Source organism: Schistocerca piceifrons, chromosome 1 (genome assembly GCF_021461385.2).
Source record: "Schistocerca piceifrons isolate TAMUIC-IGC-003096 chromosome 1, iqSchPice1.1, whole genome shotgun sequence".
In the NCBI taxonomy this organism is placed as follows: domain Eukaryota; kingdom Metazoa; phylum Arthropoda; class Insecta; order Orthoptera; family Acrididae; genus Schistocerca; species Schistocerca piceifrons.
Window position 1 is genome coordinate 1,156,360,631 of NC_060138.1, and position 144,179 is coordinate 1,156,504,809.

Sequence of the window (144,179 nt, forward strand, 5' to 3'; positions counted from 1 at the left end):
TAATCAAACTGTGTGCCACTACTATTAAACATAGAGATAAATCCTTCGCTACGCAACCGCCTTTGGCTCACGCAGCCTACAGCTTCCACAGCCTCTCAACAACTGCCTCTGGTTGCGACTCTCTTCGCCACTGGGCATTGTCACCCTCCAAAGAACAACCACTTACAGATACTACACACCAGTACCCTCACAAGTTTATGTTCTGAAAACAGGTCGATTGCTCCAATACCTTCAGGATAGCATGCAGTTCTGCAGAATATACAGAATGGTACGGGGAAGGCGAATCCTGAAGACAGTCCGGGAAGACGACTGGACAACCACCGCAGTCTCTTTGTTGGACGCCATCGCTACACACAACTGTTAACCATGACGCGTATCTAACATGTTAAAAAATAGCGACTGGATTGTAAAATTGCGAGCGCGGTCTTTCTTAAAATTCGTCAATTCTAAAATAACCCTGGGCCTGTATAACAGCCAAGGTGAATATCTGCTCCAACCTTGATGTAAATTCAACCACACCCATTCATTAATCGTGTTACAGCACACCAGTCTCTTGGCACCTCATGACGAAGATGTCTTCAGCGGGTGTGAGAAATGGAGAGCGTGCTGGCGAGAGCTTCAGCTGAACAACTTCTGTATTGAGGTAAGTCAGAAAAGCACGAGTAATATGAGGTGTTGTGTTATCTTGTTGAAAGATAGCAGCACGAAGACCTTGAAGTTAGGTGTCTGCCGCCAGAGTCAACACGTCAGAAATCTAAAATCTGATGTACAGATTGTCAGCTGTGCGTATTGTCAGTATTGAACATATTAGGCGAAAAATGTAATTTTATAACGTTAGGCACAATCATAAGATATCAAAAACAGAAAAGATAAACACATTTCCACTTGATAAACACTAACAAAAAGCAAAAACGAAACCACTAACAAAAAGCAAAAACGAAACCCTCAGAAGATTTTGCCACGAACGCTACAGTTTGTTCTCACCGTCATGTTCCATAACTCGTTTTTTGTGAACGAACTGGTTGCTCGTGCTCCATACCGAACTGTCCAAGCCTGTGGGAAATTTTCCCATTCCTCGACAGCGGCCTCTGTGATGCGCTGTGAGGACTCTGGTGGGACAGGATGTTTGTAAACCCCTCGTATAGCATGGGCCTTGCTTTCTCAGCTCAGCTGAAGTCTCGAGAATAGGGAGGGCATTCCATTCAAGCTCCACTAGGAAGGTTTTCACAAGATGGTGACGATTGTCGTCCATCAGCGTGAATCCCGCTCCAATAAGTTAAGCAAATGGAGCCACAATGCATGCAAGGATGTCGTCCCGATAGTTCCCACCAGTCTTCCTCCCATGTACTGACAAGGGAGGTGTCCTGCGGCCATACATGGTTCCACCCCAAAACTGAGCGGCCTTGGTAAGGGAGGCAGTCTGTGATACAGTTAACAGTTAGGATGTTCACACTGTGCTCACTGCCTCAGTGCAGTACTGTCAGCGTGGAATCTGTACTGCTTTCTTCAGAAAAGAGCGTTGTCTCCCATTGCTGCTTAGTCCACAGACTGGTTTAGTGCCCATGCGACACGAGCCTCTGTCCGAACTCTATTTAGAGGGGGGGGGGGGCATTGACGGTTCTTCTGGCGCGTAATCTCTGCTCACGGAGCCCGTTTCGTATCGTTAGTGGTGACACCTGTATCGTTGTAGATGTTTGAAACTGCCGCCGTAGACGTGTAGCATCGTGTTGAGTGTTTCTGCTTGCTGTTATACGCGATATCGGTCCCGAGCACTTGTTTTCCATTCTCAGCTACTTCTGTGACGAATCACAGCTGATCCTACAAACTTGCTCAAGACACATCACTTTGACTCACAACGACATTCGCTGCGACGTCCATCTATCTCATTCCCTCTTCCGTTAGAGCGATTATAATGAACCTCTGATCGCACGTTATCATTGTCCCAAACTGTTCTGAAACAACACAACTGTTGTAATGACACACAGCACATCTACTATAACGGTTACTTATTGATACATAACCAACACGGATTCAGAAAATATCGTTCTTGTGCAACACAGCTAGCTCTTTATTCCCATGAAGTAATGAGTGCTATCGACAAGGGATCTCGGATCCATTCTATATTCCCAGTTTTCCAGAACGCCTTTCATACCGTTCCTCACAAGCGACTATTAATCAAATTGCGTGCATATGGAGTATCGTCTCGGTTGTGTCACTGGATTCGCGATTTCCTCTCAGAGAGGTCACAATTCGTAGTGGTAGACGGTAAATCATCGAGTAGAACAGAAGTGATATCTGGCGTTCCGCAAAGTAGTGTCACAGGCCCTCTGCTGTTCCTCATCTATATAATGATCTAGGTGATAATCTGAGCAGCCCCCTCAGATTGTTTGTAGATGACGCTGTAATTTACCGTCTAGTAAAATCATCAGACGATCAATTCCAATTACAAAACGATCTACAGAGAATTTCTGTATGGTGCGAAAAGTGGCAATTGGCACTAAACAGAGAAAAGTGCGAGGTCATTCACATGGATACTAAAAGAAATCCGATAAATTTAGGGTATACGATAAATCGCACAAGTCTAAGGGCTGTCAATTCGACTAAATACCTAGGAATTACAATTACGAGCAACTTAAATTGGAAAGACCACATAGCTAGTATTGTAGGGAAGGTGAAACAAAGACTGCGCTTTGTTGGCAGAACACTTAGAAGATGCGACAAACCCACTAAAGAGACAGCCTACATTACACTTGTCCGTCCTCTGCTGGAATATTGCTGCGCGATGTGGGATCCTTACCAGGTAGGATTGACGGAGGACATCGAAAAAGTGCAAAGAAGGGCAGCTCGTTTCGTGTTGTCGCGCAATAGGGGTGAGAGTGCCACTGATATGATGCGCGAGCTGGGGTGGCAGTCACTGAAACAAAGGCGGTTTTCTTGGCGGCGAGATCTATTTACGAAATTTCCATCACCAACTTTCTCTTTCGAGTGCGAAAATATTTTATTGGCACCCACCTAGGTAGGGAGAAACGATCATCATAATAAAATAAGAGAAATCAGAGCTCTAACTGAAAGATTTAGGTGTTTTTTTCCACGCGCCATTCGAGAGTGGAATGGTAGAGAAGTAATATGAAATGGTTCGATGAACCCTATGCCAGGCACTTAAGTGTGAATTGCGGAGTAACCATGTAGATGTAGAGCTGACACGGCTGCCGTGGATTGCACGTACTGCTAGCATTACATAATACAAAAAGCATTGTATTGATATCTAACACTATCTCTGACTCGTATAGTTCAATATTGAAGTTTCGACGGTAATTTATTTTGACCACTGTAGTTAGTACAAATCCATATACATTCTAACTGCATGTTATGTAATAGAATATAAGTAATATTTCATGATCTGCTAAGTAAAAAAAATAAGAGCCTCATATTTTCATAATTTTGGAAAAATATCAGTGTGCAGTATGACAGTATTATGAAAAGAAGAGACTACTTCTCACAATATAGAGGAGTTGAGTCACAGGCTGGTGCAACAAAAGACAGGTAAACATGTGAGCTTTCGGCCAAAAGGCCTTCTACAGTAAAATAGCCACACAGATCTACGCAGGCAGAACTCAGAGATATTTGACCACTCTCTCTGGCCACTGCGCCCTCATTGGTAATGTGTGCGCGGGTTGTGCTTGCGAGAATGTGAGTGTGTGTTTGTGTGTGTGTGTGTGTGTGTGTGTGTGTGTGTGTGTGTGTGTGTATGTTGTCCACTTTAGAAGAAGGCCCTTTGGGAAAAGTTCACATGTATAGCTGTCTTTTTGCTGTGCCTGTTTGCGACATACCATCTTCTCTATATGGCGAGGAACAATCTACACTTTTCATAATACTGTCATTACTTCGTAATGGATTTTACATTGCGTACAGTGTGATCTAGTTGGCTTAGTATATCAAGTACTCCGAATATCTGAACGTACCGAGTGTTCCGACTGTTTGAGTGTATCGTGTCCTCCGGTTCGTGGGGAAAATACAGCTATTGACTAGTTCCAGTACAATTACCATGAATAAAATGTCATCACACAAGCAAGAACTGCCTCTCTAGATAGGAATCGGAGAAAGGTAAACTATATACGCACCAGTTGCAGAGCGCACTAGGCGACAGCCTACGCAATGCAGCGGGTTGTTTCGACCGTGTGTGACGACGTCGTCCTCAGCAGCTGTGGACACAACACGCCCTCGCAGGCGCCACCCCAGGAGGTACCTGGCCGCTGGTAAGCCGACGCGCCGCCTTTGATGTCGACCGTAGGGGGCCGGTATTTGCATCGGCCGACACGGCCTAATTGGCTAGTCAGTGCCGCCACCAGCCACCCAAATCAGAGTCCGCCGGTGTCGGTGAGCTTGTGTCGGCTCCCTTTGGCGCTCGCCTCTAGACACTCTCCGTAGTGCCGCATTATTCGCCCTTTCATGTCCTATCTACCGCCGGAAATCGTTGTTGTCTTCTTACTTCCGCCTCCTAGGCAAATAATCTCATTTCTCATATTTATGTGAAGCATCAACAAAAGCAAAACAACGATAATGGAATGTAGTCAAATTGAGTCGGGTGATGCCGAGGGAATTAGATTAGGAAATGAGACACTTAAAGTAGTGAAGGAGTACTGCTGTTTGGGGAGCAAAATAACTGATGATGGTCGAAGTAGAGAGGATATAAAATGTAGACTGGCAATGGAAAGGAAAGCGTTTCTGAAGAAGAGAAATTTGTTAAAATCGAGTATTGATTTAAATGTCAGGAAGTCGTTTCTGAAAGTATTTGTATGGAGTGTAGCCACGTATGGAAGTGAAACATGGACGATAAAAAGTTTTTAACACGAAGAGAATAGAAGCTTTCGAAATGTGGTGCTACAGAAGAATGCTGAAAATTAGTTGGGTAGGTCACATAACTAATGAGGAAGTACTGAATAGGATTGGGGAGAAGAGAAGTTTGTGGCACAACTTGACTAGAAGAAGGGATCGGATGGTAGGACATGTTCTGAGGCATCAAGGGATCACCAGTTTAGTATTGGAGGGCAGCGTGGAGGGTAAAAATCGTAGAGGGAGACCAAGAGATGAATACACTAAGCAGATTCAGAAGGATGTAGGTTGCAGTAGGTACTGGGAGATGAAGAAGCTTGCACAGGGCAGAGTAGCATGGAGAGCTGCATCAAACCAGTCTCAGGACTGAAGACAACAACAACAACAACATGTGAAGCATAACAGAATTCTTCAGCAGAAAATTAATTACATCTCATGTCTCATTATTCCATACAAGAATGCATTCTTTCAAAACGACCTTTGGTACAGTGTGTCTATTCGTTTAATATTTTTGTTTCGAGATCCCCACTAGATTCGACGAAAGCCCTGACTCGATAAATGACGAACAGAAGATGTGTAGTGTACATTCATTTATTGAACTTGCCCCATTAATTCGTGGGTAAGCTTCTGGCTGACAAATATTGCTGTTCCTGAACCCTCTCCTTCGTCTGATTTGCTCCCATCCGTGTAAACATCCAGAGAGTAGTACTTTAGTACTTATTTTTTACCTTTCCAGGTATTCTTGAGTATTCTGCTGTGTATGTCCAGCTTCTATACTCTATGACGCTGTCTGTAGTCTGCCTGGCGTCTTTGGATATGACTAGAGAATTTGGCTGTTGCACATACCTTGTGGGAGTGTAGCCAGCTAAAATACATTGTATGTGGTCTTAGAAGCTTTCACCATCTTCAGTTTGATTAAGTGTTCTGCACTATTAATTTATAAGCTGTTGTATTGTCCTTCTAATGCCTGTATCAATACCGGTGAGCCGTACGAGTTAATATCATTTCTTCATAAACAGTTCTTAGTGCTTCAGTGTGCCATCCCTAGTCCAGTCTCTCTGATCTTGAGAGAGCGTTACATAAAGCAGTACGTCTGTCTACAGTGCGATGAGTATGTTTGTTGAATATAAACTTACTACTGGTTCTGACTCGCACATACTTTAAATGTTATACATGTTGAAGCTCTTTGTTATTAAGGTAAATGTTCGTTTTCTACGATCAACAGAATCATATTTTGTACAACTGTTCAAATGACTCTGAGCACTATGGGACTTAACATCTGAGGTCATCAGTCCCCTAGAACTTAGAACTACTTAAACCTAACTAACCTAAGGACATCATACACATCCATGGCCGAGGCAGGATTCGAACCTGCGACCGTATCGGTCGCGCGGTTCCAGACCGAAGCGCCTAGAACCGCTCGGCCGCACCGGCCGGCTGTACAGCCGTGCTATAAATGTCATTCTAACTGGCGTCTTTTTGGGATCCTTATGTGCTATACATCACGTAATTCCCACTGCTTGGAATCATTATCATCTTCCATTCTTAAATCTGTTGCAATAAAGCGAAAGGCTTCTTTGTAGTATTCATTGTCTCCATCTTTTTATTTACTGGTATAAAGTAGTCTAAAATGTTTTTCAGTGTAATTTTACTAACGTAGGACTGCAGCGCCAAGGTGACTAAGTTTTTGACTGTGATTTTACTTTATTGAACATTGAATCATGTTATATGAGCTTGTTAATCAACCAAGGATATTTATTACACAGCGTGTTACGGGTATAGGAACAAATATTGTGATAACTGGTACCTTAATAAGTACCGCATTCAGAGTGTTAGTTGTTTTTTCGCTGTGTCTACCAGTATTCCCATAAACACATCACATAATTTACTACCTGACATTTTCTGCTCAGTCGTAACCACACCACGGAGTGGACAGTGCCTGTCAGTATAGACTTCTCATTTAGCATCCACGCATCCACCCTTTAATATCTATGATGTCCAGAAAAATAAAGATTATTGGCTTATTTCTACAACACGTACTTGAAGGTACTAATCAACCTAAAAACGTATTGCTCTTAACTGATATAATTACTTCTCTGCAAATGACGTAGATACTGATGTAATGTTGTTCAGTATACTGTTCTCAGTCATCAATAAAAATATCTGCACACACACTGTGATTACGTACAATATAAAGGATGTCTCAAATCTTCTGGGTCAAATTGAAACAGATGATACTGGGTCCACAACTGAGTATATTGAGATAGTGAGCCAATGGCCGGAAATGGATATTTATTATGTTAGCTACATACACAACGTACACTGAATGACCCCTGGTGCCTGTTGTTTCAGGAGACAGACAGCTTGGACCATATCGAGCCGGTCTTCATCCTTGCTGCGGGACTTTCATAACACCAACTTCTTTACCTTCTCTCAGAGGTAAAAGTTCAGAGGTATGAGATTCGGCTATCACGCTGGCCCTGGGACAGGACCGCGATGAGGGCACCTGTTATTCAGTTGCTCGAGGACATTGACCTCGAAGTGGGCTGATGCACCACCGTGTTGAAACGAATTCCTTTCTTAGACAACAATGGGTACAGTGTCCAGGAACTGCAGCAGCACATCTTGCAGGAACCACAGCTAATATGGAGAGACAGCAAATAAGGTCCTGTTAGATGATGTTGGACAATGGCCCGCCAATAAGTTGACAGACAATCAATGGTGGTGGCTACCGATGTGGCTGGCGTAGGGGTTTGTCCTCAATTCAGACACTGTTTCGGCTGTTGAAAACACCATCACGGATGAATGAGGCCTTGTCTATGAGCAGTAACAATTGTTCGAAGATAGGCACTGCGGCGAATAATCTATTCACAGAAGTGAATGCTGGGCACTAATTGCGTTGTTCCCTTGGTCCCAGTGCTTGCACACGTTATATATGATAGGCCGTATAATACATAATCCACCAGTACTCTCCCACATTTCCGAATACGGGTTTCAGAGGCTAGTTGTCTGGTGCTTATTGCTGGATTGTCGGCTGCACGATCCAACACTATTTCCTCGAAGTCTGGCTGTCGGATACGTCTTCGGCGGGAACATGGCCCGGTATCTGTGGCGTCGACAACCTGGCCTGTTGGCCGAGCGGTTCTAGGTGCTTCAGTCCGGAGCCGCGCTGCTGCTACGGTCGCAGGTTCGAATGTTGCATCGGGCATGGATGTGTGTGATGTCCTTAGGTTAGTTAGGTTTAAGTAATTCTAAGTTCTATGGGACTGATGACCTCAGATGTTAAATCCCATAGTGCTTAGAGCCATTTGAACCATTTCAACCTGGCCTGTCATAAGTTGGTATCCACAGAGATAAACTTCTTGCTATTAGGATGACAACTGTTGGTTAAGATCTCTCTGTAGATTTGTGCTACTTCACAGCCTGCGGTAGTGTACATTAAATGCATGACGGTCAACTCTCGTGACAAGCAACTACGTGACTACGAGTCGTGCGCTGTGCACAATAACACACCTCACCATGGACACATCACAAGGTGTCTGATGCAATGTATAATTGAGATCAGGGAGAGTGGTCTACTTGCAGCACAGGTTAATGTGCCGATAAGATGCATTAAGTCGTCACATCACTCACGTGCTGTTTGGTGGTCAGGGACGTTCGCAGTTTAGTAACCACCTCCCGTTCCAGCGGACAACAAGCTCCCACGATCTTTGCGAGAGTGCGGTAGAACTGCGTATGCCGTTGCAATACATGCACTGAGACTAAGGGTCCTCGGTCTGAACAATTACTGTGACCTACGTTGTTTTATGCGGTGTACGCAGTGCATGTCCATAACACAATAAATATGCAGTTTCAACCATTGGGTTCCTATCTCAATATAATCGGTTGTGGACACACTGAACCCGATTCGACTTGACCCAAAAGTTTTCAAACATCCTGTATAATTGTGATAATATGCCTGATCTCCCCAGCAATGGTCAATCTGGAATATTTCAAGTCGACAGAACGGATTTCGGGATCAGCAATAAAGAAATCTTTCCGAAATTTGACTGAACTACTCCTCGGGCATGTACACAAGCAGAAATGAACTACTTTTTATTTCAGTTTATTCATTATCTATTGCTAAAAACCGACCAAAACGCAAGACAAAAAACTCACATATTTGTTTCAAACGTCTTCCATTTTCAGAATGGTAGAGCACTTGCCCGCGAAAGGTAAAGGTCCCGAGTTCGAGTCTCGGTCCGGCACACAGATTTAATCTGCCAGGAAGTTTCGTCTTCCATTTTATTATTTTTTCCAAATTTCAAGAAACCTTGCTAACACTGAGTGTGCGATATCCTGTAGATTAAGGAAAACGTTTGTTTCTTTGATTTCAGATAATATTTGCAGACTACAAAACTTCCGTCATGGAGACACCTCATTTTGGGCATTGCAAGTTTAGCTCCCCAGATGGGGGGCTTAATGATAACGTTGTTGTCTTCAGTCCTGAGACTGGTTTGATGCAGCTCTCCATGCTACTCTATCCTGTGCAAGCTTCTTCATCTCCTAGTACTTACTGCAACCTACATCCTTCTGAATTTGCTTAGTGTATTCATCTCTTGGTCTCCCTCTACGATTTTTACCCTCCACGCTGCCCTCCAATGCTAAACTGGTGATCCCTTGATGCCTCAGAACATGTCCTACCAACCGGTCCCTTCTTCTTGTCAAGATGTGCCACAAACTCATTTTCTCCCCAATTCTATTCAATACCTCCTCATTAGTTATGTGATCTACCCATCGAATCTTCAGCATTCTTCTGCAGCACCACATTTCGAAAGCTTCTATTCTCTTCTTGTCCGAACTTTTTATCTTCCATGTTTCACTTCCATACATGGCTACACTCCATACAAATAGTTTCAGAAACGACTTCCTGACGCTTAAGTCTACACTTGATGTTAAGAAATATCTCTTCTTCAGAAACGATTTCCTTGCCATTGCCAGTCTACATTTTATGTCCTCTCTACTTCGACCATCATCAGTTATTTTGCTCCCCAAATAGCAGAACTCCTTTACTACTTTAAGTGTCTCATTTCCTAATCTAATTCCCTCAGCATCACCCGACTTAATTCGACTACATTGCATTATCCTAGTTTTGTTTTTGTTGATAATCATCTTATATCCTCCCTTCAAGACACTGTTTCCTTTACTGCTTGCTCAATATACAGATTGAATAACATCGGGGAGAGGCTACAACCCTGTTTCACTCCCTTCCCAACCATTGCTTCCCTTTCATTCCCCTCGACTCTTATAACTGCCATCTGGTTTCTGTACAAATTGTAAATAGCCTTTCGCTCCCTGTATTTTACCCCTGCCACCTTTATAATTTGAAAGAGAGTATTCCAGTCAACATTGTCAAAAGCTTTTTCTAAGTCTACAATTGCTAGAAATGTAGGTTTGCCTTTCCTTAATCTATTTTCTAAGATATGTCGTAGGGTCAGTATTGCCTCACGTGTTCCAACATTTCTGCGGAATCCAAACTGATCTTCGCCGAGGTCGGCTTCTACCAGTTTTTCCATTCGTCTGTAAAGAATTCGCGTTAGTATTTTGCAGCCGTGACTTATTATACTGATAGTTCGGTAATTTTCACATCTGTCAGCAACTGCTTTCTTTGGGATTGGAATTATTATATTCTTCTTGAAGTCTGAATGACAACGTAATTTCTTAAAATAATCAGAAGAGGTTGTCCAAGAATCAGTACATGTGCTGAAAGGTTTACGTTGATTTCACCATTAGTTTTTCCAAAAGCAAATCATAAAATCGCTTATTTTATAGACTGACTGGGTAGAATAGACACAGCACCACGAAACAAATGGCTGCGTTGGAGGGGTTCCGTGAGTGAGTAGTATGGACTACGTATTAATGGCGTCAATTGGTGACTGGCTAGTATGGGCTACTGATTAATGGCGTTACATTGTGTTTAGCAGTGAATTGTGTTTTTACACAACACAAAACGACTGTCGTCACTGAGTATGGCAGTGACATGGGGAGAGGTCCTATTCTCACAGTGTTCTTGAGAACCACAGCCATTTTACTCTTGGCGTTATGGTGTAGAAGCCATTGGGCACAGGTGACGGCATATAACCATATGCTATAATCGCAGGTTTGTCATACAAAATACGTTTCTCCCTTACGCATACTAATGCCCCAAGGTCGTCTTCTGTCAGTTTCCCTATCATATTAGATCTCCTATTTTCTTTTATTTATTTTTTTGTAAAATTGTGGGAATATTTTTTCCATTTAATACAAGGTGGAGCGCTTTTGTCTTTGCTATTTCTCCCGCGGATCTCAATAATTCTCAGGGAATGTCATACACTACAGATTCCTTGTTTTAGTGCTCTGTCAAATTATTCGTGTAGTATCACACCTCACTTCTCAAGTTTATCTACTTCCTTTAAACTTTGCATAATAATCCCGCTGTACACTCCTTCCACCATTCAGTCTTGCCTTCCTTGCTGCTATTGGGCTGTTGATTTTCAGACATGTACTGCTCTTTTCTGTAAGGTTTTTTTTTATTTATCTTATATTCGGAGTCTACACTGATGAGCTAAAATATGATGTCCACTTGCGTAATAGCAGCAGTACAGACACTGGTAGGTTTCTGATAGTACACGGCACCAGATGTAACGCAATTATTGCAAATTAAGGCCGGAGGTTTGTATGCGTGGAGCTGACACATGATAACTAACCAGGCGTATTCCATCGAGTTCAGATTAGGCCAATTTTCTAGGCAAGAGTTCACCATCAATATCTCCAAATCACTGTAGATCGATTCTGGCCTTGTCAGATGGCTATTTATCCTCCTGAAAGATGCCACTGCCATCAGGGAAGACATCAAGCTTGAAGGTGAGAGATGGTGGTGTTAATGTCCACATAGCCCGCAAACGTCATGGTGTCTTCGATTACTATTACATACTACTGGCCATTAAATTGCTACACCAAGAAGAAATGCAGATGATAAACGGGTATTCATTGGACAAATATATTATACTAGAACTGACATGTGATTACATTTTCACGCAATTTGGGTGCATAGATCCTGAGAAATCAGTACGCAGAACAGCTACCTCTGGCCGTAATAACGGCTTTGATACGCCTGGGCATTGAGTCAAACAGAGCTTGGATGGCGTGTACAGGTACAGCTGCCCATGCAGCTTCAACACGATACCACAGTTCATCAAGAGTAGCGACTGGCATATTTTCACGAGCCAGTTGCTCGGCCACCATTGACTAGTCGTTTTCAATTGGTGAGAGATCTGGAGAATGTGCTGGCCAGGACAGCAGTAGAACATTTTCTGTATCCAGAAAGACCTGTACACGACCTGCAACATGCGGTCGTGCATTGTCGTGCTGAAATATAGGGTTTCGCAGGGATCGAAGGAAGGGTATAGCCATGGGTAGTAACAAAGCTAAAATGTAACGTCCACTGCTCAAAGTGGCATCAATGTGAACAAGAGGTGAGCGAGACGTGTAACGAATGGCACCCCATACCATCACGCAGGGTGATACGCCAGTATGGCGATGACGAATACACGCTTCCAATGTGCGTTCACCACGATGTCGCCAAACACAGATGCGACCATCATGATACTGTAAACAGAACCTGCATTAATCCGAAAAAATAACTTTTTGTCATTCGTGCACCCAGGTTCGTCGTTGAGTATACCATCGCAGGCGCTCCTGTCTGTGATGCAGCGTAAAGGGTAACCGCAGACATGGTCTCCGAGCTGATAGTCCATGCTGCTGCAAACGTCGTCGAACTGTTCGTGCAGATGGTTGTTGTCTTGCAGACGTCCCCATCTGTTGACTCAGGGATCGAGACGTGGCTGCACGATCCATTACAGCCGTGCGGATAAGATGCCTGTCATCTCGACTGCTAGTGATACGAGGCCATTGGGATCCAGCACGGCGTTCCGTGTTACCCTCCTGAACCCACTGATTCGATATTCTGCTAACGGTCATTGGATCTAGACCAACGCGAGAAGCAATGTCGCGATACGGTAAACCGCAATCGCGATAGGCTACAATCCGACCTTTATCAAAGTCTGAAACGTGATGGTACGCATTTCTCCTCCTTACACGAGGCATCACAACAACGTTTCACCAGGCAACGGCGGTCAACTGCTGTTTGTGTATCAGAAATCATTTGGAAGCTTTCCTCATGTCAGCACGTTGTATGTGTCGCCACCGGCGCCAACCTTGTGTGAATGCTCTGAAAAGCTCATCATTTGCATATCACAGGATCTTCTTCCTGTCGGTTAAATTTCGCGTCTGTAGCACATCATCTTCGTGGTGTAGCAATTGTAATGGCCAGTAGTGTAGATACGAACATTGCTCATGTCTATAATTCTATGAGCGCGACTTCTGTTTGACGAAAAAGTTTCAGTGCGAATGCACAACCAACGTCCGAACTGCTACGGGGATCAGAAAGGTGCGAGTAGGAGTTTAATGGGCTGTGGTCGTCGCTGTGTGGCGACAGGGAAGTTGGGAATTGGGATTTGACAGAAAGCGTGTCCGGATGGCCGAGGCTGTAGGTAACAGTTCTATAGAATCGGTGCATCTTGGTTCTAGTTCCGGTCCGGCAGAAATTATCAACTCTCGCCATTGCACTGCCGTTATGCCTTGTGTGGCAGGAAGCAATTATTTCCTTCTTCTCTCTTTCCCACCCCATTTCCTTTTCCATTACTTTCGCCCCAGTTGTTCATGTTTTATTACAAGTCCCATCGAATCCCAGGTGAACTTCCCCAATAACGTAGTTCGGCCGCTACCGGTCTGTCTCTATGGCGTGGTGCATTTCGAGCAGTTGCTCGCCTGAAACATATCGTATCTGGACACGATCATCGAACTGAGAATAGCACATACCTTGATTCATCTGACCACGCAACACATTTCCCTTTATCCACGGTCAAATCTCTAAGATCCCGTATCCGGACACGATTATCGACGTTGTGTAACATATAAGATAATTCATAGGACCAGGCTGCACGTTTCCATTGATTCATAGTCCAGTCTCCCAGTCTCGATGATTCGCTACAATCGCAACTGACATTGTCGTTGGGTCAACACGTAAACACTTAGGAGCCCCAAATTCAGCAATATGCACTGAACGGCGTGTTTCGAAACACTTTTGCCGGCGCCCGAATTGTACCCTCGTCTGATTTGCCAAACATGGGCCTGTATTGTGCTTCACAGAGCGGGAGAGCCTCCTACATCCACGCTCTGACGAGGCTTGGACTTTCAACACCTTGATGCATACTCAAGATTTCACCGTCGTGGATACACTTCCCACTTTCCACATGACAGTAGCACGCGAACGGCCTACCATTTGCACCGCTGTGAGGTGCCAGTTCCAGACGGCGGGCCATAACAATTTGCCATTCCTCAAAGTCTCTAGTTTCATTACAATTGCCAATATGAGCACCGTATGGTCTCTATAATGACTCATCAACTGTCTCTACTCCACTTTTAGTACCATGTCATGTGCCAACAACGGCATCAGCTGGCATTCAGACAGCGAGCTGTTGCCAAAATGTTGTGACTCAGAACTGCATTTGTCTCATAGACACACACGATCAACAGCTTGCATCTTTCCTCTAGACACCCCTGTATCATCATTTTGTCATTCATTTTTCCTCCCTACATTTACTGCATTTTTACTTCCTGCTTCCCTCAATTTATCCAAACGGATCTCCTGGGTCTTGTCTTCTTGCCTATTTGACCTATCTGCAGCGTTCACTGTTTTATCTTCCAAAGCTACCCGTTCCTCAACTACAGTATTCCCTTCCGTATTTCAACCAATTCAGTTTATCAAGAACTCGCATCCTTAAATGAATAATTTTCTGCAATATCTTCACTTTGAATCTACAATCCACAAACAATAATTGAGTGGCCCGGTGGAAAAGGAGCACATACCACCTGCGCAATGATTTTGTGAATTTGGTTCATGAAGACAGCCGATGCTATCCAGTATCGTAGGCGGGAGCTTCTAGCATAGTAATATGTACCCGTTCCTTTAAACAGAGCATATTATATTTGATGTTATTCAAGACTGACGCATTCCTAATGGGAAAGTGGCCCATGCCAATCGTATCTCTGTGTCTCACGAGTCGATTCGTCGCATAGGCTGACTTGGCTTCGGAAAACCAATCAGAGAGCGTTTCTCAAATGTTGTTAATATGTTTCCAAGATGGGCACAACAGGTGTTACTATTAATGTTACTCATGAAGAAAACGCAACAGTACATACGAAAAGACAATTCGTAAAGGAAATGAGTGAAACGATAATGAAAGTAAGAGGTTAAGAAATAATGGAAAAAATATAAAAATCCCGAAAAAATAAGATTGTGCCTGAGAAAGTGTTTCGGAGTGTCAGTGATCCATGCTGTAAAAATAGTTTCTGCAAATACTCAACATTGAGTGAAGAACAGAAGGAGGCGATATTTATTGAATTTTATCGGTTTGGAGATTATAATATGCAAAATGCTTATTTATCTGGATTAGTGCGGCTTAATAAGTGCAAAAAAGTGTATGCAAGGCAGAGGAAGGTTCCAACAGTACGCCAGAGGAAGGTTTCTATCAGGTATTTTTTCGTGACACTCCAGTTACTGAGGTTAAAGTGTTTAGCATTGCATTTTCAGCTCTTCATGCCATTTCTGTTAAGTGTTTGAGGACTGTCCGTAGCAATGAAGAATGTGGCACTGAGATTCAGGAATCTACAACACATATGTCTGTACATACTTCTAGACAGGATAGAAGAGGTAAGCATTCTAACAGTCCTCATGCCGTTGATAACGACAGAAAAAATAAGGTTAGAAATCACATCGAACTGTTTCCAGGATACACATCAGATTATAGTAGAACGCAGCATCCAAACAAGTCCTACATAACCTCTGTTCAATCGATTGCTGGAATATATCGTTTGTACTGTGAAGATATTAAAAATACATATGGAGTCCCAGTGAAACATGTGTATGAAACCATTTTCAACGCGGAATGTAATAATGGTTTTAAATTGCCGTCGAGTGATTCTGCTAAGGCACGTAATAACACTGAATCCACAGACATCAAACTACACCATGAGAAAGCTGAAGCTGTATATAGTGTACTGAAAAGTGACTCAAATGAGTCAAAACAGGATGGTAGTGATAAAGTCGTTTTGTGCATCGACTTAACATCAAGCATTGCCAACACCATATATTTCGACGGAAACAGTTTTTTATAAGAGACAATCCTGGACATACAATTTCTGTGTTCATCGCTCTAGTGATGAGAAGGCAGTGATGTGTTTCTGGTCCGAGAATGTTACATCTAGAGGGGCTGGTGAAGTAACTAGCTTCGTTTCAAAGGCCTTAGACATGGTGAAGGAAGAACGCCATCGAAGGCTCATTTATACTGATTCGTGTGTTGGACAAAATAAAAACTATTTTATCCTAGGTTTGTGGTTGTACCTCCTAGATAAAAAATGTTTTGATGTAGTTGAGCACAAATTTCACATCCCTGGTCACACGTCACTGCCATCTCACAGGGATTTTGGAGTTACTGAGAAGCTGAAAAAAAGACACAGGCTGTGTTCACTCCAGCAAAATGGGTTGAAGTTATAAGAAAGAACAAACAAAAGAACCCATTCATTGTGGTTGAAATGAAGAAAGACGATTTCGTGTCTTTGTCGTCTATAATGAACACTATCGTCAAACGTAACGTTGCTGTTGGCGATAAGCCTGTAGAAATCAGAAACGCAGTGGTGTTTGGATTAGTGAGCGGTGAACATTCTGTATATATCAAATACTCACACAAACTGAGAAACGTGTGATTTTGTTTACAGAAGTTTCGTGGACGATTTTCGAAGCATACAGACTGCGTAAGTTTCTAACGTTTCCAAATGGGCGTCAAATTAAGACAGCAAAGTTCAAGGACCTTCAGTGCTTATTGCAATTTGTGCCTCCAATATATTTAAGTTTTTATCAGCTATTGATTAGTGATGGTGGTGACGATACAATGCAACAGGAAAACAATGATGAGGAGTTTGACTGTTAATGACGTGCTATATAATGTATCTACATGTCAAAGATTTCATTTTCTGCACTTTAAATTGTAATAAAGTGGCCTAATATTTAATAGAATATGCAAAACACAGTCTAGTTGCAATATCAACTGTTGGTATCAGAGGAGGAGTTTACGTTACTATACAAAATCATATTTTCTTAATTCCCATTTCCTGATACAACATACTCGGGTGACGTGTGCCCCTTTTTCACTGGGTCCCTCAATTAATAGTCAAGCTTCATATGTGCTCCTGAATTTTTTTCCAACTATAAATCTCTGAGTTATAATTAGATTTTCTATCTGAAACATTTCGGTGTTTCCAGATATCTTCGATGTCTACAGGCTTCTTACACGATTTTTAACTTCTTGTTAGCAACAATTAAATAATTCCCTGTGAGAATTTCTAACAGGCAGCCCCTCCATTCATTTGTAATGTCTGCTTTACGTTTGAAACTCATATGTAGAATGTTTCTTGTTATTAATATTATTTGTGATAATCTACTCCTAGCAGTTTACTTGCCTTTGTTGCTCTGGACGACTATAGATAGGAAGAGGGTTGCTACAGGCATCTCGTAGGATTCATAAGGAACAAAGGCTGCAAATAATCTGTAATTGTTACACTAAAGGTTTCTGAATATCTCTGGACAATATTTCTTTCCTAATTAAAGTTAATTACAAACACCTGAATGAGTGCTGAAGGTAGAGGCTGGAATCCTACAGTAATACCCTAGGCAAAGACCTAATTGAGGTCTGCGGCTTGCCAAAATGGCTTTCGTTCACAAGCTGTGGAATATTTCTTCACTGACTGAAATTTCGTAACAAAATCATGAATGAGAAGCGATAGAGCAGAATATGTAAAGAAACACCCTGATGTTCAATGAATGAGAATCTTTTTTCCAATATGACGCGAGTACAGATGATCATTAGTTGTGGTTCCTGCTTTATCTGCAAGGAACGAAGCAATTCACAACTCTGAGACATGGACAAAATAGGAAGAATGAGTTTCATTCAGAACGTTAATGACGTATGGAGAGTCTCTGTGTGAAGAACGAATGGAACTCGTGTTTCGGCTCTGAATCACGCTAGAAAGCAGAACGAGAGAATGAGGAATACTGAATGAATGAAGACTGAAAAGAAGAGAGACTGCGGATTAATGAAGGTCAAACGCCTTGCATTGGACGGCAACCTGTTGCAGGGGAACGTAGTGAGCGAAGCTGCAAGACTGCAGAGATGGCCAGTACAACTTAACCATCACTTTGTTCTGCGCGTAAAGGTCACTATCTAATACCTTAACAGACGAAAAACTGAAAGCCGTTGACGTTTAATTAAGAAAAGAAGTTGTTGCAGTGTAATTAATTCTGACGAGTAGAGTTTTCAAGGTGACAGAAAATGTTTTGAAAGCGATAATTGTGTTACACGACGAAAAGAATAAGACTGAATAGTAATGCAACATCTTCTCAATTTCCAGTCGCAATTAAATTCCAAGGGCAGTGTTACCATTTGAGTGCTATTAAGAATCAATATCATGCATGATATTTGCATCATCTTAACTTCCGTCTTCAGTGACATACGTAGAGATGCAGGCATCAAAAGACCATATTTATCTGTAATTTTTTTTATTTCATTAACGAAAACAAACTTATGGGAGTCGGCTCTCAATTTAAAAAAAGTCAATTTAATGTATCTCAAAATTATAAAGAAACGGGAGACAGAAGCATGTGTAAAGTTGTACCTGCGTGTTGCTATAAGTTTTAAGGGCATAAAGCAGACGATTTATCTAAGAACAAAGACATTTTTAACAGGAGTTGTTATTTTCTCTTTTTATTTACCTCAAAAATGTTGTAGAAATAGTGTTAAGACTGTCTCATTGAAATTAATATCCAAATTTTAATAATTAAGTTAGAAATAATGAAGTTATTGTTTAATAAGTTACTCTTGTAAGGTTTTTTAGACAATTCTGAAAAAAAGACAAAGTCTTAAAGAAAATTAGATTTTATAACAGTTTTCATTTCCTTACAGATACAGTGTTAGAAGAGATCCCTGTCCCCTTTCCCTACTGAGCTCAAATTTCGTATTACTCATTCTTTTCATGGAACAGAGACAAAACAGGGCACAGCACAAAGGAAATACAGAACACGAAAAAACAGAAATAGCCACGCTAATGTTTATACAGGTGCCATAGAACAGTGTATTGGAAAGAATTTATAAACACCATAATTTTCGAATTGCTGTTGTTCCATTCATTTCATTTTCATTTCAACTTCACTCAAAATTAATTAGCTTGCAATTTTGTTGCTATTGTATTTCGCTTCTGGTTGTCATGATTTGTAGAGTGAAAACTTTAAAGTTAACATGTAGTCAGTGATGTACACAGAGAGCCGTTCTTCAGCATACACACAGCTCTAAGTGAAGAGAGCAGAAATTAAACTTCCTGCGAGTACATTGAGCTGCGCAAACTTTAGTTAATACTTTAAGCAAGAAAAACATTAAGATTGCGTGAGTTCGTTATTAGTGAAACATACGTACGGTTTCCGGTACCTAGATGTTATGAGAAGCCTATTGGTCTGAAGTACATTATGATGTCGGTGTTGCAGGTATTTCTATCAAAAAACGACAGATACGATAAGGGAGATAAAATAAAAATATTTCACTGTTTCCAAATATATTCACATTTGCACTTCATTCTTCGACACGATGGAACTTCTGCCTCTTTTCTTTACTTTCCCTTCTCTATTTTCCTTTTTCCGCTTCACTTACTTTTTGAGTAATTTGTATCACTGCCAATGTATAAGTGAAATAGTGGCAGTGATATAATAATACATTACGTATATCGATGTATTGATACACAACATTTTACGTGTAAACATACACAGTTTCACAATATAATGTTAAAACATCTTCACATAAAACGCTAACTGTCAGTTCCGGTATAAGACAGGGAATAAATGTTTAATATGTCGACGGCAAAAAACAAACATATAGTTATTCACACACATTTTTCCCTCCGGAAATTAACTACCCTTAAATCTTCATTTGCGTGTAGTATACAATGTATTATCCTTTGGTAAACACATTTAGTTAACATCACATACCACACCCAACTTTCATTTTCGTTATATGTTTCCTTAAGAGAGCTGGTGCAGTGCTTCAGACACTTTACTTTCAAGATCGCTATGTTGTAAAGTGGTGATGAATGTGATTACTTGTAATCGGCACAACAACATATGTGTACACATCCGTTATTCGAAAATTGACATACCGACTTCTATTATAGCTCCCGATACCAAAATGACATACACTGTACGGCACCACTTACTGTACTTAAAGAGAATAATATGCAATGTAAACATACACCCGAAAGTGACAACAGAGAATTGCAGAAACCGGTAATCTATATGAATAAATGATTTTAACGATCTTATCGTTGCAAATTTTTTCACCGTTCATAACAATATAGACCTTTATTTTCCTTTTCGGCTTCACACTGTATTTCGGATCGCAGCTTTTGGGAACACGCTGCATACTGTGTGTCACATGTACCTGAGAATTTCCGAGTTTGTCTTCGCTACTGTTTCCGTCATTTTATTGTTCTCCTGATTATGAACTGGTATTGTATAGAGTATCGTTCTTCTTAACTCGGAAATGCAAGCGACGCCTTTTTTTTCCCTTTACCCCCTGGAAACGTCATCCTCTGTGAATGTCGCTATGCTGTTATGGTGCTCTCCGTTTGCAGCGTTATTCTTGCACTGGGTTTCACTTTCATGTCTACTTTTTGCAGCTGACTTTAATTAGCGCTACTGCTGGGAAGTCGTCTCAACAGATTTTAATGAGCTCTAATTAGTCTGAAATATTACATATGTCTAGCGTCCGACCGACGTTTTAACAAAGAATCTACGCGCCGCAGTACTCTTTGTTTGAACGCTGAATACATGTGCGTGACAAAACATTGATTATACAGTTCAGCTGTTGCTATACGCGGCCCATTAGTTGTTGTGCAAGCAGGTCGTTTAAAAGTCGTACTACCGTAACATCAGCCGTGACTCAATTTACTTCGTGTCCAGTATTTTCAAGAAATTGGTAAAAATCGGTACAAAGTTACCCTGATTGACCAGACGCAAATTTAACAGTCTAGAAAAGCTTACCGTTCAAAATGCGCTTTTGGGAGATGTACTAACCATTCTAGCATCCGAACATGTCAGGCAGAAGACGATGCCAAGCTACGAGATGCTACCTTTGCGTATAGAGTTGGAGTCATGTACAAGCTGACGATAATGGTGACGTACCAGTTGTGCAAAAAGCATTTTGTACACTACATGGTATCACAAAAAAATAAATTAAAATGCATACAGAGCAACCTAAAAGTGAACGATTTTGCATCGCAAGACAAGAGGGGTAAATATACGTATCTTGCCTGCCGCATCAACAAGATGTTTTACATACATTCACATAAGCCATTATTTCTTAAATTATGCAAGAAATACAAGTTTCCCTGAAGATTTGAATGTAAAGTAAATGTTTCTGATGTTCAAAGAACTTTGCTCCACATCTGAAGTTACCTACGAGACCTACAGATGCATCATGAACACGAATTTTAACGTGTCCTTAGATAACAACGTTGAAGAGCTTCAAGTATTTGGCGATTGTGCCAGAGGGCAAAACAAAATGGTTCAAATGGCTCTGAGAACTATAGGACTTATCTTCTGAGGTCATCAATCCACTAGAACTACTTAAACCTAACTAACCTAAGGACATCACACACATCCATGCCCGAGGCAGGATTCGAACCTGCGATCGTAGCGGTCGCGCGGCTCCAGACTGTAGTGCCTAGAACCGCTCGGCCACTCCGGCTGGCGCAAAACAAAAATTTGACAATTTTTCGCTTCAAGCGGTATACCGTTCATAATAATGCCCATGGCTAGACAGACATCAAGATCACATTTGGAGAACGAGGTCATTCGTACATAGTATGTGAAAAGAATGTTTGTGTGTGGAATTTGAAACAAAAAATGGAAACCCTAGAGAACTTCATAAGTACGACTGAAATTTCAAGAATGAAACCAACACCTTTGTTTGTGGGAAGGATCTGTCAGCAGATGGTGTGCGATTGGAAAGCCTTTTTAAGTATGATATGTGTACTGAAGCGACCGTTCAAAACCTGTCCATAAAGGGAATTGAGTCCTCACCCATTCACTCTCGTCTGATGAATTGGAGAGACACGTGTAATGGACAAATGGTATCTAGCATCATAAGAAACACTGACAAAGTTGCAGCAAAACAGAAAATGCAGAATATGAGCTACCTTCATTGCCCTACACAGGTAATTTTAAGTACACAAATTGTCATTCACCAAATTTTCTTTGAAATTTATTACGTGTAAAAACGTGTAACAAAAGTCTCTATTATCTTCCGGTCACCGACATGTTTCCAGAGCAACGTACAGGGATTTAATGAGTCTTATGAATTTCTGTGTCCAGGCAGCAATAAAGTTTTTCCATGGTTTGTCACATGACTGATAACTTGCAAGCTAAATGTGAGCTTCCAAGGTTATAAAAAAAAATATTACAATAGATAATAATAACATGACAAATCCTGTTTATGGTCTTAGAAATGATAGTACTGTTAGGAGTGATATTAAAATCACTTGAAATGATGAAATGAGAGTACAGAAGAAAACAGAGAGTAGAAGACTCATATGCATATTTCTCGTCCGGTCTCGCTGAGTGATCACCCCGTCTGATTATCCCGGGTTCGATTCCCGGCCGGGCCGAAGATTTTCATCGCCTCAGGTGGGTACTCTCGGACATTAGTGGCATACGATCATTTCATTTCATTCTGTTTCTGGTGAGTTTTTTCCCATAGAAATTAGTAAGAGTGAATTTAATGATTTAGTTTCACGTTGCTGACGTTATACAGTTTGCAAATACCTCTTCTTTTGCTCAGTATACACAAAACCTCACTATTTCTCTCTTTCTGAAAACATTTTGTATGAAAAATACCTACTGCATTTTCTGGGCTTCATTGAAGAAGTTACTTACCTGGTGCTTTCTCTGGACCCGTTGAGAATTTACTACCAACAGCATCACAGGTAGTGATTACAGTATTATGCATAAAAGGAAGTGGCTTACAAGGGAACCTCCCCATCGCACCCCCCTCAGATTTAGTTATAAGTTGGCACAGTGGATAGGCCTTGAAAAACTGAACACAGATCAATAGAGAAAACAGGAAGAAGTTGTGTGGAACTATGAAAAAATTATTAAAATATACAAACCGAATAGTCCATGCGAATATATGTAACATCAAAACACTGGGAGTCAAGGAGCGCCGTGGTCCCGTGGTTAGCGAGAGTGGCTGCGGAACGAGAGGGCGTACGTTCGAGTCTTCCCTCGAGTGAAAAGTTTAATTTTTTATTTTCAGTTTATGTGACATACTCTTATGTTTTTATCACTTTTTTGGGAGTGATTATCGCAGCCACAAGAAAACCTAAATCGGGCAACGTAGAAGAATCTTTTTACCCATTCGCTAAGTGTACAAGTTAGGTGGGTCGACAACATATTCCTGTCATGTGACGCACATGCCGTCACCAGTGTCGTATAGAATATGTCAGATGTGTTTTCCTGTGGAGGAATTGGTTGACCTATGACCTTGCGATCAAATGTTTTCGGTTCCCATTGGAGAGGCACGTCCTTTCGTCTACTAATCGCACGGTTTTGCGGTGCGGTCGTAAAAAACAGACACTAAACTTATTACAGTGAACAGAGACGTCAATGAACGAACGGACAGATCATAACTTTGCGAAAATAAAGTAAAATTTTCAGTCGAAGGAAGACTTCAACCAAGGACCTCTCGTTCCGCAGCTACTCACGCTAACCACGTGTCCACGACGCTCCCGAGCTCAGATTATCCATGATGTTGCTTATGTTGCGCATGTACTACTCAGTTTGTATATTTTACTAATTTTTGCCATAGTTCCACACAACTTCTTCCTGTTTTCTCTATTGATCTGTGTTCAGTTTTTCAAGGCCTATCCACTGTACCAACTTATAACTAAATCTGAGGGGGGTGCGGTAGGGAGGTTCCCTTGTTAGAATGGCACTGTTGGGAACACAAAATTTCGCACAATGATGATGACATCAACCGCAATCACCCTTTGAAATTGTATTCCTGTCCACTTGCAGTTTTATCTCTGCAAAGCATTTTGTTGAATGTGCCAATTGGAAACTGAGTGACGGCATTAGTTGCGTCAGCAGTGTGCTATGTACTTTCTGGGTCAAAAAATCGGTTTATATGTCTCAGACCGCATGAGATTCGTTTTTCTGAAGTCGCTTCTTGTACTGTCTTAAACCCATCAACTGAAACCGATATTACTATTTGGTTAGCGAACGATTGTTCTGGCCTTTGCAGACCCTCATTCGACCCAGCGTATACCTCTAGCAAAGACTACCTCTGTTCTGAGAAATCGTTTCCCATCGTGAACACAGTTTATGAAACCATTTGATGACGGTTGGAGCGTAGGAAACTTTGAGACTATCCATACACAAGTCTTAGGCTGGCATCCAGAACGTATGTTAGCGTTCAATTTATCTATACACCCAAAACGTTTGCCACGACAGAAAATAAAGCCTTATATAAATTAGATCGTACACGCCATAATTTTTCTGCACACTAACCCATGAGTAAAAGTTATTCAGATGAAACAGATTCCAACGTTTGAGGAATTAAAAACGGAAATTCTTGGTGTAAGTTTTTCTTATTACTTTGGTAAGTAGGTCCTCATTAGCGACTAGAGAAATTTCTCACCAAAGCAATTTCCCGCGCAATGTAAATCTTTGGCAGTCAGTAGTTTGATGGTGTTAATTTTCGTGGCTACATTTGGCACCAGTTACGTGTTAGAAAAGAAAGTCACGCACGTATGCAGTGACGTGATGACGTCTTCCTAGCAAAATACGTTGTAATGGTGACAGCCGCTCACATTGTGTCAAGGCAAGCTTTATTTTCATTGGTGTGAGAAATCCGTCAATGGCACAGCCGTACCCATCGGCTCTCATTCCACCTCCAGGTGTTTCCTTTTAATCGTTTCTATTCTGGTAATGTTGTTAGTGTATGTAGCACCATTCGACTGTACCTTTAACCAAGTAGATTGTTAGCATTGAAATCATAGTCTGTATTTCTCAGATAAGAAGTTAAAGACATTGGGGAAGACTGAAATTTTAAAGACTCTGCGTCGTTGGGCTATAAATTTTGTTTCCTCTCTTTGGATTGTGTACAGCTCTCAGCATCAAGCTCTTGATGGACATTTTGGATAGCTCTGTATATTTCGGTTTTATACAGAGTATGTGATGTAAAGTCTGAATAGTATCATGAAAGTGTTCGAATGTGTCTTTTTATCAGTTGCATAGTTTATGTTTACGATGACATAACTCTGAACCGTCTTTGTTACTTAATGTTCATGGTGGAACAGCAGGCTCTGAAGAAATCTTTATTTGTGGCTTCTATTACATAATGTAATTTTATTGTTCTTTTCAGTGGTGATAGATGCAGTTTGATTCTGCGGAAAGAAGGGAGAAAGGTGTATCTTTCCCGTTGTAAGCGCTGAAACTTTGATTCAATAGTGGCTATCTGTATGGAAACTGCGCCCAGTCGATTTATAATGTTATTCAGTTTTTAACTATCCAGCTTTCGAATTACTGCAGGCTTTATGGGAATTCTGTATTGTGTACCTTATATTGCTGGTCACTTTGATTGTGGTACTTGTGGAACTAACAATATTTAGATAGGTTCTACGGAACTGTGTATAGATATATTTCGTTTTTATTTCCTTATATTCTCATGTCACGCAATCCAGAAGCCTGTGAATATAACACTTTAAAAAATTCATTATTTGGCTTCGTGGAAATAAATCTCTAAGATTTGAGTGCAATATAATAAAGTGTACAAACATCACATCTTTCGAAAAACAAAACCTATATGTGAAAGTGAAATGTCACATCTCTTGTCTTGTTACTCTTAGCGTTTCAGATTAATGTTTGTAAGCTGTGTATTAAAAGATGTAAGTGTGGGTAGTGGTAAGAGTAGGTATTTTTGATTTTAAGAAATATGTTTAAAAGATTGTAGCAACATTACATCAATTACAGATGCAATACCTAATTTAACGTCTTGGTTACATTACGTAAAATTTCATTGTCGTGTAATTATTATTAGAGGAATAAGAAAAGACTTCCCAAAAAATAATGTTTGGTATGCTTATCCCATGCTGTGGGTTAAGAGTATGTAGTCTTGCGACAAGAGTACACAGTGGTCACTTTTACCCCTAACTGACGAAGTTGAAAAGTATTACACATAAACAGATGGAACTCTTCCTTTCTCGGCGAATTCAAAAAGTAAATGTCGTAGTGATCTGAAATACCAAAAAAACGTGTATCAAGGAGAATGTAGTGCTGCACTATTACTTGCTCTTCCTGCAATGAAAAATTTCTGTTATTCGGCCGATGAGCTCTCTGCCTTCGCCGGTTTTTAAGACGTTAGGCAGCCTCTGAAAACCCGACAGCGTTGGCTGCTTGCCATATTGAGTTCCCATTTCCAAAGGCGCCGGTACTTTATGGTACAACGGCTTTGTAAAGGGGTATCAAGTTGATGTTCTCAGTCCGTTCCGGAAAGAAAAGAAGCCGCTAAGGAAGGAGTGATAATATGAGAAATGTGTTTCAGAGGTAGGTATGTTTGAAAACACCACTACCCAACGACAGAAAAACTATGGAAAGGAAAATTCAGTTTAACTTCCATAAAATGAATAAAGAGGCACCTTAAGGTGAATAAACACCAACGAAAATGCTTGTATATGTTAAGAAGAACTGCATACGTTGAAGTACGGTTATGGGGCAAAATTTGGAAAATAGTTTCTTGGTAGAGTAAGAGTGCGCCCTCAAAACTTCTACCCCATAAGACCTGTGTACTTTTAGCCCATTCCGCTGTTTTCTTTTTCTACAGTCTACAGATAATACAAACAACTCAAGTCCTGAAGATCAAGGAGGGTATTGGAAGCTTACAGCCGCCAGATCCGGTACCAAGTTTATGTAATTTTCAAATAGATTTAGGCTCATCTGATGACTCAGCCAAAACTACAAAAAAATTTACATTGAAAATGTACAAAGGTGACCTCCCGTATTTTCTGCAGCTGTTAGTGTGCGACGAGATCGCAGAATAGAACTGAGGAGACTGGCTAACGCGTGCTTTATGGACCTTAAAAATTGGTGTATACTCTTGTCCCACGCGTACTTTTACCCCAAACTGCCCTACATCTAACTGGTGCTTTTCTGCTCTGGTACACAATGGACACATTTAAAGTGCCCTGCTCACGAACTTCTGGATTATATGACGTTTAATCAGATAGCAATGTAATATTTTACTACTGAGCATAATTAGGTACACCTTATCTAAATACCATTATTTCCATAAGCATCACACTCCCGGCGGCTAGGTACACAAGGTATGCAATATCATCATCATCAGTTATCTGCTATATTAGCAGATCCTTTGCCTCTCCATTTTCTGCGATCCGTTGCTTCCTTCTTAAGGCTGATGTATGTTGTACCGTCCATCATGTCATCCAGTATCTGGAATCTCTTCCTTCCTCGCTTCCTTTTCCCTTCTACATAACCTTCTAAAACTGTTTTTATCAGTCCGTCATTCTTTCTTAATATATGCCCAATCCAATTTCGTTTTCTTCTCTTTATTACATCTAGTAACTGCCTTTTCTCTCCCACTCTTCTCAGTACCTCTTCATTTTTTACTCTGTCCATCCAACTTATTCTTTCCATCTTCCGCCATGTCCAGATCTCAAAAGCCTCCAGCCTTTCTCTGTCTTTTTTCCTCATAGTCCATGTTTCACCGCCATATAGAAGAACACTCCATACAAAACATTTTATGAGTCTCTTTCTGAGTTCTCTGTCCAGACCGCTGCAGAAGATTCTCCTTTTCTTATAAAACGCCTCTTTTGCCATTGCTATCCTTGTTTTAATTTCTGTGGTGCACTTCCAGTCGGTGTCTATCCTGCTTCCACGATACTTAAAATTTTGCACCTGTTCTGGTGTTTCTCCATTCAGCACAATTTTTATTTCCTTATTTCCTCCTATTGCCAATACTTTTGTTTTATTTGTGTTAATTTTCATTCCATATTTTTCCGTTAGTTGCAATGGTGTCCACCAAATCCTGTAATTCTTTTTCCCCTGTGGCTAGAAGGACCATGTCATCAGCAAATCTCAAGCACCCTACTGTTCTTCCTCCAATTTCTACTCCTTTGTCATCTAATGAGCATTGGTCAATCATATTTTCCAAGTACAGGTTGAAAAGAGTAGTTGATAAACAGCATCCTTGTCTTACTCCTTTCCCTAGTCTGATCCAGTTTGTACTTTCTCCTCTCGCTTTAACTGAAACTTTTTGATTAAGGTACAATGAGTTTATAAGTCTTCTGGTTTTCCAGTCCACTCTCTTTTCCCTCATAATAGTCGCCAGCTTGTCCCAAACCACATTGTCAAATGCCTTTTCTAAATCGATGAAGCACATACACTCCTGGAAATTGAAATAAGAACACCGTGAATTCATTGTCCCAGGAAGGGGAAACTTTATTGACACATTCCTGGGGTCAGATAAATCACATGATCACACTAACAGAACCACAGGCATATAGACACAGGCAACAGAGCATGCACAATGTCGGCACTAGTACAGTGTATATCCACCTTTCGCAGCAATGCAGGCTGCTATTCTCCCATGGAGACGATCGTAGAGATGCTGGACGTAGTCCTGTGGAACGGCTTGCCATGCCATTTCCACCTGGCGCCTCAGTTGGACCAGCGTTCGTGCTGGACGTGCAGACCGCGTGAGACGACGCTTCATCCAGTCCCAAACATGCTCAATGGGGGACAGATCCGGAGATCTTGCTGGCCAGGGTAGTTGACTTACACCTTCTAGAGCACGTTGGGTGGCACGGGATACATGCAGACGTGCATTGTCCTGTTGGAACAGCAAGTTCGCTGGCCGGTCTAGGAATGGTAGAACGATGGGTTCGATGACGTTTTGGATGTACCGTGCACTATTCAGTGTCCCCTCGACGATCACCAGTGGTGTACGGCCAGTGTAGGAGATCGCTCCCCACACCATGATGCCGGGTGTTGGCCCTGTGTGCCTCGGTCGTATGCAGTCCTGATTGTGGCGCTCACCTGCACGGCGCCAAACACGCATACGACCATCATTGGCACCAAGGCAGAAGCGACTCTCATCGCTGAAGACGACACGTCTCCATTCGTCCCTCCATTCACGCCTGTCGCGACACCACTGGAGGCGGGCTGCACGATGTTGGGGCGTGAGCGGAAGACGGCCTAACGGTGTGCGGGATCGTAGCCCAGCTTCATGGAGACGGTTGCGAATGGTCCTCGCCTTTACCCCAGGAGCAACAGTGTCCCTAATTTGCTGGGAAGTGGCGGTGCGGTCCCCTACGGCACTGCGTAGGATCCTACGGTCTTGGCGTGCATCCGTGCGTCGCTGCGGTCCGGTCCCAGGTCGACGGGCACGTGCACCTTCCGCCGATCACTGGCGACAACATCGATGTACTGTGGAGACCTCACGCCCCACGTGTTGAGCAATTCGGCGGTACGTCCACCCGGCCTCCCGCATGCCCACTATACGCCCTCCCTCAAAGTCCGTCAACTGCACATACGGTTCACGTCCACGCTGTCGCGGCATGCTACCAGTGTTAAAGACTGCGATGGAGCTCCGTATGCCACGGCAAACTGGCTGACACTGACGGCGGCGGTGCACAAATGCTGCGCAGCTAGCGCCATTCGACGGCCAACACCGCGGTTCCTGGTGTGTCCGCTGTGCCGTGCGTGTGATCATTGCTTGTACAGCCCTCTCGCAGTGTCCGGAGCAAGTATGGTGGGTCTGACACACCGGTGTCAATGTGTTCTTTTTTCCATTTCCAGGAGTGTATATTGGTCTCTTCGTTTTTCAATAAACCTTTCTCCCAAGATTCGTAGGAACCCTATTGCACCTCTGGTGCCCGTATTCCATCTAAAGCCAAACTGCTCCTCGCCGAGATTCTCCTCTATTACTTTTTCATTAATTATTCTTAACATCACTTTTGCTGCATGTGAAATGAGGCTGATTGTCCTGTGCTCGCTACATTTCTTGGTTCCTTGTTTTTTCGGTAATGGAGTCATTACTGTTGTTAAAAAGTCCTCAGGCCATTCACCACTGTCATATATTTTATTACGTAACCTCAATATTTCTCTTATTCCATTGTGGTTCAAGCATTTTAGTATTTCTCCCGGTATTGTATCTGTACCTACTGCTTTGCCATTTTTCATTGCAGCAATGGCAGACTTTACTTCTTCCATTATGATGGTCGGTCCTTTCTCTTCATCACTTACACTGTTGTGTGATTCAAGTTCCAGAGTTTCTGGTTTGCTATTTGTGTCATATAGCTCTTTTATATATTCTTCCCATCTCTGGAGGACATCGTCACGTATGCAATATAAAGTTCTTGTAAATATTTATTAATTAGTGAGGGGTCTAAAGTGGGCCGAAAACTTCTTAATAATGCAGTGAAAAATGGTTCAAATGGCTCTGAGCACTATACGACTTAACTTCTGAGGTCATCAGTCGCTAAGAACTTAGAACTAATTAAACCTAACTAACCTAAGGACATCACACACATCCATGCCCCATACAGGATTCGTTTCTGCGACCGTAGCGGTCGCTCGGCTCCAGACTGTAGAGCCTAGAACCGCTCTGCCACTGCGGCCGGCTGCAGTGAAAAGTTTGAACTCAACATAAAGCGACTGGTCGTAGTTTCCACACAACTCACCTTCTATAATGCTAAAAATATTTGCAACAATGAAAATTTCTGAATGTGATTCCAATGACTCATTGTTGGTGTCACATTGTAATGATGAGGTGGTATTCTCCTAAAACGACGATGAAAATTCAGCATTGCAATCTCCAGAGCTGTCAGCACTGGTCATTATAACAGCTCAGTGTAGTGGTAGTGTTAGCGCCTACCACGCAGGGGGCCCGGGTTCGATTCCCGGCAGGGGACTGGGCGTTGTGTGTCTTTCATCATCACTGATTCGCAAGTCGCCGAAGTGGCGTCAACTAAAAATGACTTGCATTGCGGCAGCCGAACTCCCACAAAGGGGGAAAGGATGTGTAAGAACAATGTTTCGTTGACTGTTTCCTTAACTCAATTAGTAGCTTACCTGCAACACATATTCGTGGGAAATCTCAAACACGAGTTACAGCTCTTCCAGGTGCCGTATGTCCTAACACATTGTAACATATCAAACATAGTCTTGCCTTCAACAACAGTGATACAACAACCGCAATCAAAGGATGATGAAAGTTTACCCTGATTAGTTAGAAACATCAGCTCTGTTTCTATGGACGGGAAAAAACTGTCAATGAAGAGGTATTTCTATTCCAGTTAAAACTTCTGGAAACAATATTTTCGAAACAAACTTAAGAAACTAGGAGACAAGACATAACTTTCCTGCAGGAATAAGGAGCTGTTGATGAATGTACACACGGAAAAATGAGGCACATTTCAAAATCTCCAGGTGTGGGAGTTAGAGGAAATATTGCCCTTAAGCTACGAAAAATTGTAGTGGTGAACCGTTGGACAAAACAGAGAGAGGGCAAATGTATCAAAGATAAAAAAAGATGAAGAGAGACGGAATAGCGGAATACGACGAAAGATCATTTCTAGAGGATAATGGTATTGTATGAGTTATGAAACGGTTTGATAACGGAGCTTTTCACCTATCCAGTTAATCAATCTGAGCACAGCACTATGGGGTACGAAGTAAATGACTGATGACCATAGATGTTAAGTCCCATAGTGCTCAGAGCCATACGAAGTAAAGAGAAAGAGTCACAGCTTCGTGAAACAGTACATTAACTTTAAGTAATATCTTTGCTTGATGCGCTCCTTAAAGGTACTGTACAGAAGACAAACTAGGCCGAAACATACTTCAGTATAAGATATTATTCCAGCTTCTAGGTCTTTCGATTGTGAACGCTTGGCTCCGGTATCAAAGGACTTACTCCTTGTAAGGTATTGAAGAGAAGGTAAGAGAAGATTACGGTTTAACGTCTCGTCGACTCCGAGGCCATTAGTCACAGTGCACGAGCTCGGAATTTTTAATGGATGGAGAAGGAAATCGGCCGTGTCCTTTCAAACTAACTATCGCGACATTTAACTGGAGCTACCAACCAGTTTCAGCACTACATTACTCCATCTTCAGGCCCTCTGACTGACGTGTATGAAGAATCCCACCTCTGATTCAGTCAGATTAGGGGCCAGCGTTCAGTGACTGGTATCCTTATCTAAACCTTCCCGGCAGATTAAATCTGTGAGCCGGACCGAGAGTCAAACTCAGGACCTTTGCCTTTCGCGGTCAAGCGCTCTGGAAGGTAGGAGACGAGGTACTGGCAGAAATGTAGCTGTGAGGACGGGGCGTGAGTCGTGCTTGGGTAGCTCAGATGGTAGAGCACTTGCCCACGAAAGGTAAAGGTCCCGAGTTCGAGTCTCGGTCCGCCACACAGTTTTAATAACACACCGATCCCTTCGATAATCACTTTCTCGTCAAGTGATTATTGAAGGGATAGCAGTGCTACAAATCTAGCAATACCTGTCACTGAATTCTGGCCCCTATTTTGATCGGACCAGACATGGGATTCTTCAAATACGACGGTCAGGGGGCCTGAGGACGGCGTAATGTAGTGCTGAAACTGGTTGCTCAGTAACATAACAGCTGGAAATTTAGACAGCTGAAGGTGTCTTGATTCGACATTTGTGTTGGACAACCGAAGTAGGGCAACCATCTCTGTAAAAATGGACTTAAGAGAACACAGGATTGCCGGACACTGATTTCGACCGTCGTATTCTCGAACGCGACACCATGTGCTAAACACGGTTCCGCGTTGCTCGATGGTATTGAAAGTTTAGTCTTCTATATCTTAAGTGTCCAACTGCACCTGGCCAATACCAAGAAAACATATAAAATTATAATGAGAAAAAAAGGCCACAAGACTTTACGTTCGTTGAAGAGAGAATTGATACTCTTGCACTGCCGCTTTCTTGTGGAAAAACTGACGGAATTGGGACACTGACTTGTTTTCATAAGAAAGACAAACGTAAGAAACCAAATTATATTGGCATGGTTTCAAATACGAGGGGCATTTAAAAAGTAATGCAACATATTTTGTTTCTTAGCCAATTTCGGAGGGAAAAAATGCGGAATTTGTTGCGCTACATCGTGGAATATTCTAGCTTCAGCCTGTATAGTTTCATTAAATTCTGATAGGTGGCAGCGCTGTACGCAGCCTTCCAAATGGCTTCTGCAGCGTAGCTATGTACCGGACAGAGACCTGTCATTTTATTTTGGCGGAAACCAGAGCATCGCTGCTATTTACACGCGCTATCAGAACGTCTTCGGGGACCAGGCAGTGAACAATAGCACGATGAATCAATGGGCCAGGCGTCTGTCATGATCCACCAAGGTCGCACAAATGAGTCCGATCACCCGGCCGCACACAGCTGTGACTCCGGCAATGTTGAAACGTCTGGACAGTCACTTTCGAGGCGATCGACAGGTCACAATCAAATACTTCGTTGCTCAACTGGATGACACTCGCCCACCAGTTCGGGTACTAAAACGTGTGTGCCCATTGGCTTCCTCGCCGAATAACAGAAGATCAAAAAGAGCAATGAAGGAGAACCTGTGCGGAATTCCTCGAGTTTTACGAGGTTGACCCTCAGGAAACTGAGGAAACGTCTAAGAGAGTGTCTCCATTCCTTCCAAGCAAATTATGTAGGTGTAGACCAGATATGGCTCAAATCAAAGATACAGTATCGACAGCAATAGATAGATTCATACAGGATAAGTTAATAAGAGACGGGACTGATCCACCATGGTACACAAAACACGCATGCCAATTTCAGAAAAACGCAAAATCCTCAAGACCGGCTAAGTTTCACGGAAGCTCGAAGTTCAGTGAAGACGTCAATGCGAGATGCTTTTAATAGTTTCCACAATGAAATATTGTCTCAAAATGTTACCGATGATGGTGCCATAAAGCGGAGTTACTAAATACAGTTTTTCGTAATTCCTTCACGAAAGAAGACGAATTAAATATTCCACAATTCGGAACGAGAACAGCTGTTAGCATGAGTGACATAAAAGTAGATATCTTAGGTGTTGCGAAAAAACGCAAATCACTTAAGAAAGGCAAGTCTTCCAGTCCAGCTGGTTTACCAATCAGGTACGTTTCAGAGTATGCAGACACAATAGCGCTTTTCTTAGCAATCATATAAAACCACACACTTGACGAAGGGTCTGTTCCTAAAAACTGGAAAGTAGCACAGGTCACACCAATATTCAAGAAAGGTAATCGGAATAACCCATTGTATTACCGACCCATGTCACTGACCTCTATTTGTTGTAGGATTTTGGAGCATATACCGTACTCGAACATTATGAATCACCTTGAAGAAAATGACTTGCTGATACATAACCAACACGGATTCAGAAAATATCGTTCTTGTGCAACACAGCTAGCTCTTTATTCCCATGAAGTAATGAGTGCCGTCGACAAGGGATCTCAGATCGATTCCATATTCCTAGATTTCCAGAAGGCTTTTGACACCGTTCCTCACAAGCGACTATTAATCAGATTACGTGCATATGGAGTATCGTCTCAGTTGTGTGACTGGATTCGTGATTTCCTCTCAGAGAGGTCACAGTTCGTAGTGATAGACGGTAAATCATCGAGTAGAACAGAAGTGATATCTGGCGTTCCGCAAGGTACTGTCATAGGTCCTCTGCTGTTCCTGATTTACATGATTTACATAAATGATCTAGGTGATAATCGGAGAAGCCCATTTAGACTGCTTGCAGATGACGCTGTAATTTTCCGTCTAGTAAAATCATCAGACGATGAACTGCAATTATGGAATGACCTAGAGAGTAGTTCTGTATGGTGCAAAAAGTGGCAATGGCACTAAATAAAGAAAAGTGCGAGGTCATCCACATGGGCACTAAAATAAATCCGAAAAATTTTAGGTATACGATAAATCGTACGAATCTAAGGGCTGTCAATTCGACTAAATACCTAGGAATTACAATTACGAGCAACTTAAATTGGAAAGACCACATAGATAATATTGTGGGGAAGGCGAAACAAAGACTGCGCTTTGCTGGCAGAACACTTAGAAGATGCGACAAACACATTAAAGAGACAGCCTACATTGCACTTGCCGTCCTCTGCTGGAATATTGCTGCGCGGTATGGGGTCCTTACCAGGTAGGACTGATGGAGGACATCGAAAAAGTGCAAAGAAGGGCAGCTCGTTTCGTGTTATCGCGCAATAGGGTTGAGGGTATCACTGATATGATACGCGACTTGGGGTAGCAGACACTGAACCAAAGGCGGTTTTCTTTGCGTCGAGATCTATTTACGAAATTTCAATCACCAACTTTCTCTTCCGAATACGAAAATATTTGGTTAACACCAACATACGTAGGTGGAAACGATCATCATAATAAAATAAGGGAAATCAGAGCTCGAACGGAAGATTTAGGTGTTCCTTTTTCCCACGCGCCATTCGAGAGTGGAATGGTAGAGAAGTAGAATGAAAATGGTTCGATGAACCCTCTGCCAGGCACTTAAGTGTAAATTGCAGAGTAACGATGTAGATGTAGATGTTTAGTGTGTTCATCACCACAAGAAGTCCGCCCCGGTAGCTGAGTGGTCAGCGTGACAGACTGTTACTCCTAAGGGCCCGGGTTCGATTCCCGGCTGGGTCGGAGATTTTCTCCGCTCAGGGACTGGGTGTTGTGTTGTCCTAATCATCATCATTTCATGCCCATCGACGCGCAGGTCGCCGAAGTGCCGTCAAATCGAAAGACTTGCACCAGGCGAACGGTCTACCCGACGGGAGGCCCTAGCCACACGACATTTCCATTTCCATACCACAAGAATGCAAAAGAATGTATGCAAGACTGCGCACCAGAGCGAAGCTCACAAAATTTTATTGGACTGTTCTTTCTCATCTATTCAACATGCCGGATGTCGCACCCTCCGACTTTCATCTGTTTGGACCAAGGAAGTATACGCTCCTGGAGAAACAGTACTTGGTTGTCAGGGAGGTTATTGGTGCAGCAAGAGATTGTCTGCGACGTCGGCCATTAGAGAGCAACTATGCTGACATACAGGCCCTCCCAGTTAGGTACGTATGGCCCTCGCATTGGACGAAAATTATGTTGAGATATAGGGTTTTGTAGCTGTAATAGTATGGTTATTGGAATCTTGACTAAATCCCACCTGCTTTCAGGAAAAATTTCGTCTCATTACTTATCGAACGCCCCCTCCTATAAAGTGTTAGAGCCGTGGCGTGACTCTCGGGCGCAAGACGCTATCGATTACTCCTCTGGTTGAGGTTGGCACTATGTGCGATCGCGAGCGCCTCCTGTCGGAGCGGGTCCTAACGAGGGAGTGAGTGCAGTACGGGAGTCTGGGGCGGACAGCAGCGGAGAACGGACATTGCGGCCGCATTCTGAGGCACAAGAGAAGATTTGTTGTGCACGGCCGAGAAGGGAGCGTTGAGCAAGGCGGCAGTCAGCATCGCTTTCCGGGGGACACAGAGTTGCGGCAGTCCAGCGAGCAGACACCAGCTCCGGGAGCAGTGCTCCGGTTTTTGGACGTGACGTGGGTCGTATTTTGGCGCAGTATAGTTTGCTTGGTACGCATCTGCTGCTCCCTTTATGCCCCCCTGTGTTGTTCTGTCCGTATGTGCTATGAAAAAGTTACGCTCCGGCTGGAACAGTGGCTTGTGCTTTACGTTCATGCACCCTGACACATTTGTTTTGCTGCAGGCAGCTGTAATTTCAGAGATTTTTTTTTTTTTTTTTTTTTTTTTTGTCGTGATTGTCTTAGCCCGGTGGTGCCTAGTATCCGAGAACAAGACAGCTAACGTGTGACCTGTTGTTTTGGGTTTTGGAGTCCTGTGTGGGCAACCTAGTTATCACGCACCCGAATGTATTGCTGCCGGGTGAGGTTAGTCCTAATCTTGTGGAACTGAGCTTTCAGTGACTGGCTCGTCCGCAAATTAATTAATTTAACCTTTGTGGTGTGTTGTTTTTTTGCTTTCAATGGTGAATTTCTTGTCATTCATTTGTGTATGTTTCGCCGTTAATGATAACTGTGAGTAAGATAGCAAGGTCTTGAAGGGCTTGCGTATTGTGACTGTATTTTTGGCAACTGTTTAATTTGATTTCTTTTTTATCGGTCTGGTTTACTAATTTCCGCCTGTGGTTCGGAACTTGGTTTGAAGGTAAATCCGTTGGTAAATCTTTACTAGACCTAACTGTTAACTGATCTTGCGTTGAACTAATGCCATTATTAAATGGTTTCTTGTGTGCTATAAATTATGTTACCATAGACAAGGAGACAGGGCACATTCTGTGGTCGAGGGGTAGGCACGGTTGCTGCTTTGCGAGTGGCGTCTTGTCGCTCGCTATCATCTCCCGCGTTAGTACGGGCGGCGTAAGAGTTGTTTGCTCGCGGTTGTATGGCCGCTAGTCAGCTGTGCCTGCTCGCGCTTCAGGGTGTGCCGTGTTTCGTAAGGCGTACGCCGACCTTCAGTCACTGTTACTCCCGTGTTTCTGTCGGTCGCTTACCGAAACGTTAGTCTGTTTTAGCACGGTGGCCACTGGGCCGTGACGATGTCGGTTGATGACCAGCGTTGGGGCGGTCGTCCGCTCTGAGTGGCTTCGGTCGCTTGGACTTGGCAGTTACCTTCTGGTTAAACAGATAAAACTTGTTTATTTGCTGTAAATTCCTAAGTAGTTTGTGAGAAAAGTTGTAACTCAGCTTTTCATGATTTTACACAATTCAAGCATTTTGGTAAGGTATTTTCCTATCTATGTTTTATTTAAATGAGAATTCTTTATTGGGGTTATTCACCTGTTGAAGCTTAACATAAAATTTGTAACTTAGCTTTCATGATTTTACTTAATTTAAGCATTCTTGTAAAGCAGTCCTTTATCTACGTTTTATTGATTGGTAATTCTTTATTGGGGTTATTCACTAGTTGAAGGTTAACATATGTTTATAACCAAGTTTATGTCCTTGCTTAATTGAGATTTGTTAAGAGCCTTTATTGCTGGAAGATCATTAAAGCTTGGGTGCTTGTGATTGTGAATACTGTTGTCTGTCTATGTTGTGGGCTACCCTTTCATTTCCACAGCCAAGCTGTCCTAGCTACCAGTGCAGTGTTGATAATGTAATTATTTTTTGTTCTTAAAGTCTGTTTAAAGTTGTTTCAGAAATTGATGGAAAATATCAAGTAATAACTCTAATTTATTTTGAAGGGCTAAGAAAGTTCAAAAGTTACTGATAATTTCATACTGCAAAATTTCAAAAACATCCATGTTGAACTACATTTTGCTCAACGTGACTTTCAATAAATAATAGTCACTTAAAAACTGCATTTTATCTTTAAAACACAGGCAGTATTCATAAAAAACTAGTTTTCTCCCGTTTCATAAGTATTCAGGTCCACAGAGGATTAACTGAAGAACTGTTCAGTCTTTAATCGTTCAATATAAAGTCTCGGATTCCATTAAAATTACTGGGTTATTGTGGACAAATAAACAAGAAGGATCGATCTAGCTGAAACACTAGAGTCAGAACCACAAAAATTTAATCTCAGGTAGACACTGCACCCTACACCGAATGGTGGTTTTATAAATAAGACAATGTAAACAACATAGTTCTGTACTTACATACAGATCAGTTAATATCCTACACAGTATTCTACCCCTTACGATCAGAACTGAGGACTCAAAGAAACTGGTGCACCTGCCTAATATCGTGTAGGGCCGACGCGAACACGGAGAAGTGTCGCAACACGACGTGGCATGCACTGGAATAACGTCTACAGTAGTGCTGGAAGGAACTGACACCTTGAATCTTGCAGGGCTCTCCATAAATCCGTGAGAGTACGAGGGGTGGAGGTCTCTTCTGAACAGCACGTTGCAAGGCATCTCTGATATGCTCAATAATGTTCATGCCTGGGTAATCTGGTGGCCAGCGAAAGTGTTTAATCTCAGAAGAGTGTCCCTGGAGCCACTATGCAGCAATTCTGGACGTGTGGGGTGTCGAATTGTCCTGCTGGAGTTTCCCAAGTCCGTCGGAATGCACAATGGACATGAAAGGAGTGACCACACAGGATGCTTACGGACATGTTAGCTGTCAGACTCGTATCTAGACGTATCAATGGTCCCATATCACACCAACTGCACCCGTCCCACACCTTCACAGTGCCTCCACCAGCTTCAGCAGTTCTCTGCTGACCTGCTGGCTCCATGGATTCATGAGGTTGTCTCTATACCCGTACACGTCCATCCGCTCGATACAATTTGAAGCGAGATTCGTCCGACCAGGCAACTTGTTCCCAGTCATCAACATTCCAATGTCGGTTTTGACGGGCCCAGACGAGGTGTAAAGCTTTGTATCGTGCAACTATCAAGGGCACACCAGTGGGTATCTTTTACCGGCAACAGTGATGTCGAAGATTTGTTGTTTTAACGGATTCCTGATATTCATGGTTCACATGTTAAATGGTCGTAAGGGAAAATCCCCACTTCATCGCAACCTTGGAGGCTGTGTCCCATCGCTCGTGGGCAGACTATAACACCACGTTAAAACTCACTTAAATCTTGATAACCTGCCATTGTAGGAGCAGTAACTGATCTAACCACTGTGCCAGACACTTGTTGTCTTATATAGGCGTTGCCGACCGCTGAGCCGTATTCTGCCTGTTCATATATCTCTGTATTTGAATACGCATGCCTATACCTGTCTGTTTGGCGCTTCAGTGTATTTCATCTGACCCCTTTGTTAGCAGCTAGTCACTTTCTTTCGCTACCACAGTTACCATCACCTGTATCCATAAACCGCACTCCCATCACTCGATTTTTCCCATCAAGAGCAGTCGGAATGCAGTATTTCCTACAAATCCTCCTCCATCTCCACCATGATCGGCACTTGTATAGCTACCTGTGTAACAATCATAGAAGGTCAACGTCAAAGTCTACAGGTAATAAAATCAACTTTGAACTAAAATAGTGTACTAAACAGCACGTCCTAACTACTGTTTTTATAAACAATCAACATTTGTAGTGGAAGCTAGGCAATAAATGCTGCCAGACTGACCGCAAACGATAAATAAATTGATAAGAAACTACACGTTCACTAGAACTCACAACAGAATGTAACAGTGGAGTAACTTGCTTTCAAAAATGCGTGGTTGGGTCCCATTACTACTGTAATCCATACTCTTATACCTGATACAGCATACAAAGTATAAGGAAACCAATGTGAACATGAAATTCTCTAAATTCTCCACATTATTTAAATTGAACTTTGAAAAAGCATATCCAAAATGATGCATGTCTGCATCAACATCTCACAAAAACAGATGGTCAACAGCAGGTATCAAAAAGTCCTCTAAAACACTTAAACACCTCTATTCCATGAAAAAGATTAACAATGATCTAGAAATCTTAAATTTCTGTGATAGATGCAAAAAGATCTATAGGAAAGTACTGACTGCTGCAAAAAAGTCATTTAATGCCAAAATAATATACAATGCAGGCAATAAAAGCAAAGCAGTCTGGGGCGTTTTAAAAAAGGAAACAGGGAGAAGCAAACAAAAAAAAAAAATAAAACTTTGTGCTAATAGAGGGGGATAAGATAATAAATGATCCACAATACTTAACAAACTATGTAAACGAGCATTTTTTAAGTATTGCAGAGAAGTTGCAGCAAAAATTCCCCAAAACATATATAATACCTGTAAATAATTTTGCACTAAATACAATGATGTTACTTCCAACCACAGAGAATGAAGTCAATTAAACTGTTAGAGAAGTAAAAAGTAAAAAGTCAGTAGGCTTAGATGAAGTGCCAATGTGTGTACTGAAACAACGCATAGGGATTGTACGAGGCCCCTAAAGAAATATTATAAATGAATCCTTCACATCAGCGACATTTTCAGAGCAGGAAAGAGTTGTAACTTTTGCTTAAGAAAGGTAATGCAGAAGATACAGAAAATTACCAGCCCATTTCCCTGCTGTCATCATTCTAAAAAAGAATAGAAGCAATTATGAAAGAGAGATTAATGAATTACTTGAATAAATACAATCTTTTAAGCGAATCACAGTTTGGTTTACGATGTGGCAAAAATACAGAGTCAGCCACAGTAGAATTCACAAAAGTTGTACTTGATGCTCTTGTTAAAGCGAGGTGTATCACAGGAATATTTTTGGATCTTTCTAAGGCCTTTCATACAGTCGACCACAAGTTTCTATTAAATAGAAGCATTAGGAATAAGAGGGGTAGCTAATAACTGCTTTCGATCATACCTAGCAGATAGGGTACAAAGAGTAGAGATAACACATGCTTCAAATACATCTAAACATTTCGTAAAACACTTATCAGAACCAAAATACATTAATGTAGGGGTTCCAGAAGGTAGCATATTAGGTCTAGTACTATTCCTGATATATATCGATGACTTTCGCGGTAGTGTCACTCTTGGTGAAAAAATTCTCTTCGCTGGTGACAGCAATATGATAGTCACTGAGAAAACAAGAGAACTCCTTGCAGGGAAAGCAAATGAAATTCTCAAGGGAGTTCATGATTGGTCAATAAGCAATAAACTGACATTGAACATAGAGAAAACTAATGCAATGAATTGCAGTTTGAAGAGGAAAAATGACAGTGTAAAATTAAATGAAGATGGCACCTTTACAGACAATGCAACAAATGCAAAATGTCTAGGAATGAATGTTGATTCTCAGTTGAAGTGGTATGAACACAGAAAAGGTACTTGCAAACAGAATGTCATTGGCATGTTATGCCCTTAGAATCCTGTCATCTGTGTGTAACATGCAGTGTCTTTTAGTTACATCCTATTCATATGTACACTCAATTCTTCGCTATGGCATTTTCAAACTCCAGAAAAGAGCCATAAGAATAATAACCAAAAATACTAGTCGAGCTCATTGTAAAGATCTGTTCAGAATACTGGGGATTTTAACTGCTCCATGTGAATACATTTACCAGTCAGTTGTACACATCAAAAATAACATTGGTAGTTATTGGACAAACAGCTCTGTCCATGACCAAGTAACAAGAGCTAGACTCAACTTACATTTACCAAGAAAAAATAAACATAAAACTCAGAGCAGCATTTTCTACCAAGGAATGAAACTATACAATAAAGTACCAAGAGAAATTAAGAAACTGCAAAAATAGACTTATTTAAAAAGGCAGATAAAAAGTACCTCCTGTTATGCAATACATTTTGTACATTGAATGATTACTTAGATAAAATAGAGTAGGGGTTTGATAAAAGAATGTTCTACAAATAAATAATAATAATGATTATAAAACATCCAACATTCCACATTACATCTTCACATTATATTTTTTTCCTTCTTTTAGCCTTTCTAGAAATATTTACCCCCAAGCTATGCATAGCACGGCACTAACACCTCTTCCTATTTCTGAACTCAACATCTCACTCATTGTAAAGGGAGGCTGACTCAGTTTTTCGGGATAGCAAATGGGAAGTTGTGGTACAGAAAATGGCATAGAGATCACCAGTGTGTGTGTGTGTGTGTGTGTGTGTGTGTGTGTGTGTAGTGAGTGAAGTATTGTGAATCAATGTGTGTATAGTGCGTGCAGTGACTGATGGTGAGATATGAGTGAACAGTGTTTCATTACATTATTTAATAAGTTATTTGTAAAGAAGTATTGTACGTCAGGAGTAAATCTAATGATTGTCTCTAACTAAAAGTCTGTAAATGTATGTGTACACGAATTAGTTTATTTTAAATTGTTCTAAATTTCTAAATACTTTGACATATCCTACATCCTTGTAAAAAGAGATCTACAGATGAACAAAGCTACTGTTACTACTACTACTACTACTACATTAGCGGCAATTGCCTCAACCAGATGAGAACCGTCGATTCCTCTCAGGCTGTTATTACAATATTGGAAATATTTTTTCCATTCAGATACATCAACTACACCGCTCGTCTTTTTGAAACGGCGTTTCGCATGATATACGTCCTTCAGATACCAAATCAGGCAACATACAAAAAACATGTTACTCAACGCTTAGTTTGGAGGCTAAAACTTGGTGCCTACAGTGTGTTCTGTGTTGGATATACAGTACTTTTACCTCACGTAAGTCACTTTTATTCTGTACAAAGGAGCGTGCTGACAGTCTCACCGACAATTTGTCTGTGGCGTACTGCTAGCTGGAGCTTAACTAGCTTCCGGGCTCACCAAGCCAGGAGTATAAAAGTGCCTAATTTAGCTTCCATCTCGCCGTAATACCCCCAACAGGGCGAATTATATTTTGCATTACCTAGTCACTTTACTATGCACGAACATCTATGTCTACGTACATATTTCGTAAGCCACACCATGGTGCTTGACAGAGGGCAATTTAGTACCACTAATAGGCATTGCCCTTCCTGTTTCATTCACAAATAGAGCCTTAATTTCTGTTATCTTCGTGGTCTTTATGCAAAATGTACGTTGGCGACAGTAGAATCGTTCTGCCGTCAGCTTCAACCGGCGGGTCTATAAATGTTCTCAACAGCGTTCGCAAAAAGAACGTCGTCTTCCCTCCAAGGATTCCAGTTTGAGTTCACGAAACATCTCCGCAACACTCGCGTTTTGATCGAATCTACCGCTAACAAAACTAGCGGCACGCCTCAGAATTCCATTGATATCTTTCTTTAATCTGACACGGTGAGCATCCCAACTACTCGAGCAGTACTCAGTAATGGGTGGCACTAGTGTTCTATACGCGTTCACCTTTGTAGGTGAGCGACACTTCTGTAAAATTTTTCCAGTTGACAGAAGTCGACAGTTCGCCTTTACTACTACCGTCCTTAACGTTCTCGTTCCACTCCAAATCGCTTCCCAACGCTATGGCTAGATATTTAATCGATATTGCTATGTCAAGCAACACACTACCATTGCTGCAATAGAACATTACGGAATTGTTTTTCCGATTCATCTCGGTTAATTTACATTTTTCTTCAGTTAAAAAAGCTGACAACTACCACACCAACATAGTAAATGATTGCTTCCATAGTACCAATGTATATGTAACTTTAAAATTGTAGTGTGCAATTTTGTTTTTAGCCTCCGGGTGGAGCACTATTTATGTAGAATGCTATGTTTTTAGGGCCGCACTGGATGCTGAGTGGTGATAGGTTTGTTACATTACTCAGTCTGACAAATTTTAAAATATTAATTACTCACATAAAATATACAAAAATTGTACTTCAGTACAGAATTTGCAATCAACATCAAATAAAGGAGTTATTTGTAGCAGCTATAGGAATATAACTGGAGTTTAATATAGTTGTTAATATTTCAACACAACAGGCCTGTCATCGTTTAAATTGCCGAACCGGGACAAAATTTTGGAAACTCTGAACATCTAGGTCTAAACTTATTATTTTTCTGGACACATACAGCTTGTCTACGGTAAGATGGCCGACCGGGGGCGGGGCAGGGAGGGAGGGGGGTGGGGCTGAATGCGTGGAGATCTTCTAAGCCTACTTCACGCTGCTGTTTCCTGGTCAGGTGCAAGTGGCAAAGGTTGGAAGGCGTTTTATTTTAATTTTTGACTTGAGCATATCTGCTCTTAATTCTGACCATTGCTCCCTCGCAGCGTAATCTTACGGCTTCCCAAAATTTCACTTTGATGAAGACATTCATAGACGTGTTGAAAACCAGGTCATTGTAGCAAACAACTATCTGCAAGTGGTTGGCTGTATAGTCTGATACTTAGGAGTCTTTCTTAAATTACTGGAATTTAAGTAACATTTATTAAAATCTATTCATTTCCAGCCAATCTAATTGCTCCACATACCAGACAGGTCTGGGTTTACAGCGGAAAGTTATTTAAAAAACTTCCCCAGTATGCCCAGGATGCCCTCATAACTACGACTAATCTGCAGAAGCCTGAACGTATGACAGGTGCACCGCTGTTGCCATTTTCAAACCTCATTCGGAAATCATTAACATCGGTCTGTCATTCACTAAGAAGGATACATTATTATCTTCCTTTCTTCGATAATTATGTCGAGGTAGGTTTTCTTGGCCTTAGCTGTTACTTTCAGATAAAGGGAACAATTAAAGGCAGAAGTCTAGTGAGAGTGTGGTAGAACAGAGTTGGGAAAAAAATATTCCTGGTGATTGTTGCTTTGCACATATACCTCAACCAATCACGCATTGGCATTTTGTATACCTCGTTGCCTTTGCCGCTCTGTTTACGACTATCGTGCTTACCACAGAAAAATCATCAACCAGACGTACGTTTTCTGAAGTTGTTATTTATGTACACTACCAGTTTCGGCATCTCGTTAGTGCCGTCCTCAGGCCTCTATGCACTCTACGTATAGAGAATCATATACATCGAAGCATACATAAGCAGAACCCTCAGTACTTCAGTTCCGTGAATCTTTGTGGAGTGTGCACTTCGGAGACTTGACGACATCACAAAAAATGCACGGAATCCAGGTTGATGACTCCGGTTATTCATGCATCGATGTATCTTATTCCCTGCACATACAATGTGTAGAGGCCTGAAGATGGAGTTAATGAGATGCCAAAGTGGTCGTGTAAATAAAATAACAACTCATGAAATCGTTCAGCTGTTTGGTGTCCTTTCTTTGGTAAATATCTGACCGGCCGCTGTTCCGTATAAGCAGTGGATCAGCAGAGATTATCGTGTCTATCAGCTGCCGTTTGTGCTCCGTAGTTGAAGGCTGGAGACACGTGCTGCCACCCATGCTGTTTCTTCTTTTATTGACTATACTGTAGCGCTTTTAATTACTAAATGGTGTGTTGTATTGTGCTGTTGGAGTGCTGGCGTTAAATGACTGCTCACATCAGTCAGTGGGCAGCGAATTTTGAGTGTCTGTGGCTAGAGCCCAGAGCTGGATCAGATCTCCAGCATCAGTAGCAAAAATTCTTCCTGACGTTCGTCACTTTGATCCACAACAAAAGTCGTGTGCAAACTCTCCGTGGATGTTGAAGTGCTTCACCTAATATCTTGCAGCAAAGTGTACCTCCACCCCCCCCCCCCCCCAACCCAGCCCCTACTCAAATATTACTCACTCCTAGAATTCTGTAAAACTTTCCCTGACTTCCAGAATGAGATTTACACTCTGCAGTGGAGTGTAAGCTGATATGAAACTTCCTGGAAGATTAAAACTGTGTGCCGGACCGAGACTCGAACTCGGGACCTTGTCATTCTGGAAACATCCCCCAGGCTGTAGCTAAGCTAGTCTCCACAACATCCTTTCTTTCAGGAGTGCTAGTTCTGCAAGGTTCGTAGGAGAGCTTCTGTGAAATTTGGAAGGTGGGAGACGAGGTATTGGCAGAAGTAAAGCTGTGAGGACTGGGCGTGAGTCGTGCTTGGGTAGCTCAGATGGTACAACACTTGCCCGCGAAACGTAAAAGTCCCGAGTGGGAATCTCGGTCCGGCACACAGTTTTAATCTCCCAGGAAGTTTCTTGTCCTGACTTCATGATATTTATGACTGGCTTAATTTGGAGTATTCGCCTCAGCAATACAATTATTTGTTATTAATTTTCGTTGCTGTTTCCTAACGTCCTCTTTCTTTCCCATACTAAAATCTGCATTCACATATATGAAAGCAGTTTAGTCACAAATATCGTGTATCTTAGGAGGCTCTGCAAATAACAGTAACTTGCTGAGTTGTCTTTTGCAGCGTCTCAGGATCAACTATACGCAGGATCATTCTAGGAAGATTAAGACTAGATGCTGGAACAGGACTGCAAACTTCGACGTTTTTCTTTCATATGCTACAACTTTAGGAGATGAGTTATCCAGGCTTTACTTCCTAATAACATCCAAAATTCAGCTATGCAGAGAGGTACTCGCAGAAGTAAAGCTGTAAAGAGCGAGCGAGGGATCCAGAATCGCGCTTAGATATCTCATCCGGTAGAGCACTTGTCTGTGACAGACAAAAGTCACAATTGCGAGTCCCAATCTGAGGTACAAGTTTCATATGAGTAGTACTCTGCTGCAGAGTGAAAAGTAAGTCTGGAACACACTAGGTGCCACAATATCCATCCAAACGTTGCAGTAATACTACTGAAGTGCCACTGCTTGAAGAAACACACCTGCCAAGGAACTTGGGGTCCTCTAGGTCAGAAATATTACAATCTAAAGCCTCTCAGTGATCCAAAGGCAGGGTTTTGTGACTAAGGACATCAAAGAGGTAGTTCAACATACGAAGACAGCATCAACCAAATATAGTTTTCCTGTCTTATCAAGTATACACGATTATGGTTCGATATATGTATATAACATCGTAAATGCCTCAGTGTCCCTAGATTTCTGTTAATGACAGTTAACCAGAAAACATTTATACTCACATCAAAAAAAGTTTTGCATCACCCAGGTTCCCATAACTCCTGAAGATAGACGTTGACTGTAGATATTTTATCACACACACGGTCCCTTTGACTGTACAGATATGTCACGAAACCTGTCCAAAGGTGTAAACCACCATGTATGAGCAGCGCCTATTAGACGGAGAGGGTCCGACAGCCGATCAGTTCCAGTCATTCCACCAGGAAGGAAGTACACTTCTCGTGTTGTCGGTAGTTCAACAATGTCCAAATGGTCAGTACCGCAGTTCGATTGCCCCGCATTGTTATCTTGTGCCAGGAAAGGCTCTCAACAACGGAAGTGTCCAAGCGTCTCGGAGTGAACCAATGCGATGTTGTTCGGAGATGGTGCAGATACAGATAGACAGGAACTGTCGATGACATGCCTCGCTCAGAGAGACACGAACTGTCGATGCCATGCCTCCCTCAGGCCGCCCAAGGGGTACTACTGCAGTGAATGACCGCTACCTGCGGATTACGGCTCGGAGGAACCCTGACAACAACGCTACCATGTTGAATAATGCTTTTCGTGTAGCCACAGTGCGTCGTATTACGACTCAAAGTGCGCGAAATAGGCTGAATTATGCGTAACTTCACTCCCGACTTCTATAGCGAGGCCCACCTTTGCAACCAAGACACATGCAGCGCGGTACAGAAGGGCCCAACAACATGCCGAATGGACCGCCCAGGATTGGCATCACGTTCTCTTCACTGATGATTGTCGCATATGCCTTCAGCCCGGTCAGCCTGAACTCCTTAGACACACTGTCCGGCGAATGCAGCAAGGTGGAGGTTCCGTGCTGTTTGGGGGTGGAATTATATGGTTCCAACGTACCCTGCTGTTGGTCATGGAAGGCGCCGTAACGGCTGATAGATACATGAATGCCATCTCCCGACCGATAGTGCAACCATATCGGCAGCATATTGGCGAGGAATTCACCTTCATGAACGTCAACTGTAAATTTTGGAAATTTGTGGTATGATCTTATGGGACCAAACTGCTGAGATCATCGGTCCCTAAGCATACACACTACTTAATCTATCTTACACTAAGGACAACACACACACCCATGCGCGAGGGAGGACTCGAACCTCCGGCGGAAGTTCGCGCCCCCATCGTGCACATCTTGTGAATGACTTCCTTCAGGATAGCATCACTCGACTATAGTGGCCAGCATGTTCTCCAGACATGAACCTTATCGAACATGCCTGGGATAGATTGAAAAGGGCTGTTTACGGATCACGTGACCCACCAACCACTCTGAGGGATCTACGCCGAATTGCCATTGAAGAGTGGGACAATTTGGGCCAACAGTGCCTTGATGAACTTGTGGATAGTATTCCACTACGAATACAGGCATGCATCAATGCAAGAGCACGTGCTACTGGGTATTACAGGTAGCGGTGTGTACAGCAATCTGGACCATCAGTCGTGAAGGTCTCGCTGTATGGTGGAACAACACGCGATGTGTGATTTTCATGAGCAATAAAAAGGGCGGAAATGATGTTTATGTTGAACTCTATTAGGTTCCGGAACTCTTGGAACCGAGGTGATGCAATTCTTTTTTTACGTGTGTAATTCCAGAGTTTAGTCTTTTACATATTCCACTTTAGAGTATGCACAAACACACTACCAGAAAAGATAGTACAACCTTTTACAGATTGCAACAGTGCATATGGAGTCCTTAAAATTATTACGTTTGCATATCAATAACACAAGCTGTTCTGAGTTACGAGGCAAGACCCACGCTGCTCAAATGTTTCAAATGGCTCTAAGTACTATGGGACTAAACATCCAAGGTCATCAGTCCCTAGACGTAAGAACTACTTAAACCGAACTAACCTAAGGACATCACACACATCCATGCCCGAGGCAGGATTCGAACCTGCGACCGTAGCAGCATCGCGGTTCTGGAATGAAACGTCTAGAACTGCTCGTCCACAGCGGACGACTGACTGGTGCTGAAACACGCATTTTGGTATGTGGTGTAACCGCCACTGTCGGCAACGCAGGCGCTAACTCCATCATACTGTCGATCGTGCACGTGTTGAATACTGTCCTGGCTTACGTTACGCCAGGCCTGCTCGACCTGTTCACGAAGTTCTGAAAGAGGTTTTGGTTGACGAGTCACATGAGTCATTTCTCGTCCCATGCTATCTCATGTGTGCTCCATTGGAGACGGTTCAGAGGTCATGCTGACCAGGGAAGTTGTTGCACATCTTGAAGAGTACGTTCAGTTTCATGGGCACTGTGTGGTCGAGCGTTGTTCTGTTGGAACAACATCTCACCTTCTTGTCATAACGACGGCAAAAGGCCGATTCTAACAACATTCCGCACGTACCGATCGCTGGTTAGAGTTCCCTCCAGAAACACCATCGATAAACGAGAGTTTTAGCTTATCACACACCAGATCATTAGGCCTGCGACGGCAAGAATGTCTACGAGACAGTTCTCACCAGGTATACGACGAACGTGAAACCGACCATCACTTGCGTTTAGGCAGATTCTGCTTTCATCGTTGACTACCATGGTGCATCATTCCATTTCCAAGTGATCCTCTGATGGCACCAGTCGAGAAACGCACGTCGATACTACAGGCTAGAGATGTGTGTGCCCGTAGTCCCATTGCTAACAAGCAGTTCGCAAGGTCTCGTGCTGACGCATCTGGACTCAGAAGTCCTTTTATCTGTGCTGTGACAGATGTACGATCTGCCACTACTGTCCTTACATTATGATGATCCTGGCGGGCATCTGTGGTGCGTAAACGTCCAGAACGTCACCTACAGGTGTGAAAATGGTCATATGACCACAGATACCTGCATCGTTGCACAAATGACGCAGCACGTCCAACATGTGTGAGAATTCTCTAAAAGGACCATCCCCCACTTCGAAGGCCACAATTTGACCCCTCGAAACATCACTCAGTTGGCTGTAGGAAGCATCTTTGCGGCTTGGTTGCCCGTTTCTTCATAGGTAGACACTACACTAAGCATTCCCTATTAAAATGTGCACACAAATGTCGCTCTGGTAGGTATGGCACTAAGCTAGAAATGGCAGTACGCTATCTATAGGAAGACGGCGTTGAAACCATTATCGCCTGGCGGGATTAGCCGAGCGGTCTAAGGCGCTGCAGTCATGGGCTGTGCGGCTGATCCCGGCGGAGGTTCGAGTCCTCCCTCATTCATGGGTGTGTGTGTTTGTCCTTAGGATAATTTAGGTTAAGTAGTGTGTAAGCTTAGAGACTGATGACGTTAGCAGTTAAGCCCCATAAGATTTCACACACATTTGAACATTTTTTTGAAACAATTAAGCCCCATAAGATTTCACACACATTTGAACATTTTTTTTGAAACCATTATCTGTACATCTACTAATCTGCAGGTTGAAAGATGAAAGTGAGTGTAAGAAATGTAACGATATCGTCAAAGTCTAAGAGCATCTCTTCTTTGGTGGAGTTGTTCTTATCTATGGAAAAGACAATAGAATAAGCAGTTTTTCTTTTGTGATTATATTTTTACTGTGAGATACTCTCACTAGACGTTGAATGGCATTGCAAGAGCGACCAGCATTTTGACCAGTTCTCAGAGATACGTACGAATTTGGAAAGACTGAACGACAAGAAACTTAGGTGTACTTTAAAGGCTTGTATGGAGTCAATAAACATTTTTATATGATGTCCCTCTCTGGTATTACACACAGTCTAGAATTTTATTTCTTGAGAATACTGAACATGCCCTTAGGTTGAGGCTATGATTTGATTGTCACATAGCATTACGTGTATTGTGTTATCTTGCGCCGCTATTTCAGGTTATATCATTGATTTCACTGGACATGTGGGGCTGGAAGGGAAGTCATGCGTTTCTTTCGCTACCAAGGTGAGCTAGCAATGTGGTTTCTAGTTCCTGTTTGTCGGCAGGAGGTCATGGGTTCGCCTTAGGAGGTACGAGCATCCCCGGGAAGTTGGGCTGTGGCTTGCTTCATGTTTTTATTGGTCGAGCCACCGCCTGCCAATGCTGAGGGCAGAGGACGCCGTGTCGCCACTGCGCTCCCCAGAGAGTAATTCATGATGAAGTTTTTGTCTTTTCTGTACTTATATCACAAGAGGGAACACCGTTGTGCAACCTATCCGTATCAGTTGTTGTTGGATCGAAATTTTGGTGTCTACAGTCGAATGAGTCACCCCTGGCACCGTGCTTGGTGCGAAGAGGCTGAACAATCAAGGAGACGCTACTGCAGACGAGTACCAACTGCGTTCCCCTGTTGTTCCAAAGATAATTGATATTCTCGTTAGTCATATTGGCAACAACACTGAGTCTCCCCTTTCACAGATAATTTCAAAAATGGCTCTGAGCACTATGGGACTTAACTTCTGAGGTCATCAGTCCCCTAGAACTTAGAACTACTTAAACCTAACTAACGTAATGACATCACACACAGCCATGCCCGAGGCAGGATCGAATCTCGGACCGCAGCGGTCGTGCGGTTCCAGACCATAGCGCCTAGAACAGCTCGGCCATCCCGGCCGGCACAGAGAGTTTGTTTGAAAGTGAGCAGCCGTGTATTTTGAACTAAGATTCTGGATGATTCGTCTGCCAGCAGTAGTTTGATGCTGACTGGCAAACGCCAGCTGATTTTTGGGAAATGTAAGTGCAGCAGTTGCGATAGTGTGATCAATACATTAAGTAGCTTGCTATTTACTTACGTTCCCACGAACATTTTTTGTTTAAATACTTGTCATTTATGGCCTCCTTTTGTCTCGTTAACTTTGAATTCGCGATGTTGCCTGGATGAGGAGATCTTGCTGTACTTTCTCTGTACAGTTTCCATACATTTTGTTACCTCCCCCCCCCCCACAATGTAAGTAATATCTTGCAATTTTGTTTGAGCTTTAGGAGAGCTTTCACCTTCGTTAATTTTATGTAAATTTTTTCTGTCACTAAGAGCAAATAAATAACTGTTACACTCAGTTTTGACTTAGGTTTCAAGATCCCTTGTTGTCCAACACACAGTTAGGTGACCCATAAATTGCGACTGTAACCCATTGAATTCCCGATCTGTTTATCTCACTATAACTTAGTTTTCCTAGTTCACAGAAGCTAAATTCAGTCATCAGTTACTTAAAATTTCACAGACGGGAACGAGCTTTGCAGTCACTTGTGTTGTTTTTGATTACACATTGATGTGGTAGCCAGAAAGACTGCTTTAAATTACTGTATGGTCTATAATTTGGCTATGTTTTGTTTCAGAATACTATGGCTAACGAACTTTTAGACAGAGCTCACAACTTTCAAGACGGATGTTCTGACGGGCAGGAAATCAGGTAATGCAGAGACTGTTAAACTTTTAACGTTCATCAAACGAAAAATCACAGACGGCTCTTCAGTTTTTTATAATATTCCATTAACTTCGCATGTTTCCAAATGTTCCCCTGCGGTTGAAAATTATTGAACGGTATTCACTTTCTGTTATCTGCTTAAACTGATATTTATGAAGCCATTAGGAAACTTGATGTCAGTGCAATATGAGACTTCAATAACACACAAATCCCTAAAGAAGACTCAAGAGCGGCGGATGAACTCAAAACGGTGGATGAGCCCTAATATGTCCTGTACTATTTAACTCAAAATTGGTATTGATGTTTACGTAGCACAAATCACAGATTTATGTTTACTTGAAAAATTAATCACAAACGTCACTTTCAGAACCCAAAAATAGCAACATTCAATGTATGTGGCCAATGTGCTGGTTTTTTAATTAACCAAATAAAGAAGATGATGCTGTAAATTTGAGTCGTGGGTCTTAGGTAAGGAACAAGAGAATAGAATTTACTCACAAGGAATGTAATTTCTCAGCATGCTGAAAGAATCCAGAAGATAAAAAATACTATAGAAATAAAGTGAATATGTTTCGATTAGACAACAAAATATGGGAATTCAGCCACAACCAAACTGTGTATGTTCCTGAAACAAAGTTTGTTTACAGGTGAGTTTCTGCGGTTTTATAGATCCGGTAATACGCCGTGAGAATATAAAGATTAACACGTGTAGATTTAAAGTAAAATCTGAGAGAACAGAACAAATCGGCTGCACGCACAAATGTCTATTAGAAGGCTGCCTCTGCGCAAACGATTATCGAAGGATAGATAAATATCATTACCAACAGATGACTAACGCTTACAGTCTGGAAGATATAAATAAGACTGTTGCCTTATAATAAAATATTACAAACGTCTTTTCACGATCTGAGTAACCAGGGAATACACAACAATGAATTGAGGTCAAAACGTTTGAAACACACTTCTCTTCACTTGAGACAATGCCCAGTCTCGTAACTCAGAATATCGCCCGTCATCTGTCCGTCTACTACACTCCAACGTGCACAGAAAGTGAGAAAACCGAGATTAAATGATCTGAATATGAGATGATTCCTGTGGTAGTTGGAATCACAACTTAAATTTGAACTCCTCCCCTGCATAATGTTCCTGGTTGCCGGTAAATTGTGTTACAAGATGGGAGGGGAGATGCGAGAAAGTAAGCAACATTGAGTTATTTTGCAAATGTATTCTTAGAAAGTGAAATCTGTTTCCTCCGTGGTTCCTGCAGAGGAAGTTCTCAGCGAATATGCAATGCAAATTCTCTGCCAGAGTCTTGTTGTTCAGACTCTTCTGGCTTTAATGGATTCGGTGCGAACTGCTCCTAAAATTATTTCGCGGACATTTTCGTTTTGGCTTTGTCCCGCTTTCTTTTAAGTGCAAGTCTGTAGGTATTCTCTGGGTTGATAAGAGTTTTAAATGACTTTCAAAGAAAAACAGTGTGGTAGCAGATATCCCAATACCATGGACTCCGTATAATTATCTGAAGCACACTGGGTTTACAACAAGGAGATATGTACGTTCCTGTTTAACAAGTTTCAGAAAGACTTCATAGAGTACACAGGCAAAGGGTGAGTAAGCAGGAGATGGGCTATCTTTTTTCGCCTTGGTTCTGACCTTTAGCTGCTACTGCAGTGGGAAAGCTGTTAACGGTTTCGTCGCTAACTCCACTCTCATACATTCTGCGCACGAACGTGAATAGTCCTTCTGTTGTCACTTCCCACAATAATTTTTGAAATTCCAATGGAGTGTTATCTATCCCTTCTGCCTTAATTGATCTCAAGTCTTCCAGAGTTCTTTTAAATTCTGACTCCAGTACTGGATCTCATATTTATCCCATGCAGACTCCACTTTTTTCTTCTGACACTTCATCAGAAAACTCCTCCCCCTCACACAGGCGTTCAATGTACTCTTTCCACCTACCTGCTCCCTTCTCTACGTTTAACAGTGGAATTCCCACTGCACTTTTAATGATACCACCACTGTTTTTAATTTCACCGAATGCATGTATGCTGAGACAGTCCTTCCGACCTCATTTCTTTTTAGATTTCTTCACATTTTTCCCGCTGCCATTTTGCCTTGGCTGCCCCTGTCATTTCATTTCCAAGGGACCTACGTACCTGTATTCCCACCTTTCCCTGAACAATGAATATTTTATTTCGCTGACCAGTTGGGGTGTTCCTTCTCTTACAGAAGGTTCTTCGCAGTTACCTACCTGGATTTACGGTTTTGCAATTGAAATGTGAAAACACGACCTCTTAATGTGGCCGGGAAGGAAAACGAGGAAGGGATAGACCAATGGGGATTTTTAACAGTTCATTCACTAGCACAACATACAATTTACTTTGTACAGATGAATTTAATTAAGCAATAATTTATTTGAATATTGAACAATAATCAGTGATGGTAGAAAATGTCGCACGCAATCACTGTTTGCCAGTCCACCCCTGGTAGCTGAAAGGTCAGCGTGACGGATTGTCAATCCTCTGGGCCCGGGTTCGATTCCCGGCTGGGTCGGGGAATTTTCTCCCCCCAGGGACTGGGTGTTGTGCTGTTCTAATCATCATCCTATAAACCTCATCGACTGCAGGTCGCCAAAGTAGCGTCAAATTGAAAGACCAGCACTCGGTGAACGGTCTGCTCAGCAGGGGGCCCTAGCCATGATTAAAAAACAAATAAAGTGTTTGCCAGACCACAAGATGTAAGACTAATGATACGAAGCTATAAAACTGAACCGGCCACACAACAGGCCACTGGAAAAATATTCTTAAACTAAAATACAAAGTGACCTAAGAGGCAGGATAAAATATTTAAAACTCCGTAAAACAGACCTGTAGCAAGGCTTACAGGGCTCCACAATAATATTCAATACATTATATGATTTAATAATTTAATAATAAATGAGTAAATAAAATACATTAAATAAAAATGACCGGTGAGTTCGCAACCACTAGCAAAATGTTTAAATAACTTAAAAAAGCAAAAAGATGATAAAAGGAGAGCCCACTTTAATTAACAAATAGAATGACTCAGTCCGGATCCTAAATTTCAAACAGCAGAATTAAAGGCCACGGGCGCGCTTGGGAGAAATAACACTGCAGAAGTCGGACAGCCCGAGTTTTCGCTGCCCGAGGCTTGCGCACAGAATAGCATAAACAGGCGGCTGCGCAAGGCGACTGGGCCCAGAATGAGAGAGCCTGACAAGGATCGGTAAACAGCATCGACGGCAGAGCACAAGCAGTCTTAATAAAACTCCCGGCAGCACAAATAAATTTCAGCAAGTTCAAGCTCAAGTCATAGCCAAGACTGTAATAAATGATGATTACGTCCCCAGTAGCTACTGCAATTTCTTACAGAGCGATACTTTAAATGTAACAGTGTTCTAACAAGTTAGAAGAAAATTTAAAAGACCACTGACAGTTGGCTTAAGAAATTTCAGAATTAAATAGTTACACCAAATCCTCCTGGAACAAATGATTAAGCCAGCCCCAAGCTAATGGTCGTAGATGATGTGGCTCGTGGGAACGCACAGAGTGCAAGCCAAGTTTAGAAAATACAATGTGTCCTAAAACAAATTAAAATTCCATATAAAGCACTTAAGATAGAGAAACGATATACATTACCTGAAGCAGAATATCAGTATATTAGCCTCAATGAATAAGTTGCAGAGGAGCCAAGTCCAGAAAGACGGTTAATGTTCTACGAAACGATAACCACAAATTAAACATAACATTTGCCCAAAATTTTCAAAGTCACACAGTTCTTAACCCTGACCCTGATAACACTGGTGCGTCACGAAAGCCCACTTTCACTCCAGGAACAGACAACCTGTGATAATATTAGACATCGACCAACACCGTGCGCCAGAACGAATATCAGCTGATATTTATGTGCCTCAAGGATGGCTAGAATTAATAATAGGCAGGTAGAAGCACATAAAAAAATGAATCCTACCCTGCCAACAAATTCCCTCCACAACAAGCTTCCCCGTGGAGGGGAACACTAACATTAATCCATATTAAAGGCGCCACGGACACTTAAAATTCACAGATCAATCGACCAGTAAGATGTAATGTACAAAGATCTAATTAAAATATTTAACAGACCTTTTTAACACATAGATTCTTACTCTTCTTTTTGGTCATCAGTTTTCTGACTGGTCTGATGCGGCCCGCCACGAATTCCTGTCCTGTGCTAACCCCTTCATCTCAGTCCTCAATTATTTGCTGGATGTATTCTAATCTCTTTCCTCTACAGCTTTTGCCCTCTACAGCTCCCTCTAGTACCATGGAAGTCATTCCCTTATGTCTTCACAGCTGTTCTGTCATCCTGTCCCTTCCCCTTATCAGTGTTTTCCACATATTCCTCTCCTCTCCGGTTCCGAGCAGAACCTCCTCATTCCTTACCTTATCAGTCCACATGATTTTCAACATTTGCCTGTAGCACCACGTCTGAAATGCTTCGATTCTCTTCGGTTCCGGCTTTCCCACAGTCCAAGTTCCACTACCATACTATGCTGTACTCCAGACGTACATTCTCAGAAATTTTTTCCGCAAATTAAAGCCTATATTTGATATTAGTAGACTTCTCTTGGCCGGAAATGCCCTTTTTGCCATTGCTAGACTGCTTTTGATATCCTCCTTGCTCCGTCCGTCATTGGTTATTTTACTGCCTAGGTAGCAGAATTCCTTAACGTCATATGCTTCGTGACCATCAATCCTGATGTTAAGTTTCTCACTGTTCTCATTTCTACTACTTCTCATTACCTTCGTCTTTCTTCCATTTACTCTCAATCCATACTCTGTACTCATTAGACTGTTCATTCCCTTCAGGAGATCATGTAATTTTTCTTCACTTTCACTCCAGACAGCAGTGCCATCCGGGAATCGTATCATTGATATCCTTTCATCTTGAATTTTAATTCCTATCCCGAACCTTTATTTTATTTCCATCTTGCTCATACTATTCATCCTGCGAATTCCATGGATGCGCAAACTTCAGTGCCAATAAACAGAACCGGGGCATTCAGAAATTCCGGTAAACACGTCTCTGACAGTTCGGCGGGTTTTTAGTAAACCATTCCCGCGGTTCCTCGGCACTGTAAGCCAAACGCAGGTCAGCATGAGCCCTGCATATCTCTCCCAGTTCACACCAGCACAGAGACAGGTCTCATTTCCGCTAGGTTGCTCCACTGTTCGTCCCCTCATGACGTTAACTGTCATGGTGTCTTTGTGGACCCAGAAAACTCGACCTCAGGCCACGCCGGAGGGAGCTGCTCTGGCTCGACAATATCTTTGAGCCAAAGAAATGAGCATTCCTTTATCGATACACTACGAAAGGCTGCCACGGCTCACCAACGTCTGTGACTGCCCTCTTCAGCTGAACTGCCTTCTCGTAGTGTTTATCGCAGTATCTACTTCCTCAGTTAACTTCAGACGTGTCTCTACCTTCCTCAGCACTCCTGCATCCCATTTCCTTACACAATGGTTCTTCCAGACGATTCTCTGAAACTTCAATCTACTCTTCTTTATTATTAAATTATGATGTAAGTGTATATATGCACCTGGGTACGCTTTACAGTCCAATATCTGATTTCAGAATCTATGTCTGGCCATCGTTTAATACAGCTGGAATCTTCCCATGTCTCCAAGTCTTTTTTGAGTATATCTGCTCCTCTTGTGATTCTTGAACAGCGTACTCGTTATCATCATCCGAAATTTATTGCAGAACTCAGAGCTCATTCCCACTGTCAAATCGATATTGTCACGTAACACTTCCTTCTATTTCTTCCCAACAACATTCCAGTCCAACATGATCATCAGATGTCAGCCTTCGTTCACATACCAAATTAGCTGTTCAGTATACTCATACACTTTCCGTAAATCTTCACTACTCTGCGAAATAATTCTCCTACTTGCGACGTCGGTATGTATTCCTGAACTATCGTTGTCGTTGCAGGCTTTGTGTCGAATCTGCTAAGAACCGCCGTATCACATTTTCTTTGCCATACTTTCCTATTCGTAAAGAATCCTACTTTCGTAACATTTTTTGTTGCTGTTGAGACTCCCTATATTCGCCCGACCAGGTACCCTTCTCTTCTATCTCTAGATTAGTCCATTGCATTTCCCAATTCAGATTTCCTGACTTTCCTACTATGCTCAACCTTCTTATTTTCCATGCCTCAAGTCGTAGAACCTTATCTTTTCGTTGGTTATTTAATCTTTTTCTCATGATCACCTCCCCCGTCCCCTCACGGAAATTCAAATAGGAAACTAAAACTGAATATTTTCCAAGTGGAGAGATCATGATGGCACTTTTTCAATTACTGGCGATGCGTCATGTCGATACACACTTTGTGTCTTTAATGTAGTAGTTTCGATTGCCTTCTATATTCTCATGCCGTTGATCAGAGGTGATTATTCCATATATTAAGAGAAATTTCTGACCCCAAAGGTAAGAGAGTGCCCTAAACCTCTGTCATCTCTTCTGCCCTCTTTGGCAAGGCCGTCGACAGAACGAAGGAGACTTCTTGTGCCAAAAGCCGTCGGCCGCCATTGCTGGTAATCTACATTCAAAATTTACACAGTAACGAGATTCGAACGTCCGACATATTACTTACTAGTCAAACACGGTACCCTTCGTCCACAGGTCACCACTTACGGTTATCTGTTACATTTTTGCATGATAATTATTAAATCGTCTTGCTTTGCAGTCGACAGTTATTCCAAGATATTTCATTGTAGCAGTAAGAAGAATTTGATCTATATGAATGAGGAGTAAAGATAATTGTATGACTGTCATAAGACTTGTGAGAAAAGTATGCAGGTAGGTTAATAATGGTGCACAAGAGTTATTGATGACATTGCTAGATTTTGTGCTGGTGATGCCTTATCGCTTGTAAATATTTAGAGAAAGAATTCTTAATGTACCGCCGAGAGATGCTGACACAACAAACCTTTGTTTTTTACCAATTTCTGCGGGAACGATCAATATCGGGGAACATAAGTTTGTTATAGAAGTCTACACGGTATCAGTCGCACTGTGGCATCAGTAAGAAAAATGGAAAGAACTTTTTTATTATTTTATATCTCTTTTTGACACCACAGAAGGATTGCTCCTATACAGGGTGGTCCATTGATAGTTTCCGGGCCAAATGTCTCACGAAATAAGCAAAAAAAGTGGTCCAACTAAATCATTCATATTTCTTTCCGTACTACACGAATATGTAGTAAACATGGGGGCTCCTGTTTAAAAAAAAAATCGCTGTTGATATCCGATTGACCTATCTGCCAGGTGCAATCGAACACGTGTCCAAAGCGTCAGATGTCGTAATCGTACCGTGCGCCAGCACACAATGATTCTTAGCGGCTGTTAAAGGAAAACAACTGAACAACACTGAAGTTTAAATATTAGAAAAAAAAGGAAAATTTTATCACACAGTTGACTCTCAGTATCACAGAAAGAGCGTACACCGGCTTAAGTAACAAGGATATCAGTATAAAGTTTTTTCTTTTCTAAAAGAAAATAGCAGATTGCATACAATATATCGACGGGCTTGTTAGACCACACAACGAAGAACGCTACAAGTAAAAGCAGAAGCAATTGCAAAGCATGGAGTGAAATGCTACTCACATATCATCCGCCAACTTCCCTGTACGAAACACTAGATTTTCAGCTATCCAAGAAGTAAACCATTGACCAAAGTGAAGACAGAACCAGACCGTCTTGCACAACATGGTCACGCTCAAGGAAGCGCTACGATAGGACTACCACGAGTCCGAGGACATCACATTACGGCCAAGCAAAGGTAAAATCCAACTGTTCGGCCCTACGATGAACCACTCCGTCTCTCTGCCCACTCCGCGTCAATTTTCTCACTGGCCTCCCGTACCCGGCCATACGAAAGAGCGCGACTCCTACCGAAATTAAAATCAATATGAGACGCCACGCCTCAGTAGGGCTATGTTCTTGCATTGTCACGTAGGTTCAGTCGCAGGTCCCGCGCCCAGATTCCCGTGTTTGATTCCCGGCGGGGGCAGGGATTTTCTCTGCCTCGTGATGACTAGGTGTTGTGTGATGTCCTTAGGTTAGTTAGGTTTAAGTAGTTCTAAGTTCTAGGGAAATGATGACCACAGATGTTAAGTCCCATAGTGCTCAGAGCCATTTGAACCATTTGAATCAGTCGTAGGTAAGGCAGTAGACAGATTTTAGTGCAATGGCAGGATACTAGAGAAAATGCAGTGAATTTACAAGGGAAAGTACTTACAAATCCCTTGTGCGCTTCATCTTGGAATATTACTCCAGCGTGTGGGACTCATACCATATGAGAGTTATTGGGGATATTGAACGCATGCAAGTGCAGCAAGAGTGGCCAAATGTTAGTTCGACTAACGAGGGAACGACACAGTAATGATGAAAAACATGAATTTTTCAGAGCCTTGTAGACTGTCCATTTAAAAAATTTCAAGTAGCGGAATTATGTGGAGAATCTGTGAGCTGTTCTTTAGCTCCCATACGTATCGTTCCCGTAGGGGCAGAGAAAACAAAATCAGACTAATTACAGTACCCACAGGAGCATTTAAATAGCTGCTCTTCCCGCCCCTTAAGAAACTATTGTAGCAGGAAGAAGACAATAACGTGGGGTACCATGTAAATTAAACGTAAGCTCTGTTCACAGACGATGGCAGGCCCATCGGTATCGAACGACACCCGTGCCATGTTCCGCCAGTGAGGTCACTGGATGCGGTATGGAGATGAGTGGGGTCAGCCGTTGTCAGTTTTCGTCACGTGGAACCTCTACTTCTAGGACAATTAGATCATCAGTTGCCACCACGAGGCTAAATGCATCACTTTCCAGTAATGCTACAAAGGAAGAATCCCTGGCGGCACCAGCAATCGAATCCCGTTCCTCCGCATGGCAGTCAGTCGCGCTGACCGCTCAGCTACACAAACAGACACCATTTAAGTACCCTCTGCCTTAGGCTTGACAGTAATTAGTAGAGTATGCATGTACATGTAAACGTAGATGCTATAATAGCAGATTGGTTCGCTCAGATCGGAATGAACCATTCGGTTGATGAAGAAAGAATGCTTGGGGTTTAAAGCCCCGTCGACGACGAGGTCTCTGGGGACGGAGGACAGGTATTAGGGACAGTTGAGGAAAGATATCTGCCATGCCCTTTTCACAAGCTACCTTAATGACAGCACAGAAAATCTTAATCAGGATGTCCAGATTGACATCTGTACATCTGTCCTCTTGGTTTCGATCTGCGATGTCACCTTCATCGGTACGCACAGGGAAGAGAATCACACGTCATACACAAACCCAAATTCGAAAGGGAGGAACTTCAGTGAATCTGTGCTCCGCAATGGATTCAGCAGTTTAATCATTTTAAGTAATATACACTGAAGCGCTAAACAAACTGGTATAGGCATGCGTATTCAATATAGAGATACGTAAAGGGACAGAATACGGCGCTGCTGTCGGCAACTCCTATATAAGATAACAAGTGTCTGGCGCAGTTGTTAGAACGGTTACTGCTGCTACAATGTCAGGTTATCAAGATTTAGGTGAATTTGAAAGTGGTGTTAGAGTCGGTGCACGAGCAATGGGATACATCATCTCAGAGGTAGTGATGAAGTGGGGATTCTACCGTACGACCATTTCACGCGTGTACCGTGAATAGCAGGAACCTGGTAAAACATCAAATCTCCGATATCGCTGCGGTCGGAAAAAGATCCTCCAAGAACAGGACCAACGACGATTGAGGAGAAGAGTTCAACGTGACAGAAGTGCAACCTTTTCGCAAATTGCTGCAGATTTCAGTGCTGGGACATCAGCAAGTGTCAGCGTGCGAACCACTCAACGAAACATCATCGATATGGTCATTCGGAGCCAAAGGCCCACTCGTGTAGCCTTGATGACTGCGCGACACAAAGCCTTACGCCTCGCCTGGACCCGTCAACACCTACATCGGACTGTTGATGTCTGGAAACATGTTGATAGGTCAGATGAATCTCGTTTCAAATTGTATCAAGCAGATAGACGTGCACGGGTATGGGTAGAATCTCATGCATTCTGACGGACTTGGGTGATTACAACAGGACAGTGCGACACCCCACGTCCAAAATTGCTACAGAGTGGCTCCAGGAACACTCTTCTGAGTTTAAACACTTTCCCTGGCCACCTAACTCCCCAGACATGAACATTATTGAACATATCTAGGATACCTGCAACGTGCAGTTCAGAAGAGATCTCCGCCCCCTTGTAACCTTGCGGATTTGTGGGCTACCGTGCAGGATTTATCCCGAATTATCCCTCCAGCACTGCTTCAGACGTTAATTGAGTCGATGCCATATCGTGTTCCGGTACTTCTGCATGTTCACACGGGCCCTACACGATATTAGGCAGGTGTACCAGTTTCTTTGGCTATTCAGTCTATAAAATAAGCTATTGATATTCTTTACGAGTTTGCAGCCGGATCATGTCGTCGTCCTGACACAATATTTCAGCGGACCAGCTGGCCGCCATCTTCAGGTGAGTTAACCCATTACTGGCCATTGTCCCTTTTTTGGGACGCGTGTATTTTACTTATTTCTACGTAAGCAATGGAACTTTTAGCCTTTATTGCTGCACCTGTACGTTCAACTAACTGCTATAATGCCTGTAAATGTGAAATAAATAACTGTTTTCTAAGTACTTCTTCAGGATAATTATAAACTCGCCGATTTTTCGTTCTCGCACTTGGCAGCACTGTATGTCTGCTGGTAGTTCCCTGGACGACAATGAGATGTGATTTAGTTTTCTGGACGTGTTTGTTATGAACACATGGATGTCCATGTAAGATTAAGTATACTTCAGATTTTTTTCAAGTAAGTGCAATATCGATATATTTTATGCGTCCCAATAATGGGACAATGGCATGTTACACTATCATTATTGTTGATGTGCCCTATTCTTGCATACACGTATTATACAGAGAAGAATTGCATTTTACGTTCTTTATATCTGCTTTTTTCATGTTCTATTCGAATTATAAGATTCCAACAAAAAAAATGTTTCAAATGGCTCTGAGCACTATGGGACGTAACTTCTGAGGTCATCAGTCCCCTAGAACTTAGAACTACTTAAACCTAACTAACCTAAGGACATCACACACATCCATGCCCGAGGCAGGATTCGAACCTGCGACCGTAGTGGTCGCGCGGTTCCAGATTGTAGCACCTAGAACCGCTCGACCACCCCTGCTGGCTAAGATTCCAACAGGATAAAAACATGCCGCGTGGACTTAAACTCAAAGAAATTCTAGCAGAACTAGCGAACCATCAAGAGAGTGACGGTGAAGATGATGACGTAGAATTGGTGATTATTCCACTCGATGCAGATGTAATAACAGATGAAGAAGATATTGACAAAAATGTATTAAACAATGAGTCTGTTGTACAAGATGTAGACGGTTCTTTAGAGAGAAGCTCTCAGTTTTGGATGTCCGACAAAGAATAGTGATGTTTTACCTATCAAAGAAAACAGGATCAGTACCAAAACGCAGAGGACCACAAGGAAGCAAATTGATTGGAGGACGGGTGAGCACAGATGTACGACTAGATCCAGGAAATCATTTCATTGTGTCAAGTAAAACACAGAAGAGATGTGCTTAATGCAAGAAAAAAAAATTGTGATAGGTGCAATGTTGGTGTACACGACAAGTGTTTTGCTTCATTTCATACTGAACAGACATTCAATAATATTAAAACATTCTTTATTTATTGTTTGTGTTGCTTCTTACAATATTATTCACGGAGAATAAGGTTGTGAATTTGGATAGCGCATTTGGCCAATGTCCCAATAATGGGACGGTCTGTAGTTTTTGTTCTAATAAACTGAAAATTTTCAAAACAACTTTTCATTCAATTAATCAATCAATGTAACGTATTTATGTATAAAAGTTTGCAAAACATGATCCGATAGAGTTTTGGCCAGTAATGGGTTAATGCTAGTGCACTGCCTCGCCGGAACTGAATTCCAGCCACAACGACGGAAACCTTTATACACCACGAAACAGAGCACCGTGCGTGCGTGAGATGATGGGCAGCGCCTCCTGGCGGCAAGTAGACACGCAACGTGCCGGTGGGAGAAGACGGCAGAAACGATAAATCGCAACAGCACTAGTTGGAAGAATCCAATGATCGAAAAGAAGACCGTCATTGTTTAATGTCGGACAAAATCGGATTCCATATCTTACTTGGAGGAAAACCTTTACCCCTGTTAATAATATTACCGGATAATCTAATTTCAATGGAACACATTCCCAATAGCGAGAAGCAGGAGAGATCAATTGTGTCTTTTCATACATCATCCTGTGTCCTTCGTTAAGGCAATGTTCCACCACTGCCGACTTCTCAGGCTGGAGCAACCGAGTGTGCCGATGATGTGCCACGCACCGGTCCTGAATAGTTCGAATAGTTTGACCAATATACTTCTTTCCACAGTGACACGGAATTTCATAAACTCCGGGAATCCTCAAGCCCAAATTATCTGTAACTGATACACGAACGGCTCTAGTCTTTGCCACCGGCGTAAAAACACTTTTAATATTATGTTTTCTTAAAATTCTTGAAATTTTGGATGATATACTTCCCGCAAAGGGTAAATAAGCAACAGCTTCAAAAGTATCGTCTAATGACTCGCGTGATGGACCAAACTGAAGAGCACGGCATATTTGTTGTTCCGTATATCCATTCTGTTTAAAAACTATCTTCAAATGATCAAGTTCTCAGAATGAGATTTTCACTCTGCAGCGGTGTATGCGCTGATATGAAACTTCCTCGCAGATTAAAACTGTGTGCCGAACCGAGACTCGAACTCGGGACCTTTGCCTTTCGTGGGCAAGTGCTCTAGAGCACTTGCCCGCGAAAGGCAAAGGTCCCTAGTTCGAGTCTCGGTCCATCACATAGTTTTAATCTGTCAGGAAGTTTCATATCAGCGCACACTTCGCTGCAGAGTGACAATCTCATTCTGGAAACATCACCCAGGCTGTGGCTAAGCCATGTCTCCGCAGTATCCTTTCTTTCAGGAGTGCTAGTTCTGCAAGTTTCGCAGGAGAGCTTCTGTAAAGTTTGGAATGTAGGAGACGAGATACCGGCAGAAGTGAAGCTGTAAGGACCGGCCGTGAGTCGTGCTTCGGTAGCTCAGATGGTCAACAGGCGCTAGCGGCCGTGCGAATCGGAGGTCCGATACTTGCGCCTGTGCGGCGTGTGCGAGTGTTTGTTTACTTGTGGACTTAGTCTGCACGCGGGCTAGTAACAACTAGATTACGATTCAACTTCTGCAAAGACTACGAACGACCAAAGGCTTTAGCAGTGGAACGATTCATTCGAGAGGACGTCAAGATACCGCCAAACGATATTGTCGGAATTCACCTGTCCATCGTTAGTCCCACGGTGTATGTTAAGATGGTAAATGACGCGGCGTGTGAGAGAATTCTACAGGCGACAAAAGCAGGTCTCCGATTTTGCCATAGTGACGGGAATGTCGGCACGGAAACTATAGAACATGCTGGTCTGGGTGTACGGACAATACGTGTTTTTGAGCTGCCATTTGAGCTCCCGGCTGACGAAGTTATCGAGGCTTTTAAGCCATACGGCACGGTACATGGTCACACCGCAGAACGCTGGACACAATTCGCCACGTACCCCGTTCTTAACGGAGTGCGACAGATCACTATTGATCTTCAGAAGCATGTACCGTCCTATCTGACAATTGGTGGTTGTCGGGCGGTGGTGATTTACGATGGTCAACCACGTACATGTTCTGGCTGTGGCCAGGAGGGACACCTCAGGTCAAACTGTATGCAACGGCGGATTACGCAACTGCCTTCAGATGTGCGGATGCCGTCGCCGGCGATGTCAGTACTACCGATCACCTGTGCCAAAGCCCTCACTGCGTCCGCCGATGACCGAAAGGACACAGCCCCAGTGGAAGATCAAGATGGCACTCTCCGAAACCTTGTAGCAGACGTCGGGATGACAGAGGATGCTGCTCCATCGAGCATACAATCAACGGCGACATCAGATGAGACCGAACTCCCACCAAGCACACCGATAGTACACGAAGCAGTTCCAGCCACTACAGATGCTGTTCCGTCTGGAATGCACTCTGTGACGACAGTATCAGTTTCGATCGAACTCCCGCAAAGTACAACGATGGGACTCGAAACACTTCCAGTTCCTACGGATCCTTTTCTGTCGGGCAGCCGTGATTCCCTACAATCTGAGGACACGGAAGGAAGATCACGCAAACAACGTGAGGAAACGGCGTCGTCGCACTACATCTCCTAGGGTGACTCCCCTTGCCCCGACGACGATGTGCCTGTGGACCAAGACGACACAACAGCCTCTACGAAACAGGATGAAGCAATGGAAACTGTTCGATCAGACCCGCAGCGGTGTGTCACATTGACGGTACCGGGACGTGGTGATGCTGAAGAGGAATCACATCCAGTTGGCTCTCCAGATGCAGATGCTGTGGCTATGGACACGAATATATCACTGCCTGAAAAGATGTGGTATGACGATATTGAGGAGGCGCCGGACGTCATACAGAGGCAGCCGGCACTCACGAAGACGGCCTAATAATTGCTGAAGGTGAAGGGAGAGGGGCGAGAGAACATCTTCTAACTCAGCCCCCAGCGCCGATGCAGAGAGATGTTGCGCCTAGACAGAGTGGGATTCAACGCCATGCGAACCGTATTGCGACATTAAATATAAATGACGTGCGTTCACCGGCCAAAATACACCTACTGAAGGAAACGATTTGGGCATCTAATGTGGATATTGCTTTGCTGCAGGAAGTCCACATAGCTGCACTCCCATACATCGCAGGCTACCAATCCTATTCGTCACATGGAGATCACAATGGGAGTGGGGTGACAGTTTAAGTGCGAGATGGCTTCCCAGTGGAAAACGTGTGTTATCTTCCGTCGGCCAGGGGAATGGCTTTCACGACGTTTGAGACACGCATCATCAATCTTTATGCGCCGACGGGAAACAATTGGCGGCGGGAAAGGGCGCGATTTTATGCAGAAGACATTGTCCCACTATTCCATGGACGTTATGAATGTGTAATAATTGGTGGAGATTTCAACTGTGTTCTCAGCCAGAAAGACCAATGGCCGCAAGCAAACATCAGCCAGGAGTTGCGAATCGTTGTCAATGACCTTGTACTTAGTGACACGTGGGAATTACGATATGGACATGCACCGGGATACACCTATGTGACAAGTCATTCGGCAAGCAGGTTAGATCGCATTTATATCTCACGGGCTCATGCAAATGATGTCCAGGACGCGGAACGATGGCCATTGGCATTTTCCGATCACAGCGCTTACATCTGTACGGTGCTTCTTCCCCGTAGAGAGATGTGGAATAGTAAGGCCCCGTGGAAATTAAACATTCAACATTTACATGATCCTGAATGCCGTCAACGGATCCTTGAGACATGGACGATTTGCGAGCGAAGGGTTGGAAGGTATGCGACGAAGCTTGATTGGTGGCTGACTTGTGCTAAACCGGCGCTTCGCCGTACTTTCACCTCCTATAGCAGGGAGATGGCAGAATGGCGCCGCCGTACGATCGACTTTTATTTTGCAGCGCTGCGCGACCTGGATGATGGTCCGTCGGGACAGGACATCTGGCTCGAACGCAAAAGGATAAAAGCTAAACTAGTGGCTTTAGCTCGGAAACATCTTCAGGGAACCATGGTGCGTGCGAGATGTCACGATACGATAATGCACGAGATTCCTTCCATGCACCACGTCGTGAATGAACGAAAGCACCGACGACGCGTTTTGGTACGGGAATTAATTACCTGCGAAGACCGAAGAGTGACGCGTCAAGCGGACATTGTCTCTGCATTCGTCGACCATTATACCAACACATCTATCGGGAAGAAGCAGCCCCTGTCGATGACCTCGAACGTATAGCCACGTACGTCTCCCGTACACTGACGGTGGAAGCCGCGGGAGCCTTACTGGAAACCATTAGCTGTGAGGAAGTACATGATGCGATCGCAAAGGGTTCGTTGAATCGGTCCCCAGGCATTGATGGACTTCCTGCTGAATTTTATCGAGAATTTCGCAACCAAATGGCACCGCGATGGACGGAAATGCACAACAAGATGTTAAGTTCCGATGCGCCTATTCCACCGGGTTTTATGGAAGGCCTCTTGGTGCCAGTACATAAACCGAAGCCAGGAATTACGGTCACACATTAACGCCCCATCACCCTGCTTAATGCCGACTATAAGATCTTTGCACGTTTGCTAGCGTCCCGATGTCGCATGTTAATTCGTAGCGTTCTCTCTCCAGAACAGACGACACCGGGTGGATCGGTGAATGTGCAAACAGCTACTGGCGAATGCCGTAGTGTGATAGCGCTGGCGGAGGAGTGCCGGCTTAAAGCGGCGATGGTGGCGGTTGATTTTGACAGTGCTTTTGATGAGGTGCGCCAAAACTATCTGTACGCTGTAGTGGAACAAATGGGATTTCCAGACCGTTTTACTGGTGTCATTAGAAGGGTTTATGGGGGCGCACAATCCTTGGTACAGGTTAATGGGCCCATTCAAATTCCACGATCCATTCGCCAGGGCTGCCCTCTTTCGATGCTGCTGTTCGCGATAGCGTTGGAACCATTGATTGGGAGGCTAGCAAATTCTCTTTCTGGGATGGAACTGCGGGGCTACACCTTCAAATGTCGTGCCTATGCGGACGACCTCCTGCTGCTGTTCGTTCTGAGGAAGAGGTGAAGACGGTCCTTGAACTGTTGTTGGGCCACAGTGTGACGGTGGGTAGTGCAGTGAACATGAACAAATCGGCAGCAGTGCCGGTTGGAGGGGGCCTTACGCCGGAAGGAATCAGTCCGTTTCCTTATGTGCAACGATTCCGCAATCTCGGCATAGACTTTACCTCATCTGTAAAATATACTGCGGCAGTTAACTACCGACGTATTTTACGGACAACACGTACCATGGTCCGACAACACCTCCTACGGCGCTTTGATCCTTTGCAGCGAGTCAAATATCTGAACACTAATGTGGTTTCTCGAATGGTGCATATTTCGCAGATCCTGCCCCTACCGCTCACGCTCGGACGTCGACTTCAATCAGCACTAGGCTATTTTGTGATAATTGGGTCGCCCCTCAAGGTGCGATACGCAACGCTCACGCTCCCTACGGACAAGGGGGGACTCGGACTTCCGAATGTTCACAGCCGAGCGACGGCGCTCCTTCTAGCCACTAAGTACAAGCAATGGCGTAGCGGGCGTGATTCCCTTACATCCCGCCTACTGGATCTCCTAGTTCCAGCGTTCCTCACACCTCCGGTGGCGGTGGGCAACATTACGTCACATTTTGCTCATGTATCAACATTTATCGTGGGACTTAGCTATATCAGAGACGAGCTTCCGCGCACGAGACCGCCATGCGCGAAGGATTTTTGTGTTTGGCTGCTACGACGGATAAGTCGTAATGTCATTGAACACAAATACCCCAAGTTACATTGGCCGAAGATCTGGAGATATGTGCACCAAAAATTCCTTCCTACCTTCGTTCGGGCACTGTGGTACTCTGTCGTCTGTGGCAAGTTCAACACCAACCAACGGCTCCATGCAATTGGACTAGTGGACACTCCACTATGCCCGAAATGTCGCCAAGTGGATGACGACCATCACCGCTTAACTTGTATCGCGGTGGAGGACGTATGGCTTCTACGAAGACAGATGGTGGCTTGCTACCTCCGTGTGACCCCGCGACGTATTACACCTGCTTCCTTCTTACATCCGGAGAGTGACTACTTTCCGGCGACTAAATCACAGTCGATCATCTGGGTCAAAGGTTGGACGATCGCGTACCTCTATAGGGAAGTCGCGACTTGACTTTTGGTATTTCTTGCAGCAAGCCCACATGAGGTTCATAAATGGTCACACTATCGGAAAACCTTTGCCAACTATCTTCAGGCAGTCTTCCTCGACTCCCCACGCAGTTAGGATGTGCCGGGTGCAGACGGTGTGCACATTTGACAGCTGATAATGAACCTCACGCTTCTCTCACCGTTCAATATCTAATGCACATATTATACCATGAAATGATCTACATGTTTCTTTTAACAGAGTGATCTTTATGGAAAATAAATAAATAAAAACAACATCCCTGTTCCTTTAAATTTGTTGATTTGTTTTACAATGATTTTTTTTTTAATTTTTATATATATATTGCAGAGGATGCACTTCATTTAGTGTTTGTGAACTGCCTAATTTTGTATCCAAATAGAATACAAAAAAATTGGTAGGGGAAAAAAAAGATGGTAGAGCACTTGACGCGAAAGGCAAAGGTCCCGAGTTCGAGTCTCGGTCGGGCACACAGTTTTAATCTGCCTGGAAGTTTCGATCAAGTTCTTCTTTCAAATGTTAGTCGTCCGAAATGGCATAAGCTCTTTTGACGAGAGTCCGCAAAACTCCACTACGTTGGTGTGGTGAACGACAGCTGGTCGCATTAAGACAGAGGTCAGTACGAGTGGGTTTCCTATACACACGATGTCCAAAAGTCCCATCATCCTTTCTTTGCACTAAAACATCAAGAAATGGAAGTTCACCATCTTTTTCAATTTCCACCGTAAATTTAATACTTGGATGTAGAAAATTAAAATTAACTAAGAAACGATTCAAAGCATCAATTCCATGTGGCCAAACCATAAAAATGTCATCAACGTATCTCAAAAAACACTTTGGTTTAAGAAACGAAATTTTGAGTGCCATTGTAACAACAACGACTCTGTACTATTGTACATATAAGTAGATCTTTCCATCATATTTTTCGATAAACTTGTGCAATTGATGTTAGGGTTTCAATTTTTTTGTTTCATGCCATTGTGTTAAAAAAGTGTAATTAAGTTTCAATGTGAAAATTAATGTTTATGTCAAATGTCAAGTAATATTGTAATAGAATTGAAATGTAACAAATGTTGAAACTGTTGTAAGATGTTTAAAATTGTAACTGTGCGTCTGATCCATACGTAGGCAATGTGTTAGGATATGTAGAATGCAAAACCTCGGGTGGGTACCCGGTCTGTCAGGGAGCGGTACAAGGTGGATGGCAGGCGCACGGGCACTGCACGGCACAAAGTGCTCAGTAGTAGTAGTTGGAGTTTGGCACTGGTTTGTGCAACACCTTCTGGAGCGAGGAGGCTCTCCTGGGAGACCTAGCTTCACTGAGCCGCGGGTATGCCCACACAGCTTGGCAAAATTCCATAGGCACTAAATGGAAAAGTATTGCGACATTAAGAAAAATTAAAGTGCCGATACGTCAAGAGCCATAGCTGTGGTTGTATGTGTGCTCTGTGCCTCGCCATCTCGCCGCCCGCCTACCGCCGCGTCGATACTAGCAGATTGGAACTTTTAGTACTGTATTCGTATGGTTCAGACAGTGAACTGTGTTGGTTTGGTGCAATAATAACCTAAGTTTTACCAGCACTTTTCCATCATTTAATTCAAAAATGGTTCAAATGGCTCTGAGCACTGTGGGACTTAACATCTATGGTCATCAGTCCCATAGAACTTAGAACTACTTAAACCCAACTAACCTAAGGACATCACACAACACCCAGTCATCACGAGGCAGAGAAAATCCCTGACCCCGCCGGGAATCGAACCCGGGACCCCGTGCTCGGGAAGCGAGAACGCTACCGCGAGACCACGAGCTGCGGACATCATCTAATTATCCTCACAACTAACCTAGACAGGGTCCTTTCCACACGTTGTGCAATCCGAGTGTCCAATAAAGAAAATTAAAAATTGTGTTAATAATAATTATTTGCAGAACTAGCTATATTAGAATGGTGTCTAAAGAATTGTTTTGTTAATGAACCAGTAAATGAATAGCGAAGGTCTAACGAAGTCGAAAGAGAACTTTAGTATTGCTATAGTAATGAAGTTTATTATTTCGAGACAGATTTAAAGGCATTTAAATGAGCAGTAAATAAGATGAAAAGAGTAGTAACTTATATACTGGAAATCTTGAATGAATAATAAATTCAGTAATCATTTTTTTTAAAAATACAGTGATCATAACAGTTTCAGGGCCCCACCCCTACTACATTCATTTGAATTCTGATGTGTTCTAAATTGGTTTGATCAGCAAAAGTTAAAGTCGATATAAAAGTCAAAATTTATCAGTGTTTTATCTTTATCAAAATTGACATTTTGTGTGTGTGGCATGAAAGTACAATTTCTAGGGTAACCATGCCCGATTTTAATCAGATTAATAGACAGTGTAAAGTTTTGTAGTAAACATTATAGTGTAGTGTTATGTATTCATGATTTTCCATATCAGTACTGAACGTGAAACTATCAATTCAAAAAATTTTCTGGTTCTAAAATTCTACTATATTATGCAGTGTTACAACTTCTTGTTTTGCATGAATATATACCAACTTGTACGGGGAAGAAACTCAGTTAATGCCTAATTGGGCTGGCGACCGTATTATTGTCACATTGGTAGCATCTTCTGGTCTGATTTTGATCCATCCTGACGTGTGCTTCCATTTCGAACTTACTTGACGTATCATGGTTATTACAGACTGGATGTAAGTCTGATTTGACACCATTCAGGTACACACAGTCGATATCTATGAAAATCCTTTCTTATAAGGTGAATCCCGCTCACTTACCATAGCACAGACTTCAACGAGTACTGTGTCAGGGATTACACCATGTCCTCAAAGTCTTCCATAAAATGTAAAGTTTACAACAGATTTCTCATACACAAACAGTAGTTAACCGGCGTTGCCTGGTGAAACATTGTTGTGATGCCTCGTGTAAGAAGGAGAAATGCGTACCATCACGTTTCCGACGTTGATGATGGTCGGATTGTAGCCTATCGCGATTGCGGTTTATCGTATCGCGACGTTGCTGCTCGCGTTGGTCGAGATCCAATGACTGTTAGCATAATATGGAATTGGTGGGTTCAGGAGGGTAATACGGAACGCCGTGCTGGATCCCAACTGCCTCTTATCACTAGCAGTCGAGATGTCAGGCATCTTATCCGCATGGCTGTAACGGATCGTGCAACCACATCTCGATCGATGAGTCAACAGATGGGGACGTTTGCAAGACAACAACCATCTGCACGAACAGTTCGACGACGTTTACAGCAGCATTGACTATCAGCTGGGAGACCATGGCTGCAGTTACCATTGACACTGCATCACAGACAGGAGCGCCTGCGATGGTGTACTCAACGACGAACCTGGATGCACGAATGGCAAAACGTCATTTTTTCGGATTAATCCAGGTTCTGTTTACATCATCATGATGGTCGCATCCGTGTTTGGCGACATCGCGGTGAACGCACATCGGAAGCGTGTATTCGTCATCGCCATACTAGCGTATCACCCGGCGTGATGGTATGGGGTGTCATTGGTTACACGTCTCGGTCAACTCTTGTTCGCATTGACGACACTTTGAACAGTGGACATTACGTTTCAGATGTGTTACGACCCGTGGCTCTACCTTCATTCGATCCCCGCGAAACCCTACATTTCAGCAGGATAATGCACGACCGCATGTTGCAGGTCCTGTACGGGTCTTTCTGGATACAACAATGTTCGGCTACTGCCCTGACCAGCACATTCTCCAGATCTGTCACCAATTGAAAAGGTCTGGTTAATGGTGGCCGAGCAACTGGCTCATCACAATACACCAGTCAGTACTTTTGATGAACTGTGGTATCGTGTTGAAGCTGCATGGGCAGCTTTACCTGTGCACGCCATCCAAGCTCTGTTTGACTCAATGCCCAGGAGTAACAAGGTCATTATTACGTCCAGTGGTGGTTGTTCTGGGTACTGATTTCTCATAATCTATGCACCCAAATTGCGTGAAAATGTAATCACATGTCAGTTCTAGTGTAATATATTTGTCCAATGAATACCCGTTTATCATCTGCACTGCTTCTTGGTATAGCAATTTTAATGGCCAGTAATGGTTCAAATGGCTCTGAGCACTAAGGGACTTAACATCTATGGTCATCAGTCCCCGCCAGTAATGTAAATACTGTTAGATTGAATTAATAGCGCAAAAGTGTTCGTTTTTCCTTCGCATGAACTTCGCAATGTAGTGTATCGATCATTTAAATTCTTTGTCTCATTTGGAGAGAACAAAACTTAATGTATGTAATTGTAAATTTGTTTAAATAATTTTGTGTAGAAATATCAGTATATGCAAATGTTCTGTTTTATATAATATGTTTGGTTGCTGTTATGTAAACTGCTGACCTTCTCTTAGGCTTCTCAGTTATTTTGTATGTAAAAGGTGGTGTGTTCCCCCCCTCCCCCCCCCCCCCCCCTCCCAGAATGGAACTTAGTAGCACGCGCAAATTGTGGTTGGCATGGATAGAAAGGTGGATTAAGAGTCAGTCGGGGACGAGCTACAGAACTATCAACTGTTATGTAAAAGTTGTGTATTGTGCTGGTTTCGAGAGAGGCTTTTCCTGACGCTTTCCAATGCCTCGGATGGATGGATAAAGAGCTGGAACTATTCTGGAATTGGTATCTATCATCGTCACCAAGAAATGACAGAATCCAGCAATTCTGCTTGCAAATCCAGGTACCAACATGCACTCGTCACCACATTGCGCAATCACTGTAATGGAACAGAAGAACTATAGCAATGTACAGTGAAGGATCAGCTCATAGGATGTTATAGTGTACTAAACAAATAAGCTAAAATTGACTGAACTCTTGTACCTACCGTGATTTATGCTTAGGCACATATCCACTTAGGGTTCCTCCCACGCTAAATTGCTAACCGAGTGTCCTTTATTGAAAGCATATTAAAATTTATATGGCAATAGAGTATGCTAAAACTAGTATTGTTTGTTGAAAGGATCTTACAGATATCTCAATTTTGTTCAGAACTGCAAATGTTGAGAGTTATATGTTTATGTTTGCCAAGTGCTGGTTTCACTAACGTAATGAAGATGTGTTTAGTTTGCTCTGCTACAGTGTGTCAAGATTAAGGCCCCCCTCCAATGAAAGTAGTTCAAATGCACAAAGTTACTTAATTTAGAAAGTTTCAATTACTCTTGCTATTCAAGTCAATTTCTGTACAATATTGGGTTCCTCTTGTGTATTAAAAGTGGATATCGATAGTGTAACAGGATCCACAGTTTGTCTATTGTGCTTATGCTAGGCAACAAGTAACAGAAAGACCACTATCTAAGATAACAGTAGCTTCTCTTATTCAAAGGACAGTGAGGAATAGTTTGCTAGTGAAATATTTTTTTTATGTCATATAGAAAATTAATTGGTAAAAGAAATACTTCACCTACGTCCATTTTATGATTCTACAGTGAATATTGATAGTAATATTATTGTGACCATTCATTTTGACTAAGCCCTGAAGATATTAGTGCGTATAGTTATCTGTTATATTTATGCAAATAGTTTGTTCTGCTCTAGCTGCCAACATATGCAGATGTCAGAGTTCATTGCACTTGCGTGTGACAAAGTATACGTTGTCTTTGTCCGTTAAAGTTACTCATAATTATTTTCTTGAACAAGAATGTTGATCATTCTCATGCCTAATTAGGCTGGCGGCCGTTTTCTTTATTCTTTGAACATTGTGGATGAGTAAAATATTGTTTATTACTGTTTAAATATTTACAGAATTCTGACTTTCACTTCCGATAACTCACCTCCGTTAAGTAAACCTCGGTCAACATAACAAAAATCCTTTCAGAGGGTAGCACTGTTCTGCTTCTTGATACTATAATTGCTTGAAAAAAATAATCCCATTATACGAACTGCCTCCAGCTTTGAAGATATAGTATAACAGTAGCGGACGGTATTGTTATACGTGGCTTTTCCGTGACAGGACTATTTGTTCTGTTGGGGCACAGTCGGTAATAAACCAAATTTGGTATTTGAGTGCACAAGCTACGTAAATGCAGTTGCGGTGTTATAATATGACGTAGTATGCCAATTACCAGTGAGATTACTCCAATGTGAGAGCCAATAATTGACATAAATAATTTAGTGAACTCAATGAGCAAAAGGTTATGAGAATAAAGGTTTGTTGTTCAAATGGAACAAATTAGTTATGGTGAAACGTCCCCTTAGAAAAAATTGTGAATTACTGTGCTGGTAAACCCCTTTACGTTATTTGATTTTCAAACAGCTGTGCAAAACTGAACGTACTCAGACATTTCTCTCTTTACTTATTCTGATTATCACTAAACTGACACATAATATTTTTAGCGCAGCACAATCTGACTTTTAATAATCCCTACAAAAGAATGGCCCTGACTAACAATAACCTATACCTTTCATGAATCACTTACCTCACAAAAATCTTCATTACTCGAACTACTGCAATACAGTGAGCGCCAATACTGCCAGCTAAATAAAAGATTCTAACTACTGAAGTCACTAATTACTGATAGGCATAGTTAGCAAACGAAAGATTTTGATAAAGAACAAACAATTTATTTACCTTAATAGTGTTCAAAAGTCATAATATATATATATCGGTTCTTGACATCCAGTCTTTCAAATTTACTGTCTCTGATGGACACACGTCCGGATCATCCGCTCTCAAAACTCCGCCATCTCTCTCCCCACATCCACCACTGCTGGCGGCTCACCTCCAACTGCGCAACGCTACGTGCTGTTAACAGCCAACTCCCCACTACAATTGAGAATACCTCAACAATCCCAACCAGCCACAGACTGCACACAGCACAGTCAGTGATTTTCATACAGAGCGTTACGTGGCGTTAAGAATATAAAAACTTAAACAGCCTACTTACATAGCCCCCATACTCCCCACAAAAAATTTTACAATTTGTTTTGGGCAGTGGCTAATACAGATTTTAAAAAAAAATTTCATAATTACAATAACAAAGAAATCAAATGCACACACTTATTGATATACTGTCGGTCAAAATAAAAGATTTTCTCACAGTCCATAAAGACAGTCCTGATCGTTCATTACAGTAAAATTGTAGTGTTTTCCTCAAAGTCTGAGCAGCAAAAGAAAATGCTCACGGAAGTATTGGACTTGCATGCAATCTTAAAGAAGTAGGATTGTCCTTCCAATGGGAAGACAGTGCTGACTCTTGACATGCAGACAGGTAATGGGCCACAACAGAGCAAACCTACCACAGAGTCAGTCGACGTTTTGAAGAATATTGGTTTGTAGGTCATCACAGAGCAGACCCACAGTAGTCCTGGTAGAGATTATGGTATTGGTGAGCCACCAGAGGTGCAGACCCACTGCAGTCCTTGTAGAAATAATGGTACTGGTGAGTCAGCAAAGGTGCAGACCCACTGTAGTCCTTGTAGGAATTATGGTATTGATGGGCCATCAAAGGTGCAGACCCACTGCAGTCCTTGTAGAGACAGCCAGCAGACATCTGTTGCGACTGTGCAGGTGCACTATCACCATCGAAGAGTCTTGCGGACAATATAGCAAGTCCATGAACCAAGCCCATGAACCACCACTTGTGCACTCACAAACTGTTTGGTATGTCCTTCGAACCAGCAATGCTGTTAACCAGTCCCTTGCTGAATTATCAACACACATGCAAACACTAACAGTCCCAACTTCTCATCTATTGTGCATATGCTATGACGAACAGAAACGTGTGCAGTGATATGTAACTGAATTTGTAGAACTGGTGTCTATAAAATTATAAATTTACAGCATATGAATACAATTACAAAGGTAAAAAATACATCATTAAAGAACATAACAATTCAGATAACATTTGAAGTAATATGGGCTTTACAAGAGAATAGAAATAAAAATATACATCAGTGTTACTGGAATTATGACATAAGTAAATACATCAATGATCAGAATAGCTTTCGAAGAAAATGTCTAAACATCTTTACAAAGTAAATAACATATTATTAATGCAAATTGTATTTGAGGATAACAGTATTCCTCATCACAGTGAATGTAGCTTAGTATTAGAAAAATTCTACAACATAAACCTTATTAGCTAACCACATAAAGACAGGAAAAACACAAATATACAAGGGTACACGAACACATAGCGGAATAACACAAAAGGAAAGGACAGGGTTTGTTTTCAGTGAGACATCTGGTACTGCAGTCCAACCCAAAACTTCATTCCATAGATCTTTTCTCTTATTTCAACATTTGTTTCCACAAAAAAAAAAAAAAAAAAAAAAATCCTATCCAAGCATGCTTTCTGTATTCTAATCATATCCTATTTGAAAATAGTTATTCTCCACTGTACACTACTTTTTGGCCAAACCATTTTCTTATAGCTTCTCAATGCATTTCCTCCAATTCATCACATCTCGTTCTCTTATGTAGCCTACCCCATCTTAAGCTAACTTACATCTATTGAGCTCAGATATATATACTAAGGGACGAGGCAATGCAGCAACACACAACAAATTAACACAAACAGCAATGAGAACAAAATGCAAACTGGCAAAGCAAGAAGCAGTATATCTAAATTAGCAAAGCAAATGCAACATTACCACTAATATGAGCTAATGTGCAGCAAAAACAAAAATAAATCAGTAGTAAGACTGGCTTAATACAATGTAAAATTCAGTAGAACTATGCCTGGCAAACAACAGCAGCAAATGCTATAGCTTATACCTAAACATGACAAAGCTCAAGCAGAAAATATATTACAGTAAAGATAGGAAATGTCTAATAACTATGTCACATCTTAACACTAGAGTGATGCATCACCTTGACATACATACTCTACGAAACAAGTTACCCAGTCATTGACAAAAATTATGTATGCAATTCCTGTGAAGGGAAATGTCTATTTGTGCTCTCTTTTCTAAGAAAGTACATCATAAAATTATTCTTTACGGGGTCTGTAGACAGATAATAGTGATATTAGTACATCTATTAAATTGTATTTTAACCAATGCTGCAGTGCAACTAGAAACTAGATATTAAACAAAATGTTCAAATAAATACATAAAGCACTGGCCGGAGTATCTGTGTGGTTCTAGGTGCTACAGTCTGGAACCGAGCGACCGCTATGGTCGCAGGTTCAGATCCTGCATCGGGCATGGATGTGTGTATGTCCTTAGGTTAGTTATGTTTTATTAGTTCTGAGTTCTAGGTGGCTGATGACCTCAGAAGTTAAGTCGCATAGTGCTCAGAGCCATTTGAACCAAATACATAAAGCAAGGGGTGAAACATCATTCACTAGCCATATGGCATTTCATAAGGCAGTAAAAAATCTCTCAAGTAGCAAGACAATAGCCTGAAATGTTTCTCATCGTTTCATTAGTCATTTCAGTAAATATCAGAAAGTGTCATACTTGCGATGCTTTCTACAAAGGAATGTCAATATCGAGGTTAATGGTCTCCTTTTTTTTCTCCATCTAATGGCTTTTTCTCCAGGCAGGTGGCACAGCTGGGCGCCCACGACGCATTATGTGAAGGTCACTTAACTTTCTTACCGAAATATTTACGACAGCAGGGACAGTCTCATATAAAAAATTTCACAGGTCGAGAATTTGCTTTACAAATGTGTAGAAACAAAATCCTATAAATATAACAATGTACAAAAAATTTTCACTGGCATTGTGATACATTCACGCATTTACACACATTTCACAACTCTTAACGTATGATTCTTGGTTTCCAACATCCTTTTTCACAAGTCAGTGTCCCTAACCACTACTCATTATTCCTTTCCTTATTACACATATACTATATATTCGTTGACACTTCTTCAATATTTCATCATAATAAATATGTAGCATAATCATGAATCACTTACATCACAAAAATCTTCATTACTCGAACTACTGCAATACAGCAAGCGCCAATACTGCCAGCTAAATAAAAGATTCTAACTACTGAAGTCACTAATTACTGATAAGCATAGTTAGCAAATGAAAGATTTTGATCAAGAATTAACGATGTATTTGCCTTAATAGTGATCAAAAGTCATTATATATATATATATATATATATATATATATATATATATATATATATATATATATATATATCAGTTCATGACATCCAGTGTTACAAATTTACTGTCTCTGATGGACACACGTCCAGAGCATCCACTCTCAAAACTCCGCCATGTCTCTCCCCACATCCACCAGTGCTGGCGGCTCACCTCCAAATGGGCAACGCTAAGCGCTGTTAACAGCCAACTGCCCACTACAATAGAGAATATCTCAACAATGTCAACCAGCCATATACTGCACACAGCACAGCCAGTGATTTTCATACAGAGCACTACGTGGCGTTACCAATATAAAAACCTAAACAGCCTACTTACAATAGTATTAACACACAAAAAATTCAAATGGTTCAAATGGGTCTGAGCACTTCGGGACTTAACATCTGAGGTCATCAGTCCCCTAGAACTTGGAGCTACTTAAATGAAACTAACATAAGGACATCATACATCGATGCCTGAGGCAGGATTCGAACCTGCGACCGCAGCGGTAGCGCGGTTCCGGACCGAAGTGCCTAGAACCGCTCGGCCACAATGGCCGGCTTCACGTTAGTGAAAGCAGGATCCACAATAATCTGCACGCTTCTCATTGTCTAGCAGGTGCTTTGCAACGTGTCCATTGAGGGCATTCTCCAGCTTACCCATGTGTGCGTCTAGGGCGCCCTCTGCATGGGTTCTGGCTTTCTCCTCTTTTTGTGCCGCTGGGGCTGTGAGCTGGCGAAACTGGCCACTGGTGGTGGTATTCACAGTAAATGAAACGATTTGCATACGGCTATCAGTGATTTTTAGGAAAACCATATGTCCTCTTAAAAGAAACACATGAAGAGTTTGAAGGAATATATTTAGCAAAATTTTAGTCTGATGCAAGCAGCGCAGAAGTGAGAATTTATATTTAATATGTACTAGTGTTGGAAAAGAGCCTCTGAAACAGTTCAGTCAGTGCCAATTACAGAAATAAGAAAGGTGTGTGGGAAGTGTGATGGAGATAAATACAGTGAAACAGGGCTTCCAGAATATTTGCTGAGAGATGTTGCAAATGTCCAAAACAATTCTGTTGAACGTTTTCTCGAATATTTAGGCAAGTAGGTTGAATAATGTCTTATACACACAGCTGCAGTAAAGGGAGCATATGTCGTTTTCAAGGCAGCAAGGGACGCTGAAAAAGCTAGTTGCCATGGAATTGCTACGCAACCAGTTACTTAAAAGTACTGATGTAGAACTCAAACGTTTCATACAAGATCTTAATTTGATGTGTGGTTTTCTAGATAGTCTCGATGTCTGTGAAACATTTATGTATATGTGTTTGACGAATATGCATTGAATAAAGAAACACCAAACTTAATCTTACACGATATCGTCACTGGGAAAAATTATTAATCTTGACCGATAAGTCGTCAAAACACTGAACATAAAAACAGAAACGTAATACTGCCATGTCACAGTATATTTGGTGCTTTGGAGTTATTAGAAGTGAGGAGCTGAACGCAATGGCACAATTAGAAACGAAAATGCAGGACGCCAAATGATACAGTAGATCCGTGATTATGTGTATACTTTCGTACTCATCGCTTTAGATACTAAATCATTTAAATAGTTGTAAGTAAAAATTCGTAATGTGTTTCATATCACATGTACAAAGTCGAACGGTCGGTAATACAGTAACAAGATTAATAAACGTGTTCCACCCAGAGTTCTATTCTTTATATGCAGCAAATTATTTGTAAAAACGGCACGGAACGATTCATACCGGAAAATATACGATTAAATAACAGGATTTATCGAACTACTTTCATACATACAACGCTGTTGACGTAAAAGTTGGCGGTTACCAAGCTTTCAGGACTTCTGAAATTAGAAAGCAAATAACACGACCTTTTCTTAACTGCCAATTACCGGCCGAACGACCGAGGATACGAGCAGTAAGGCGTCACAGATGGCTACAGCACCTGCCTTGTAAACTGCCCGCTGGCGAAATAGGGCAGCTTGCCTCTTATCAGGTTTACGACCTAGGTATATTAGATACTTGCAGGTTTGTGTCACCCATTCACTTGTTCACTAGTACTGTAATTCGTCTAGTATAAGAATGGAGCCCCGAGACGAAAGACACATAAATGCAGAATCAGATACTCATTCCAATTACGTAATGTTCTCACACAACTCACGGTGTTTTCCCAGAAAATTTGAAATGTGTCACTTTTATTCCTCTATAGATGATGGGTTCTCCACGATGTCAATAACTATCGACCAGAGTCGCTCCTTATATCATTTTCTAAAATTATGGAGAAAGTAACGTACTCCAGGATTGTTACCAACTTGTGTAATAATGTTTTATTAGCCAATCGATGTTTGTCTGTCAAAGTGACCATTCTACTCAGTCTGCTGTCTATATCTTTACTGAACAAACACTAAAATCCTACACTGATTAAACACTACCAACTGGGATCATTTGTTTATTTTTTATTTACTCGTCAAGTTCCGTATGACCAAATTGAGGAGCAAATCTCCGTATCAGTACCTGAAATTACAACATAAAAATAATACCAGGTAAAAATAAAATGTTTAGGACTTCGAAAAAAGTTAATTCATAAGTTTAAGTAAAAGTAATCAATAATAAATGAAGAATCAGCTTGATTTTTCAAGAATTTCTCGGCAGTATAGAAAGAGTGACCCATGAGGAAATTCTTCAGTTTCGATTTGAAAGCGCGTGGATTAGTGCTAAAATTTTTGAATGCGAGCGGTAGCTTATTGAAAATGGATGCAGCAGTATACTGTACGCCTTTCTGCACAAGAGTTGAGGAAGTCCGATCCAAATGCAGGTTTGATTTCTGCCGAGTATTAACCGAGTGAAAGCTGCTTATTCTTGGGAGTAAGCTAATATTGTTAATAAGAAATGACAGTAAGAAATGTATGTATTGAGAGGCCAATGTCAAAATACCCAGGCTCGTGAACAGCGGTCGACAAGGTGTTCGTGAACTTACACCACTTTTTGTCCGAACCGCCCGTATCTGAGCCAAAATTATCCTTTCAGAATGGGAAGAGTTACCCCAGGATATAATACCATACGACATAAGCGAATCAAAATAAGCAAAGCACACTAATTTTCATGTCGAACGAACACCCAGTTCAGATACCGTTCGAATAGTAAAAATTGCAGCATTAAGTCTTTGAACAAGATCCTGAACGTAGGCTTTCCACGACAGTTTACTGTCTATCTGAACACCTAGAAATTTGAACTGATCAGTTTCACTAATCATACGCCCATTCTGTGAAATTAAAACGTCAGGTTTTGTTGAACTATGTGTTAGAAACTCTAAAAACTGACTCTTTCTGTGATTTAGCGTTAGTTTATTTTCTACAAGCCATGAAGTTATGTCATGAACCGCACTATTTGAAACCGAAGCAATGTTGCACACGACATCCTTTATTGCCAAGCTAGTGTCATCAGCAAACAGAAATATTTTAGAGTTACTCGTAATACTAGAGGGAATATCATTTATATAAATAAGGAACAGGATTGGCCCCAACAATGATCCCTGGTGCAACCCCCCCCCCTCCCCCACTTGACCGTACCACACTCACGCCCCACATCACAACTATTCTCAGCATCGTGAATAATGACCTTTTGCTGTATGTTGCTGAAGCAAGAGATGAACCAACTGTGAGCTACTCCCCGCATTCTGTAATGGTCCAACTTCTGGAGAAATACTCTTTGTGATCAACACAATTAAATGCCTTATATATATATATATATATATATATATATATATATAAGTGTGTGAAATCTTACGGGACTAAACTGCTAAGGTCATCAGTCCGTAAGCTTACACCCTGTTGTTGTTGTGGTCTTCAGTCCTGAGCCTGGTTTGATGCAGCTCTCCATGCTACTCTATCCTGTGCAAGCTTCTTCATCTCCCAGTACCTACTGCAACCTACATCCTTCTGAATCTGCTTAGTGTATTCATCTCTTGGTCTCCCCCTACGATTTTTACCCTCCACGCTGCTCTCCAATACTAAATTGGTGATCCCTTGATGCCTCAGAACTTGTCCTACCAACCGATCCCTTCTTCTGGTCAAGTTGTGCCACAAACTCCTCTTCTCCCCAATCCTATTCAGTACCTCCTCATTAGTTATGTGATCTACCCATCTAATCTTCAGCATTCTTCTGTAGCACCACATTTCGAAAGCTTCTATTCTCTTCTTGTCCAAACTATTTACCGTCCATGTTTCACACTACTTAACCTAAATTATCTTAAAGACGAACACACACACCCATGCCCAAGAAGGACTGGAACCTCCGCCGGGACCAGCCGCACAGTCCATGACTGCAGCGTCCTAGACCGCTTGGCTAATCCCGCGTGGTTCAAACGCCTTAGGTAAACTAAAAGATATGCCTATCGTTCGAAACCATTTGTTTAACCCATCCAATACCTCAGGCAGGAGAGAGAATATAGCATTTTCAGTAGTTAAACGACTTCTAAAGCCGAACTGTACTTTTGATATCAAATGGTGTGATATAAAATGATCAATTATAATTACATACACAGCCTTTTCAATAACTTTACCAAACACTGATGGCATAGAAATAGGTCTAAAACTATCTACATTACTCATTTCTCCCTTTTTATGAAGCGGCTTTACTACTGAGTACTTTAATCATTCAGGAAACTGACAAAATCGTACAGGAAAAAATATAAATATTGTTAAATACAGGGCTAACATGTGTAGCACACTACTTTAATATTCTGCTAGGCATTCCATCATAACCATGGGATTCCTTAGTCTTCAGTGATTTAATTATTGTTTCGATCTCCCCATTGTCTGTATCACAAAGGAGTATTTCAGCTGTCAATCTCGGAATGGCATTTGCCAAGAAAGTTGTGTGATTCCCTGCAGAAAATAAATTTTTATTTAATTCATCAACAATGTTCAGAAAATGATTATTAAATGTTGTACATATATCTGATTTATCAGTAATAGAAATATTTTTACTACTAACTGACTTTATATCGTCGACCTTGTGCTGCTGACCAGACACTTCCTTCACAACTGACCATATTGTTTTAATTGTATCTTCTGTGACTCATCGAAGACATTTTATTGTGTCAGTCATAATACTCTATTACGGAAATTACGTTTTTATAGAATACGTAATTCAACTGGTTTCGTCCTAATTTTGAGAAACAGAATGCAGAAAGTTACCTTAGGCTGTTCGAGTAATACAAAGAGGGACACCACATCATTTACTTGGGGAGACATTGCAGCGGGAGTCTCATAGGGTTTCATCATGGGCCCACCACCGTTCTTTGTTTGTGATCTGGTATTTTATCTTATGAGCAGGCAGAATTAGACCCCTTTGCAGATGATACAAGCATTATTCTTAAGCCAACCAACGAAGAATCAACAAAGTTAGTAGTAAATCAATAGAGATAATAGTAAATGACGTTTTAGTCAAAGTTACTGAATAGTTTCACAAAAATGGTGTAGGTTTTAACTTCGAAAGAATGCAGTGCACGTAGTTTTGTACCGTCGAAAATTTGCTACCTCTCATTAACGCAATATACCAACAAGTGATAATAATTGGGATAGAAAGGTGCGAATTCTTAGTTGTGAATATTGATAAAAATATAAACTGTAAAAACCATAGAAGACTTTGAGGATACAGAAGTCAGTGTGTTAAAATATTCATTGATGTCTTATGGGATAATAGTCTGGGTAACTCCTCGCTTACGCAAAACTTATTCATTGCACAAAAGAAAGCAAGTAGAATTACGTTTGTAGTTTACACATGTATATCTTGCAGGTGTCTCTTCGAGCATCCGGGAATAGTAACAGCCACTAAGTACATAGATTCATCTATGAAATTTGTCATCAGCTCTCCACGTACATTAAAGAGTAACAGAGATACACACAAGTACAAGACTAGATGGATAAATGATCTGCATGACCCTTTAAAGAGTCTAACTTCGGCACAGAAAGAGCTGAAATATGCAGCTATAAAACTTTCTTCCATAACTTGCTATTCATAACGAAAACTAATCCCTTTAGACCACTTTCTGTCGCTGTTGATATTACCCCGTTCTCATCTGACGATAAAACCTCCTTTCTTTCCAATTCGTTGAAGTCAAATGGAAAGAAGACGAGGAATTCTGGTGAGATGAGTATAGGGTAATATCAAAAGAGGCAGAAAATAGTATAAGGGGAGTAGGATTCGTTATGAACAGGAAGGGAGGCAGAGAGTGAGTTGGTGTGAACAGTTCACTGATATGGTAGTTCGGACCAGAATCGGTGGAAAACCAACATCGACAACGATGGTTCAGGTGTATATGCCGACATCACAAGTCGAAGACAAAGAAATATGGATACTGAACGTGTAGTTCAATACGTAAAGAGAGAAGAAAATATAATAGCCATGGGGGATTGGAATGCGATTGTAGGGGAAGAAAGAAGGGTTACGGGAGAATATGTGCTTGGTACCAGGAGTGAGAGTTGACTTTTGCAATAAAAATCACGTATCAATAGGAATTACTCTGTTCAAGTAGAGATATACTTGTAAAAGGTCAGAAAATAAGGGAAGATTTCAGTTAGATTACATCGTGGTGAGGCAGAGATTCCGAAACCCAGGAGCAGATACAGACTCACATCACAATTTAATAATGATGAAGAGTAGGCGGTAGATACTGCGATGAGGAATAGCTCAGTGAGCAATTAAGTTGAAGAATGGGCATATCTTCAAAGGGCAGTCACAGAAATTGGGAAGAAAGCCAGTTACAAAGAAGGTAACTGCGAAGAAATTATGAGTAAGAGAAGATATACCTCAGTTGATTGATGAAAGAAGGAAGTGCAAAAGTTGCTTAAGAGTGAAATAATGGGAAGTGCAGGGAAGCTAAGACAAAATGGCTGAAAAAAACTTGCACTGAAACTAAATGCAAGGGCGGCAACATTAAGAGTTCAACGGGAATACCACTGCTAAGTACAGCAGGGGAGAGAGCGGATGGGTGGAAAGAATACATTGTAAGCCTCCCTGAGGAGGAGGATTTGCCTGATGCCATGACATAAGAAGAATCAAGAGCCGATATAAAAGAGATAAGGAGCAGTTTTCTAAGTAACTTGTACTTCTTTTTTCCTGAATTTCCCTGAACATTTTCATTCTTTCTTCTTTCATCGATCAACTGAAGTATTTCATCTCTATGACTGCTCTGTTAAAAGTCATCTTCAGCTGTATTACTTACGGAGCTATCCGTTATCGCAGTGCCTATAGCGTTAGGGACCTTCAAAAGCCTCTCTTCATTTCTTAGTACTCCTGTATCCCGCTTCTTTGCTCACTGATTCTTCCTGACTAGTCTCTTAAGCTTTCATCACTACAAAATTATGGCGTGAGTCTATATCTGCTCCTGCATACGCCTTACAATCCAATATCTGATTTGGGAATCTCTACTTGACCATGATGAAATCTTACTGTCCCGTATCTCCGGCCTTTTTCCAAGTACAGCTCCTCCTCTTGTGATTCTTGAACAGGGTAATCACTACTACCAGTTGAATGTTATTGCGGAATTCAACTAATCTTTCTCCTCTCTCATTCTTGGTACCAAGTCCACGTTCTCCGGTAACCCTTTCTTCTACTCCTTTCCCTGCAACCGTATGACAGCCCCCATTACTATTAGATTTTCTTCTCCCTTTACATACTGAACTAACCGTTCAATATCGTCATATATTTCTCTGTCTCTTCATCTTCGACTTGCGACGTCGACATGTATACTCGAACCATCATTGTCGGTACCGCTTTGCTGTCGATTTTTATGAGAACATAACAATCCTGTCACTGGAGAGTTCTCACTAAATCAGTCTCTGCCCTACCTTTCTGTCCATAACGAATCCTACTCCTGTTCTACCATTTTATGCCGCTATTGATATTACCTATACTTATCTGACCACAAATCCTTGTCCTCCATCCATTTCACTTCCCTGCCCCCTACTACTTCTAGACTGAGCCATAGTATTTCCCTTCACAGACTTTGTAGCTTCCCTAGCACGTTCAAATTTCTGGCATTCCACGCCTCGATTCGTAGAGCGTTGTCCTTTCGTTGGTTATTCAACTACTTCTCATGGTCACCTTCCCCTTGACAGTTCCTTCCCGGATATCCGAATGAGAGACCACTTCAGAATCTATTGTCCATGGACAGGTCATCAAGACACTTTTTGAATCACAGATCACATGTTCTGTGCACGGATATTGTGTCTTTATAGCAGTGTTTTCCATTGCCTTCTGCATCATCATGTCGTTGATCATTGCGGATTTTTCCACCTTTAGGAGCAGTTTCCCACCCTAAGGACAAGAGAATGCCATGAACCTCTATCCGCTCCTCTGTCTTTGGCAGAATGACGTGACTGCTTATGCTGGAATTCTTCTGCCGCCTTTGCCGATGACTTTTATTCAAAATTTAGGCAGTTAGGGGTTCGAACCCAGGACCGAGAACTTTTACATTAAGAATCAAAGACACTACCCCATTTTTTTCTTAATCTGATTTTGTTCGTTGTTGTTCGTTACATTTGTTCGGGGCGGACGTCTCATGGCACCTGTTCAAGTTCATCGTTGATCCTTTCACTCAGGTTTTTTTTATTACAGAGGTCAGCTAAGCATCTGACCGAATGGAAGAATGAGTGTGACTTCTAGATCACGAGTGCAGATGCGCGCAGTTTACTAGCATCAAACATAGATCTTAATTTGAGGAAGAAGTTTCTGAGTATGTACATTTGGAGCACAGCATTTTATGATAGACAAACATGAACTGTGGGAAAACCGGAAAAGAAGAGACTGGAAGCATTTAAGATTTGGAGCTACAGAAGAATGTTGAAAATTATGTAGGCTGATAAGCTGAAATGAGGAGGTTTTGCGCAGAATTGGTAGGAAATGATTATACGGAAAATACTGACAAGAAGGGACAGGATACTAGGAAATCAGTTAAGACATCGGGGAATTACTTTCATGGTACTTGAAGGAACTGTGGAGGCTAAAAATTGTAGAGGAATACGTAAAGGAAATAAGTGACTTCGTAGGGTGCAATTGCTGCTCTGAAATGAAAAGGTTGGCACAATAGTGGAATTCGCGACCGGCCGCATCAAATCAGTCATAAGACCGAAACAAAAGACTGTTTGTCAATGTACCCATGGAAATAAAATGTCTGACACATAGCAGAAGTGTTTCCAAATGTAAATTGAACAGCTTTCTCATTAACAACTCATTGTAAACAGTAGAGGAATTCTTGAGTAGCGATAATTAGTCACAAGAAACCGTAAATGCCCTGCATGTAGGCATGTAAATATTAGTTTACATTTTTCTAATGTTATATATAAGTGCATTTTATGTTGACACGTTCCGCAACATTACTTTTATTGTGAATTTAATCTATCGAACAAGTAATTAACAAACAGATGAATACATATTTTAACAGGTTTTGTTTGTGAGAAAATATTCCGGTGCTAACTTCCACTCATCATAATTTATGGGTGTGATAGTGAATATAGTTGCTTTATTTTTTGAAATAGGAGTCGAAGTATTAATCTCACGCCATTCTTCTGTTTCTAGTTGATGTAACCATTCTATCATTGAGAGGTCATACAGGTAAAAGCTCTTTGAATATGTAGCAAATGAAATATCCATTGAGCGTTTCGAGTCACTGTCCATTCTCTTTTGTCGTCAAGATATGGTCATCTCCAGTACGCTTAAGTAACTGAAGCCGGTGGTATCTCTTTTGCCACATAATATGTTCAAAGTACGTGTTAACGATGTAATTATTGGTAAGACTCAATGGTTATACCTCGCTTTTTTGAGAAATTTGATGATCTGCACTAAATGACATCACAATACTCAGACTGCACGATGGATCCACACCAGTCAAAAATCATGTGTTCTTATAGTGGCTCATTCTGATTTCTACTTCGTGAAATATGATAGGCGATCAAAGGGTTTCCGTTTGAGGACGTTGCAGTGGCGTACATGCAACGTAGCGCGACTCATATGCGAGTATATTAGCACCGACATGTAGGCTAAGGATTAGCGTGGAATTGGTGTCTGTCTTAGGTGCGTGGGGTAAATTCAGGAACGTGAACCATATCGACGTTATTATCAAATGCTTCCAAACAGGACCCACGTGTTGTTAATCTAGTCTTGGCTGGTAACGGACGAACACCGGTAGACATCCATTGGAGAGTAGAGAGTGTGTATGAGGCAGTATGATTGTCAAGAACCATCGATGTGGAATGGTGCAACAAGTTCCGTGCTGCTATCTGGGATATAGGTTGAGCTCACGTCACTGAATTGGGAAGGACTGGCACATCCGCCCTATAGTCAAGATCTCCCCAGGCGATTATCACTCCTTCGATTCCTCAAACAGGGGCCTGGAATATCGGAGGCGTCTTTTGGTAGAGGATGTACAGGTGGCAGTTACGGACTTCTTCACGCAGCAGGACATGGATTTTTATCAAACGAGTATCTTTAACCTTGTGACTCGGTGGGATGATAGCCGCAATGCTCACGGTGATTTTGCCTGATTGGCATGCCGATTCCGGACTCTGTAGCCTTAGAATGGAAACCTTTTAATTGCCGCTTGTAACTCTGATCTAAAATTTCCGTTTTATTACTTACTGGCTTATACAGTGACAGAAATGAGAAGCGAGCTGGAGTGACAATTGTTAAAAGAAAAAAGTTTTCGTTGCGACGATAGCTTTTCAAGAAATTTCAATCACCAACTTTCTTCTTCGAATTCCAATTTATTTTGCTGATTCCCAACTATATGGGGTGAAATCACAATAAAATTAGAGAAAACCAGACCCTGCACGGAGATAACTAAGTGTTCATTAATTACATGTTGTACTCTAGAGTGAAAAGGCCGAAAAATAGAGTGAAAATGGTTCTACGATCCCTCCGTCAAACACTTGTGTGAATTTAAGTAGTGGTGTAGATTCAGATGTAATTCTCGGGAAAGTCGTCGACTTCACTCCGCGACATACATACACTAACTGCTGCACACTACGTCTTTATATATTTCGTCTGACACTTTTTGCCGTACAAAAAATTAAAATAATTCCAATCCTCTGGTTTGAGAAAAAGTTTTCCTTGATTGCAAGGCAATTTTCTAAACTGTAATCCACTCCCAAATCAACACATCACCTGGAAACGTCCGACAGTGGGGCTTTGCGTGTAAGACCCAATCTCTTCGATGAACCGGATCTCAAACAGCTGACCGTATCCTTTGATAGGTAATAAAGAAAAAAGTAGAAACATTCTGGCTCAAATAAAAAAAATATGTTCAAATGTGTGTGAAATCTTATGGGACTTAACTGATAAGGTCATCAGTCCCTAAGCCTACACACTACTTAACCTAAATTATCCTAAGGACAAACACACACACCCATGCCCGAGGGAGGACTCGAACCTCCGCCGGGACCAGGACCTCAGTCCAGGACTCCAGCGCCTAAGACCGCTCTGCTAATCCCGTGCGGCTCTGGCTCAAATATTTCATTAAACTCATTCTGTCGAACTTATTTTCTTGTTACCATGCTTTCGGCTTATTTGATTCTGTCTTTTTTTCTGTGTTCCAAGAGATAACGGAAAACCGTTATCAGGTTATTCGACAAATTTCAATTCTCCTCATTAAATTTTGTTTTTAGTAGATCACGGTACTTATGTTTGCAATTCTTTACGGGAGTCTGCTATAATCAGTTCAGCTTGGTTCCTTGTTGTTACGAGTCAGTACTCACTGTACAATATACAAGTATTAGCTATGCGAGCCCGTATCTATTTTATCGCGCTGAGTTTATGAAAGTTCTTGTGTTAGTGACTATTTCTGTCCAAATTCACAATTCTAACAGTTTACAGGTTTTCTTTTCCCAGGCATCAGAATTAAAGAGCTCCGTAGCTTGAAGATACCAGGCCTTGATTATCACTACTTAAGACAGCAGTCTTTGCTTTCAAATCACACACACGGCTTTCAGCTGTAACACAAGGAGAAAATCTAAGAGGATACCTCCATCCAGAAGAGGTGTCAAGCAACTGATGATGATGAGGACGGTGATGATGATGACGATGATGATGATGATAATGATGACGAAGATATTAATTTTAAGTATTTTGTAGGTCCATCCATTGCGTTCTGTAATTGTTCTTAAGGAGTATACTATTTTCAACAACGACGAATAAAATGACATGGTTTACGGTAAGCAAATCGTCATAAAATACATAACGAGCTTCAGAATTGAACGCTGATGGAGTGCTTTAATGAGCTGAGACATTTTGTATTGATAAAATTAATCAGAAGACTGAATGGTACCAAAAAGCAACAAACCCACTGGTTTTGGAAATTTCTGCAATACATACGCTCGCCAGCTACCAATTAACTTCTTAATACCAATAAAATAATGCACATTAGCCCTCAACTCGTGAGGTGACTTTTCTATAACGTACACCACGACATGGGTATACGTTACATGGCTACTATCTTTAAACCGAGATCATCAGAAATTTTTAAGTTATGCTATATAACATTTATTTTTAACATTATTTAAGTGTTGTTTAAATGCTTCTAGTTTTTTTATTGCACTAAACAAAGACTGTAGTATTTTACTATTTATCACACTAAAGTACATAATTTTGTGTGGATCTTTTACATAGTATACATGAATATACTGTTAGAGTACTCAATTGTGCATTCTGAAAAATTATGCAATCTATGTAGCTAATAAATTTCCAGATGAAACTAAATTCCAGAGTTTAAATTTTGCGAATCAAAATTCCACCCGATAGGTAACGAAAGAAAGACTGTCAAATTGACAGTCATTGCTGGAAACTACATTTTTCTTATCGCCACTCGGAACACATTCGATTTTAACAGACGCTGTAAGTTTTTCATTGAAGAAACAGACAGATCCCCATCAAAACATCCCTGAAGTTCGTCCTCTGAATGATACTCTTTTTCGATAGCAGAATTGTAATCAATGGCTAATGTAAAATCGTTGTCTTTTTCTTTTATTTCCTGATCTATATCACTGACACATTCCTCCATAGACCGACTAACAATTTCTTCAGAGTCGGGAAAGTTAAAAATGACAGGTACGCAGCCCACGAGGCGCAGTCTAGGAAATTGCTACACCTATCAGTAACACGTGTCGATAACAAACACAGAAGACGATAACGCAACCGACAACAAACATCGTAAGCTTTTCAATTTAAGGAGGGTAGGGGGAGTATAGAAGCATTCCACAACAACTGGCCTTTGAGAGCGAGTTCGAAAATTTTCACGCGGTCTGGGAGACGACACCTCATGAGTTAAGGGTTAACGTTACTGTGTCTACCAATAAATCCTATCTACTGGTATTTAAAGAGGGGTACCATTATGTTTCCCCCAAAGCCAGTGAGAGATAATTTACAACTTACAGCAGCAAATCATTTTCATGTTAAGAGAGGCATGCATTTTTTATGCTGTATTACTGAGTAAAAAGACAGAACAGAAGGAAATCATGCACATCCTTGGTAATTAATTCTCACTTGTGTGAGCTCCTTACATGATTTCCTTTGTCAGAATGAGAATTTTCACTATCGAACCAAAGAACAGCATAGATTAATTTGAACACTCGATGAGGTCAGTCAGGAAAACGCTGTAACCATAATAGTTGTTCTTTTTGTCTTAAGTTCTAAGACTAGTTTGGTGCAGTTCCCCATGCTAGTCTATCCTCAAACACAATCTTCATATGTGCATAGTTGATGTAATCGACATATATTTGAAAATTTGAAACTACTTACTATAGTCAAGCGCTCTTCTCCCTTTGCTGTTTCGCCCCCCACCGAACATTCTCCTACACCACACTGATTATTCCTCGATGATTCATAATGTGGCCTGTTAATTAATCCTTGCGTTTGGTCAAGCTGCGTCATAAATTTATTTTGCCCGTATTTGGTTCAGTTCCTCCTCATTAGTTATTCTGTCTAACTGTCTAATCTTAAGATTTAGTCTATCCGTCTTTATCAGCATTTCAAATGCTTGTGTTCTCTGTTTATCGTCCACTTCTCACTTCTATACAAGGCTACACTCCACACAAATACCTACAAAAAAAAAAATACCTTACACGTCAGTTTATACTCTATGCTAACAAACTTCTATTTTTCACAACAAACGAATTTGTTGCTATAGATAGTCTGTATTATATATCCTCTTTAATTCGGCCATCTTTAGTTATTTTGCTGCCGAAATAGCAAATACCATAAACTACCTTTAGATTACACATGGAACTTTTCCGGTTATCGTGCTGCACCATATTTCTTTGGCTATGGTTGCATCGCCAATGGTTGCATTTGTCTTCTTCTGGGTGTAATTGATCAACAGATCCATAAGGACATTATTGTAAACTTGGCCAACAAAGTGGTATCATCAGTGATAGTTCTATATAGTACGACGCTGAAAAATACTCAGAAAACTTCAATGTTAACTGACTCTGCACATGTCAGTCAATGCAATTATACTTTAAGTCTCTCATTTCCTAATCTAATTTTCACAGGATTGCATGATTTAATTCGATTTCATCCCATTAAGCATGTTTCACTTTCGTCGGTGTCCACCTTATTCTGTCTTCTGAGCATAGTATCCACTCAGGTTAGCTGTTCTTGCAAATTTTGCCATCTCTGACACAACTGCAATAAAGTAGGGAAACCTTGTTTTATTTATTATCCCTGAACTTTAATTTCCCTTTCAGATTTCCTCTTCTCTTTCTGTACTACTTGCTCAACATACAGACTGGATACTAACGTGGATAGGCACGAACTCCCTGTCACTTAATTCCTACCCGTCGCCTCCTTCTCATGTTCTTTGACTTTTTTCCCGCCATGTGTGAGGGTCCAGTGAGAGATTTCGCTTCATACTATGCACCCCACATACATAACTGTCATGTGTTTCCTTTTTCGTGACAATTCGCGGTCGCACTCTACAGGTGTAATGAAGATGCTCCTGAAGCAATTCCGTTGGGAAGTTTTTGATCACTCACAATATAGTCCGTATTTGGCTCCCATTGAGTTTCATCTCCACTTATGTGAACCGCTGGCTACGAAGATTACGTTTCAGCACAGCTCGTTGAGCAGTAGACCAGCATAGAGAATTGGCGGAAAGCACAGGCGGCTTCTATGGGGAGTGTACTGGAAAGTTGGTACAACGCCACGACAACTGTTTAAGTCGGAGAGAGGATTATGGACAGAAGTAGCTGGAAGGTGTAGAAGATTGTTGCAAACATTGTTGATGTTCACAGTGGTTTCCATTTCACGACCGATCGGTTCTTACTTTCGAAATAGCCACTAATTCTTGGCCGATTTTGCTTTTCTAACAGTACATCTAATTTCACTTCTACAGACGGAATAGCAACTTTAAGGGAACCTAACTATTGATATACTTTCACGCTGAATCTTAATTCCATTCATTATTTTTTTTTTAATTTCCTCTATTGTTTTTTGGACCAGGTTGAGAAACTGAGGAGTAAGGCTTGATCCCAGGCTTACACCCATTTTCATCCAACCAGTTCTCTACTGATGGTCCATTTTTATTGAATTCTCATGCTTTCTGAATATAATATATATTCATTCTTCTTGGCAGTTTAGATCTGTGTTCTGGACACCGATTCGAAACGGGAGCCTTGCGTTTCACGTAAAATGATTACACCGATTAAGTTACCCCGCTAATCTCTCGATCTGTCCTCACAGCTTCAGTTTCCAAACCTCTCCCGTATTCGTTTTACCGAGAGCGGTAATTATGAAGTGTTTACCTGAGAGCTTGTATTCTGAAAGTACGAGGGAAGTGCTAGTGGGGGTAAATCTGTAAGGGTGCTAGTAGAATTGAAGATGTGAGGTGAGCAGTTGAGTCGTGCTAGGGTGGCTCGTTATTTAAGAACCATTTCCGCAGAAAGTAAGGTTCCGGTTTCGAATCCCGGCCCGATACATAGTATCATTGTACCATGGCATTTGAAAACAGAATACATTCCTCTGCAGAGTGGAAGATTGACTTATATTAAGGATTACTCGTCTTTATTTGGAGATATTGCGAAAGGTCGTGCTGCATTGAATTCGTTTCATCTCGCCTGATAAACATAATTAAGCAACGTGAGGCCGGTCATTACTTAAATGGGTGATCGCCGGGGAAACCTGGGTGCCGATGGCTAAGGGAAACGTAAATCATCGATGTGGCGCTCAATTAAAAGACCTGCAGCAGGTTATTGGGCCATACGAAATCATTTATTATTATTATTGTTATTACTAACGAATTCCCCTAATGAATGGAAGACGTTGAGCAAATAACACAATCAACTTTTCTTTCGGTTCTTCTTGTTCTTCCAATAGCCATTCATTCTTTCTGAGAGGGCTTCTTTACGTGCTTTCGACCTCTTCGGTCTCTACCTTTTTTATTTCGGTTGCTCTGATGTAACCTCCCAATTGTCTACTTTGCGCCTGAAGGTGCCTCTTTCTAAAATTTCGTTAGGTCTTATGTTTCCGTTGTTGACGTCCTTTCGAGTTTCGTTCAGCCAGTATGTTGAATTCTGAAGTGATGTTGCTTAGTACATAAACCTTTTTGTAAATCGCTATTCTGGTAGTCTGCTGAGTTGTCCAAAGAATTTCATTCGCTTTTCATTTGCCTCTTCTTAATGTCAGTTTCGGTGTTTGAAAACTTTTCTGTTGTTTTGGTTCGCTGTAACACTTAGTCGTCTTGGGTGATCTTCGTCGTCTTTCTGGTGATCTTCCTCTTTCTTTTTTTGATTTTTTCACGTTCGTGTTTTTGTTAAGAGTCAGCGTTTCGCTTGCGTAGAGGATTGTTGGTTTTATGACTGTGTTGTAGTGCCGAATTTCTGCCTGTCTTGGCGTGGGTTTTTTATTGCAGAGGTTTTGGACTAGCCCTAGCGTAGCCCTAGCGTCTGTCTTGGCATGTGTTTTTTATTGCAGAGGTTTTGGACTAAGCCTAGCGTTTTTTCTTTTTTTGACATTTTGTAGGCAATTTTGTTGTCAGATATTTTTCAAGGCCTGTCGCTTCAATGAATTCTCTGAAGTTTCTAAAGTAAGCGACCCTACTGGTTTTGCCTATATTGTTTTCAGGCTACTGATTTATGTCTTTGAACGTAAGAATTCAGTTTTCTCAAGTGAGATTTGTAACCCTACTCTTTCTGAAGATTTTTTAAGCGTCACCAGCTTTTTCACGGTAGTCTCTTCGTCCTCTGCAAGCGTCGTCAGGTCGTCCACAGATGCGAGGTGTTGTATGTAGAGGTCGTTTTTGGGAAAACTCTGTAGGATTGACTTCCAGATATCACTTCTCTTGAGTTCTTTCTCCTCTTCTTCCATAACCTTGTGTAGGACGACATTGAAAGAATAGGAGAGATTCCATATCCTTATCTAACACCTGTCTGAATGTCAAAGGGCTCTGAGATTTCCTCCATAGATTTTACTTTAGATTTCGTGTCTATTAGTGGTTCGTTATGAGATCTCGTGTTTCTAAAATTTGGAAGAGGGCCTCTCTATCGAATCATATGCAGTTTTGAAATGTACATACCAGAGATTCTTGGCTCAGAGCTCGCATTCTGAGTACGGTTTTGAGGTTAAAATTTTTTTCTGGGCTTGACCTGTTCGCGTTGAATCCTGCTTGATATTCTGATAACTGCTTTTGTGCTCTATCCAAGAGATAAACTGATAAAACTTTGTAGGTGACTAGAAAGAGAGAGGTCCCAGTATTCAAATGGCTCTGAGCGCTATGGGACTTAAGTTCTGAGGTCATCAGTCCCCTAGAACTTAGAACTACTTAAACCTAACTAACCTAAGGACATCACATACATCCACGCCCGAGGCAGGATTCGAACCTGCGACCGTAGCGGTCGGGCGGTACCAGACTGTAACGCCTAGAACTGCTCGGCCAACCACAGGTCCCAGTATAATTGTTTATATGTGATTTGTCGCCTTTCTTATGCAGTGAATGGTTTATAGCAACCTTCCCGTCATCCGAGAATTTTTCGGTTTGCCATATATTTCGGATTGTTTGTGTAATTCCTTTGAGTGAGTTTGCACCTAAATTTTTCAAGAGTTCAGCTACAATTTCGGCCTCCCCTTATGCTTTGTTGTTTTAAGTTCCTTCTTGTGTTCTTCTTGCGTTGGTGGTGACGAACTTTCTGTTGTGATTTCTGGGTGTATTTTCGGGAATCTCTCTTCGGGTTCCGAACAGTTTAAAAGCTGTGTAGAATATGTGGCTTGTTGCTAGTAGTTTCCATTATTTGTTGTGACTAATTTACCACCTTGTTTTCGAAAATAGAGGTTCTGTCGTGAGTACCCTTTGATTTGGTTAGCAAAGGACTTGTAGAAAGCCTCTGAGTTGTCAGTTTTGAAGTTGTCTTCAGTTGCCTCCGCTGGTCATTGACATATTCTTGTTTAATTTGTGTTAAAATCTTCGATGTTTATTTGCGAGCTTGGAGGAATTTCTTCTGTGTTTCTCTTGATTTGTCGCTATTGTAATTTTGGAGTGAAAAATTTTTTTTCTTCTAGTGTATTTTTACGTTCTTGATTCCACCCAATGTGTTTGCTGTTTCAATGACCTTAGCTTAAAATTTCTCCCGTTCTTCTGCAGGATGTTATTCCAATTTTTGTGATATTTTAGAGTCTTTGATTTTGTTGGGATCAAATTTTGGGATCATCGGTGTTTTGCTGTTGGATTTCCTTTTGGGTTTAATTTAATTTTGATCCTGATTATATAATGATATTTGCACTTCTGCGTACTTGCACATTGTGTATTTCGTTTTGGTAATCGTACGATATTGCCACATGATTAATCTGAAATTGTGCTAGACGATGGATGGGTGACAGCCATGGTTTTTGTTTTTTGGGCCTTTACCTAAGTGAGAATCACTCAACTTTTAGATTGTTTTGTTGGCGTAACTCAACGAGTCGTGTGCCATTCGTGTAGGTTCACCTGTGTCTAGTCCTCTTCGGTATTTGCGCTCCCTGCCAATTTGCGGATTAAAATCATGAAGTACAATTTTCATACCATGTTTTGGAATTTTGGCCGTCTTGGTTTGAAGTTCTTCCCAGAACCTTCGGAGCTTTTTTTATCGTCACCATTTGCTGGTGCATGTAAATTAATAAAGGGGTAGCTTTGTTTGAATGTTTAGTTTCTATGGTCAGTAGTGGGATGTTATGGATTTCGCATCTTTTTCTAAATCCAAGAAATTTTTTCTACATTGAAGACCTTCCCAAATAGTACAGCTCTTTGACAGTTTTCTTGTTTGTTCCAATTTTGAAGATTCTGTAATTATTGTTGTTTATCGTTTCTAGTCTGAGAAGCATGTTACTTGTAGAGCGAGAATCTGGATTTCTGCTTCGTGAGTTCTGCCGTGAGATTGTTGTGCAGTTTTTATTCTCAAACGAGTGTCTGTATGTTGAAAGTGCCAATGTAGGTGTGTGCTTCTCGTGGAAGTTTGGAAGTTTACCAGAGCACTCAGACTTGCTCTCTCGTATAAGCCCTAGCTCCACAGAATGCTTGATTGTGACTTTGGAGTGTGTGGACCGACCAGCTGGTATAATTCTGTAATTAGTATTATTATTATTAATAATATTATTATTATTATTTAAAGATATTTCCTGAAGCGTTTTTTGTCTGAAAAGTTAGCTATTTCATCCCGTACAAAAATAGTACCAGGTGTGTTTGAATAGTTCGGTTAATGGTCTCGGAAAATAAAGGAAACAAGAGTCTACATCAAAATACCAATACTGGCCTGCAGAATAATCACTGTTAGGTACAACACACTTATGCAATCGGTTTAAAGGCTGTTAGAAGCTGTCAGCAAACACATCTTGTAGACATCTTCAACTTTTATAGACCTGTCTTCCTCAGTTGCGTGTAATAACATTGCTTTAAAACAAGCGTTCAGTGCATAGTGTTGTGGAATGGGGAAAAAAACCGCAAATTGGCGTTCATACGAAGAAGAACAACACCAAAAATGCAACAGGAGCGTAATATGTAGGAAACTGTCCACGCAACCTGCCACTGATGATGGCTTTCAGAAGGTAAAGGCGAAACGCGTATGGCACTAAAATTGTGTTTTATTCAGTTGCTGTCAGACGGTCCATAAGTAAAAATTATTAATACACCGTAACTTCTTGTAGAATCGCTCGAAGTACTATGGCTATGCATTGTGGGATATCCGAATCATTATCTGACGTCACCAGTACGATCTGGAGACCAAACACTCAGGGGTAAGGTGTTCATAGCCTTCCCCGACTCCGTCATGTAGAAATTCATGAACGATCAACATCGCCCTTGTCAGCCGACATCTTTTGGGAGGCGAGGAAGAGGGATGGACACCATGACATTGACTGTGGCTTGGTCTCCGGACGGACTGGTAGAATCAGGTAATGATGCGGATGTCAACCAATGCATAACCACGGTGCTTCGAGCGATTCCGCAAGGAGCGTTTGCTGACAGTTTCTAAGAGCTTTGCAACCGATGTCAGAAGTGTCTTGTAGCTGACGGCGATTACTTTTATTTTTTGAGATCATCGAACGAATTTGTCAGACACACCTTGTAGTAAAGCATCAAATATCGAATAGTGTAGCATCTGTACTGACCAACAGCACGAGGATATTGAGCCGTGGCCGCCTCGCTCTGACGCCGTTTTTTTCCTTTTTGGCATTTTCTCACCATCGAGTGGCGCCTTATTGCTCCCTCAGATACTACCTGAACAAGTTGCTCACTTACCTCTGTCAGTGGCAGCAACAGCGTTTATCGATACTAGTACTGCTGTACCATCTTTGGCGTGACCGCTATATTTTCCATGGTGGCGTGCACGCGTGGTCGGAGTTGTAAGGCACTAGCTGCGAGAGCTGCGAAGTCCGTTGTCCACCGAACCTGGATACTGGAATTGAGTAATCAGTTAACCTGTTACGAAACCTGAAATTCTGTGACATCTCTTCATTCATTGTTGGTTGTTGCTCCCTGGGCCGTTTCCGCAAGCAGCAACATGTAGTGTGCTGGAGATGGCAAATCTTGCAGCTACCTTCCTGTATGGTGTTTAACTATTGAAATGATCGTAAATTATTGGAGAAGTGCACCAGCGGTGCCTTCTGCCTTGTAGCCGTTAACATTCCGGATACCTGCCCTGGTCATCAGCTTAGTTTTCCGGCGGTGCGTTTCCCTCACCATGTTGATGCTGTATGGCACGGCGTGTAGTTACAGAGCTTAATGTTGTTCGCCTTTTGTTTTTGGGAGTGATTATTGTGCCTTGACTGTGTTTAGATGCCAATTATCAAGGCATAGTGTTGCTACAATCTTCGTCCTCGCTGATATTTTCGGTTGTCGTGCCATTGGTTGGGTGGAAGAGAATTGGTTAGGTTGTTGGTTGGTTCTTCTGCCGTCCCTAGGTCGTGCTGCCACCCAGATATTTAGTGTTGCGCTTGGTTGCCTGTCTCACCTAACCTGTTGTTAGAGTTTCCTCCCCATGCCGACCCTTGGAACACTTCTGAGCACCACTTTTCTGTTGTCTGGGATTGTGTTTTTCTTTTGTCTCTAGTACTGCGCGAGGCCTTCAGCCGTGTATTAATTTAGTTTGTTTTAATGTTCAGTATGTGGCCGTCAGCCGAATCTTATCTGAATTATTTTCAGATACGGCCTTCAGCTGTCAAAGAAAAAAATCATTTCAAACTTTTCCTCTCCATCTTAATTTGTTACCCAGGCCCTAAGCCTTGAGTTGTGCTGTGCCTTCAGCCGAAGCTTATGTGAAATATTTTAAGATTAGGTCTTCAGCCTACTTAAATTAAAATTTGACTGGTCTCTGTCTAAAACCTTTTAAAATTTTCTTACTTTTGTTCTTGTTATCCAGGCCTTAAGCCCTCAGTGCTTGTATTTTGTAACTAAGGCCTTCAGCCGTGTGTATTCCTTAACGCAGTTTTAATAACTGAGTTCTGGCCTTCAGCCGTATTGTTTCTGAATTCTCTTAAGGGCATGTTTGATTAAGGGTTTTCGGCAAATAAAGTTTGTATGTTTGTGCAACTAGCAGCAACTGATTTGGGCCCCTTTCCATAACGTAATCCGCTCTGTCCTGCAAAACCAGATTTCAGATATGTACCAGTGAAATTTTGGACAAAGAACTGCAATGAATGCCGAGAATTTTTGTGCATTTTAATTCAAAACTGGAACTTTAGTGGAGACGCTAGAGACGACTATCTGTTTTCCTTGCACACCCGTTGGTGTTGGCATAATGAGCGCGAGAGTGGAACGTGACGGGCAGCGGGCGGCCCGAGCACGCAGTCGCCCTGGGGCAGGTCGCGCCTGCCAAGTGGCCGCTATCACATCCGGCGTGACGCAGCGTCGTTCGCAGGCAGCGGCAGCGGCGGCGCCCGGGCTGATGGATTGCGCGCGGCGGTCTGCTGACACGCGCCGCTGACTCGCGCCGCCGGCCGCGTCGCTCCCGCTGACAGCCGAGCATCGCCGCTGAGGCGCCTGCTGCCGCCCCCCCCCCTCCCCTCCCCCTCACCTTCATTCCAGCAGGAACTCCGCTGGCAGCTCCGGCGTCTGCGTTAGTCCACTATTAGAGCACACTACCAAGCAACAACATTAGGCCATCACTCCATATTCCAGTCTGCCTACCACATACTGCCAGTCCGTACTTGATGTTTTTTCCGGTTTTGTCGAAGTCTTTGAATAAGCACAGGGCAGACTTAAGTTAAATTTGGGTGGACTGGAGACGCCTTAATTTGAGAAGCTACAGAATTACGTCATCAAAGAAAGAAATATACAAATGTACACAACGAGGTAATCAGAGTAATCAACAGTTATGGTAAACACTGACCTATTTGGTTCATTAATATTGTATTTAATACCATTACTGTGACAACTACAAAATATTACAGAAGTCACGATACATTCAGAGCGATTCACGAAAGCTTTGAAAACAGAAGAAACTAGAAATCGAGAACAAAAGAACAAAATAAAGTATAACACAAAGTGGAGAGAAGATGAAAGGCGAAGGAAAAAAGAAATAACAAGGAAGAGAAACTGAACATTATTGTTATCACAGCTGGTTAATACGAAAATAATTTAGAAATGCTAAGAAATATAGTAATATTAACAACACTAACGTCCATAATAATATTGATAATAAACATATCCACACGTTACCATGAACGGTAAGTTGGAGAGAACAGTGATACTACAAAGACACGTTTTGGGAAAGGAATGGATGCAATACAAACTAGAAATGACAGAATGAATTTTCGCTCATATCGTGTTCTGGTCTGACGTACAGCTATTGTTTGTCAGGAAACTGCAGACCTAAGTTTGGAACAAAATGATAAGTAATGAGGAGATTTGACAAAATACGGAAAATACCAGAAGTAATGTGATAACTCAGACTAAATTTCTTTGGAAAGTTATGCTGAATGAAAAAAGGGAAGCATATTTTTCTGTGTTTCTGTAAAAAGATGTCAACAATACGTGGGATTACTGAAATGAGAAATGGGAAAAGAGATGTAATTTTTTAACAATGGAATACTAACTTCCGAAAGCTAACTACTCTGGCTCATGCCAGATTCCCCTGCGATTTGACGTGAGCTAACAAGGATCTCGAACCACAGCGGCAAGAATACCAATTTCATTTTCCTCGTTAGTAACTTTCCTTTGGCGGATATGTTTACAATACGTTAAAGATCCAGTTGTTCTAAATTTATCACACACATATTTAAATGTACGACGTGTAGTGTGAGTGCGCTGAGGATAGCTTTCAGCGTATAAGTCTCTGGCTCTCACTGAATTTCGTTCGCGCTCTCCGTAATCGAGAAGCATATCGACTTGTTCTTCGAAGGAATACATCATTCCCATTCGCTTGATTCGACGTTACTAGTCTTACCGTTCCTATTTGCATTGTATTGCGAAACCGTCGAATGGTGTTTATGTGTCAATGGCACGTTAGATGGATACGCCGTATTCGGTGAATATTTACTGTTTGCACGATATACGACAGAGAATTGTCAGAGAATGTGCTTCTATAAGTGCCGAAGTTGTAAGTAATACCACTCAATCCATGATAAGAAGATTGCAGCACAGTATTGATACCAATGGTCATCACTTCGAACACCTTCTTTAAACGGATGTTCATGCCACCTTTTTGACCTTCGTTGACCTTCAGAGACCACATCGGTGGATTCGTCTCGATAGCTGTTATCAGAAAATAAGTACCAAACTATATCATACCATTTAAAAAAAAACAAAGTTGATCTTCATATCTCTGACGCAACCCCACATAGCAAAAGAAAAAAAAAAAGGTCATACTTTGGCCTCTGTCATCTCTGGGGTACACCAACTTGACGATGCACTGTCCGTGCAGATCGAGAGGCTTGCGTATCCGCATGAAGCTGAGGGCTATGCCAAAGGTAGAGGACCTACTGCCAGAAAGGCCTAAGCTGATGGATCAGACGAAGAGTGTCCCACAACGTCCCATCTTTCCTACCCACTCCTAGTCCTAACCAATTCCTTTTCCCAACCCAAAGTGTGATACGATCTGTGCCAAGGGTTCCGTGGCATATGGGAAGATGTGTCGCAAACGGAGCCTCAGGGATACCAGGCGACCTCCCTGAGTAAGTAGCCTTACACTTTACGGAGAATTCGTGGTGTGGACCCTGTAGATCCTCAAATTGCCAGTAGGTAGGGACACGATTAAGGAAAATAATGAAAAACAAACTTAGGGGCAAACTGAGACCTCAGGCACCCAAACATCGGGGTCAGGACCGATGGAAGGCATTCCCACTACTGAATCAGGGTCCAGACCTGAGCCAGAAGTGGGAACTGTAGCCAAGAAGTTAGACCAGATCAAGATTAAATCCTTATCTGGGTCCCAGAGGAGGAAACTACTGAGGGAACAGAGGAAATAGGAAGGGAAAGAATGACTTCCTATGGGAGGGAATTAAAGGGACTTGAAGCTAAGACCCCCAAGAAAAACATAGGTTGAGGGGGATATGGAGACCCCCACAACCTTGAAGATCGGCAGCAAGAGGGTAAGAGAGGAATTTAAGACTCTCTCCTCCCTTGTTAAGTGATCGCAGAAAAAACTGAGGAAAGAAATAGGGAAACAGACCAATAGTACTACAGTCTCGGTTTTTAAGATTGCAATTATCCCAGAAGGCTATCCACTGGTGGCAATCACCTCACAGCAGAAGGAATCTGTACAGTTGGCCCTCTTTGAAAAGATTGGGGAGGGGGGGGGGTGCTGGTCCAGGACCCAACTTTAAGAGGGTCTATCTAGATCGTGGTGCCCTCATTTTTGCTGTGAGGGGATGCACACGTTGGAATGGCTTAAGGACAAGGTGTCCACGATATTCCCATGGGAAGCTGGTCAAGTCAGCAGAGTAACTGCTTAAGACCGCAAAGATATCAATATGGGCACCAAAAATCCTTAAGGATGCTTTTCTAAGACTCTGCTCGAGAAAGTAGGGCTCAGAACCCAAAATTCTCGACAGAAGATTGGAGTGTGATCAACCAGAAGGTTGTACTGGAAGGGCGTACCCTCGTGGTGGAGGTCGGAGAGAAGTACCTGAAGGTGATATGAGAGCAGGACCTGAAATTGTTTTTAGAGTTCTCAAAAGTCTCAAAGACCTCAAAGGTAGTGATGGCAGCAAGACAGAGGCTGGAGGTGCTGCAGATTAATCAGCAGCACAGTAAAGGGGTCTCTGCTACCCTGAGCTGCTGCCTGGGGAGGCCCTTATACAAGAACCCGACTTATATAAAGGGGGTTTATCAGGCCTCAGTGGCAGTAGAGGTAAGCTGATTTATGCTAGAAATCTAAGAAACTCCAGAACATGCATCTGTGTAAGAAACGGAATTTCCGTCATGCCAGTGATGGATTTCTGCTCCAGGGACCTGGTGACCATTAAAATACAGCATTTTGAGGAAGGGATCATGCGGGAAATTAATTTGGCCTCAGCATACCTTCCTTATGAAGACAGCTCTCCTCCTCCTTTGGAGGTAAGGAGACTGGTAGAGGCTTGCCATCGGCAAGGTGACCATCTGCTGGTGGAATGTGATGCCAGTACCCACAACCTAGTGAGGGGCAGCAAGGACACCAACAGTAGAGGTGAGTACCTTTTTGAATTTCTTTTAGCAAACAACTTGGAGGTCCTGAATTCATTCTACATTCAGGAATAGCAGAAGGGAAGAAGTAATTAAGATAACTTTTGGTTCCAAGATGATGGGTAGCTATTTCAAACAATGGCATGTGGTGTTAGAGCCATCCTCATTGGGCCACATGTACATTAAATTCAAGGTTGAAATGGGAATGGGAATCGGACAGACTGTGACCTATAGGAATTCCAGGAAAACAGACTGGGAGACATATAGGAGGGACCTTGACTTAGGCTTATCGGAAATTAAAACCTCGAAAAAGGAATCCACTTGAGTTTGAGGAAGTAGCTGACGCTGTTATCTCTGCCATAGTGAACTCATATCAGGACAACTGCACAATCACCAAGAAATGCACAAATAGGGGTGTGCCTTGGTGGAATAATAACTTAGAAATTCAAAGAAAACAGGTATGAAGACTGGTTAACATTGCAAGACGTAAAGGATAATGGACTATATGTCGTGAGACCCTTGTCAACTACAACCTTGCACTCAGACAAGCAAAGAAGACATCCTGGAAGGCATTCTGTGAGGAAGTGGAGAGCAAGGCTGCTGAAGCCAGACTTTACGGAATCCTCACTAGATTACCAATCAATCCAGGAGGTACGTTGAGGAAGGAGGATGGGGAATATGCAAAGACAGCATGTGAGACGCTGGAACTGCTCCTCAAAACTCACTTCCCTCAATATGCTTTGCCGGACAACACAGACCAGAATGTGATTCCGGAGAGACAATGGTTCTCAGGTGCTCGAAGAGAGGACTGGGAATCGGTCAAGGGTGTGTGGACTTTAATAAAATCCAGTAGGTGGTGGGAACATTCCAACCATTCACGTCATCTGGCCCAGATGGAATTTTTCCAGCTCTCCTGCAACATACCAAGGCCAGGGATGTGAGACCAATCAGTCTATCCTCCTTCATTCTCAAAACTTTGGAAAAACTAGTTACAGTACACTTTGGGGAGAGGAGGCTAATAAGGCCCCCTCCACATTCAAAGCAGCATGCATATCAACCAGGTAAATCAAGTGAGACAGCTCTCCACCAACTCATTGGGAAGATGGAGAAAGCACTTCACTTCCAAGAAATAGCCGTCTGCATCTTCCTGGATATCGAGGGGGCTTCAATAAGACGACCTTCCATTGTATGGTAAGGACAGCAGAGGCGCATGATCTAGGGAGCACTATATGTAAGTGGACCAGGGCCATGCTTAGTGGAAGGAAGGTAGAGGCTATCATGATGAATGAAAGGATGGTAGTGGACCAGGGCCATGCGTAGTGGAAGGAAGGTAGAGGCTACCATGATGAATGAAATTTACACCACTAGAGGCTGCCCACAAGGAGGAGTTCTGTCCCATTTATTGTGGAATCTAGTGGTGAACGAACTCAATTTGGAACTAAATTCCAATCAATGCTGGCGCTCCGTTCCAAATGAGCTCTCCACACACCACGACCCGGAAATACTGGCGGTCGCTCCAAAGGTAGTACGACAGTGCTCTTATCGATAGCGCTGCTGCTGCCACTCACGGGCAGGCAGGCTAGCGACTTAGTAACGCCAGTAAATCGAATAAGAAACGGGACGGCAGTACCGCAAAGACAAGATGACAAGTAATAAACGGCACGAACACGACTCGCGCATGGCTCAACCATGTTAAACTGTGCAGGGTGTTCGAAAGTGTCTGAAAGGCTTCTATTGGTTTTGCAGGGTAGACTGTGCTGAGAAATGCTCTGATGGTAAAAAATCGCAACACCAAGAAACAGTCGTGCGACATAAACATAAGATGGTAGATGTGGTTCTACATCCGAAAGATTATGTTATTCAGATTTCGCGTCCATAGTATAATGGTGGTGCTAGTAAAGCCACTATGACGATGCAAATCAGGTTTACTTTAAATACATCTTTTAACGGTTGTGAACATCAGTCATCTTTGAGACTGGATGTGGTGACTTGATGTTACTGAGCAACGCCTTTAAGGCGACAAAGACGTCATCATCAACACCTCACTGACTTCTAACGTTGTGGTGTAATAGTGCTACGAGAAGTTGGATGTTCCTTCTGCGATACTGTAGAAAGATTTGGCAAGAATATTCTTTCTTTCTTTCTTTCTCGGGGCCTTTATCCCGCTCCAACGCGGGGTGGGCTTTGTTATGACGGATTTGGCAGTGTTAATTGCAGAGGGTGGCAGGACGCCACCCCAAACCCCCTGGGACAGAAGTAGTGTACCCCAGCTGTCTGCGTCAAGTGTAAGTCATGATATAGTGCGAACGTTTTCAAATGTCTGTGAGTTGTGTAACTGAGGCAGAACGTGGGGACCAGCCCGGTACTCACCTAGCGGGATGTGGAAAACCGCCTAAAACCACATCCAGGCTGGCCAGCATACCAGCCCTCGTCGTTAATCCGCCGGGTGGATTCGATCCGGGGCCAGCACGGCTACCCGAGTCCAGGAATCAGCGTATTAGCGCTCTCGGCTACCCTGGCGGGTTTTAGGTTTGGCAAGAATATAGGCCCTGTATATCACTGCTGGCAGTGGTGGTCATGAGAACGTACAGCCGCAAAAACTCCGGTCTCCGGATGGTCACGTGACACTACCGCGAGGGAAAACCATATTGTTTGCTTATGGCTCTGGTGCATCGTACTGCATCTGCATTGGGAACCTCAACAGCAGTTCGCACCAGTGTGACATAACCAACTGTTACAAATGGGTTACTTTAAGGACTGTCTGAAGCCAGGTGTCCTGTAGCGTGCATTCCAGTGACCACAACCCAACGCCATTTGTAATTTCAGTGGTGTCAAGTGGCAGCTCACTGCAGGGAAGGGTGGATTATTATTTGTAAAAAAACTGGTTCTGTCTCGGTGCCAGTGATGTGGTGTGTTGATTAGTAGGAGACCAGTTGAGGACCTGCAACCGACCTGTCTGCTTGCTAGTGCAGTGGATGGGTGCCAGGTGCCGTATTAAAACTCGGCCGAGCTTTTCAAATGATTTATTTTTTCCACTACAGAGTTTCATTGACCTCCATCCACATCACAGGCCCCGCAATGCTGAGGCGACTGCCCCAGCGTCCCGTGCAACGCAGTACTGTGTTGTGCCGGCCTTGTTCACCAGCTGTAGAGTTCTGGTTACGTCAGGATGGCTGCGCCAGCAGCCGACTCAGCGGCCACCATCTCCATTGACTCTGCACTGCTCTGCCGGGAGCCGTAGGCCGGCCCCGCTGCTGCTTCTTCTTCGACTGGCATAGCTGGGAACGTGGTGGCAACGACCGCCCCTGCCATTCGGCGTCCGAACTTGCGGCCCTCGCCGCGAAAGTCTCTGGCGTTTGTCGGGAACCGAGACGACTGCATGCGGCAGTGTGCCAAAGAGTGGCCCAACGCTTGCCGGCTGCGGACCCTGCGTCGGCCTCAGAGGGTCGAACCAACGACCCACTGTGGACTGGGACGCTGTGGCCCCACCTGTTGCTGCGTGTAGTCCGGCGGTGTGACATTTGCCACCGTCCAGGAGAGCTGCCACATTTCAATGAATCTCGTTAGGAAACAACACCTATTTATACTCGGCTGCACGCCTCTGTTTCACTAACGCATTGCTCCGACTCATGTACGCCCCACACCTCGGTTGCGCCAGTGGCCCCATTCTTCCTGCACCTTGCGACATGCGAACCACTACGTTTATGCTTTCCAGCGGTTAGATGGCCCCTGTGACCTCCATTCCACTTCGCAACCGCTGGTCAGCGTAACTTACTGCAATCCGGCCCGCACCTGACTGTAACTTGAGCTCCCCGAAATATTGTACCAAATCTAACTTCCCTATCTTAAACTGTGGTGCCACTACACTAGATACACTGGACCTACACCTGCAGTTACGATCTGGTATGCGAATTTGTATGATAGCAGAAGTGCTCTCGTGATTATCCCACACACCCTGACTGCAAATCTGTTCATCAGTCTGGTGATTTTAACTGTCGTGCTGCCATTCACAAATAACATTCCAGGGGGTATTTTTCAACAAGCTAACGCTTGTCTACATACCAGCGCCTCTACAACACTATGGATGCACGTTAGGATGCTTGCATGTAGCATTCTATCGTTCACACCTGTTATTAATGTACCAGCATTTCACATTGTCCGCCCCCAGCAGCTGAGTGGTCAGCGTGACAGAAAGTCTATCCTAAGGGACCGGGTTCGATTCCCAGCTGGGTCGGAGATTTTCTTCGATTAGGGATTGGGCGTTGTGTTGTCCTAATCATCATCATTTCATCCCCATCGACGCGCAGGTCGCCGAAGTGGCGTCAACTCGAAAGACCAGCACCCTGTAAACGGTCTACCCAACATTTACATTTACATTTTACATTTGCAATGCCCTATCTCGCGCTTGCATTAGCCTGTTAACTTGCAGTTTTAATCATTTAAACATGTCACCTAGACAAATGTATTCCTGAAATTTCAATACTCTACGTCAATTTTTTTATTAACGATTTCTTTCCGGCAGTGTAATTGTTTAATACGAAATCGGTATGTTGCGACGTCCTAGAAACACTAGCAAAAACAGTACTCTTTGCTGAAGATGAGATAATGTTACAAACAACTAAGGATGATTTGCAATTAGCTTTATACGTTTGGAATTAATATCAGGTCAATACCAGAAAATAAAACCAAACTTATGGCTTTCAAAAATAACGCTAAAAGGGAAATCAAGTGAACAGGTATCTCCCACTTTCAGCTATTAGGATGAGATGTAAGTCATGAATATGACAATGATATCTCAATAAGTTAAGTAGTTTCAAATGATAGGTTGCTCAATATATTGACCATTAGCCAATAACACTAAGAAAGACAGGAATGGCGACACCTATGTTCATTTACGAAACTGAGAACTGGACGAAAATTAAGAATGTCCAAAGAAGAATAAAGTCAGCTGAAACGAAATTTTTAAGAAAAGTGAAAGGGTAAACTCTGACAGATCAATTAAAGAATTCTAAAATAAGGAAGCAATTAAATGAAAGAAGTGAAAACGAGATAACAAAATGGAAGAAGCGTACTGAAAGAAGGGGGACAGAAAGAGTTGTCAGATATTTAATAAAATGTAGACCTGTAGGAAAGAGAAATGTAAGAAGACCAAGGAAAACATGGCTTTTGTGAAGAGGGTACAGGCTATAGGCCCTCTTCTTTAAGAGAAGGAGAAGAAGAGAAATTGCAAGTTTCCCAAGTTAATTAGGGTTGAAGTTAGCCAATCAGGCCGATGAGTGCGCCAATACAAGTGACCCACCAGAGACAGTGTCTCTAACCGTGTTCTTCGTTTGGTTTTCTAAAACGGAACAGGAGGGCGGTACAAAAATTGGGCATGCGATGGCAGTAAGGATCGAACTGGAGCCAAAGGCTGAGCAGTCTCGTGGGTTATCGTCTACGCTATGAGAAATGCTGATAGTAGTTGTATCTGGCTGAGCACCTGAATTTCAATGCACAACGACGTAACTGGCTAACTACAATGGTAATTAACTCGTAAACGGCCCAATATGTCGAATGTTTTCTACAGCACATCCTATCCTGCAAAACTCTTACAAGCTTTTCATACAGTTTATGGCCAACCTTTATGTTTACCTATAACAAACTGGATATATCATCTGCAAGATCATAGAGGGACGTAAATATATCATTTATAATAGAGCAATGAGTAGTAAAATACAGCGATGCTCAAACCATCGTTTACGTTGAGAATAGATTTACGTTTGCCTTAATAATAAAGAAAAAACTTAGATTATATCAACTAAAGTAACTAAATTAAGCTAAAATACTTTACAATCGTCTTGTAAAAAACCGCCTTTCTTTGTTGCAACTTTATTTCTCCCAAGTGCGTTTCACCTTTTTTCTCATCTTCAATGGGATCTAGTTTATTACAGTTTTGATTTGACATGTGTTATTTTTTTAGATTATAAAAAAGTACACATCACGTTTTTATGTAAATAAGTAATTACTAACAGTTTATTGGCATCTGCGTTTCGTCTCATCTTGACTGGAGGTCGCACTACCACTTTATTAGCGAAACATAAACACATTTTTACATCTCGAACTTACTCTTCCACACTGTTCACCACGTTTATCCTTATTGTTTTGGTGCGCTGCTACTCTTTTGCCACTTGTGATGGCAGATACACAGGACAAACAGGCGGAACATTTGACGTCAGATACAAAGAACACATGAGAGCCTGGAAGTATGGGTCGAATCACTCCAAATTTGCAGCACACCCAAGAGAACATAATCACAAACCAACCAAGACTGCAAGAAAAGTACCACATACAGAACACCAAAGCAGAAAAGAAACCTCTGTTGAATGATTAGGCAGATGTGTCAAATAATTCATTCTTTGCTACAATGGATAATGTAATAGAATAACACTTGAAAAGAGGATGATAATAATAACAATAATAATGACAATTCCACTCAACACCTTTACACTCACTTGCTCATAAACCCCTCCACAGTACATTTTAGCCAAAACTCAAATAAGCTGACCACCATAGCTTTCAATCACTCTATAACACCCCCCCCCCTTGATACACACACACACACACACACACACACACACACACACACACACACACACATACACACACACATCATTAATAACCGTTAGTTTTCAACAAATACTTCTTTAGATTGGCAGCATGTAGGTAAAAAACAAACAGGAGGAAACACATAATGAACTCACAATATTTACTTCCTTCAAAGCACAGTGTTCGAACAAATATCTATAACTAGTGGCAAAAGAGCAATAGTGTACCACAAAAATAAGAATAAACATAGTGAACAGTCTGAAATATAATATAATATAAAAATGTGCGTATGTATCCAGACCAGACGAGAGACAACACAGTTGCCAACAAATTGTAAATAATTAGTTATTTACATAAAACAGAGACGTGAACTGTTTGATAACCTAAAAATTAACACATATCAAAAGAAAACTTTATCGTTGTAGACCCCACTGAAGATCCCTTGGACTAAAACAAGGCGAAACGTATATGGGAGAAATAAATGACAGTTCCAACAACAAAATGCGGTTTTATTTACAAAACAAATATTTCTGTATATGCTGCGAATGATGGCCACGCAAACAAACTCGTTACATTACATTAAATGCAATTTGGTAGTTCGTCTTTGATTTGCACCCAATAAGCAGTTACTGGTTACGTGGAAATTCGTGAATGTTTGTGTATGCATGTTGACTACAATTATATCTGCACATGGTGAATCACCTAAAACTTGCAGCACACGTATTTCGGAAATGTAAAGTGCTACTGATGGGCGGTTTTCACAGAATGAATTGGTAGTCAGGGGCACGTATTGTTAGCCAGTAAACCGATTGTAATAATATTTAGAAAATGTTATTTTTGTGGGAACATAAGCTATTTTTAACGGAACAATGCCTATTGACATCAACAAACTAAAATTAGGGTAAATTAGAATGTCAGTGGTGTTTGTTGCAGGATTCTAGTGCTGGTCGTTTACGAGATATCCTATGTTAAAGAGTATTCACAACGAGTCTTGTTTGTGTCATTCAACCTGCGTCGTTGCTAGGAACTATGTTGTTATGTGTGCTTGCAGTGTGCTAGTGCGTTTCTTGAGTGTATTACGACTTGCTAGTGAGTTAGTGCCCGACACTCGAAGCAGTAGGTCGTGAGTGGATAAGAGGACTTATCATTACAGAAATAGCCGACATGCTCATGGTGTATGAAGAGTGTGGGAAGAATATTGTTCGTTTTGTACCCAATATGCAACAAGATATCTCAACAGACTTCAACCACCTTGGTAATTAGTTATCCTCCTCTTCAATCAGTTACATGTCCGCCCCTGGAAGCTGAGTGGTCAGCGCGAGGGAATGTCATTACCAAGGGCCCGGGTTCGATTCCCAGCTGGGTCGGAGATTTTCTCCTCTCAGGGACTGGGTCCTGTGTTGTTCTTATCGTCATCGTTTCACGCCCCTCGATACGCAAGTCGCCGAAGTGGCGTCAACTTGAAAGACTTGCACCAGGCGAACGGTCTACCCGACGAGAGGCCCTAGCCACACGGCATTTACATTTTGTCAGTTACGTGAAAGTGGTATGTAACAACAAGCGAAGATAAAAGAAGAAAACAAGTCATGACAGAAGGGGGGAAATTAATTTTCTTGCTGCTCTTGCAGTTGATCCGCATGTTAGCTCTCTCACGATCGCACAAGGAATTGGCATGAAAGTGTTCAACGCATTCTTCATCGAAAAAAGCTTCATATCATTCACAACTCTCTCCATGAAGAGCTGCATGGAAACGACTATGAGAATCGTGTTTACTTCTGTACAAAGGCATTAAGACGGGATACTTCAGATGTATCATGTATCTTGTTTAGTGATATAGCCACATTTACCTATCATGGCCAGGTAAACAGCCGAAACGTGCACAACTGCTCTGTTGACAATGCCCGCTGGCTTCGTCAGGTGAAACGTCAGCGTCCATGAAATGTAAACGTGTTGTGTGGGCTAGTGAACCACCAGCTCAGACGCCCGTTTGTAATAGGTGGGACACTGTAAGCAGGCAAGTACAGCAACCTCCAAACAGACTATCTTCCACGGATGCAAGAAGACGATTATCTGCAGACTAAGATGAACCTATGGTGCCAACATTACGGCTGTCACCGAGAGACTAGGCACTGTGGTTACCACACTGTATATGACTAACGTCCACTACCGTTATACTACAGCCTTAAAGCTGGCGGCAGTTCGTATAATGAGATTATTTTCATTCAAGCAATTATAGTATAAAGAAGCAGAGCAGTGCTACCCTCTGAGAGGAATTTTGTTATGTTGACCGTGTTGTACCTAACGGAGGTGGTTTATCGGAAGTGAAAGTCAAAATTACGTATATATTTAAACAGTAACAAACAATATTTTACCTATTTATACTGTTCAAAGAATAAAGAAAACTGTCGCCAGCCTAATTAGGCAAGAGAATGATTGAGATTCTTGTTCAAGAAATGAAAATAAGTAACTTCAGTGGGCAATCATAGCCTATATTCTGTCACACGAGAGTGCAATGGACTCTGGCACCTGCATATGGCCGGCCGCGGTGGTCTAGCGGTTCTGGCGATGCAGTCCGGAACCGCGGGACTGCTACGGTCGCAGGTTCGAATCCTGCCTCGGGCATGGGTGTGTGTGATGTCCTTAGGTTAGTTAGGTTTAAGTAGTTCTAAGTTCTAGGGGACTTATGACCTAAGATGTTGAGTCCCATAGTGCTCAGAGCCATTTGAACCATTTTTGAACCTGCATATGTTCACGTTAAAGAAAGTGCTAACAGTTATAAGAGAACATGGCTATTTGCGTAATGGTAACAGAAAATGACATATACTTTTGCCATATTAATAGAATCATACGTCGGTTCTTGGTAGAACAACATTATAATAAATGAAAAGCACCAGTTTGCTTCTGTTCTACAATATTACTTTTATTGTTAACCGGTTTTCGGCTTACAAGGCCATCTTCAGACATTTAAAAACCGGTTAACAATAAAAGTAATATTGTAGAACAAAAGCAAACTGGTGCTTTTCATTTAATATACTTTTGCCTTCAAGACTTGGTCAAACTAAGTGGTTTCAATAACATTACTATTACAGTGCACTTTAGAATCAAAATTTGGACATAGGTTCAATATTACTTTTCAAACATATTCCTATCTGACATGAAATATGGATATGGTGCACAGCAAAATTAGTTATTGTGCTTAGATTAAGTCTTTTACTACTAAACACCTTGCTACTTAGAATGAAAATTAAATGGAATTCACTAACAGATTACTTCTCACTGTCTTTCGAATAAAGAAGTTACTGATTTCATAGATAGATGTCTTTCTATTAATCGTTATGTAGCATGAGCACAATAGACGAAATGTTGGTCCTGTTACAACATTAATACGCACTTTTAATACACAAGAGGAACCCAATATTGTACAGAATTTGACTTGAATAGCAAGAGTAATTAAAACTTTCTATAATTAAGTAACTTTGTACATTTTAACTACTTTCAAAGGAGGGGGGGCCCTTAATCTTGACCACTTTACCAGAGCAAACTAAACACGTTTTCAATACACTAGAGAAACAAGTACTTAGCAAGCATGAACATGTAACTCTCAACAGTTGCAGTTCTGAACTTTTACTGCAGTTAAACACAAATTTGAGATATTTGTAAAAACCTTTCAACAAACAATATAATTTTAGCACATTCTGATGCCATATTAATTTAATATGCTTTCGATAAAGGACACTCGGTAATCATAGTTCAAACGGAGAGGAACTTGAGAAGTGTTGTGATAAGGAAAAAATCAAGGTAGGTACTTAAATTCAGTTATAAATTACCTTATATTTGAGCAAACTAACACATCCAATGAGCTGATCCTTCACTGTACATTACTATAGCGTTCCATTACAGTGACTGCGCAATGTGGGGGCGATTGCATGTTGGTAGGTGGATTTGCAGGTAGAATTGCTGGACTCTGCCATTTCTTGGTGGCGATGATAGATACCAATTCCAGAATAGTTCCAGCCATTTATCCATCCATCCGAGGCATTGGAAAGCGTCAGGAAAAGCCTCTCTCGGAACCAGCACAATACACAGATTCTACATGAGCAATTGATAGTTTGGTAGCTCGTCCCCGACTTACTCTTTGTTCCACCTTTTCTACCTAGGCCAATCACAATTTGCGCTAAAAGAGATCAAATTTTTTACACAGAAAAGAATAATGGTATCGATTCAATCCAACAACATTTACAGAAACTCAAAGATATAACACTAAACAGAACAAATGGCAATATAAATCAGTACAGCATTAGAGCCATGGTGTTACAACTGGACTCGTATTCGGGGCAGCGACGTTTCAAACCTGCTTCCAGCCATCCAGATTTAGGTCTCCCGTGTTTTCCCTCAATCGCTCCAGGCAAATGCCCTGATAGTTCCTTTGATCGGGCACGACCGATTTCAGTCCGATGTCGACGGGACGATATACCCAATCTTCCTTCCTTCCTTCCATACTGCACGAAGTACCACAACATGTATTCACGGACTGTTTCCAAATCGTTGAAATGGACGCAGAGGACCTGGCTGACACGTTCCCCGGATGTAAGCCCCGTTGACTTATGGGGAAAGCTGAAAGATTCTGTCGACAAGGACATTCCAAAAGCACCCAATGATATGCAACGACATATTACTGCAGCCTGCTCGGACGTCTCCGCTGAAACGCTAGCACTTGTGCAGCAGTTGCTCCATAGCGGATTGGAAGCGTGTATTGCCGCCGCCGGTGGTCATTCTTAACACAACTTGTGATGGCCAGTTGTCTCGTTACTGATCAGAATCCATACAACTAGTCTATCCAGTTGTGTGGCTTTTTTCGTGTGTGTTACCGCAGATACTGTACAAATGTCGGTGTGGGAACTTCTCGTAAATAACTCGCACTGGAATCCTGCAACGAATACCATTGACATGTACCATATTTTCAATTTGCTAATGCCTGTAGTTATTGTCTCAATTAAAAAGTGTGTGCTTGCACAAGAAATGCTTGCATTTTCCAAATACAGTGCTAGCCAGTGAAACGGGCAGATTGGCCTTGACAGCTGGAATGTGAGTGGTGGGGGTAATGGTGGCCGGCTCCGTTCTACCTGCCCATTTAGTTGCGATGGATCGTTTGACGGGTGAACATCGCAGCTACGCAGTTAAAGCCTAGGCTATTATATGAATGGCGAGAATTTGGTGAAAACGCGACGTGCTTTCCGATGCCATTTCAACATACCGCGCAACAGGCCTGTTCCCTCGGATAACGCAATTCGTTCGTGGATAAACAACCTTGAACAAACTGGATCAACGTCTAAAAAACGAAGTGGGAGTGCAAAAACCGTTCGAACCCCTCAAAACATCGCTGCTGTTCAACAGGCAATGCTCAGAAGTCCACGCCGATCTGCCAAACAACATGCTCTACGTCTTGGAATAACTAACACTTCGGTGAGAAGGATTCTTCGTCAAGATTTACATTTTCACTCACACAAAATACAGATTGTGCAATCTCTCAAACCAAGTGACTATTAGAAACGATTACAATTTTGTGAGGAAATGGCCAGAAGACTTGAAGAAAATGTCGACCAAGTAAACCACTTGTGGATGAGGGATGAGGTGCATTTCCACCTCTTTGGTGCTCTGGTTTGGGTAATAAACAAAACTTCAGATACTGGTCGGAGGAAAACCCTGGCGCACTTCCTGAAACGCCCCTTCATGCTCAAAAAGTGATGGTTTGGTGCGCAATGTCGGCAAGAGGAATCGTAGGCCCATTTTTCTTCGAGGATAGCAATGGAAGTGCTGTGACTGTTAACTCTGTGCGTTACGTTGCTATGATCCAAAACTTTCTTACGCCAGAACTCGCCAGTTTTCCAGTGAATGAACACACAATGTTCCACCAAGATGGGGCAACAAGCCACACTGCAAGAGTTGCCACGAATGCTGTGAATGCTTTGTTTCCAGGCGGTGTCATTTTCCGAAATGGGGATATCCCTTGGCCCCCTCGCTCTGCAGATTTGACAACCTGCAACTTTTTTCTGTGGGGTTACTTAAAAACAAGAGTTTTTCAGAACGACCCACCCAGAACTATCCCAGCCCCAAAACAACGAATTCGGGACGAAATTGAAGGAATACCAGTCAATATGCTGCAAAATGTCATGGCATACTTCCAGGTCAGGCTGCAGAAGAGCATAGATTCCAATGGAGGACATTTGGCAGATGTTATATTCAAAAAATAATTTTTTCACTTATTGTAAAGTAAATGGCTACCTTTGTACTTTATATTTATAACCATTAAATTAAAAAATAAATTTCCTTAAAGAATTAGTTACTTATTTAAATCTTCCCGTTTCACTGGCTAACCCTGTATTATTACATTATGTTGACTGGCTAACAATACGAGCCCCTGTCCACCAATTCATTCTGTGAAAACCGCACATCAATAGTATTTTCCATTCCGCAATACTTGCAACATAAGTTTTAGGTCATTCACCCTGTATATAGACATATACTAATCAGAATGTATCTTCAGTTCGCAGCGGAGTGCGGGCTGTCTTAGAACTTCGTGGCAGTTGTGTACCGGACCAGGGCGTGAACATTTACAGTGTTACAAGCTCAACTCCTAGCTTGAAGCGCTGGATTAACCTGTCAGGAACTTTCAGACATAATATTATTGTACTATTCTACATAATATTATTGAGTATTCTACACCACTCGCTCCATTCTCTCCTCGAGTATATGTGTGCCTGCGTATGTGTACACAAGCCTTACAACATTTATTAACAACTTGTATTGAAACTTTCAGTACGGATGAGAAAACTCGAAATTCAATGTACGCACTCACCAAATCGCTTTAACAAATGAGTTCAGCGATGTGCCCACTCAGTGCTTCTGCGGAGGCGAAAGTGGTGGAGTGTCACCGTGCAGCCGGAATGTTGGCAACGGTTCAGTTTGGCACAGCCCGCGGCCGCACCGTACAGGCGCGCAGCAGGAAACCAGAGGCAAAAACACTAACATTACTCACGTCTCTGAGCGAAAAATTTGACGTATTGCTGTGCACTGCTCGGAATTACCACACGCGAACCCGAACTGGAGCGCAGTTTCCGAACTAATCCACATCGCTGGTTACTGCCAGACGGATACCACGCGGCTTCCCTCCCCGGCCCCCTAGCACTCTAACTGGGAAGCGGCGAGCACAAAACATTGTTCGACAGGACTATATCAGCTAGTAGCTGGCAAGGGGCCGGAAAGTTTATTACCTCTTCCCGGGTATTGTCTATCTAACAGCAAAACCCGTACGTGGTTCCGAAAATCCACTACGTACAAATCATCTTGTGTTCTGTAGACACTTCTTATTCGTGTACATTCCACAATTACTTGTAGGTGTTATTGAAGGCAAATAAATTTTTTTGTACTATATGTAAGTTCGTACGTCGGCAAATTTTGAGGTTGAGGGCGGGAACAAAGAATGCGACCTGTCACTGTTTTAATATCATTTTCGTGATTCCGAATGAATAAAAGCGGTCTAAGTAACTCACTATATTTCTCCACAAATATCAACAGTAGCTTTGTCTCACTCTGTTTCCGTTTCATAGTTTTCTGAATTCACTGTGCCACATTCTTGCAAAGCAGCATTTGAGCATTATCGCTGCAGTTTCTTCATGTAGGTTCCATGCCCTCTGTTAGTTGGAACACACTGGTGCGGTATACCACTAGTCACATATAAATTTTTCCAGCAGTCTCTTCGAACGAGAAACTAAAGTTATATATTACGATAATTATTAAATGAATAAAACTTTCTGTAATCAGACGAACGAATCAATGAACACGAAATCAGTTAAGAAGCAACGACATGAAATAGTTTCAGTGCAAATCCTTCTGACACAAGCACAACATTTCTGTGAGTAAACACCGATTCCGATATTCAGTGTTGTGAAAAAACAAAGATTCTTGGGAACAGAATAGCATCAGGATGTTATGCCGTAGAATCCTGTCACCAGTGTGTAACAATCCGTGTCTTTTAATCAGACTAATTACACAGACGATAGATTGTTAGCAACTGAATTGTTTTCTGATTAACAAAAAAATGTGCGTACGGCATTGTGGGCCAGGAGTCCCCCATTCGGAGAAGTTCGGCCGCTGAGGGCAAGTACTTATTACGTTCGACGCCACATTGGGTGACTTTGGCGCGTCGGAGATGGGGATGAAATGATGATGAGAACAACACAACACCCAGTCTCTGAGCGGAGAAAATTAACTGCCCCAGCCGGGAATCGAACCCGTGTCCCTTGGCGTGGCATTCCACTGCGCCGACCACTCATCAAACGCGGGCGGACTTCTGATGAACAAATGCACACATTAAGAACGCAGTTTTCAAACTGCAGAAAAGAACCATAAAAATAATGAACAACAGTAGTCACTGTAAACGTCTTCTCAAAACACATGATTTCACTACACCATGTGAGTACATTTACTAACAAATAATTTGCATCAAAAATAATATTGCTGCTTACTGTACGAGCAGTTCCGTTTATGACCATTAAATTTACCAAGAAAGAATTAACATAAAACCTAAAACAATAAATTGCCCAAAGAGATGAAAGATACACTCCTGGAAATTGAAATAAGAACACCGTGAATTCATTGTCCCAGGAAGGGGAAACTTTATTGACACATTCCTGGGGTCAGATACATCACATGATCACACTGACAGAACCACAGGCACATAGACACAGGCAACAGAGCATGCACAATGTCAGCACTAGTACAGTGTATATCCACCTTTCGCAGCAATGCAGGCTGCTATTCTCCCATGGAGACGATCGTAGAGATGCTGGATGTAGTCCTGTGGAACGGCTTGCCATGCCATTTCCACCTGGTGCCTCAGTTGGACCAGCGTTCGTGCTGGACGTGCAGACCGCGTGAGACGACGCTTCATCCAGTCCCAAACATGCTCAATGGGGGACAGATCCGGAGATCTTGCTGGCCAGGGTAGTTGACTTACACCTTCTAGAGCACGTTGGGTGGCACGGGATACATGCGGACGTGCATTGTCCTGTTGGAACAGCAAGTTCCCTTGCCGGTCTAGGAATGGTAGAACGATGGGTTCGATGACGGTTTGGATGTACCGTGCACTATTCAGTGTCCCCTCGACGATCACCAGTGGTGTACGGCCAGTGTAGGAGATCGCTCCCCACACCATGATGCCGGGTGTTGGCCCTGTGTGCCTCGGTCGTATGCAGTCCTGATTGTGGCGCTCACCTGCACGGCGCCAAACACGCATACGACCATCATTGGCACCAAGGCAGAAGCGACTCTCATCGCTGAAGACGACACGTCTCCATTCGTCCCTCCATTCACGCCTGTCGCGACACCACTGGAGGCGGGCTGCACGATGTTGGGGCGTGAGCGGAAGACGGCCTAACGGTGTGCGGGACCGTAGCCCAGCTTCAAGGAGACGGTTGCGAATGGTCCTCGCCGATACCCCAGGAGCAACAGTGTCCCTAATTTGCTGGGAAGTGGCGGTGCAGTCCCCTACGGCACTGCGTAGGATCCTACGGTGCATCCGTGCATCGATGCGGTCCGGTCCCAGGTCGACGGGCACGTGCACCTTCCGCCGACCACTGGCGACAACATCGATGTACTGTGGAGACCTCACGCCCCACGTGTTGAGCAATTCGGCGGTACGTCCACCCGGCCTCCCGCATGCCCACTATACGCCCTCGCTCAAAGTCCGTCAACTGCACATACGGTTCACGTCCACGCTGTCGCGGCATGCTACCAGTGTTAAAGACTGCGATGGAGCTCCGTATGCCACGGCAAACTGGCTGACACTGACGGCGGCGGTGCACAAATGCTGCGCAGCTAGCGCCATTCGACGGCCAACACCGCGGTTCCTGGTGTGTCCGCTGTGCCGTGCGTGTGATCATTGCTTGTACAGCCCTCTCGCAGTGTCCGGAGCAAGTATGGTGGGTCTGACACACCGGTGTCAATGTGTTCTTTTTTCCATTTCCAGGAGTGTATTACTAGAACGGACTAATTTCAATTGCAGTTCAATAATACCTGTTAAGTAAAACACAATATGCTCTTTTTTCCTTTTCTGGAATATCTAACTCCCAAAGTTATATAATGCATAAGTAAAATAAGTTATTCTCTTTCTGATGTCAACATCTCACTCATTACATATGGTACTGACTCAGTGTTTCAGGTTAGCAAATGGGAATCTGCGGTACAGAACTGCAAACCAAACATCATCGCTGCTGTCATGATGTCACCTGATAGTGTATGTAGTGTTACATTACGATATAATATGTGTACGATGTGTGTAGTGTGTACGGTGAGTGGTCGTGGGGAATGAACGTACAGTGCAGCACTAACCTTTTACATTATTAAACAACTTATTTGCTCAACAGTATTGCAAGGTAGGGATAAACCGCATGATGTGGCACTGCTTTGAACAGACCAGCCTTTCATTCGGGAAGATCAACTTTCCATTCTTCCTCCGGACATCTCGAGTCAGGTTTTCCATTGCTCCCCTAAGTTACTTCACTCCTATTAAGGGATGATTCCTATTAAGAAGACACAGTTAACTAACTGTCCCATCCTTGTAAAACTAGACCTGTAGGAACCTAAATGCCTGTATATAATAATTCCTTTATTTTCGTTGTTCCTAAATTGTAATTCCACGACATCTCTAGTATCCAAGTAAGAATAATCCATGGATGAACAAAGCTACTACTACTACTACTACTACTACTACTAGCTGTACTGAGCCTGCGATCTGACGACTGAAAATATCTGTATTTGCTGTTTACCATGTGCGGTTTTCAAGTGGTTGAGGCGATTGCTCGCGATAAGTAACGGAATCTCCACTCGACACTCAGCCTGCTGCAAACGCTCATTTGTTGCTTCATATTCCCGATCATTGGTCGAAGCCTGTGTGGTGGAACCGGTTTATAGTGTTTCGTGATTTTAATTACTTTTAAATGATATTTCAGGTAGATCAAAAAATATAAAACCAGTTACCTATTGTCAGCGTAACAGTTCGGTTGATCTCAAAAATGATTGTTGTTGTGGTCTTCAGTCCTGAGACTGGTTTGATGCAGCTCTCCATGCTGCTCTATCCTGTGCAAGCTTCTTCATCTCCCAGTACTTACTGCAACCTACATCCCTCTGAATCTGCTTAGTGTATTCATCTCTTGGTCTCCCTCCTCGATTTTTACCCTCCACGCTGCCCTCCAATGCTAAATTTGTGATCCCTTGATGCCTCAAAACATGTCCTACCAACCGATCCCTTCTTCTTCTCAAGTTGTGCCACAAACTCCTCTTCTCCCCAATCCTATTCAATACCTCCTCATTAGTTACGTGATCTACCCACCTTATCTTCAGCATTCTTCTGTAGCACCACATTTCGAAAGCTTCTATTCTCTTTTTGTCCAAACTAGTTATCGTCCATGTTTCACTTCCATACAAGGCTACACTCCATACAAATACTTTCAGAAACGACTTCCTGACACTTAAATCTATACTCGATGTTAACAAATTTCTCTTCTTCAGAAACGCTTTCCTTGCCATTGCCAGTCTACATTTTATATCCTCTCTACTTCGACCATCATCAGTTATTTTACTCCCTAAATAGCAAAACACCTTTACTACTTTAAGTGTCTCATTTCCTAATCTAATTCCCTCAGCATCACCCGATTTAATTTGACTACATTCCATTATCCTCGTTTTGCTTTTGTTGATATGCATCTTATATCCTCCTTTCAAGACACTGTCCATTCCGTTCAACTGCTCTTCCAAGTCCTTTGCTGTCTCTGACAGAACTACGATGTCATCGGTGAACCTCAAAGTTTTTACTTCTTCTCCATGAATTTTAATACCTACTCCGAATTTTTCTTTTGTTTCCTTTACTGCTTGCTCAATATACAGATTGAATAACATCGGGGAGAGGCTACAACCCTGTCTCACTCCTTTCCCAACCACTGCTTCCCTTTCATGCCCCTCGACTCTTATAACTGCCATCTGGTTTCTGTACAAATTGTAAATAGCCTTTCGCTCCCTGTATTTTACCCCTGCCACCTTCGGAATTTGAAAGAGAGTATTCCAGTCAACATTGTCAAAAGCTTTCTCTAAGTCTACAAATGCTAGAAACGTAGGTTTGCCTTTTCTTAATCTTTCTTCTAAGATAAGTCGTAAGGTTAGTATTGCCTCACGTGTTCCAACATTTCATGATTATCCCGGCTCATATTTCTCACTCTGCTAAAGAAATCTCCACTTGATGTTGTGTAGAAATGTTGTCTGTAAAGTCGTGTCAGTGGCACTAAATTGCATATAATTTCTCAGATTTTACACAATTGTTACTTAAGACTGAAGCACCTTTCTCTAGCAAAAGGAACATTTAGTCACAAAATACTACCCGCGCACAACACTGACGTATGTCTCCTATTAAAATATTTCATGTAAATCGTCCGAAATAATTAGGCTTCATACATCGGCAAATAAGAAATTGATATTACGTAACGTGCTGTGAGCACTATTTTTAAAGATTCAATCTGAGTTGAATTCTGTCTATTAAAGTAGATTCGGGACCACCGGTGCACATTTATTTCCATTCATTTATATCTAACAACATTTTTGTTTGTTAAAATTCTCGATTCGAAACTGCCGCGGAGATAATTTTGCTAAGATGGCGGCAGACAGACGATAGTCAATTTGACTATTGTTATTCTCGATTTCTTTTATACCAAGTTAATATATTTAGATACAATTTTTAAGCATTTTGCTTTCTATTCTTTACCATTTAAAATTATTCACTAATAATCGACTAATAATTTTAAATGAAATTACTTCATATTTTTTATACGAGCTACTAGTAATCTCCGCTTTACGTTACTAGCGCTAATGGCTGTGCTTCTAAATGCGGAGCTGAAAATTAACACTCATAAACATTAATTAGATTGGATTACAATTGAAATAAATACAAATCCACGTCTAAACAATAGTGACTCGATTTTGGAAATAATAATTAACAATACATAGTTACAGGGTTTTTCTTTACAGGCCTCACACGTCTCACGTCCGAACAGTCCATCGGTTAGCACAGGAAGAACAACTGAACCACAGATAACAAAAAAATTATAACTGTCGTTGCCTATGAATGTAGTTCTCTGATAACAGTTTTAATTCACACAGAAATTAAATTATTACAGAAATAATGAAATGATTATCGTCATTTTTACACGATACAGTCTTTTTTATATGTAGTAGCGATAATATTTGTTGAAGTTTGTACAATTAGTTCATTTTAACATCTTGTGACTGTAACATAGTGTCGTGGATATTACACCTGCACACAGTGTAAGGCCTTATGAAGTTACGCATTTCAATCTCATTCAGTTCTTATATGATTTTATCTTTCGTGCTTGTCTTTTCCACTACTCAAAAGCATTAACTTACTTATGTTACGTCTCTGTAAGTCCATCCTCATACAGGATGATAGTAGCACCTCCGCTGTTCAGTATAAAACGTCAAATCATAAACGAATTGAGCCGTCTGTATTTCCAATTTTCTTATCTGTTTGCTACCAGTTTCGGCGTAACACTACAACATCTTCAGTCTCCCTGACTGACATATGGGAAAAATCCCACATCTTTTAGAATCGCAATAGAGGCCAGCATACAGTCACTCGTATCCGTAGACTTCTTTTTAACAACGCGATCTCTGTGTTCATCAGTTGCAGAGCTAATTCTTGAGAAAGGGATCGTGTTATTAATAGGAATTCTACGGACGCAAGTGACGCTATGCTGGTCCCTATATCGATTGTACAAGAGGTGAGATTCTTCCTATACGTCGTTCAAGGGGTCTGAAGAGGGCGCAGTGCTACACAGAAACTGGTAGCAAAAATAAAGTAAAATTGTAAATACAGATGGCTGAAGGTGTTTCTGATTTGACGTTTTACTTACGTTAGCTGAAGTGGATCTTTTCATGCCTAGTGAGTGAGTTAGCAAACATTGTAATACCTTCAAATTTTGTATCAAGAACTGGTCTGATACTAGAACAACTTATTTCTGTGTACAATACATTTTCATATACACCAACGAGGAGAAAGTAACCAATTGAAAGCAGATACATGCGAATTGGACTACTACCTATAGCATTACTCCAGCGCTGATATCAACGACGATGCTTCAGACCAAGTTCTCCACTGGCAACGAAAAATTTTGGGTAACCATTGCAATTCTTTCCCGCCCTACCGTCGTCCATAGTTCGTGCAGTTGGATCCAGAGCCCATACATCTGGACTAAAGATGTCCAGATGTACTCAATAGGATTTAGGTCATGGGAGGGAGATTGGAAGAGGTTGGTGAAGGAGGCACAAAAGCATCATCATCTCCGAGGAGTGCTTCTGAAACCATTCCAACACAATTTGAGAGAGATGGGACCGTGAAGTATTCTTACTGAAGGCACAAGCTCGCTGTTGAGTTTCACACATGGTAGTGCAGAAGATTTCATTATCACTCGCCCGCGAGAAACAGTGCGAGACTTTTCAAGGACCCTATGCAGTGTCAGAGAAATATCCCCTGCATGATAACGTGTTAGCTGCCCTTACAAATACCTACACTGTAGATACGCAACACTGGACCAGACTGACGGCTATGCCATCTGCGTACAGCAACCTGTTCCAACAGGGAATCTGTCTGCATGCTTCGATAAGATTAATTATTTCTCACTCCTTGTTTAATTCCGTGTAAGAAAATGCTGTTGAATTTGTGGGACGGCATTCGCAAGCAAACTACTTTATTCTGGGCCGAATTTTACGATAGTTTTATAAAATTCTCAAACTGTATCTTTTTTATGTATTTTCATTTCCTGTAGGTCCCGTAATATGACCGTTTCTCAGTGGCGGTAAGCCCATGATTGTTTAAACACTTTAAACTCCTATAGCTAGCGCATTAAACATAAATGTTTGCTTTGTAACACATGTGGTCAGCGAATTCTAAACATTGGAGATTGTTTACAATTGCGCTGAAATTTATCAGTGTCAACGGTCAGTATGATGTTCTTGTTACTGGAACAAATGCATTAATCATTGTAATGGATTCTACTGTCAGCCAAGCTCAGCTTTGTTTTCTCCCTCTGTTAAATTAAGTGTTGGTTGCAAATAATAGACTGATTGTTTCCTTTTTTAGTTAATATAACTATTTCTGTTTGACAAAAAAGTAGCGCTTTTCTATGTAAACACCGTTCACATCATCATTTTAGTATCTTTCATATCCTCTGTGAAAATATTATCTGTATAAGGCACAGGTCACTTTATCTGTGTTAGCGAAACTGAGTTGACCTAAGAAGGATAAAGATGGATCTTGACCAAATAAGTATTGTTTTGCAGAACAGTACGAAGTTTTTCCTATTTAAATTTTATTCTCGTGTTCTGCCGAGTTAATGTTAAAATAATATATACTTTACGACAGGGATTTCTGGAATTATGTTCTTTAGTAGATGTGCAGGCCCTCAACTACATACCCTCAGACTCAGAGCTGAAATATTAAAAGTTTTGGCTGGTTTCGTTGTCTAGGGGCTGGGATACGTAGTTGCCGCATTACAAGCCAAATACTGCTGAGTCTACAGTATATAATATGAATATACACATGAATCGAATCGTCGAAGGCTCCCACCACTCGGCAATTGCGAATTTTGAATGTAACATAGAAATTTATTAATGAAAGATTGCAATTAAATAAAATCTGAAAGTACTATATTTAACGACTTTAAATGATTAGTACGATAGCAGAAGTACCTTTAAGAATTCCGATTATTACTGCAAAACACTTATTGGTTTCGACGGTCCAGCAATTAAATAAAATATAAGTTGAATAAAAGGGAAACAATAGATTCCTAAATTCCTACTTCACGTAACTAGTTATGAACAACAACATGCATCTCGAGATATTCACTTCTAAACGCTTACTACGTCTCCACTTCAACGTGAAGAATAACTGTAAACGTGCCTGTGCTAAGCCACACTAATGTACGGAGGATATTACGTAGCAGTTCACTGTACCCTTACCACCTCAAGGTCATGCAGTTAGTGAAAGGAAGTTTGGTTCTACAGCCATTTTTTGTCAGTGGGCGCAACAAAAGGCTGCAGTCAATTTTCGGTTCGCTAGTAACGCTTTAATTACAGACGAAGCGGTGTTCACACGAGATTGTAGTTTCCATTTCTATAAGACGCAGTTTAAGGGTCACATACCTTCGGTTTCAGCAGCTGTATCTTGCAGGAATGGTTCAGGACGTTCCCCTTGCCCAATATTGGGGAATGTGGTCCATACATGATGAGACATCACCACATCTTGTTGCTGATGTAACAAGACGTCTAACGTGCCAATATGGTTCAAGATGGGTACGTGAGCAGGGTCTGTACCTTGGCTTCTGTTACATCCTCCCGAATCCCAACAGACGACATCCCAAGCTGCATTATTAGCAGGCGCTGCCGTTCGGCAAGACAGAGCGACGGCTATCTCATGAAGGCACCGCAGCCAACGATACTACATTCCCACTCCTTCCGTAGATGTCAGTCAGCCGTTGGATGACATCACCTTATGGAGAGGGCCAATGAGGAAGGAGATTGCCATCTCGGCCGCCGGCAGCCAATCAGGCAGATTGAGTGGGCTCGTGAGAGCGATAATACAATCAGTGCTACTCGGCATCTACGGCGGATTGGCGCTCAGTCCGCAGGGATTGCGCATCGGGTTGAGATGCGACCACTCCACTGTTGGAGTCTACGCTAGAAGATCTATGAGACCGTGGTGAAATCTATACCATTTTTCGTTGTAAATATACGACTCCATTCCTGTTATGTATGTGTTGTGTTTCGTATCGTCCATTATTGCGTTTGATTATTCCTCTCCAACAATGTCTCTGTTCCTTAATAACTGAGAAGCAGTGTGAAATGACCTTAAGAAATCGCGACTCTTCGAGTAATACAGAGAAGAACATAGGATATCTAAATTGTTCTGTGACTGTAATTTCTGCAGTTTATGTAATGTACCAGGACGACAAGTGCTACGTACATGAAGTTGTGTTACGTATGACTCAGTAGGCGTAATTTAGCACAAAAGGTCAACAATTCGTAATGATATAAATAGAGAAATAAACGATTAATTATCAGTTACTATTTCAATTTCATTCATTCACTGTTTCTCCACTCAGAAATAATATTAAGTCATGTGAAAAATTCAGTCGTGAAGTTGTCATCGTCCTGATCACATACAGTGCGTACTTCATGTGAGCAGTGTTTACAGCTCTGACATCTTATCCATCCAGCCTTTGCCTACCACTTCAGGATTTTTGTTGAAACGATATGGTTTTTTTGTCGTGATCTGCCAACTGGAATGGTGATCGTCGCATCCACTGTAATTCAATGAAACTGCTTTCCTATTTCAAAAACGAAATGAAGAATTTCTTGCTCTTGTTCTTAGCTGAACACTGCCCTTAAGTAACCAGTAACCTTTTACTGCCGGCTGCACCTCTATTTTCCCTAGAACTCTTCATTTTAGCGTATTACCTGGAATACTGAATTGTAGCTGCTGAAAAAGCCATATTATCATCATTCTTTACTGCTTCAACTACCTTTTGTATCGCAACAGGGTCCCACGTTTTTTGCTCCGTTTTCTGGATATATTTTCTTGGCATCATGAAGCTCTTCCAAACCCTTACTGAAGAGCAGTAAAACAGATATTAGTTTTGTGTGTAAAATGATTGCTAATGTTTTTATTCCAGTTGTTATACTGTGAATAAGGAAGGAATTAGCTAATGCTTATTGGGACAGACAGATTGAAAATGAATTGTTGGGAATATGGCCAGTTTTTCTGACCGAACCCCATGTTTGTGTCAGTGGCTCACACGCGGAACAATATAACCGACGGAAACGACAGTGCCTTATATTTGTAAGCCGAAAGGTATTGTGTTAACAGTGATATTGCAAAAACCTATTGCTCTACATTACAAGTGAAGCAACTAAAGTAAAGTTATGTAAGTGGCTTACGTTACATCAAACTGTTGGAAAACCTAAATGTTTTTATAGGAAGATGCCGGAGAAAACTTCCTTCGTCAACGTCACAGACAACACTAATGGTGTCGGTTACAGCTAGTGTGGCCACTTCTCGGTAGGAAGCAGCACTGTTAAAGTCATCAAATGGGCACTGGACCCTTTTTTTTAGCCTAGCCACTTTACCTTTCTTTCCCCAATTATCTTCTTAGACGCCACGCAAAATGTACGTTAGCGACAGTAAAACTATTGTCCATTCCGCTTCAAATCCCGTTTCTCTAAATTTTGCCGAAGGTGTTTCGCGAAAAGAACATCGGCTTCACTTCAGAGATTCCCATTTGACCTCATGAAACATCCTCCTAATGCGCATGTATTGAGCGAACCTAACTGTAACAAATGTAGCAACAGGGCTCTGAATTGCTGGGATGACTTCCTTTAATTTGGCCTGGGGGATCCTAAATACTCGAGCAGTACCCAAGAATGTGTTATAGTAGTACTTTATACATAGAGTACTGCATAGATGAGCTGCGCTTTCCTAATATTCTCCCTATCAAAGTAGACCACTCGCCTTCTCCACTAAAATTCTTATGTGATCGTTTCATTGCACATCGCTTTGCAACGTCTAGACATGAAATCGGCGTGATTGTGTCAAGCAATACACCAATAATACTGTATTCGAACATTATGTAATTGTCTTTCCTATTTATCGCATTAACGTACATTTTCCTAACTTTAGAGTATTTACTTATCTACATTAACTTGCTTTTTTCTACAATTCGAGCAGACTGCCGTTCATCACACGAACTAGAAATTCCGTCTAAGTCATACAGTATCCTTCTATAGTAACTTTTCCCGTAAAGTACAGCGTCGCCAGCAAAGAGCTCTATTCCGTCAGATCATTTACATGTATGTAGTGAACAATAACACTGGGTAGTGACCCCCTGTCTCCGTGAGCTGAGTTTGACATCACTTCCAAATACCTTACTGGTGTCAGCCTCCTTTGCCTTCCTTCATGTCGGCCTCTCTTGGTCAGTTCCCGCTTTGTCAATCCAAACCGTATTAATTGTCAATATATATTGTATTCACCAACAGCCGTGTAATTTAAGATGTTATTTCGTTTTATTTTGAAGCCTACATGTTTCGGCATTTCACTATGGCAGCATCAGGCCCCATATGTATCTCTCGAAATAAATGAAAATGTCATATAGTCATAAATCTGTGTGTTTGTCGTGAATTCAATCGTTATACCAGCGCTTCATTCGAGGACTTGATAGATATCAACACGGCACCCACAGATTTATGATTCTATATGACATTTTCGTTTCTTTTGAGGGATGCATATGGGGCCTGAAGATGGCATAGTGAATTGCTGAAACTGGTAGCCTTCAAAATAAAATAAAATAACATCTTAAATTACACATCTGTTAGTGAATTTCATTGACAATGACAATTACTTCAGCATCCCATGCCCCGTGTCCATGATGGACCAACAGAGACCAAACGGTATTAGGTCTCGAGGCCGAGACCTCCAGAACCACTGCCTTGCAGAACAGTGTATTGCTTCACCAGAGACTAGTACTGTGCCCCTGAAAAGATGCATTACAAATGTGACGAGCAAGGCTGTAAACATGTTTAAGACATTTAAGACATGGAAAAATAAATATTTTCTGAGAACTGGGACATGGAACGTAAACTCTTTTAGTAATAGAAATCAGGAGCTAATAGAAGACCAGAAACAGCATGAAATCACAGCATGTAGTATCCAAGAGACGAAAAATGAAGGCAAAAGGCTGAAGGAATATGACCGATACCTATTCCTTTACAACGGACTCGAGAAGGAGACAAGAGTGAATGCAGGAGTAGGGATACATATCCACAATAAATAGAAAGATCTTATTTCAGAGTGCAAATATATCTTTGAAACAATAGTTTTACTGAAACTGAAACTGGTTCCCACAAATTGAACATTATCTCTTGTACATCCAGATGATTTTAAGCCGAGAACAGAATGAGGGGACTTCTATGAGCGAATACATGAAATTACCTGATGCTTTCAAACAAACGTAACGGTGATAATTGGGAAGTGTAGTGCTCATACTGGAAACAGGGTCATCCCTGGCATTAAGCAACGATGTAATGAAATTCTAAACGATAATCATGAAACTATGACCATTCTATACTTAGACGACGAGCTAGAAATAAATATCTTTTGTCACCGTAAAGATCAGTATAAATGCATTTTTCAGAAGACAAGTGGTTATAAATCAACAACAGATAACTTTTTTTTTAAAACAGGAACAGCCATCCCCAGTCAGTACCAGACTTTGGGTCTCTAAAATCTGTCAGAGTAGAGGGTCATCACAGCCTAATCACGGCAAAAAACTGCGTGTAGGAAAGAACAAGAATGCTGAATAATCTACATTAAAGGAGGAATTTAACATCTACACCAAGGAATGAATCTACAAAAAATTATTCTGGAACCGTTTAGCAGAGAAACTATTTAAGAAAATGCCATTAATACATATAATTGTAGATCAGGTTTGAGAGAATACCAAAGAAATTATTGAAGTAGCAGCTCAAGAAAATTTAGGCACATGAGCTGTAAAGAATGAGAGGAAGACAAAGACCATGATTTCGCAGAGAGGTCAAAAAATGAATGAAAAAGGTGTGCCTGCTTTAAATACAAAACATTCAAAACACAAGGGTCTTGTGAAGATTACAAAGATTTCGTAAGGAGACAAAATCGTAAGTGCGCCACATCGATATGGAACAGTGGGAAATCTTTTCTAAAAATATAGAACGTGACTTCCATGGGGTGCAGAAACAAATTTTGAAACCGGTAAGACAGTAGAGGAAAGAATTAAATGAAATTTTGGTAGTAGCTGCATAAATGAAAAATCTTGGGTTAAACAGAGTTGTTTGGAGATAAAAGACTACTAGTAAGTGGAAAGATGTCAGACAGCAGCGTACAGGTAAACTGTGATGAAAGCGTTAGACAAGAAATATCAAAAAATAAATGAAAAGAAACTAAATAAAATTTCAAATAAATAGACAACTAGTATTACCATTCCCATCTAAGAGGAAGGAGACCAAATACACGTCCAATTAGAGAGGGATAAATCTATTCAGTTCATTTCATAAACTCATAAAAAATAATAACAAATGAAACAGAGAAATATTACAACCTTTGAAGATAAGCATTAGGGTTTATGGATGGGAAAGTCTTACACAGGCGCAGTGTTCATTCTTGGATTGGTTGCAGAGAAGTCCAGCAAATACAACAGACCATCTTATCTTTGTTTTATAGACGACCAGGAGACTTTCGACATGATTCGGTTATCAGATATGTAAACCTGCTTTATAATCTGGACGTCTCTTCCAGCCTAACAAAACAATTCTAGACATTTATAAGAAGAACTTTATTCATGTGGAACGTATTTCCAGGTTAACCAACCGAATGGTAATCAATAGTGCTAATCTACTTGGAGACTATTTGAGGCCTCTGCTTTTTAATGTAGTCATAGACGAAGTGATGGTACAAGAAGTTATGGAGAAGGTATTTGGTGGTAGTGGCTTTAGAATTGGGGACAAAGAAATAAAAGTCATTTGCTACACTGACGATGCAGGTCTGCTAGAAAACAGTGAAGTTAACCTGCAGATATCATATCCGTAGAATCAATTAAATGCAACCTTGAAGTGGATGGATAAGTTACTCTACCAGGTAACGACATTTAAACACATTGGTACTGAACTGTCCAGCAGCGAACATGTCGAAGTGGAGGTTAGACGACAAGTAACGAAAACAAACACGACAGAATGATTTAATCGGGAAAAACCAACATTTAGGATACGATGCCAAGGCAAGAACATAGAGAGACCAATAAAGAGGCAAATTGTGACAAAGATAGCTGCGACAAGACCTGACACACAAAAAAACAGAAGAAATCACACAAATGAAAATTTTCTCAAGACTGCAGGGAAGAAACTGATAGATAAAGAGAAAAGTGGAAGTATCAGAAAAGAATGTAAATTGCACTCGGTTAATGAGCAAGTATATAAGAGATAGCATGAGTGTTACGAAACGCATAGGCAAGATTGATGATTGGAAGATTGCGAAGGAGAATAAATTACCAGCTGATAAAAGAAATATAGACTGTCCAAAGAAAAGATAGAGTGACTCCCTCAAAGACGCGTGCAGAATACAACAGCTTTACCCTACGAAGGAAGGAAGAAGAAGAAAATGAAAAACAAAACAAGAGCGACCCTATCACACTTCGCTGAGGCAGTACTGACGATGCACTTGTCTCTGATAAACACCCGCCCTCGAGGAAAACGACTACTTCAGCGTCTTGCAGACATGGGTTCTCTAGTACCCCGAGAGGTTATCAGTGAAAGACCTCACGCCTAAGACTGAGGAGCATGTGGTATATTTAGTAGACGAAAATCCGGGAATCAGTGTACAATGATTAGCAACAGAAGTAAGGTACCAGACTTCTTTTTCTTAGGTCGGTGTAACTTGGTGAACAATATTGCTGTACTTCAAAGAGTGCCTGATTCCTTACGCCGAAGGACACATGGATGCGCTGCTGTCAATAGACGTCATACAGTGCACCTCTTATATACGAGAATCATAAAGAGATATAATGTTAATGCTTTAAAATGACAAGTAGTCAGATATCTCAAAGTTTACATTTTCGATTCCATGTTTTTATGGTATGTTTTACTTATTTTCATGAGAATTGCAAACTCTCGAAAAGCTCGACACATTTTTAACACCCTGTGTAACCGCTGTTCCCTACTGCTTCTGGTTTTTAATACAACAGCTATATAGTTTGTGAAACTCATCTTGTCTGGCTTAAAACAGTACTGCTGTTCTGTTTTAATACACCTTGTCATTCAGTTATCTGGGATTACCAGCACGATTACGTGTGAAACAAAAGGAACACCTGAGAGTGACCGCAAATTAGGACAACGTCAGGTTCCAGATAATTGCCAGTGTGTGGCAACCGGCGGGCCATTTGTGGTGACCGCCCGTAGGACGCTCGTGCGAACCAATCCCGGTTACGGATCGAGCAAATGACGGGTGTGACCCCGTTCGGATTACGCTGGCAATCGAACGAACACACAAATGGCCAGATTGCGTAGCGGCTTGTCCGTAGCAGAGCTGCTGCGGAAGCGTATTTTCAGTCTCACCTCCAAACAAAATTGCCTTTAGAGTTAAGCAGTCATGCTTTAATTAAAAAGTTCCAGATTGGAAAATAACCTTTAATGTCCCCACCCCTTACTCTTTAAGGAATGGAACTACCATGGATGAAACAGTATCAACCGTGTGGTTACTTTACAAATGAGGTAACGTTTTAAATATTGGGTTCGTGCTTAAGTTCGTGTCGTTTTTCCATAAGTTTATACATAACAGATAGTCATAACAGAGATTTAAGTCATCAATAATATGTTCACATTCACTATTTACAGCAGTCTGCCAACGCTGTGGTCCGCTACTGTAGAAAGCAAGTGCTTTTGAGGCGAAGAACTCGTCGAGACATGTTCGGAGCGCATTTTAAACCGGAAAGGAAGTTTCTTGGCGGTTGCTGGATAGAGAGTGGGAAAGGTGTAAATTTGAGGGCGCAAGATCAGGTGAATAAGGTGGTTGTGGAAAATTTTCCAACTCAGCTCATGTATAATGTTTTTTTGCAGTCTAACTGAATGCGTTGTCGTGAAGTAGCATTATTTCAGTCTTTCTGGTCGTTGTTCTTGGATTGCGTCTTCAAGACTTCCCAGTTGTTGACAATAAATGTCAGCAGTGATGGTTACATCTCGGAAAACCAATTCATAGTAGACCACGCCATCGCTGTTCCATCAGATGCATAACATTATCTTCTATGGATGCGCGTCAGTGTTTGTACAGGGAGTTGCTGATCTGTATCGGCTCAGCCATTCCTTTCTTTTCCTTATGTTAACATAAAAAAACCATTTCTCGTCACCAACAACGATTCAGGATAGAAATGGTCGTTTTTCTTTACAAGCCAATTGACGAGACAGTAATTCGAATTTGAATTTGAGTTTTTGCTCATTTGCAGATCTGTTGCCTCACATTTTATAACAGGTATTTCATTTTACAGCTTTTCGTGTGTATTACAAAACATATTCCATATTACAAACAGCAATTATTGTTTACAGTAGTTACAATGGAAGTACTTTGGAAATCGAAAGAACAACTGGCAAAATATTCAAATTTTAAGAAGATATGATGATAGATAATAGGAAATGTTACGGCGTAAAGCCAAGCGCCGACACTCAAGCCATAAACGATAGAGAAGAGATGGCGTTGAGAAGACATCAGCCAATCGTACACTGACCGACCCCTTTCCAGGACGACAATGCAACAGCAGCGGCCCCTATATGAAGCAAACGTAACCGCTGCAACTGGCTGCGACGCCCCAGTTCAATAGCAGCTTGAAGACTAACTTAAAAGTAATATTACATTTTCATAAGCAGACACAGCAAGACTGCCGGCCGGAGTGGCCGTGCGGTTCTGGGCGCTACAGTCTGGAGCCGAGCGACCACTACGGTCGCAGGTTCGAATCCTGCCTCGGGTATGGATATGTGTGATATCCTTAGGTTAGTTAGGTTTAATTAATTCTAAGTTCTAGGCGACTGATGACCTCAGAAGTTAAGTCGCATAGGGCTCAGAGCCATTTGAACCATTTTGAACAGCAAGACTAATAGACATAAATGAATTTTTACCTCACAACATATGCTTCCTTTTTTTTTTTTTCAATGCTGTTCCCACTTTTACAGTGTACAGTTTTAACCACATGCTATGTCTGTGGTATTCTTCAAGCACAGGAGATGTAATTTTATACATGTTTGCTATATATGTTTGGAAATGGACACGGTCACGTGCCTCCTGCTCATATAACCCAATTCGTCTCCATGATAGGTTTAATTCCATGCACCATTCTACATATTTTGTTAAGTTTCATCTTATACTTCACCTCCATAATAGCACTCATCTTCAGCAAAACTAATGTAATGTGTGACCTGCACAGCCTTTATAAACGTATACATACATAATACAATAGGGGATAGGGTTTTTGTAAATAACAACAACAAAAACGTATGGTGACTAAATTTTTTCCTCGTTTATTCAGTTCACACAAATACAATATAGTTCTTGAGATACAATATATTTCTTGCGGAACAATGTAGTTTTTGAGGTACAATATAGTATTTTTTAGGTACAAACTGACTCTGCTATTCCAGTGCAGAAACCTTTTAACGTGCACGCAAAAACAGTAACACTGGTCAGAATTTTTTTATATAAATCTACGCTAAAAACTAATGTGGATATACTTTCTTTACTACAACTAAATTCCACAGCCCCAGTAACATAGCTTTTACAATAATTCTGATGGACTGTACACACTTAGAATCTAATTTCTACAGCCCCCAATAGCAAAGGTTTTTACAATAAAAATTCTGATGGACTGTGAACTATATACTTAAAATCTGACTTGGATGGCCAGCGGCAGGTGAAAAACTTAAAAGGTATTCTAATTACAAGATGCACATGGAGTGTAGATATGAATATATTTGTTATTCTTCAATTTCTTCATGCATATTTCATGATGGAAGGTATCCCGGGGGAACAGACTGGTGTGAGTGTACAAAGGACACAATATTTCGGCAGTCGACCTTGTTGCGATCATCAGGTGTGCTGATGTACCGCAAAGGGACAGCAGGTGTGAGGTAGATACCAGATTGCCCCTCCCTCGGGCGCTCCCTCCGCCGTCTGTGCCATGTGTGCTCTCTCAGCTGTCAGCGCTGGCGTTCGACGCCCGGCTTGTGGACCCAAATCTGGGTGTTCTATTGTAGGTCCGCGCCCAGGGAGGTTTGCCAGCGGCGTTTGTCCCTGCTCTCGAAGTCAGTACATTCTGGGATATTTCTGTCTTCTCCTTAATCTAGGTAATGGCTGGTTCCCCACCTTAGTTACGAGAATAGCCGCTGTCACGATTCAGTTCAGGCTTTTCTACTCTGATCTCTATAGCTTCTTTGATGATACAGTCCCAATATTTCGAAGTCTGCGTTAGGACCTTGGTATTGTCATAATCCATGCCGTGAAGTTCTGACAGGCAATGCTTGACGATTGCAGAATTATCAGGCTGTTACAGTCTCATGTGCCATTGGTGTTCACAGCATCGGTTTTTAATGGTGTGAATTGTCTGACCTATGTATTCCTCGCCACATTGGCATGGTATATCCCAGAATGAACGGACTTTGAGGGCAGGGGGAGGAACCTCCAAAACACCACCGGCAATCCTCCCTGGGCGCGGACTTAAGAGAGAACACCCAGACACAGGGTCACAAGCTGGGTGTCGAACACTGGAATGGACAGCCGAGGGAGGTCCTGCGGCAAGGACAGCCAAGGGAGCGCCCGAAGGAGGGGGAGGGAGAATCTGATATATACCTCACACTTGACATCCCTTGGCAGTACATCAGCACAATTAATGATGGAAACAAAGTTGACTGCCGAAATGTTGTGTCCTTTGCACACTCACACCAGGCTGTTACTTGAGATTTATGTCGTAGATATATGCAGGGTGAGTCACGTAAGACGTAACACCCCCATTATTCTGGGGGGCGATTGCACGTATCGGCATGCGGTTTTCGGCGAATCATAGCGGACTATGGGGCACATACGTTGGTAACGCACAATAATCACAACGTTTATATTATCCGAGATAATGAGGCAAGTATATGTTTTTTAAATGGCATGCTATATTTTTTTTACCATCATTCGAACGCTCTGGAAAATACGTGTATAGTGATGTAACGCATGTTGCTATTGTGATTCAAACTTTGCTTAAAAGAGGGCGGATGAGGATTTACCTACGTAGAGTAGGCCGTGCATGCTGCATAGAGCACGGCAACTCGACCCTCGGGTCGCGCGAAGTGTGTTTACAGTCTCCAGCCGCTTCCGATCGCCTCGACATTCAGTCGTACAATATTTCCCAGCATCTTTTAAGCGAAGTTTGAATCACAATAGTAAAATGTGTTACATTACTATACGCGTCTTTTCCAGAGCGTTCGAATGATTGTAAAAAAAGTATAGCGTCCCATTTAAAAAACATGTACTTGCCACATTTTCTCGGTCAATATAAACGTTGTGATTATTGTGCATGTACCAAAGTATGTGCCCCATAGTCGGCTACGATTCGCCGAACACCACTTGTCAATACGTGCAATCGCTCCCAGAATAATGGGGGTGTTACGTCTTACGTGACTCACCCTGTGTATTTACAGGCTACACATACCTTGTGTGTGAACAAATAAATCAGTATACAAATATTATTTTCTATTTATGCTTTTGAATATTTTTTTTTGTTAATCCTTCGTTTTAAATTTTCTTCTTTCACACACATGCTGTGCTTGTATATACTTTTATCTCTTCTTTTCATTCTTTTTTTCCACACATGCTCTATTTGTATGTATATACGCATGTACATAGTACACGTAAATATTTACATGATGCACTCACATACACACACACACACACACACACACACACACACACACACACACACACACACACACACACACACACACGCAAAATTACTTACCCTATGATAGGATGGTTATATTACTACTCTGCAGACTCTCCCTCTCTCTCTCTCTCTCTCTGTCTCTCTTCTCTCTCTCTCTCTCTCTCTCTCTCTCTCTCTCTCTCTGTATCTCTCTCTTCCTCTCTCTCACACACCATCAGAGTACCCCACTCCTTTTCTCGCTACAAGTGAGTAGTGTGAGTACGGAAGAGTTTCAGTCCTGTCATCACAAATGACCCTTTTATAGTCATGAGGCAACAGACTGATTTTAGATTGCAGCACAGCGTACACCTCGTGTCCTCTCGATCAGATACTGGTCAGCCATACCGTATGCGGCGTCTGCAGTGCAGCATCGCGAACACCACTGTACAGGCACCACATGAAATGGAAATGAGCGTATGGCATCGTTGGCCAGGAGTCCCCCCTTCGGAGAAGTTCGGCCGCCCTAGTACTTATTACATTTGACGCCACATTGGGCGACTTGTGCGTCAGACATTGGGATGAAATGAATATGAGGGCAACACAACACCCACTCCCTGAGTGGAGAAAATCTCCTGTCCCAGCCAGGAATCAAATCCGGCCCCCTTGGCGTGACATTCCGCCATGCTGACCACTCAGCTAATGGGGGCAGACACAGGCACCGCAAATAGTCCTCGATAGAGAGGGCTCTTGATGCCATGCAACGCACAACCTTGGCCGGCCTCTGGGTGTCACCTTCCAAAGTGCAATATGCATACATTTTTGAGTCTAGACCTACAAATTTCCCCAATCGGCAATTCATTTGCCTCATCCTTCATAAGACTGATAACCTTCTTGCTCTGTGAAAGAATACCATAATGATTATTGGTAGCGTATGTGGATGTGTCGAATTCATTACTGTGGCACCTCATTACTTCAAATGGATTGCAGTTCTTCACCCAATAGATGAAGCTATCTGTATCCATATAAAGTAATTTATGATCTGCGAAATGAGTTTTCCCAAACTCATAATGAAAGTGGTACATGTGGAGTTTGGATAGGTCTTGTATGCACATCCCCACATAAATAGGTGTTATAAACTCTACTGCAGTCTTCACCATCTCCACAGCAACAAAGTTCTTATTGAATTTAGTGACCCATTTAAAATTCGGTCTAGCAATGCATTTTCTTACGCCATAATGCCCATCCCATTCGGTGTTGATCAAAATTTCACGTCGTTCCCTCAAATCTCCATTGTTTTACCAAAAACTGAATTATTCATTAATTTATAAAAATCTTTCTCACTGTCACACATCGCGGAAGCATTCTGTCTCTTATTCAATTCAATATATTCCTTTAACCAGGGGGACTGCTTGAAGGAGATAGCCTGAGGGATTCTAACCGGCTCCATACCCAAGCTGAGACAATCCTGCAGATGACGACAATGAATAATTTATCTCCCCTTATACCCCAGTGTTGTCATCAGTTTTGCCGTGGAGCTGCTTGTGGAACTAGTTGCTCTGGATACAGCGGCAAATCAATGTGCGTATCATGCAAACTAATACAGTATGAGAGTTCTGCCCCCACAACATACCCTACCTCTGAATCAGCTGCCATACCCCCCACCTAATCCCTTGCATCCGTCTTCGGGCACCCATCAATACTCACCAATCGGCAGTGATTGCTGCATGGTGTGCCCATATAAATTATTTATGTCCCAGTATATTATGTAACTCGAATCAAGGGATGCGTCGAACCTATCACCCATCCATGGGTTATTTGCCTTCGCATGCCTACGGACACCTTGGCAAAGTCCCCCACAGATCCCTCACTCAGAGAAAAGAAGCATGTCAGCATCAGTCAACAATTCAATGCTGCACTTCGTTTTCTTGGACATTTTGTCCCAAGACAACCCAGGCGCCATGTAATAAAAGACAGGACCCAGAGAATATGTGGTCGTGCATAAACTCCAGAATTTCTCGAAAATGTCCGCCAGCGAACACACGTCTGTGTCCATATAAGGCCGTGCATACTCTGCTAAAGTGGAAATAGTGAATTCCCGCCAGACATTCATGGCATACTCATACTCTGGATCATTGATGGCATAGCCAGTAAGGTTGCTGGAGAATGCAGTTCTGTCGGGTAGCCTCGTTTTGTTGAGTTTCGCGATACTATCCACATACTCATGTCGGAAAACCCCCTTTCTAGTTACAAGCTGAAACTTTACCTTGTCAGGAAATGCAGCTCGAGTGATCTGCAAGTCCTCCTGAGGTAGAGTTTCAACTAGTTTCTGCAGTTGTGCCTGCATAAAACGTAGCGTAACAAGGAAGTGGAGCATGGCGTCATTCGTTTGGAGACTGGACACTGACCTGATTTTTCTCCCAACCGAAAGCAACCAAGTGCTCAACTAGAAAGTAAGCGTCATGCATGCTTAAATTACTGAAGAAAAAGTGTATATGTCTTGGTATCTGATACTTCAAATTGCACACACGTAACTTCCCCATTAGATGACACTTTTCCATAAGAGTAGTTTCAGCTTTTCTTTCTAACGGCAGCCCACAAATATGACAATCAACCGTGTTAATGTACAAATCTTCACTTTCCTTCAATTTGGTCATAGGAACGTTGTCGCTGTAGAGATTATTAACCTTCTGTGAAAGTTTTTCGAGCCCAGTGAGCAGCAAAACCACAGGATTATCCCCGACATAAGATTTGTAGCAGTTAAGACTGGAATCATAGGACGATACAATTTGGTATACTGGCGCATATGGTACGTATTTTTCTGTAAAGGTGGTGTTTTAAGACTGTAGGGTTACCTTTACAGTGGGTCACAGGAGCGAGGAGACATTCAAAGTCGGCGTACACTACAAACAGGCATCGTTCCACGTGGTGAGCATTCTTGAACTTTGTGACTTTGTTTTCCTCAGTAGGCATACAAGGTAACAAGTACCGGATCCTTGGAAGTGCTTTGATG